This window comes from Gouania willdenowi, chromosome 1 (assembly GCF_900634775.1).
Source record: "Gouania willdenowi chromosome 1, fGouWil2.1, whole genome shotgun sequence".
NCBI lineage: Eukaryota > Metazoa > Chordata > Actinopteri > Blenniiformes > Gobiesocidae > Gouania > Gouania willdenowi.
Window position 1 is genome coordinate 34119270 of NC_041044.1, and position 121896 is coordinate 34241165.

A 121896-nucleotide genomic window follows, 5' to 3' on the forward strand; every position below is an offset into this window, starting at 1 on the left:
ATTTTACTTGTACATAGTCAAGTGAATTTTCAAAGTCCATGTGCACATATGCCCCATGTGTGTCTGAAGAATGGCCATTAGGTCTGAGAGTGGCCACCAGAGAATCAGAAATGGGTCGATAAACATGATAACAAATACAACAAGCAACGCTGTGTCTTGTAATGGCTGTAATCCACTCTGAATGTTAAGAAAATTATGTTAAAACTACTTTTGAAGGTAAAATTGCTAATTCTTTCTATTGATGAATACACAACGTATCATTTAGACACAAGTTAGTTGTACAGTATTTGTAATGAATTATGCAAAAAATGTTAATATGACATATTAACAATGCTTTCACGAATGAAATACCACTTGTATTGTTTGTTCATTTGTTTGTTTGTTTTATAAACAGTGTAAAATATTTTAAGTGCCTTAGTTATATTCCACTTCAGTGTTTCTTCTTATTTGACATTTAAAACAAATCTCATGTATGAATAAAACTAAATTATAAATGTATCTATCATTATAATGTTTATACATTTTTTTTTTAAATTTGAAACTATAAACATTGGTTACTAGGGGTGGGATGAGAGTTCATGATACGATACAATGACGATAGACGATAATGGGTTTGCAATAATACGATACAATTAGGGATGTAACGATTCACTCAACTCTCGATACAATTCGATTCACAATACTGGGTTCACGATACGATTCTCTCACAATTTATTTTACAAAATGGGACTGTAGAGAAATGATGACTGAAAAATATTCCTTTATTTTTTTTGGGGAAAAAAATAGAAAATACTGTACTATTTTCCTTTTATTTTTCATTGTCAAAAGAATCCTTTGATAAACTATTCAAAACAAGACAATTTAACTAAAAATAAATCTTGAATAAAATAAATAAAGGAAGAATACAAATGAAGAAGAAGCCTATTAATTAAAATTCCGGTTCTATAGTAAACAAAGCAAAACTGCATAATACTTCTTATTCTTTTAAAAAGTGCAACTGAAAATGTATTTTGTGCCTTAATAATTGGACTTCAAAAAAAAAAAAAACAGTCATTGCATTGTATTTATGTCAGATATTTGTTTGGACCAGCAGAGGGCACTGGTAGCCCAGTGGTCGGTTGGCATGTAGTTATTCTAGCAATGAAGAAGAGATGCTACGCGCTAGCAGAAAGAGGTAATAGAAAAATGTGACTTTTACAGATATGCATGTAATATTACAGATATTCTTTCGGTGCTAAAGGGGTAAGGAATCATTTATGAACATGTTTAAGAGTAGAAGGTGGCCAGAAAGAAAGTAGTAGCAGATTCCGCCCGCCACCAACACTTTTAAACAAGAGAAGAATAATATATGTATATGCTGTTTTAAAAAAGTAGTGCGATTCAAATTTCAGAATATCAATGTGAACCGTGATACCTATAAATCGATTTTTAACTGCCTTACTATTAATCCAAAACGTTTTACTGAAAACAACCATGCATTTATTTGACAGTAACTCTGGACATACTTACACTGGACATGACCTTTTAAACTCAACAGGAATATAAATATAATAAAACAAACCTTAATATGCTGTATCTGACGCACCCTACACCTCATGCAATACCACCTGTGCCCCCAGCGATACATGTTGTGACGTTTTATTATTGCAAAATTTTGTCCAACTTTTAATAGTTACCATAGTAACCATTTGAAGGCAACACTCACATTCTTCAAATATCCATCTAAAACCTAAATGTTCCCTCAGTGGCTACATAGCTAAATGTTTTCTTTTCTTTTTTTATTTCGATAAGCATCTCTAAAGCTTTTTCTTGTTTGTACAATTTCGATTTTTCGGTAATGATTTGTAAACTATTTGCATAACAAATGATCCATTGCGAGGAAACTACTTTGCATCTCTTCCACTACACAAACACGCCACATCACTGTAGCTGTGTATGCAAAAACACCAGCTTTAGAGCTGAACATTCATGGAACATATCTATGGCCTATTTCTGCTGTGGTAATTCATCAATTCATGTAAATTGTTATTGATAACTTTTTCACATTTACAAATGTATGTGATGTAGGCAAATACATTTTACAAGTTTACACTTCTTCCTACTCTTTTTCGCACATGTAAGTTGGGAAGTTAAAGTGTTTGTGGATCATATCTATGGCCTATTTCTGCTATGGTAATTCATCATTTTTTTGTTTTTTTTTTTTTAATAATTTTACATGTTCAAAATAAAGACATCAATCAATGACTATATTTTACATTAATTACATTTTTCCAATTAAAATAACCTTGTGTTTTTTTTTTTTCTTTGTTGTTGTTGTAAAAACACAGAAAGTGTTTTAATCTCTCTTTTCTTTTTTAAGTGATTATTAATTGTTCTTAGTCTTTTAAGTCTCTAAATTTACCCTAATTTGTCTTGTATACGTTTGAACTGGTGGAAAAGTGTTTTCATGCAAACTACTCAGAGGATGATCCGACTCCTGAACAGATGGGTGTGTCCGGATACCGTAACCCAGTCTATAAATATATACACACACAAAAATATATCAATGCGTAGCTTTGGATGCAGCTTGAAAGGTACGATTGTTTTTTCTTCATCTTCTATTTGCAAAGCTTTCTGACGGAGAAATTTCAGATTTCTGGGTAACACTTTACAATAAAGTTTCCTTAGTTAATGTAAAGTAATGCATTGGTAAGAATTAATTAACAGTTTATTAAGATGTTATTAATCATTTTCATGTATTACCTAACATTAATTAACATTTCAGTTAATGCATTAATAAGCAGTTAATTCATGTCTACTGCACAGATAATTAAAACATTAAATAATGTAACTACTTATCCTTATGTATGCATACTTACTATACATTCATCAACATATTATTTATATGTGTCTGTGTGTGTGGGTTTGTGTGATGTTGTTGGGGTGACTTGTGGATTGTTTGCGTGAGATATTTTATATGTAAGGTTTTAATCATGTAAAGAACTTTGAATTATATTATGAAAATGTTCTATAAATAAAGTTTGACTTAATTTGATTTGATATTGGTAAAAAGTAAAAACGTCTGTAGTAATTATTTATGTATGGTGTTTATTAAGTAAGGTGTTACATAACATTATAACCTGACATAAACGTTTTACTAATATATTAATGAATGCATATGAAGTATGCATACATAAGGATAAGTAATAACATTATCAGAATAATAATCATAAATACTTTTTTTATCCCAGGGAGAAATTACTTGCGTTACAGAGGCTCAAGAAATATTACAAATAAAAAGAAAAAACACAGAAAGAAAGAAAGAAAGAAAGAAAGAAAGAAAGAAAGAAAGAAAGAAAGAAAGAAAGAAAGAAAGAAAAACATACATAATTAAGTAAAAGACTGTTCATTAGATAAGAATTAAAGTGCACACATTAAAGTAGAAAAAAATAAAATAATAATGTTACAAATATACAAATATAATACATATATATAGATATTATATAGATTATATAACATTTATTATTGCTTAATAACATTTTTAGAGCTCTGTGCAGTAAACATGAATTAACTGTTAAATGATGCATTAACTTTAATCCTGAATTACACTTTAGATTTATAGTAAAAAACACAGACTGTGTTCCAGCAACAAGACAAATCATATCAGAAATTTAGACCCTTCATCTTTGACTGTTTCACGTCTCTTTTGTTTTTGGGGGGAAAACAATAGAAATTTTTCCACTACTTCACCACCACAAATGAAGATTTGAACGACTTCTTTATGGAGTCACTCATTTCACAGACAAAGCACAGATTTCCATCTGAAATGTTGAGAAGGAAACGTCTGCACCTACTTCATTATCTGATGTATTTAGATCTCCATACGGTTTTGAATGGAATGAGACAAAGTCAAGTTGTAGGGTTTACTGGTCAGATGTGGACACATTAATATTAGGTAATGCATTGTAATTATTAGTAACTTATTATTTAACTGTTATTGCTTAATAATGTATTAACTAACATTAATTATGATACCCTACTGATGTCGGTTTCTTTCCCAGGCACAAAATGAACACAACTTCTGTCGAGAGTGTCTACACAAGCAACATGAATTATTTTTATGATGCGATACTTGCCATGGTGTCAACAATAAGCAACAGCATCTTAAGTCTGCCTTTAAACTGTTATGTTGTTTTTCTGATATTGAGGGGAGCCAGAGGAACGTTGGCCACTGATTTCTTCTCCCTTAACCTCGCCCTGTCTGACATACTTAGTGCCATCTTCGCTTTGTTTTATACAGTATATAATGTGACTCAGAATTTTGCCTTTTTTAAAGTCTTCACGTTTTTCCTTGGCCTCCTAATGACAGCCCACCCTCTATTGCAGTGCTGCATCTGCATTGAGTATTATTTTGGCGTTGTTTACCCCGTGCTGTTTCTTCGCTACAAACATTTAAGGTACAAAGCTGCATGTTGTTGTGTCGTCTGGCTGTTCTCATTGGTCAGCTGCATCTATAATATATACACGTTTCATGAACTAGTGTATCTGTACGCATTTTTTGTTCAAAACTTAATAGTCTTTTGTGTAATACTGTACTGCTGCCTGACTGTTGTCAGGGCGCTGAAACAGCCGGGGCCCGGTGAGAACGCCACGGATAGGAAGAAGAGTAATGCAGCCAAAAGAAGGGCTGTTAAAATAATCCTGCTCATCACGCTTTCAATGGTTTTCAGCTTCTTCCCGTTCATGTTTGTTATTCCTATGCAGTGTTGCATGAAGACATTTAATTTCAACTGGGCACGGACTATTTCCACACTCATCGCTATTGTGAGTGGGTTTACTCAGCCCCTCATTTACCTGCAGAGGAGTGGATTACCTGCTTGCTTTAGGAGGCTTTGAATGATCCAGGGCACAATAGTACGGTGGCTGAGAAGTGCAGCAAAACACTTTTACAAATGCCACAACAAATGTACATTTTTTGAAAACAAATATACATAGTTATCAAAAAAATAACACAAATAGCAAAACACTTTTACAAATGCTACAACAAATTTACAATTTTAAAAACAAAAATACATAATTATCTAAAAAAAAAATGATAATAATACAAACAGCAAAACACTACAAATGCCACAACAAATTTCTTGGAGGAGTTAAGAAAATGATGGACTTTTATTTTTGAAAGATTTATTTTATTTTATTTTGTGGCTAAGTTGAAAATGTAACCTGTTTTGTCTCATAAGTAAAGAAACAATAAATGTTTTTTGAATCATGTCAGTCTGTGCCTTTCCATATTAAATTATATTATGGTATATTATGTTGTGTATTTATATTAAATAACATGTCATATCTCACCATCTACAAGGCTTGATAGTGTTAACTGGGGATTTCAGACAGAATAGCAATTTGAATAGAATTTGTTTATAATTTTCTTCAGCTTTATCGAATATTATCTTAACTTTGTACATTTTTGTTTTCCTAAAACTACTTTTAGCAGTAGAACTTTCATTATTACTTGTACTCTTTTCTTTTTATCATCTGAACTTTCATTGTAAAGTGTCTTTTAGTTGTTTTTTTTTTGAAAAGCACATTATGAAAATATATTATTATTATTATTATTATTATTATTATTATTATTATTATTATTATTATTATTATTATTATTATTATTATCTTCAATGTTAATGCACATTAGTGTCCATCAATGAATCCTTTGTAAATTTTAATATAATTCATTGTTTATATAAAAATTACGATTTTAAGGTTTATTATTCTAGTGATAATTTGCAAGAACTACAATACAAAGATTATTGGTAAAACATTGGAAAAGTGGTTTGATGGACAAATTATGAAATTCAATTCATCTTATTTGTTAAATGCAAAAAAAAAAAACCAACAACGCTCAAGCACAGTTACTGATAGATGATGTAAACATAGTTCATGAAAATAAGTTTCTGTGAAGATGTACAGCATAAACCATGTGTAAATTACTGTGTGGAAGCCTGGGGAAACACATTTTCACTACAATCATTATCTATATTGCAAAAAACGAGCAGTCAGAATAATCTATAATACTTGTAGCAGTGAATCTACAAATCCACTATTCCTAAAAAATATTGAAATTCAAAGAATCGGGTTAATTTTCAAACAGCACAAATCATTTATAAATCAATCTATATTCTCTACCTAAAAATATACCAAAAAAATAATAAGTCACAGGAATGGTGAATATAATTGAAAACGAAGATTTAATTTAAACCATTTGTGTGTCCGCACGATATTTAAAACATGTTGTATCTGAGTGGGGGCATGAGTGAGTTTGAGGCAATGTTTTCCAACCTTGGGGTTGTAACCCCATGTAGAGTGGCCAGGAAAAAAATGGGGTTGCCTGAAATGTCCAGTAATTAAAATAAAAAAAATAGTGATTAAAATTATATTTTTTATTTCATGTTATTTTTTTCCAATATTTACTTTGACTTTACAAAACACAAAAAGAAAAAAATACCCATATTTATGAGACACGGTCATTTACTTTAGTTTCTATTACAAATACTACAAGGTAATATAACACAACAACAATTCCCATCACTGATTCCTTGGGTATTTAAATATTTAAGACTGTGATGACATATAAGTTGTTAGGGACCAAGCAGTGAGGCAAGGAGACAAAAGCTTTACATTTCAAAAAAGGTGCTTTCCTGGCCACAGACAAACACAGGCCAATAAAAGAGGTCAACTTAATGTAACACTTTGAAGATAGAATGTGCAAAAAGAACTAACACAAACCAACTGAACTCCTGAACTCAACATGACTCCTGTCTCAAAATGAGACAGGAGTCAATTTAAATACAGCTTGGACCATACCAAATATAAATAAGCAGAAACACAGTGGATAAACAACCAAAACTAAGGAACAAACACAGCCCTCTTAACCCCAGTCCCCCTCTGCAATGGTCTGGTCCACTTAAGACCGCCTCCAGCTCTCTCCAGGCCAGCCCCTCGCCACCTCTCTGTTCTTCTTAAAGGGAAAGAGAATAATGTCAGTGTCAATCATCAAACGATTTAGGAGTTATTACCTCTGTGTGGCCCGGCCATCACACACACCCCCTCTTCAGGACTCTCGCTACCCCAGCGAGAGAGGTAATCTGCTGTTACATTATCCTTTCCTGGGATGTGTTGAATGGAGAAGCAAAAAGGCTGTAGGGCAAGATACCACCGTGTGATTCTCCCATTAGTATCTTTCATCCTTTTGAACCATTGTAAGGCTTTGTGGTCCATCTCCAGGGTAAACTCACGGCCTAGAAGGTAATATCGGAAAGAATCAAGGGCCCACTTGATGGCGAGAGCTTCTTTTTCCACAGTTGAATATCGAACCTCACGGGGGAACAACTTCCTGCTAATGTAGGCCAGTGGATGGCGATCATGCTGGGGTCCCTGCAAGAGGACAGCTCCGAGTCCTCTTTCAGAAGCATCAGTTTGCACAATAAAGAGATCATAAAAATTTGGAGAATATAAAACTGGATTCTTACTCAGTGACTGACGTATGTCCTGAAAGGCTGCCACTGCTTCCTCTGTCAACTGTATGTGGTTCGGATTCCGAGATCCTGTCAGGTCAGTCAGAGTTGCCGCCTGGGCAGAAAACTGGGGAATGAAGTGATGGTAAAAGCCAGTCATTCAGGAGTGCGGCTGCTTCTTTGACTGGGGCAGGGAACAAGATTCCAAAGCCTTTACTGTAAGTCCAGATGCTTGCAAACACTCCAGAACAGCTTGCAAGTGGTCCATATGCTCCTCCCAGCTTGAACTGTAAATGACAATGTCATCCAAATATGCTGCTGCAAAACTTGAAAATTCCCTGAGTACCTGATCTATAAGTTTCTGAAAGGTTGCTGGTGCACCATGTAATCCAAAGGGCATCACCGTGAACTGGAAGAGTCCCCATGGCATTCGGAAGGCGGTCAATTTCCTGGACCGCTCAGTGAGGGGAACCTGCCAATATCCTTTAGAGAGATCTAGAGTTGTCAGATATTTGGCCTTCCCAAGCCGTTCAAGCAGGTCATCAATTCTCGGTGTAGGATAGGAATCGAAGAGTGATATAGAATTAAGGTACCTAAAGTCTATGCAAAACCTTATGCTTCCGTCCTTCTTTGGAACCAGGACCACAGGGTTATACCACTCACTTTTCAAAACTTCAATGATCCCCAGGGACAGCATTTGGTCAACCTCCTTCTTTAACGAGATCCGCAGGCGCTCAGGACTCCTGTAACTGTCTTTTAACAGTAGCACAATCTTGGAGTACAATATCATGCTCAACACTATCGGTTCTTCCTGGGTTTTTCTGAAAAACATCCATTTTACAAAGTGTGCTCACCTGACATCTTTGTTCTTGTGAGAGGTATGTTAAATCAAAGTCCTGACCAGAAGCTGCAGATGGAAGGTATTGCTCTTTAACCTCCTCCTCTTCTTCCACTCCTCTAATTAGCATCACACTCCTTCCAGGTCTCTCCACCCACTCTTTCAGTAAATTTATATGCAGCACTTTATTTGAGTGGCGCTGTCCTGGACCTTCAACCTGATATGTTGTCGGACCGAGCTTCTTGATCACCTTAACAGGGCCCTGCCATTTAGCCAGCAGCTCATCGTTTTCACTCGGCAGAAGCACAAGAACTTGTTGTCCAGGGCTGAACGATCTCTCACGAGCTGACTGGTCATACCCGAACTTCTGCTGCTGCTGGGCCTTCTTCATGTGTGCTTTAGCCAATTCGCTCATCCTTTCCAAGCGCTCCCTCATCTGCACAACATATGAGGCCACATTAACAGGTTCCCCCCTCCCCTCCTGTTCCTCCCAGATCTCTCTGAGCAATGAGAGTGGTCCACATACCTCATGCCCATACAAAAGTTCAAACGGAGAGAAACATGTGGAGGCCTGGGGTACTTCCCTGTAGGCAAACAGGAGGTATGGCAGCCATTGGTCCCAGTCTGTACCCGTGCTGTTGACAAATTTCCGGAGCATCTGCTTTAAGGTCTGATTAAAGCGCTCTGTCAGCCCATCAGTCTGAGGATGATATGGTGTTGTCCTCAGATGTCTGATGCCAAGAAGCTGATACATCTGTTTTAGCAGAATGGACATAAAGTTAATGCCTTGATCTGTCAATATTTCTCGTGGAAACCCAACTCGTGAAAAAAACTGTACCAGGCAGAAAGCAACAGTTTTCGCCTTGATATTTTTCAATGGAAAGACCTCTGGGTACTTGGTAGCATAGTCACTCAAAACTAGCATGTAGCGATATCCAGATTTACTCCTTTCAACAGGCCCAACAATGTCCATTCCTATACGTTCAAATGGAGTTCCAATAACTGGCATGTTTTGGAGTGGAGCTCTGGAGGGCATTCTTGGTGATGTAATTTGGCACTGAGGGCAACTGCGGCAGAACTGTGCTACATCCTTGTGGAGTCCAGGCCAATAGAAATAGTGAAGAATGCATGCTGCTGTTTTGTGCTTACCAAGATGACCAGCCCAGGGCACTGAATGGCCCAATTTGAGTATTGTAGTCCTCACCACTTGGGGGACAACCAGTTGCAGTACTGTACCCTGCTGGCGATACAGTATGTCATTATCCAGTATATACTCGAACATCTCTCCGGCTGCTGCTCCAACTTCCTGGAAGAGAGGCACTAAAGATGGATCAGACTTTTGCATTTCAACAATATCTGTAGGCATTTCAAAATCAATAGACAACTCTGGTTCTGTATTTTCGATAGGCGTCACAATTGTATGTTGAAACTTTTCTTGTCTTCTCTTCCTCCGTGATTTCCGTGCCTTTCCAGGTTTTGTCTCAAACTCCTCATTATAAAAGGGCAAAGCACTAAGCAGATCAAAAGTATCTTCACGTTTTTGAGCTTGAGCACGAGTAAAAGCAGCACAACAAGTTTGGCTTTGATCCTTCTCCAGTAAATCAAATAACACTGGCAAGACCCGGCCTAAAACTACCGGGTATGGCAAACTGTCCACAATGCCCACATTTAGTTGCTTATCTCCATGTATACAACAAATGGGCATAGTGTCTGTCACATTTATCTGGTTCAAAGGGACATGTTCTTTATGAATCAAAGTCTGGTCACTCCCGGAATCCAATAGAGCTTTTTGAGCAGTCCCATTCAATTCAATGTTGGCCATTTTCACAGTTTGGAGATTATTTACTGAAAGTTCAGTTTGGGACCGGGGAGCATAACACATTTGGGTCATTTTAGCTGTATTTTTGAGACACATGGGTTTTGTATGACCTTCAATCCCACAAAGGTAGCAGATAGGTTTTCTCCCAGAATATTTCTGTGGCCACCTTGATGGATTTTTAACATTTTGGGGCTTACTCACACCTTCTGCCCCTAGGTGGCGCTGTGGAGCCGAATCATAGCCCCAGGTCATCTTCCATTCTTCATGGCTCCATGTTTGTCCTTGCTCTTGCGCAGCCACAAAAACGTCAGCCAGTTCCGCTGCCTTCAGAGCAGTTTTGGGGTCACGTTCTTTAATCCAGACCTGAAGCTGAGGGGACAACATTCTCAAGTATTGCTCAAAAATAATCACTTCACCAATATCATGGATGGTTTTACTTTTTGGTTCAATCCACTTCACATACAATTCTTTCAGCCGTGCATACAGTTCCTTTGGGCTCTCACCTGCATGGATCTCAAGACAAAATTGCAGTTTTTACTTGTACATAGTCAAGTGAATTTTCAAAGTCCATGTGCACATATGCCCCATGTGTGTCTGAAGAATGGCCATTAGGTCTGAGAGTGGCCACAAGAAAATCAGAAATGGGTCGATAAACATGATGACAAATACTACAAGCAACGCTGTCTTGTAATGGCTGTAATCCACTCTGAATGTTAAGAAAATTATGTTAAAACTACTTTTGAAGGTAAAATTGCTAATTCTTTCTATTGATGAATACACAACGTATCATTTAGACACAAGTTAGTTGTACAGTATTTGTAATGAATTATGCAAAAAATGTTAATGTGACATATTAACAATGCTTTCACGAATGAAATACCACTTGTATTGTTTGTTCATTTGTTTGTTTGTTTTATAAACAGTGTAAAATATTTTAAGTTCCTTAGTTATATTCCACTTCAGTGTTTCTTCTTATTTGACTTTTAAAACAAATCTCATGTATGAATAAAACTAAATTATAAATGTATCTATCATTACAATGTTTATACATTTTTTTTTTAAATTTGAAACTATAAACATTGGTTACTAGGGGTGGGATGAGAGTTCATGATATGATACAATGACGATAGATGATAATTGGTTAGCAATAATACGATACAATTAGGGATGTAACGATTCACTCAACTCTCGATACGATTCGATTCACAATACTGGGTTCACGATACGATTCTCTCACAATTTATTTTACAAAATGGGACTGTAGAGAAATGATGACTGAAAAATATTCCTTTATTTTTTTTGAGGAAAAAAATAGAAAATACTGTACTATTTTCCTTTTATTTTTCATTGTCAAAAGAATCATTTGATAAACTATTCAAAACAAGACAATTTAACTAAAAATAAATCTTGAATAAAATAAATAAAGGAATAATACAAATGAAGAAGAAGTCTATTAATTAAAATTCCGGTTCTATAGTAAACAAAGCAAAACTGCATAATAGTTCTTATTCTTTTAAAAAGTGCAACTGAAAATGTATTTTGTGCCTTAATAATTTGACTTCAAAATAAAAAAAAAAAAAAAAACAGTCATTGCATTGTATTTATGTCAGATATTTGTTTGGACCAGCAGAGGGCACTGGTAACCCAGTGGTCGGTTGGCATGTAGTTATTCTAGCAATGAAGAAGAGATGCTATGCGCTAGCAGAAAGAGTTAATAGATAAATGTGACTTTTACAGATATTCATGTAATATTACAGATATTCTTTCGGTGCTAAAGGGGTAAGGAATCATTTATGAACATGTTTAAGAGTAGAAGGTGGCCAGAAAGAAAGTAGTAGCAGATTCCGCCCGCCACCAACACTTTGAAACAAGAGAAGGATTATATATATATATATATATATATATATTCAATTTTCAGAATTTCAATGTGAACCGTGATACCTATAAATCGATTTTTAACTGCCTTACTATTAATCCAAAACGTTTTACTGAAAACAACCATGCATTTATTTGACAGTAACTCTGGACATACTTACACTGGACATGACCTTTTAAACTCGATAGGAATATAAATATAATAAAACAAACCTTAATATGCTGTATCTGACGCACCCTACACCTCTTGCAATACCACCTGTGCCCCCAACGATACATGTTGTGACGTTTTATTTTTGCAAAATTTTGTCCAACTTTTAATAGTTACCATAGTAACCATTTGAAGGCAACACTCACATTCTTCAAATATCCATCTAAAACCTAAATGTTCCCTCAGTGGCTACATAGCTAAATGTTTTCTTTTCTTTTTTTAATTCGATAAGCATCTCTAAAGCTTTTTCTTGTTTGTACAGTTTAAATTTTTCGGTAATGATTTGTAAACTATTTGCATAACAAATGATCCATTGCGAGGAAACTGCTTTGCATCTCTTCCACGACACAAACACGCCACATCACTGTAGCTGTGTATGCAAAAACACCAGCTTTAGAGCTGAACATTCATGGATCATATCTATGGCCTATTTTTGCTGTGGTAATTCATCAATTCATGTAAATTGTTATTGATAACTTCTTCACATTTACAAATGTATGTGATGTAGGTAAATACATTTTACAAGTTTACACTTCTTCCTACTCTTTTTCGCACATGTAAATTGGGAAGTTTAAGGGTTTGTGGATCATATCTATGGCCTATTTCTGCTATGGTAATTCATCATTTTTTTGTTTTTTTTTTAATAATTTTACATGTTCAAAATAAAGACATCAATCAATGACTATATTTTACATTAATTACATTTTTCCAATTAAAATAACCTTGTTTTTTTTTTGTTGTTGTTGTAAAAACACAGAAAGTGTTTTAATCTCTCTTTTCTTTTTTAAGTGATTATTAATTGTTCTTAGTCTTTTAAGTCTCTAAATTTACCCTAATTTGTCTTCTACACGTTTGGACTGGTGGAAAAGTGTTTTCATGCAAACTACTCAGAGGATGATCCGACTCCTAAACACAGATGGGTGTGTCCGGATACCGTAACCCAGTCTATAAATATATACACACACAAAAATATATCAATGCGTAGCTTTGGATGCAGCTTGAAAGGTACGATTGTTTTTTCTTCATCTTCTATTTGCAAAGCTTTCTGACGGAGAAATTTCAGATTTCTGGGTAACACTTTACAATAAAGTTTCCTTAGTTAATGTAAAGTAGTGCATTATTAAGAATTAATTAACAGTTTATTAAGATGTTATTAATCATTAACATTTCAGTTAATGCATGAATAAGCAGTTAATTCATGTCTACTGCACAAATAATTAAAACATTAAATAATGTAACTACTTATTCTCATTCATGCATACTGAATATGCATTAATTACATTAGCAACCTGACATAAACCATATTTAATAAATAAGAGTGCCTAATAAACATTAGTTAACCATCAGTAATTGCTTTTTGGCTTTTTAGTTTTTGTCAGGTTGCTAATGTTACGTTATGTTACTTGATAAACACCATGAGTAAATTATTATTATGGATGTTATTATGTTTTACTTATATATCATTAATGCATATTAAGTATGCATACAAAAGGATCAGTAATTACATTATCAGAATAATAATCAGAATTACTTTATTTATCCCAGGGAGAAATTACTTGCGTTACAGAGGCTCAAGAAATATTACAAATAAAAAGAAAAAACACAGAAAGAAAGAAAGAAAGAAAGAAAAACATAATTAAGTAGAAGACTGTTCATTAGATAAGAATTAAAGTGCACACATTAAAGTAGAAAAAAATAAATTAATAATGTTACAAATATACAAATACAATACATATAAATTGATATTATATAGATTATATAACATTTATTATTGCTTAATAACATTTTTAGAGCTCTGTGCAGTAAACATGAATTAACTGTTAAATGATGCATTAACTTTAATCCTGAATTACACTTTAGATTTATAGTAAAAAACACAGACTGTGTTCCAGCAACAAGACAAATCATATCAGAAATTTAGACCCTTCATGTTTGACTGTTTCACGTCTCTTTTGTTTTTGGGGGGAAAACAATAGAAATTTTTCCACTACTTCACCACCACAAATGAAGATTTGAACGACTTCTTTATGGAGTCACTCATTTCACAGACAAAGCACAGATTTCCATCTGAAATGTTGAGAAGGAAACGTCTGCACCTACTTCATTATCTGATGTATTTAGATCTCCATACGGTTTTGAATGGAATGAGACAAAGTCAAGTTGTAGGGTTTACTGGTCAGATGTGGACACATTAATATTAGGTAATGCATTGTAATTATTAGTAACTTATTATTTAACTGTTATTGCTTAATAATGTATTAACTAACATTAATTATGATACCCTACTGATGTCGGTTTCTTTCCCAGGCACAAAATGAACACAACTTCTGTCGAGAGTGTCTCCACAAGCAACATGAATGATTTTTATGTTACGATACTTTCCATCGTGTCAACAATAAGCAACAGCATCTTAAATCTGCCTTTAAACTGTTATGTTGTTTTTCTGATATTGAGGGGAGCCAGAGGAACGTTGGCCACTGATTTCTTCTCCCTTAACCTCGCCCTGTCTGACGTACTTAGCGCCATCTTCGCTTTCTTTTATACAGTATATAATGTGAATCAGAATTTTGCCTTTTTTAAAGTCTTCACGTTTTTCCTTGGCCTCCTAATGACAGCCCACCCTCTATTGCAGTGCTGCATCTGCATTGAGTATTATTTTGGCGTTGTTTACCCCGTGCTGTTTCTTCGCTACAAACATTTAAGGTACAAAGCTGCATGTTGTTGTGTCGTCTGGCTGTTCTCATTGGTCAGCTGCATCTATAATATATACACGTTTCATAAACTAGTGTATCTGTACGCATTTTTTGTTCAAAACGTAATAGTCTTTTGTGTAATACTGTACTGCTGCCTGACTGTTGTCAGGGCGCTGAGACAGCCGGGGCCCGGTGAGAACGCCACGGATAGGAAGAAGAGTAATGCAGCCAAAAGAAGGGCTGTTAAAATAATCCTGCTCATCACGCTTTCAATGGTTTTCAGCTTCTTCCCGTTCATGTTTGTTATTCCTATGCAGTGTTGCATGAAGCCATTTAATTTCATCCAGGCACTGACTATTTCCACACTCATCGTTGTTGTGAGTGGGTTTACTCAGCCCCTCATTTACCTGCAGAGGAGTGGATTACCTGCTTGCTTTAGGAGGCTTTGAATGATCCAGGGCACAATAGTACGGTGGCTGAGAAGTGCAGCAAAACACTTTTACAAATGCCACAACAAATTACATTTTTTGAAAACAATTATACATAATTATCAAAAAAAAATAACACAAATAGCAAAACACTTTTACAAATGTTACAACAAATTCACAATTTTGAAAACAAATACACATAATTATTTAAAAAAAAAAATACAAATAGTAAAACACATTTAAAATGCAAAACAAATTTACGATTTTGAAAAGAAATTAGCTAAACAAAATTATGAATAGAAAAATACTTGTTGTAAGTGTAAAAGTGTTTCCATATTTTTTAATTTGTTTTGAGCTTTTGTAAAAGTGTTGCAGTGATTTGTAAAGGTGTTGCGGTCATTTGTTAAAGTGTTTAGCTCAAAAATGTACATTTGTTGTGGTATTTGTAAATGTGTTTTGCACTTCTCAGCCACCGTACTGTAGCAGGGTTGAGGTTAATTACATTTTAAAATTACAATTACGTCTTCAATTATCCATGTAACTCTAACCCTCAATTATGACTACGGTGACCAGCATTTTATCCAATTACAATTACAATTACAACTGTTATTTTTCTCCTGAAAGTCAATAACAATTACATTCTCAATTACTAAAGTTCAATTACTACTAAATAACCCCATAAAACGTAACCTTCCTCTTGTGTTAGCGTTTTGTTAGCATATCTTATGATAACTTATGTCTAAAATCAGATGTAAAATACATTAAAATATTATCTATCATCTAATTTTTTTCTCATCTCTTGGTTACCTTGTTAGGCTTCCTAATCAATGAAAATGTTGGTATTAATATTTTTGGTGTGGGCATCTGACCCTTTTTTCTGTCAGTTTACATCTAGATTTCAAATTATATTTAAAAATGGTAAAAAAGAAAAAAAAAAAAAAAAAAAAAGAAACTGTCAAGAGAACTGACAGGCAGTGGGTAAACTTGATATCAAACATGTTTTAATAATTGTTAATTACATATGTATAAGCCATGGAACTGTAACAGTTTTGCATTTAATGAAATTGTATTTTTTTTTTTTTTTTTTACATAAATTTCATGTCAATTACAATTACAAAGACAATTATCTGAACTCAATTACAATTCAATGATTACAACAGCCACATAATTTTTTAATTACATTTACAAATATAATTATGTCATAGTTGTCAATAATTACAAATTACACAATCACAATTATAATTGACATAAACCCTGCACTGTAGTATTTGCACCTGTGGGCATAATTGTTTTTATAATATACAAACTACTGCTTTTGTTTGTACCTGCACTGTTATTTCTAAACAGCTAACCACATTCATTGGAACATAATAACTTAACACATCAACATAACGCCTGATCATCTGATTGTAAAGAGTTAAGAACATGATGGACTTTTATCTTTGAAAGATTTATTTTATTTTATTTTGTGGCTAAGTTGAAAATGTAACCTGTTTTGTCTCATAAGTAAAGTAACAATAAATGTTTTTTGAATCATGTCAGTCTGTGCCTTTCCATATTAAATGATATTACGGTATATTATGTTGTGTAATTATATTAATTAACATGTCATATCTCATCATCTACAAGGCCTGATCACAGTAATGATAGTCTTAACTGGGGATTTCAGACAGAATAGCTACTCTTTGTTTATAACTTTCTTCAGCTTTATCAAATATTATCTTAACTTTGTATATTTTTGTTTTCCTAAAACTACTTTTAGCAGTAGAACTTTCATTATTACATGTACTCTTTTCTTTTTATCATCTGAACTTTCATTGTAAAGTGTCTTTTAGTTTTTTTTAAAAGCACATTATGAAAATAAAGGTATTATTATTATTATTATTATTATTATTATTATTATTATTATTATTATTATTATTATTATTATTATTATTATTATTATTATTATTATCGGCATCTTCAATGAATCCTTTGTAAATTTTAATATTATTTATTGTTTATAAATAAATTACATTTTTAAGGTTTGTTATTCTAGTGATAATTTGCAAGAACTACAATACAAAGATTATTGGTAAAACATTGGAAAAGGGGTTTGATGGACAAATTATGAAATTCAACTCAACTTATTTGTTAAATGCAAAAAAACCCAACAACGCTCAAGTATATATTCATAGTTCATGAAAATAAGTTTCTGTGAAGATGTACAGCATAAACCATGTGTAAATTACTGTGTGGAAGCCTGGGGAAACACATTTTCACTACAATCATTATCTATATTGCAAAAAACGAGCAGTCAGAATAATCTATAATACTTGTAGCAGTGATGGTACAAATCCACTATTCCTAAAAAATTCAAAAATAAAAAGTTATCCAACTTTGGGGTTGTAATCCCATGTGGGGTCGCCTAGAAATAAAATGGGGTTGCCATTGTATTCATATTAAATTCATTTTTGTTGTTTGTAACAGTGTTAGTAATTTCTAATATGATTAATATTATGAACACATTTAAGGAAAAGCACATTGGGATGAACAAGTGAGACACTAAGACAAATTCATTTTACAAATTTACTTTGACTTTACAAAACACAAATAGAAATAAAATACCCACATTTATGAGACACGGTCATTTACTTTAGTTTCTATTACAAATACTACAAGGTAATATAACACAACAACAATTCCCGTCACTGATTCCCTGGGTATTTAAATATTTCCACTGTGATGACAAATAAGTGCTGAGTAGCCATCACTGCAACTGCACAACACATTTGCCTGCGTTTAAAAAGTAATAAAGTACCTAATATTATTATCCAACATCCTGGCAGTAACATCAAACTGTTTTTGTCCCACAGAATGGAATCAGACTCAAAAAGTAGATCCAATGCTCTTTGGTTAAGTTTACAGTTTAGATCTGATTTTGGTGTCTTGGTGCTCTGCAGCGTGTAAACCACGTTGCACCATGATTGATTTTTAAGGACATTTGTAACTTTGAAAACCTCATATGTTGGAATGAGCACCTGTCCAAACTGGTCAGAACTAGAGTAATAACTAATATCTGCACCAAAGCACGTGTAGATCTCAAAACAGGAAACATTGCCGTTTAATTCAAACATCGTCTTGTTTGACGTTGCCAGAACGAAAGAACCGAAACGCATGTTTGCGTCGATGCTTTTCAGCTGAAAGTCTTTCCGTGTCCGGAGATAAGCAGTTCTACACATTGTCCCTTTGTGAGTCCACTGACTGAGATGGAGAATCCGGACAGCATTCGTCAGGTAGTAGTAAAAATAGTGAAACTTAAATCCGTCTGTGTTGTATTGATTTTTTCCCACCATTACGGCTTCGTCAAAGTTCTCCCGTATTTGTGTCACTTTAATGTACAGGTACACTGCTATGGTGTGGTCCTTGATCAGGTATTTGTGTTTGGGTTGGTTTGCCTTCTTTCCTGCTAAATACCAGTTAAAACTAAAGTTTCTATTAAAATGCCACTCGTGCACTCCAATCAGGTGGATTATAGAAGCCGCTCTGATTGGACATCCAGCATACATGTCATCAATGGAGTCCACAGCCATGTCCAGAGGTAAAGGTTCAGTTATTATCTACATTAAAACAAACAGAATGCACTTGATTTTTAAAAAAACTCTTTAAAAAAATGAATAAATAAAACTGTATTGTCTAACCCTCCTATTATCCATGGGGTCAATTTGACCCTATTCAATGATTATCATTCAAAAACTAATAATTGACCTTATTTGGATTTATTTCAATTTTTTTTTGCTTCATATTTCATGACTTTTCCTGATTTGATGGTTACAATCGATTAAGCTTAGGTGTGTGTGTGTGTGTGTGTGTGCGTGCGTGCGTGCGTGCGTGCGTGCGTGCGTGCGTGCGTGCGTGCGTGCGTGCGTGCGTGCGTGCGTGTGTGTGTGGTGTGAGTGGAAGGGGGGCAATATTCTCACAAGAACTTTCCCACACCATGAGCATGAATATCAAAATTTTGGAACAGCTCTTTCACAGTGAAAGTGACGTAGAAGTGAATGTGTCCGAGGCAGGGGACATTATTGTGAATAACCCCAAATAGGTTACAAAAATAGATGTTTATGAGAAGAAAGGGGGTCACGAAATAGTTCATTCTGTGAGAGTCATGAATGTGCACCCCAAATTAGAAAAGATTTGTGTGACAGATTTTCAAGATACACTAATTCTAAAACTGAAATTTTGTCCTGATGGTGGCGTTACAGGAAAAGGTCATATCATCACCACCACCAATAGGGTTCATACTCTGGTGGTAATTAATGTTGTCAGTAAATTTGAGAAGATTTTGATGAAAACTATATTCAAGAAAAATTAATTGAAAAAAGTTTGTCCTGATGGTGGCGCTAGAGAACAATAAACAAAGTGTGTGACACAAAAAGATGGTCAACAATTTTCTTAAAATAATTTTTCAGATTGACCCCAAAGGTGAAAGGTGTACCGTATTTTTCGGACTATAAGGCGCACTTAAAATCCTTTCATTTTCTCAAAAATCGACAGTGCGCCTTATGTCTGAAATTAATATGTCAAAATGTTTTAGTACAACTTTAGTAAACTATGAAGCTGCACCTCTTGATGGATTTTTGGCGCTTCAGGGTTACCGTAGTCAGACGCCTCGTGGAGTGATATGTACCTGTACTGAACTGAAAAAGTGAGTGTAACGTTCTATATTTTATGTGTTAAACTTATGACTATTTTGTTTCGCTTAATAATAATAATAATAATAATAATAATATGAATATGAAAATAGACCGGGTCAGACCCATTCATTGATAGTCCAAAAAATACGGTAAGTAATATTTGTGGATAATAGGAAGGTTAAAAAAAAAAGAGATAATGATACCCTCTCAGCAGGTCTCAGAGGCCGCCAGAGAATCAGAAATGGGTCGAGATACATGATGACAAACACTACAAGCAACACACAAAAACTGGCCCAGTTTCGCAGAGATTTGTTATCACGCACGCATTGTTTGTGAGTCTCCATATCTGTCAATCAACAAGCATTAGATTACACACATAAATATACACTTATGTTCATTTTTCAAGCACATGATTATAATAAATATACTCACCAGTATCTGAAGTGAAATAAAATTATCAGCAAAAATCCAAGACGGCAATATTTCGATGCAGACTGATCCTTTCACCGTTGATGCACTGATTATTTCAACAAGTTTTCATTCAATATCATTAACCTTTGCGTGAACATAATCCGCTTTTCCTTCCCTTTCTTTTGGTAAGTCTTTGTAACAGTGACATGAGGTTTCATTGGGTGAAATGAGAGTTGTGAAACATTAGGAGTGCTGATACAGGACTTTCCCCTACAGCTACACAACAGTTGGTTACACTCCTGCTCAAAAGAAACAACAGGAAAGTAAAACAAAAATTACTGAAAGAATTGTTGCCTATTTTATTTTTTTTCATATAAATGTTTGTAATGTTACATTTATGGTGTTTTATTGACATCGTACATGTTAAGGTTATTTCAGGCACGCTGTGGCCAGAAGGAGGTTGTACAAGTGGAGAAACCTGAAAACCCTGATAGGCAGCCCTGATCTGACAACACAGTGCTCCGACTGCAAAGGGTAAAGAAAGTAAGAAAGGTGGCTAAGGTTTGACGAAGGCAGAAGAATTAAAAAAAAAAAAACCAGGCTTCAACTTGTTCTCACAATGTGGTGAGTTTATAGACACATAACTAAAGTATTACATTTTCCTTACTGAAAACACATTATTATTTCCCACTAGTTTCTTTGTTTCATTTACAGCTAACGAATGGTACAGTCTGTAGTTAAAAATATTCTTTATTCATTTGTAGTGTAGTAATTCTTGAAATCATTTTGTTTCCATTGTGGAATTGTAAAGGCATACTTTGGTAACTTCAGACATGGGCGGGCGGACAGGCAGCCCGGGGGCCATATGCCACTCCCAAAACCAGGGGTGTCAAATTAATTTTAGTACAGGGGCCGAATAAGTTATTTCAACATTATTGTGCCATAGTTTGCACTTCTATACATTAGATACTAAATATGTAAGAAACTGACAATATCCAAGCAATAGGTGACAGATATCAGTCCCACCAGGGTCTTCACTTTAAATTTCCTAGATTTTGTGGCCAATTCCAATGTATTTATTTAAAGGAAATATTATCTCATAATTTGAGGAAGAATTTAGAGGTTTTTACAACAGTTTAACATTGAAAATTACTGCAATCGTGGGACAAAAGCACCGGGAAAACAGTGGACTCCTGCAAATATTGTTAAGTTTAATTTACACAAGTTTTCTGTCATTTTTACTTTCTCTTATGAGCCAAACTGGATGCTCCAAAGGGCCGGATTTGGCCCTTGGGCCATGAGTTTGACACTTGTGCCCAAAACTCACAAAACAATTACAAAAAGACACACAAAAATAGCAGAACAATATACAAAGATACACAGAATACTCCAAGAAACAAATTAAAAACACAAACGATGGGATGACAAAACACAAGACGAGTCGACTACAAAACTATCTGAAAAATATACAAAAAAAAATGCCTGACTCCAAAAACACATAAAACAACAAAAATACAGACAACTCTTGTTCTTTCCTGCTGTGTTAATAACCAGATGGGTCATTATTTTAAATACTGACATGATTATTGACGATGCAGCCCTTTGATCAGACAGTCACATTTCTGTGGTTGTGTGATCAACGTTGCCTATGTCTGCTTTATTTTGACTTTTCTCTTTCTGCTCACACGGCAACAGAAACCAACACTTTTACAAACCAAACGTGAGCTCATGATAGATAAACTATACTGTCAGAGTAATAGCTGCATAAGATACAAAAGTAGCCAAAGCATCAAAGCTACTATACTTCATATGCAGTAGTCCACACTGTTGGGAATGTCTTTGGGTACATGGTCTATCTTTTGTGTTTCCAGAAGCACAATGAACAGTGCAGGGAAGCCGTTCCATCAGAGGAAAAGCTGTGGATGTGTCGTTGCTTCTTGTGTTCTAGTGGTGGGACTTCTAATATGTTCTGCTACATTTATCGGACTCAGCTTTAAAGGCAGAGCTGGAGAGGTATGTAATAGTATTAAATGAACATTTGATCCGAAACCATGACATAGCAGTACAATTCATTCTAATGCTAAATGTTTTGTTAAATTCCCATATTTCAGTGGTTCCCAGACTTTTCACAGTCCTGTACACATTCAGACATTGAACCTGAAGCCATGTACCCTCTACTCCTGCACACTAAAATAACATAATAATGTAATGTCATACTACATAATGTAGCCCTACAGTGAATTTCACCTATCATGTTGAGGAATAATATATAATAATACTAGCTGGAATATTTGCATTTCCTGAAGAAAATGCAATTGAGGATGGATTTGCTTGCCCGCATTGTACTGCATTAGCTCATCATTGTCATTAGCATTATCTAGTATCAGCATTAACTTAGCAATAGCAGTAACCGAGCATCGACATTAACATTAGCATAACAACAGCATTAGCCGAGCATTAACATTAACCTAGCATTAAAATTTACCTAGTATTAGCTTTAACATAACAATATTATTAGCCTAGCAATAGTAATAACCTTGCATTAAAAGCAATAAAATTAGCCTAGCATTAGCATTAGCCTAACATTAACATTGACCTAGCATTGACTTTAGAATTACCTAGCATTAACCTAACATCATCCTAGTAATAATAATAACCTAGCATTAGCATTCGCCTAGCATTACCATAAGCCTAGTAATAGCATTAACATTAACTGCTCTATTTTTATTCGAATTTCCAATGTTGTCATTGTTTTTAATTTTCCTTCATGTACCCCCTATGACAATTTAGGTACCCCTGGGGGTACCTGTACCCCACTTTGGGAACCTCATTTTTCAAACATATGCTGCCATCGATTGTTTTCTAATCCAGTGTTTTTTCAACCTTTTTTGAGCCAAGCTACATCTTTCCATGAAATGTGAAAAAATGAAACTTTGTAGCTTATATTAACAATACGCAGTCATTCTTATCACAGGGTCTTGAATAGGAATTAAATTTCATTTATTGATTATTTAATGAACATAAATCAGACATGCTGTAAACGAAGCAGAGTTAGCCAAAAGAGACTGTTTCATTTAAATAAAATAAGAAAAAAATACTTTTATCATCTTTCACACTTTCATACATGATACACGTTGTGGGAGGGAGACAAGTATGTTTTAAAAAACTACAATTGAATTTTATTCTGTTAAATGTTGTTTTGTTTTATATATTTTTATACATATCTTTTCTTTTTTTACCTTATATGGTAAAAATGATTTTTAGAACAATTTGGTGAAATTGAGTATTTTCCCACGACACAGTGGTTCAAAACCCCTGTTCTAATCAGCTGTTTTTTCTCCTCTTTTTAGAGTTCTGCAAATATCACCAGGTCAGATGATGACTGCCCATCTGAGGCCTTTGTCGTGACCGACACGGTCATGATGCAGAAATGGGAAACCAGCGTTGCAAACTTCAGTCAAGTGTGGAAACATTCAGAGCAAAACATCAAAGAGCCTGCACATCAATACTTGAATAAACGGCACTCGCTTGCTTTAAATGTCTATACCAGTGCAGTGCAGTCCAACCAGCAAGACTTGACGACTGAGAGAAAAACAGCTCAATGGAGGGAACCATTTTCTCTTTACTCCTCTTTGAGCGAAGCCATTCAGATCCTCCGACACAGTCAGGTGACGTGTCATACCACAAACTACAAAACAGACACGATTACACCCCTTAACCTTAACATCACCAACCAACAAGTGCGATTCAGCACATTTATTTTAGGTTTAAACGAGTCAAACTTGACTTCAAATGTAACTTGTTTTGAGGTGTACTCATGTTTTAGTGCTGACGTTACACAATACTCAACAATCAAACTGAAAAAGCAGGTGCTCATTCCTCCATATGAGCTTTTTAAAGTCACTGATATCAGGGTAAGAACACATGATTGTGAAAGAAGTTACACGTTGAGAAGCAATATGAACTGCGTCTACGACAAAGAGAGAAGCATGTTACATCCCATAGATTTTGAATTAGAGTTTGGGCTCATTTTTGTAATTATTTGTCTCATCATTGTGACTTTAATACTACCTTTTGTTGTTGTGAAGATTTGCCAAAGTAAAACAGTCGACAATGGAGTGGCACTTTACTAGTTTTACCAAAGCAACTTTTAGTTTTAATAAAACTGTTATTTACAGTAATTACTTTTAAAACATGTACATCATGTTTGTCTTCTACAAATTCCCTGAAGGATTGAATGGGTGTAAATGTTTTTTTTTTACATTTTCATCCATATGTGTGTACAATATATTGTGTTATTATCAAGATGTCACACAAAAGTTTATATTCCTATTGAGTTGCAAAGGTCATAACCAGATTAAGTATGTATCAAATAAAAGCCTGGTTGTTTTTCCAACTGCAATATTTTTTTATTTTTTGTCCTTTTTTTCTTTCCCAAAAATATCGTATCGTATTGTGAACTCAGTATATCGTCCCACCCCTAGTTTATGCCAATCTTTATGCCGTCCCAATGTAAAGTGGATCCGCACAGACTCTCTGTCCTCTACAGGTTTAGGTGTGCAAAAAAAACCAAAATAAAATAATGAATTAATTTCACCATTCAGTGAAACATGATTCTTAAACACACACCTAAATTATATCAACTGTGTAAATGTATAGATTCATAAAATGTGTCCTTTTGTAGTCCTGCATTACTGATGTGACAGAATTGACCAGATCTAACTTGGTTGACTGCCTCTTTCTATGACGACATTGGCCTGAAAAAATATAGATTTATCTTGTGTGTGTTACAGATACCTTGATTTGCAGTTTTAAGTTGTATATATATGCATTAACACCAGGTGGCGCCACATAGCTGCCATCTTGGTAGCTCTTTTCTGCACACAAATAACTGTTAATAATAAACTGAATATGTAGACAACATCTACCTGGAGGTAGGGCTGCACGATTATGGCCAAACTAATAATCATGATCATTTTTCATTAATATTGTACTCACAATTCTAATCAATTATTTATCATGTTAGGGGAAAAAAAAAGTCTGTTTTTATTACACTACATTTAAACTAACAATGTGTGTACAGCTTACAATGCAATATAAAGCTTTAAAAAAGAATTATATTAACAACATTAAAAAAAAATACCCAAGAATTTAAAATGTATTAAAGGCTAACTGAATAAATACACTACTACAGAGTGCGGAGCCCCTATTTTTAATGTAAAGATTGTCGAAGATCAGGTTAATTTAATCGTGGCAACCAAAATCGTGATTACAATTAAAATTGAATTAACTGTGCATCCCTACCTGGATATGCCCATAATAATTACTGATTATTATAAAACCACAAAAGAGATTTGATTTGATTTGATGTTTTACTTCTAAGTCAAACTCAATACTGTGACTTTTTGGTATTTCATTTTGTGACTAAGTATTCTCTCTCCATTACCAAGTAGAATTTAGCTGATATACCGTAGTCTATGCATCCCCTTCATCAGCCATTACAATGCTGTGCTACTACATGACCAAAGGCAACACGTGTTCACTATCAGATATTATTATTTGTATTAGTAAAAACCTATTCAGAGATACTGAACAACTTCAGTAATAAAAACGCTGTTTGTCTTCATATTTCAGTTACTTAAACCACCCTTTCTTATTAGAGGTGTAACGATTCATTTTAGCAACGATTCCATTTTAATCATGATTCGCTGTTGCTGAATATTAAAGGACAATATTGGTTTTTAATTTAGAGCGATTTGATCCAAAATGATTCAGTGATTCGAAATCGATTCAGTAACTTTTTATCCAGAATATTAATTCAACCAGTGTGACTGTGAAATAAATACCTGGATGCTGGACAATACAGGTGAGCATTCCTAGATTCCTTATGTTTAAACAACATTTAATGGCAAATGTATTCTGTACCTTCGCTTCCTCAAATATAAACACATTTTAAATAAAGTGCAGCATAAAGACAAGAAGAACGAGGGAAAAAAGCTGAAAAAAAAAATGAAATAAATTAAAATATCTGATTTCCTGGTTATTCTGTATTGGTAAGATTTATTGACCTAATCAATTACGTGAATACAAAGATAGAGACTCCTAGGGAGTGGGGAGTATCAGTCATCATCTATCAGAGAAAAGTGCTTCTGTCTACACTGCTCTCCTTGTAAATTCCAAATTGAACATTTTGAAAGCAAAACATTTAGCCACTAAATCAGTTTTTGTTCAGTGCTTTTCATGACAATGCTGCTATTAGGAAACCTCCTGACATGTGATGCATCAGCAGAGAAAACATGATGCTACCACGTCCATCATCGCAACATAACACAAAGTCATAGGTTCGACATGTGGTTTGTCCAGATATATAATGTCGCACAACTTTGGACAAGGACAAGGACTCAGTGTTTGGGTGCAGAACTATGTCACTGTTTCCACTGAGCTGACAAAGTGATGAATGATAAATAAAGTCTTGTTGGTCATTTATTATTGTGTTTTGCCACAGATATAAGAAATATTTCCCCACTAATCAAGTTTATATCTTGAGCTCAGCTCTAAAATCTAAAATGTATTGACGATTGGCAGCCTTCAGCACTGTCCATGATAGATCATGTAAGATTCTAATTTTCTGAGATTTAGAAATTTATTAAACGTCCCATGTCATACTATTCTTCACCCATCTCCATTTGTTCTAAGAACCCCAAAAACATCATATTTGAGGTTTATTTTCACAAACTCGCCGGTGAATAACCTCAAACTCATTAGTGCAGAAAGATATCAAAGAACAGCATGTGAGAATATGTCACATCCAATATTAGGTCTCCATGGAAACATGTTTTTTATTGCCCATTCTTCCTGTATAGGTTGGAAAGGGTTTCCTCATGGAGTCAGGTAAAGGCCCTCATCTTGTTTTGACAATCAGACGCGCTTCCACTAGGTGAAGTAATAATCAGACAGTGGTGAAGGTTAGTGACGTCTGCCGTGGTGAAGAAACTACAAATTTACAAAAACTACTAAAAGTACGCTTAGAACACTTTCCCTGGTGCTTCTAGCCACCAGTATAATCTCAAATATCACAAGGTTTGAATGTAAATCAAAGGAAAAGAGGCTACCAGGCTATGAGGAACAAAAGTGAAACTAAAAGAACATCACATTGAGAATGGTTACTCACACTCACCTTCCACTCAGAAATCAACATTAATCCAAAATAAGTAGGACATTAAAATATTGTTACATTTATGCAAGTATAGGCCTACATAACTTTGTATGCATACACATTTACAACCGCACAAAGCATCCCTAGGTGATGAAATATATTGAATAAAATATAATGTGGCTAAAAATGTCTCTGATCCCTTTTTTTGAAAAACAGTGCTCTGTTTTATGTGGGTTATAATCTGATAATATGGCTGCATATCATAAAATATGGGTTTTAGATCATTTAAAGTTGTTTAGGGCATATAATTGCATTGATTGATTATTTACATAATCTGCGCATCCCTTTTTATTCTTGGCAAGTTTCCGTGAGGCAGCATTATGTGGTCTTTGGTAAAGGATGCATCAGCGTTTCCTAGGCCAAAGGAGGCTATAAAGGAGCATTGACCCTCCCTGCCTTAGCTTCTAGAGAAATGGAATGCTCCTTATCATGACTGCCACTTAAACACTTCGGGGGTTAAGGAAATAGGGATAGGAAAGGAGATAGGAGAGATGATTAGCCACACATAAACAGAAGTAATTTCATTGGATAATAAGGCCAATATGACTCTCTGCCATTGCACAAAACACTGCCTATTAAGGAGAGAACAGCATTTTTAGTGTGGAGGAATTTACTGGTTTTCACAGTAGTGCCCTTCACATTACTAAACACCTTTTTAAATTAATTTGAGCAATGATTTTAAGCCTATATCTCAACCAACGTCAATGCCTGACCTTGCTAAAGTGCCACTGGAAGAGAAAGGCAACACCCTTAAATTTGGTAAAAGTTCTAAAATAGATAAAACTGTTACAACTCAATTAAAAACAGAAAAACTCAAGAAATAGTCACATGGCATTGAAACAAAGAATGCACACACAAAAAGGAAAACATTTTAACAGTGAATTTGGAAAAATAAAATGGATAATTGGTTTTTTTACACCTTTTTAAAAAAAGTGTTTGCATGGTTTGGTTAAGATTATAATAGTTAAATCACAGTTGAGTGGCTTTGAATAAGGAGAGGATATCGCCTCTCAAACACCACTCAAATTTGAATGAACTCATATCACCTGAACTAGATTATGAAAAAACAAAGTTTCTGAAATAATAATAATGGAGTCGTCTGCATTTGAAATAGAACTATTCAAAAGGAAATACAATTTATGTAACTCACAAACTTTATATGCAGCACTTTCACGCAATCCTAAACTAAAAGTGGATTAAGAAGAACATCAGTTTTGCCTTAATAAATGCAGGTAAAGGATGAAATATCATTATTATTTTAATAAATGTGTGTAATATACAGTAAGTTTGTTACTTGTGTCTGTGTGCAAAGAGATGCAAAAGAAAAACAAAACAAAAAACAAAACAGGTTTTTTTGTATTGGAGTTCTTATCTGGAATTCTATTCATCAGCTCTGTTTCTCAAGACAGTCACAAGTATAAAAGGAGGGAATGAGGGCTCACACACTGCCTTTCAGGATACACACACACACACACACACACACTACTAGCTCTCAGATAAGACACTGCACTGGCTCACAATTCAATCTAGCAGAGTGTAAAGTTAGAGTTGTTACGCAACCGTAAGTCAGGTAGCACTCAGAAGGTGCCAATAAAAGCAGAGAACACCCAGGTAAGAACAAATTGTTTTATATTTTTGATTTGATTAAGGATGATGATATCGGACAGGTGTGCAGTAACTAAGACATCACTTGGTGTGCTTGAGAACAGGATTTAAATTTTGACGCATGCGTTAGAATTCAAAGAACTTTTTTTTATACATATTACAGTTGGAACAATACACTGAGTTTACGATACGATACGACGGACGATAACTGGCTCGGTTGATGATAACGATACAATATTCTTGGATTGGAAAAAGACCAAATAAATTGCAGTTTGAAAAAATAACCATGTTTTTATTTGACTTTAACTTACATACTCACTCTACGTGTGGTCTCTTTACTCAATATGAATACAAAAAATAAAAGAAAAGAAACCATAACAATCTGGTGTGTTGTAGGTCGTGTGGATTTTTCTACTAATTTAACCACCCCTCTCAAGATACCAAGATATCTTGTAATGCTTTATTATTGCAATATCTTGTTGCATGATAAATCGTCCCACCTTCAATATATAAGATATTTTGATATTTGAATGTCAAGGTCTTGAGGTGGTAATGGGCAGGGGTGGACTGGCCATCTGACTACCGAGCATCGTCTTGGTGAGCTGTCGGGCAGTCAAGAGTGGGCAAAAAATTAGCAAATAAAGAAAAACCAGATGGTTTTTAATGACAGTGTGCCAAACAAAAGTGAAAAAGGTTAAACATTTGTAACAAAAAAGAGGCAAAATGTAGGGAAAAAAGGAAACAAGTGGTATTTATTGGGTGAAAGTTCAAGAAAGAACTGGATAAAAGCGTCAAAAAGAATGTGCACAAAAATTGACAAAAAATAGGAAAAAAGTTATTTATTGGAAAAAGGTATCTAAAGTCTAAAAAAAGTGTCAGAACTTTTTGAAAAGGGGCACAAATGGGACAAAGGAAGTGGCAAAATGGCCAAAGGAAATATGTAAAAACAGGTAAGAAAGTTTCCCCCTTTTAAGGTTTTCTGGGGATAAAATAATTAAAATTAAGACAAAAAGCCACATGCTCTACGTAGGGTCCGCTGATAATGTAGTGGACTGATCTGGACAGAAAAAAACAGGGCTGAATTTTTGTCCCAGTCCACCCTTGAGTACACATACCAGAAAAAACAACTTAAATACAGTAACGACTTGTCACCTCTGAGCACTGGTGACATTATTTTGACCTCAACCATACTCTGTTTCTTCCAGAGCAGCTCCATCAAACGCTATGTGTAGAATATACACAGTGCAGCTGTTTGTGGCCATGGTCGTCCTCCTTCGACCAAGTGTCGTGAACAGTTTCCAGCCCCTTTTCGTCTCCGATGGGAATTCCACGACTCACCGACATATCACACAAACAGCAATCCTTCGCAAGACCGCTGAGGTCTGCAGAGATATTGCTGCCTCAGAGGGTCGAGAATTCAGTCTTACCGTGAGTTATAAAACCTTGACATTAGATTACACCATTGATTGAACAACAATATACAAAGTCACATAACCATGAGTATATTTGCTCAAAAATATAAGATTTAATATCGACAGCAAACATTTTTATCTTTGATTTTTGTAGAAATGATCGATTACTGACCTAACATGAATACTTGTTTATTTGTCTTTTGTTTTCAGATTGATGATACGTTATCAGTTTCACAAGTGCAAATGGCCTGTTCATCAGATAATTCCTCATCCATCCTTTCCACTGTTAATTTCCACACCTCCATTGCTACCATGTTCTTCAGCAATGCAATTGTGGACGTGGTTTACGCGCTGAGTGAGGAGCACCATTTCGATGACGAGACATTCAAGGGCGGACGAGATGTAATCACAACAGGTAGCGTTCACAAAATCAGCAGTAAAGCATGATTGGTCTGATAGATTTATGAGTGAGGGGGAAAAGTGCATGAACATATTCATTTATAAATAAATACTGAAATATATGTGTTTCTATGTCCAAAAGCTGGTTCATGTCGACATAATCATAAGTATCAGCTACACTTTCATAGACATAAAATAAAAACTGTGAAAATATATTTATCTATACATTTCTCTACTTTTAGTATTTGCACAATTTTTTTTTAAAATATAAACTGTCTCTTGTTGATTTTGTCTAGTCTATTCATATGCAAAAATCAGATGTGTAAAGTGAACTGATATATCCTATTCAAGTAGAAGTACTGTTACTTGATTGAAATTGTACTCAAGTACAAGTAAGTCTTATATAAAATGTTCAAGGACAAGTAACAAGTAGCTCAATTAAATAGTACTCAAAGTAAAAGTTTATTCCACCCCCACGTTTATTTTTGGTAATAAATTTGGTAAACATCTAATGTATAAACTTAAAAAGGAAGAGACCAAATCTTGCACACTTATTTTCCACAAAGGCATTTGTATTAAATAAAAGGTTTGTCAAAATGTACAATTCTTTATAAAATAAAATATTATGTCATATTATTATATAAAATTAGTGCGGTCTAAGTATAGCGACATTTATGAACTGTAAAACTGAAAAAATAACCTCCATTCAATGCTGTTTTGGCACCGTGCATTACATTTAATCTGATTGGTTGGCTATAATGTGATGCATTTGATTGTTGTCTGGTCATTTCATTTTTTGTAGTTTCACAATGTCCAAAAGTAATAATTTACTCAGTAATGGTTTGGTCTAGAAATGTAACAAATTACCCAGTCACTTTTCTCTGAAAATCACATACCCATAACAAATAACATTCTACTAAGCTTCTACATGACCTATTTTTGTTCAGATGGAAGTAGAACCCTTAGTGGTTACTGAAGATGTGAAATTTTGGAATTATATGACACTGAGTGACAATAAATCATGTTTTAAATACAGAAATCTGTAGTCCGCCCCAAAAAAAGATTTACATCAAATATGAAGCCAATTCTTATTTGGGAAGGCTATAAAAATAAGAAATAATTGAACTAATGTATGGACATCAACTGCAGCAGTTTTGCTGATAATAATAAACCGTAGGCCAACATGTTTTTGTACAAAAAAGTTTAGGCGGAAACCCACTTTGCCACATCTGTGCCAATGTATTCCACAAGTTTATTCTCGTAATCCGTTACTTTCACCTCTGGTAAAAATGTAATGTATTAGCATACTAATTCATGCTAACCAATGCATCAATAATTAAATGTTAAAGGTTTATTGTATTGCGATTAAAAGGTGTTTCTGCCGTGAAAGCCAGTGTGAAGGATGAGAACTACATTGCAGGTCGATGGACTCTGGGTCAAGTCTGTCACACCCTACAGGTGAGACATGATTTGATTGTGGTCGTCATGGAAACGTGTTGGTAAATTGGTAAATGTCAACCTATGTAGTGATGTTGGTAATATGTTTATAAAGGACTTCTACAGCCACAGTAACTGGGTGGAGTTGGGAAACAATGCTCCATACAATTCACTCATCAAGCCTGACCAAACCCTGACAAATCTAGCAGGTGTGTATTTTTGAACCTCTTTGTGTGTGTATAAGATCAACACATTTTTGACAACAAAGCATACGTCTGTCAATCATTTCTGCTATGTGCAGAACACACAAACACATACAGAGATTATTATGATTGAAAGGTTCTTATTTTGCTAAGTTATGTAAGAATATTATCCCTCCCTCTCTGTCATGTTGATGCTTTCAACACAAATTCTTTAATTTAAATAAACAAGGCACTTTGTGCTTAACCTGTTTTACCTTTTAAATAAAAGCTAGAATTTATATTTTTTTAAATCTAAATTTTGAGTTTGGCACAATTCATTAGTCAGGGAAAAAAACCATAAATGACATATACTCACCTTTTAATTGTATTTATTTATTTTTTTTTAGTCGCTTTTTAACAATAATTAAATGTTTAACCTGGTCATTAAATCTGCCATAGGAGTGGATGTTCAAACCTGCAAAAATTGTACTGGAGACAACTGTAAAAACAACATTCTGCCTGACGTCCTGCAGCAGGGTCTTCTCACGTCAGGCTACTTCAACATCTTCTCCTCTGAAAAACCAACAGGTATCTCCAGAAAATGTTAGCTGTGAAAAAAATTCACAGCTATTTCATATATGCCATTTTTTTTTAAACAAAGAAGGTCGAGTTTAGCAGTTTTCATCCAAAGTAATGCACCTCAAAATATTTCATATCTTTTCTAGGTAAATGCAGTCATGGTGGATCCTTTGACAAGACAAGTGAACGGGATCCTGTAGGAGGAATCAGCAAGGATAAAGTTGGGTCCAGCCATGGCTTCCTTCACAAAGATGCAGCTAACGTGGCTGTAAATGCTACTGTGGAACTCCTGGAAGATATCAGAATAGCTGTTGGAGATGTACCTTTTTTGCGGTATCACCTGAAGTTACCTTAAAGCTCCCTAACATTTTAAAAACTTTACCTGTATTTCATCCAAAAGTTTGGGATATGTGTGCCCCGTAAACCACTGGCAAAGTGACCTCAACACATTTCTGCGTTTTCACGAATTGAAAGTTGTGCCAAAACATTGTCAGGTGTTGACTGTGGCTTCCCACAGAAACACCTGAATACGGTGGAAATTTAATGTCTTGTGGAGCGACACAATATCATGGGGAATACCATGAACCAAACCAAAACAAGTGTCATCAAGCGAATCACGAGCTGTGTTTCCATTACAGATTATTGCAAAATAAAACCGATATGTCTAAATGTCGACAAAGTATAATTGCGCTTTGAACGTGTTATCATTGAAGGTTGTTTTGGGCAGGAGCCTCGTAATTCCCGTGAAATCTCATCCCGCGAGCCTTCGCTGCAGGAAAACGAACGCTCAAAACCTCATTATAAAACTCTGTATTCCTTTGTTGTTTCACATCTAATGTGGCAGTAATCATTTTAAAGTATAGTGTTAAGAAGTGTCCCGGTCTCCTCTTCTGTTTACACGTACCACGCCATGTTTTCTCAGAGAGAAGTGGTCATGTGATCAAGTCCGTCATCTCATGTGACCATCCATGTCTCGTTCTGTGACATGTATTTGTTGGAAAAGTGTTTCCATGGTGCTTTCGCGATACACTTCAATATTAAATCGTCTGAAATTCCTCATGTGAGCGTAAAAACTTTTTAGCAATATTTGACTGTTTTATCGAAATGAAGGTGTTTCCATTACTTGTTTTTATTGCGCTATTTCGATTTTGCAAATTTCCAATGGTAATGGAAACCCAGCTACTATCTTCCTTGTCGGATAAAGAAACACAAGAAATCACGGTAGAACACGTCCTATCAAAAATGTGACTGAACATTGCAGTCTAACTTCGTATTGAAAGTTTAGCGTGATAAGGTGTGGCATTTCATATAAGTTGCGGCGAAACCATGAAAAAGAATAGATTCTACTTCTCTGTGTCAGCAATGATTTGGCCTTTTGCCAAATCTTCCAAGAGACATTTCTGCTTTGGTGGCATCTTTGCATTCTTGTACAGAATTCCCAATACCACAATGCAAGTTCAAGTTACATGGCCATTGTCAACAAACCCCAATGTTGCAAAAACCTAATACCTTTGAGTCATTGAGTTCAGTTCAGTTCATTAGCTATTTGCAGTATGAAAACCACATTGGAAAAAAATGTGCAAAGAGCTCAAAGTGTAGTCAACATTTAAAATGACATTTTACAAAAAAAAAAAAAAAAACAACCAACAATCAATCGATCAATGCCACTAAAAATACTATAATGTAAAATACTAGATAGAGTCACATAAAACCACATAAAATACTATTGGGTCATTTCTGTACAATAAAAACAAAATTAAAGTGCCTTGTTTAGAGTCATCACATTTTGTGGGAAGAAACTGTTCAAAAAGCGAGCAGTAGAACATTTGATGGAGCGATACCTTTTCCCTGAAGGAAACATTTCAAAGACGGCCCTGGCAGGGTGGCCTGAGGCGTTCTTCACTATTTGTAAAGCTCGATTTAAGAGTCTGGCTTTATGTGTGGCCTCAAGGAGCAGTAAAGTACAGCCAATGGTCCTTCTAGCTGAGCGAACCACTTTGTTTGAATTATTTTTTTTCTTTCAGAGTGAGATTATGAAACCACACAGCAATACAATTGGTTACAACACTCAATTACACAATAGAAGAAGTTTAAAAGAAACTTAGCATTTTGGGTGAAGTCACAAAGCTTGCGTAAAAAGAACAGGCGCTGTCTTGCTTTCTTAGCAATGTTACTGGTATTAGAGCTCCAGTTCAAGTTATGAGAAAGAGTCACGCTCAAGAATTTACATTTCTCAACAATCTGCACATAACAATCATTGATAGTAATAGGCAACTGATTTCTATTGTGACAAAAGTCAATAACAAGTTAACCAGTTTTTGATGTGTTCAAAAGCAAGTTGTTTTCTTTACTCCATTGAACTACTTTTTCTACCTCCTCACGATAAAGTGAATCATCTTTTGCGCTGATAAGCCCAATGATGGTTGTATCATCTGCATATTTAATTGTCACATTGCTTTTCATGAGCTGCAAGATCGTGAGTATACAGGGTAAACAACAGAGGGCTAAAAACACATCCCTGCGAGGAACCAGTGCTAGTACACAGCTCATCAGAACTACAACCATTGACTTTGACCCTTTGTGGTCAGCAAGTTAAAAAAATAAAAATCAATTTACAAATGGCATCATTAAGTCCAAGGTATTTGAGTTTAAATATAAGCTTTGTTGGGACCATTGAGTTAAAAGCTGAATAGCATTCTAGCGTATGATTTCTTATTGTCAAGATGCTTGTAGACAGAGTTCCAAGTAAAGGAAATGGCATCCTCAACACTTTCCTGTATGCAAATTGGAGCGGAAAACAAACCACATATTCGGACTCGGGGGAATAAAACGCATTCACTGGTACCACATTTTCCATAAAATAAGCACTTTTTTTGGACCGTGATTGTGTGTTTCACCTCTAGCGAGCGCAGTTCTGACTCTACCCGGAAGAGATGCACATATTCGGACTCGAGCGGAGCAGACCTTTCCAGTGACACCTTGTTTGGCGTGATCCGAGCACTTTAGGAAAACCAGGAGAAGCACTATCGACGCTGGCTCCACTATCACACTGCTCTCCCATAGACACAGTACACGGAGGCAACAAAATTAATCTCGCTGGAATCAATAATTAACAGGATTTTCCAGAAAGGAAGTACCAAGCGTAGACTGATAAAGTGGCTTGTTTCTTCTCTTTCTGCAGACTGATGGGCCTCTCTCAGTCCTCTGTGCTATGCTTTGTTATCGACACCACGGGCAGCATGAGTGATGACATTGCCGAAGCAAAGAGGGTGTCTTTCGGGATAATTGACAGTAAAAGAGGAACACCGCAGGAACCATCTGCTTACATACTGGTACCTTTCAATGACCCAGGTTTGTGATTCTCACACTTTGTCAATTATCACTTTGATTAATTTAAAGTCAATTTTAATGTACATAGTCAATTAGAATGCACCTACCCAGTGGTGGACTGGGACAAAAATTCAGCTCTGGCATTTTCTGTCCGGACCAGCACACTAAATTATCAGCGGACACCACGTGAAAGAGGTTGTCAATTATGCTCAACATGTGGCTCTTTATGTCTTCATTTTAATCATTACTCCCCCAGAAAACCTTAAAATTAGCTTTTTGATCTATATTCTTTGTCTTTTCATCCAAATAAGCTATAAATCAGACTTCTTTCCCTTTTTTTCCTTCATTTTGCTCTTTTTGTTACACGATTGACCTTTTTCACTATTGTTTGACACATTTGGCTCACTTAAGCTGCCCTTTGCCATTACATACCACTTGGTTCCTCTTTATTTGCCCATTTTTTGGCCACTCTTGACTGCTTTTTGCCCATTTTAGTCACTTAACACATTTTTATTGCCATGTTTTTGCCACATTTGGAACTTTTTTGGCCACCTGTTACCATGTCAGCCTCCCTTGTCAAAGAAAAAAACGTAGCGGACTGGACCAGCGCACCAGGGACGATGCTGGTATTCCAGATGGCCATGCAGTCCACCCCTGCACCTACCTAAACGCTTTAACCTTGATGAAATAAAAACAATCAAAAAAGCAAGCAAATGCAACAATGGAGCATAAACTCCTTTTAAACTGTAGGCAGATTGTCCTCAGGTCTCCATCCATCCATCCATCTTCTCCCGCTTAGCCGTTTCCGGGTCGCGGGGGCAGCATCCTCAGTAGGGAGGCCCAGACTTCCCTCTCCCCGGCCACTTCCTCCAGCTCTTCCGGGGGGACCCCGAGACATTCCCAGGCCAGCCGAGAGACATAGTCTCTCCTGCGTGTCCTGGGTCTTCTCCGGGGCCTCCTTCCGGAGGGACGTGCCCTGAACGCCTCACTAGGGAGGCGTTCAGGGGGCATCCTAATTAGGTGCCTGAGCCACCTCATCTGGCTCTTCTCGATGCAGAGGAGCAGCGACTCTACTTTGAGCCCCTCCCGAATGACTGAGCTTCTCACCCTATCTCTAAGGGAGAGCCCAGCCACCCTACGGAGGAAACTCATTTCGGCCGCTTGTACCCTTGATCTTGTTCTTTCGGTCATGACCCAAAGTTCATGACCATAGGTGAGGGTTGGAACGTAGACCGACCTGTAAATCGAGAGCTTTGCTTTTTGGCTCAGCTCCCTTTTCACAATGACGGACTGGTGCAGACTCTGCATCACTGCAGACGCCGCGCCAATCCGCCTGTCGATCTCTCGCTCCATCCTTCCCTCACTCGTGAACAAGACCCCGAGGTACTTGAACTCCTCCACCTGGGGCAGAACCTCATCTCCAACCCGGAGAAGGCACTCCACCTTTTTCCGGTCGAGAACCATGGACTCGGATTTGGAGGTGCTGATTCTCATTCCGGCCGCTTCACACTCGGCTGCGAACCGATCCAGTGAGAGTTGAAGGTCACGGTATGTTGGAGCCAACAGGACCACATCATCTGCAAAAAGCAGTGATGCAATACTGAGGCCCCCGAACCGGACGCCCTCAACGCCCTGACTGTGCCTAGAAATTCTGTCCATAAAAGTTATGAACAGAATCGGTGACAAAGGGCAGCCCTGGCGGAGTCCAACCCTCACCGGAAACGATTTCGACTTACTGCCGGCAATGCGGACCAGACTCTGACTCCGGTCATACAGGGAACGAACAGCTCCTATCAGGAGGTTCGATACCCCATACTCCCGGAGGACCCCCCACAGGAATCCCCGAGGGACACGGTCAAATGCCTTTTCCAGGTCCACAAAACACATGTGGACTGGTTGGGCAAATTCCCATGACCCCTCAAGGACCCTGCTGAGGGTGTAGAGCTGGTCCACAGTTCCACGGCCAGGACGAAAACCACATTGCTCCTCCTGAATCCGAGGTTCAACTATCCGGCGGACCCTCCTCTCCAGTACCCCTGAATAGACCTTACCGGGGAGGCTGAGGAGTGTGATCCCTCTATAATTGGAACACACCCTCCGGTCCCCCTTCTTAAAAAGGGGGACCACCACCCCGGTCTGCCAATCCAGAGGCACTGCCCCCGATGTCCACGCGATGTTGCAGAGTCGTGTCAGCCATGACAGCCCCACAACATCCAGGGCCTTGAGGAACTCCGGGCGGATCTCATCCACCCCCGGAGCCCTGCCACCGAGGAGCTTTTTAACCACCTCGGCAACTTCAGCCCCAGAGATAGGAGATCCCACTCTCGGGTCCCTGGGCCCTGCTTCCTGATTGGAAGGCGTGTCGGTGGGATTGAGGAGGTCTTCGAAGTATTCCCCCCACCGATCCACAACGTCTCGAGTCGAGGTCAGCAGCGCACCATCCGCACCATACATAGTGTTGACGGTGCACTGCTTCCCCCTCCCGAGACGCCGGATAGTGGTCCAGAATCTCTTCGAAGCCGTCCGGAAGTCGTTCTCCATGGCGTCACCAAACTCCTCCCATGTCCGGGCTTTTGCCTCGGCGACCGCCGTGGCTGCACTCCGCTTGGCCCGTCGGTACCTGTCTGCTGCCTCCGGAGTCCCACAGGCCAAAAAGGCCCGGTAGGACTCCTTCTTCAGCTTGACGGCATCCCTCACCCCCGGTGTCCACCAACGGGTTCGGGTATTGCCGCCACGACAGGCACCGACTACCTTGCGGCCACAGCACCGATCAGCCGCCTCAGCAACAGAGGCACGGAACATGGCCCACTCGGACTCAATGTCCCCCGCCTCCTCCGAGACATGGTTGAAGTTTTCCCGGAGGTGGGAGTTGAAGCTCCTTCTGACGGGAGACTCTGCCAGGCGTTCCCAGCAGACCCTCACTATACGTTTGGGTCTGCCGGGTCTAACCAGCATCCTCCCCCGCCATCGGAGCCAACTCACCACCAGGTGGTGATCAGTTGACAGCTCCGCCCCTCTCTTTACCCGAGTGTCCAAGACATACGGCCGCAAGTCCGATGACAAGTTCGATGATCGACTACGAAGTCGATCATCGAACTGCGGCCTAGGGTGTCCTGGTGCCAAGTGCACATATGGACACCCTTATGCTTGAACATGGTGTTTGTTATGGACAATCTGTGGCGAGCACAGAAGTTCAACAACAAAACACCGCTCGGGTTCCGATCAGGGGTGCCGTTCCTCCCAATCACGCCCCTCCAGGTCTCACTGTCGCTGCCAACGTGAGCATTGAAGTCCCCCAGCAGAACGAGGGAATCCCCAGAAGGAGCACTCTCCAGTACTCCCTTTAAGGAATCCAAGAAGGGTGGATACTCTGAGCTGCTGTTTGGCCCATAGGCACAAACAACAGTCATGATCCATCCCCCCACCCGAAGGCGGAGGGAGGCTACCCTCCCGTCTACCGGGGTAAACTCCAACGTACAGGCACTAAGTTGGGGGGCAAGAAGTATAGCCACCCCGGCCCGGCGCCTCTCACCATTGGCGACTCCAGAGTAGAAGAGAGTCCAACCCCTGTCGAGAAGGCTGGTTCCAGAGCCCTTGTTATGTGTCGAGGTGAGACCGACTATATCTAGTCCGAACTTCTCCACCTCGCACACAAGCTCAGGCTCCTTCCCCGCCAGAGAGGTGACATTCCACATCCCTAACGCTAGCTTCTGTAGCCGGGGATCAGATCGCCAAGGCCCCCGCCCTGGACGACTGCCCGATCCACACTGCACCGGCCCCATATGATCCCTCCTGCGGGTGGTGGGCCTACGGGAGGGCGGGCCCACGTCGTCCTTTCGGGCTCTGCCCGGCCGGGGCCCGTGGGCAAAGCCCCGGCCACCAGGCGCTCGCACTCGAGCCCCAACCCCGGGCCTGGCTCCAAGGTGGGGCCCCGGTAGCGCCAATCCGGGCGACGTGAACTGCCTTTGATTTTTGTCTTTCATATATGGCTATGGTCTTTTGTACCAAATTAAAATGAGATCGTTCAGATTATTGCATTTGCCGATGTGGGGCCAATAAAATGTTTTCTCCTTGTAGGTGTTGGGCCTCTTACATTGACAACCAACGCAGACATTTTCAAAGAAAGCATCAACAGGTTAACAGCAAGTGGCGGAGGAGACATCCCAGAACTATGCTTGTCTGGACTGCAGGTGTTTGCAATCACCTCGTTTTCTAATCAAGTCGTGAATTATTATTTCTTATTATTTATGGTGCTTTTGACTCAAATTTGACTACGCATTGCCCTGGAAGTAATACAATTTTCAATTATTTGCTACTTTGAAATCAGCTTGCCTTGACTGCAGCGCCATCCTCCTCGGAAATCTTCGTCTTCACTGATGCTCCAGCTAAAGATGCTCACCTGAAAAGCACCGTGACAGCTCTCATCGAAAGCTCTAAGTCAGAGGTAATGAATTTTCCTACTAACTTTTAAAAAATAAATAAATAAATAACAAAATGCAGCACAGAATAAAAAACAATGTTACAATTGTGCCTTATGTCACAGGAACCCACCAAATATACTCCAAAAATCAATTTGTAGATGCCAAATAAAGCATTCATGTTTGTAAAAAATGTGTGAATACAAACCTGAGTTAGGGGTGGACTAGCCATCTGCCATACCGGGCATCGTCCTGGTGGGCCGTCGACCTGAAGTGGTCTGATCTGCTATGGTGTTTTGGGGTTTTTTGAAGAGCGAGTGGAGGCAGACATGGTAACAGGTGACTAAAATGGGCCAAAAGCAGTCAAGAGTGGCCAAAAAATGGGCAAGAGGAACCAGATGGTATGTAATGGCAAAGGCAAAGCTTTAATGAGGGCCAAAGTGGCCAAAATGTGGAACAAAAAGAGGCAAAATGTAGGGAAAAGGGAAACAAGTGGTATTTATTGGGCAAAAGTTAGCTTCTTTGGATGAAACATGGCCAAAAAAAAAAATCAAGAAAGGACAAAAATTGGAAAAAGTGTCAAAAATAATTTGTAAATACGGACAAAAAAAAGGGAAAAAAAAATATTATTGGCAAAAGGTAGCTAAAAATTTGAAAAAAGTGTCAGAGCTTTTTGAAAAATGGGACAAAGGAAGTTGCAAAATGGCCAAAGGTCATCACTGGCTTAATAACGGCTTCTACGTGGTGTCCTCTGATAATGTAGTGGGCTGGTCTGGAGATAAAATGCCAAGGCTGATTTTTTCTCCTTGTACACCCCTGACCTGAGTATAACCTCTGCATGTGTGTTTTGCTCTTTTTTCCTTACTTTTAGGTGACTTTCATGTTGACTGATGTCCTCTCCAGCCATCGGCGTCGCAGAAGCTCGCAGGGTGTGATAACTCGAGCGCTGGGCCAATCAGACGCTCAGTTGTATCGTGATCTAGCCCAAGCCTCTGGGGGTCAGTCCATTGAGGTGACCAAGGCAGACCTATCTATGGCTACGAGCGTTATAGAAGACTCATTAGCCAGTGCGGTGGTGAGACATTCTTCAGGAAAGCACATCACTCTTTGGAAATTGTATATTATGCAATGCCATGACCTCACTTCCTTCTTCACTTAAGGTGACAATATTTCAGGTGGTGGTGAATCCTGGAAGGAATAACAATTTCACATTCACTGTGGATGATTTGACACAAAACCTGACTGCATATGTCACAGGGGACTCATCTCTCTCATTCAAATTCACCAGCTCCACAGGTGCTGCATTCACTATTCATATTATTTAACCCTTATTATCCTCAAATATTACACATTTTACCCTTGGGGTCAATTTGACCCCAGGGATATTTGCCTCTATAAAATGATTTTCAGAAAGTTTTTTTTTGTGTTTATTTGTTGAATACATATATAGTGCCGCCATCAGGCCAAACGTTTCAATTAGAATTATTTTGTATAGAATACTTTTTCTCCAAATCTACTTAAATTTACTGACAACATTAAAGGTCCAGTATTATGCTATTTTTCAACCATCTCCCTTTGTTCAAAGAACCCCAACAACATAGTATTTGAGGTTTATTTTCCAAAACTCGCCTGTTTTCCAGAGTTTAAGCCCTCTCAAAAGTGATTTTCTGAGCAGTTCTAAAAGCAGGTTGTTTCAGGGCCTACTTAGGGATATTCATGAGTCGGCGTGTCAGTAGACGCTGACTCCACACAACAGCTGATCACTAGTGATTTTCTTTTGCTTTCCACACACTTGTAATTGTTTTCAGCCAAAACACAGCACATTACAATAAAACATGGCTATTTAAGCAGCTATTGTGATTTTGAGTCTGACAAACCCTGTTTCAGGGTGTGTGTGGCAGCAGCAGTGGAGTCAATCAGCTGAGTCAGCTGCTTCAAACTCTCACCGGAGCTGCTACGTCACTTTCTTCTCCTCCTCTCCACTACTTATTACAGGAACAGTCCATTCAAAGCGATAGTCTACCATTTTCTCAAACCGCTGTGCCGCATTTGGTCACAAACACATCAGATCATCTCAAAGAAGATACAAGATGATATAACAGGAACTAAAAATGGAACTCCTCTGGTTGCTACCACGTGGCTGCCCACTGCTCCTCAGGGAGGGGTTAAATGCAGAGAACACATTTTGTATGTAGCTTTACATATGACAATTAAGTATATTATATATTCTATATTTATCCGCAGTGTTTGTTTTAGCTGTGAGGTAGTTTGAGAAGGAGGAGCTCACATTTCTATAGGGTAGGAGGAGCCAGGATTGTCAGGAGGAGGAGTTCCGCTAGGTGACGTCAAATAGCGAGAAAAATTGTTTGGAGCTGACTTTTTACAAAGTGTGGAATAACAAGGGAGGGAGGAAACTGAACTTTTTCAACTTTAGCCCTCTGAATGAGGCTAAAGGAATGTATATCACTGTAGCAAAACCATTACAAAGTGAAATTTTCATAACATTGCCCCTTTAATGACACAAGAGTATAAAACCTATTGGTTGTGGTGGTGACTACCTTTCCTGCAGCGCCACCATCAGATCAAGTTTTACACAGCTAAAACAGCTTTGGGTCAAATTGATCCTCGAGGAATACCAATGCATGCAATTTGTTCAGCACATTGAAAATTTGTCATCATAATAATTTTATGCTAAATCAATTGTACCCATCAAACTCAGAAAAGTCATAAAATACAAAGCCAAAAAATGAATTCAACCCCAAGGATAATAGGAGGGTTAATACTTCATGCTCCATCATAACCAGAGATCAGTATCTATATCATGATGTTTTTCTAAACCAGGTGTGTCCCAGGCCTCCAAGGAGACCAGTGGTCCTTTGGCATCAATCACCACGGCAGGAAATCTACGACGACTGAGCATCAGAACTGATAATGAAACAGGAATATGGCAATTTAGTGTTACCTCTGATAGTCCCTACTCGGTTAAGATCACAGGTCAGTTGTATGAACCATATTTAAAGTCAACATGATTACAATATTCTGGCAGATTATGTCCACAGTATAACATGAATTCTGATGCTTCAGGTCAAAGTTCAGTGGACTTCATTTATAACATTGTGGAGGAACACGGGGGAGCCCATGGAGACTTCAGCCTAAAGGAGAGCCGTCCTCTCTCAGGTCAGACCATATTCACATTTAACTGAAAATTACATTTGTCAAATGGACTCACATGTCATTAATTGCCTCGATATGTATCCCTCCCTAGTGTTTAACTTAAAACATAGAGCTCAGGAATATGTATAATACTAAATTATATAAATCAGCACAACTGGTTGGAACAAATAAGTTTGATTCATACGCAGAGTTTGCGGAGGTGGGTGTGTAGTCAAAAAAGTTTTTTTTACAGTTTTCAAGTTCATTTGAAAAAAAAATTAATTATAATTTTTATAAATAAATATTGAGTATAAGATATCAATGTTAGTTTCATATCACAGATGTTAGTTCTACCTCAGGTGTGTAGTATGTTTTCAGTAAAATGGTGCCAAACTTTTCAGACTTTAGGTTGGTTCTTCTTCTGTTGCGCAATTCGTCTTTACAATGTAAACGGTGACGTAACACTTCACTCAGCAGTTCATGTATGTTACTGCAGCAAAAAGGAAGCAGAAAGTGGCCGCCAGGCCGATTTTATCATGAATTTACAACATTAAATGGTAAGTTGATGCTAATTTTTGTAGTCAACATGATCAATTATGTTACTAATATTTTTTTACACACATTGTGGTTGGCGCAAATCTCGAAACGGTTTATATTACCTTGTATTTTCTAGTTTACCCACCCAGGTACTGCTGTAAATTAGCTATTTGTTAACTCTTGTGTGATTGACAATTGTACAATGTCCCTGTTAAATAAACAATAAATGAAGTGAGTTGAAATATTAGTTTCTATTATCTAAAATTGTAGTATATTTGTGTGGATTAGGTATTTCAGTACTGTATTGAGGTAGATCTGATTAGTAATCAGAGCCTGGACACTCAAGCACCGCTAGAGGGCGACATTACTCCTGTATAAACGTATCACAGCGAGGGCCACAAAAACCATGTGAGTCTGATCCGAGAGCCACATTAGTATTTAGAATAATTACCATTTGCCGTATTAATGAGCATTAATACCAAAAAGAGCAAAGAGCTGTGTGAACCTTTTATGTCATTAAGTGTGTTTTTGGAATCATAACAATCTTTTTTTTTCCCCAAGTCTTCACAATTTAAAATTTCATCATTATTGTTTCTAATTGCTTTTTAAAACCACAACACAAATACTGGCGTATCCAAATAATGAAAGGGTTACAAAACCAAATCCAAAACACAGCAAACTAAATTAGTAACACACATCAAAAATATGTTGTACAAAACTAATGTTGATGCTTAATGGATAAGTAGGAAAAACCAAAATCAAACACTAAACTAAAGAGCATAACATGACAGCAGTGGCAAAGCGTAACAGAAATAACTGAATTGGCATTAACAGTGAACATTGACCGCTACATTATGTTAGCTTAGATATAGTTAGCTGGCTCACTCTGTTCCGGCACCACAAGTATCTCAGGGTAGTCTCTTAAACAGAATTTGACACAGGCCTAAAACAGTGACCAACATTAATGTTTGTCATAATAAAACAAACATTCAAATAAAAGAAATAGTTACTTACATCCATGCTGCACCAAACCAAGCCAACGTTCAAGCATGGCCAAACCAAAGGGGTGCACAGGTGGTCTAGATGACCTAATTAAGGCCCACAGAGGGGCAGGGAGTGGCACAGGAAGCAATGGTGCATTCAAGGACACTGGAAAATGTACAACTCACCTCACTACACATGTGTCAAATGAACTTCTTAGAGAATCACATCGGGGGCCGCACAAAATCAGACCAAGGGCCCCCTGACCACCATGCCTTGTCTATGTCCTTCTTCTCTGTTTCTGTGACTGATTTAATATCCATGTTGCTTGTTTAACATACATTTCCCATTGTAATGTTGGTTGTAGTTAACAACAGTAAATCAAGGGGTTGTCTGGCAGACGAAAGTATAACTGGATTTTGAAAATAAATCATACAATATATTTACATGTGAATGATTTTATATTAAGATAATGGTTGAATCGAACACATTTATATTCGGACTTTTGTGTTCTCATCTTTGTTTAGTTTTGTTCCTTCCTATCTTAATCTCTAATTTAATTTCTTTTTATTAGTATTTATTGTTTTAGAGTGAATTTGCACTTTAGAAGCGGGACATGAACAGTGACACAGGTATAAATGGACAGTTGCTCAGGCTACTGACCTGATGATTACATTTCTAAGGGAAACAATTGAGTCGTGCATGGGTCAAAGAGATGCACACTCAGCTTTGCAGGATGAATCAATTGTTGTGACACTCATCTTCATTCACTTTCTGTTGTGTTACAACTTTCAGGTGGTAATGCCACTCTGATGGTTACCATGACAGGAAGTAACACGGTCACGGTGACGGACGTCTCTCTGTTGGACGACTCAGGACCAACCCAAGTTAATGGATCCATCCAGGCATGTTACAATTTTAAACTGTGTAATTAGTCTGTGTTTTATATGCATGACTAGGAGGTAATAGTTATGAACTCCATGCCTCAAAGCCTGGGGGCCCAATCCGGCCCTTTGGAGCAGAAACCTTTTTACCCCCTTTCTCTTATTTCTGAATCCAAGTACCCCCTTTGTCCGACTACAACATTTTGCTTAATTTTTCCTTTATTTATTTAGCAGACATTAAAAAAAAAAAAAAAAAAAAAAAAAACAACAACAACATTAAAGGTACAAGGAGGGAATGAAACCCAAAGGGCTTAAGAAAAACCTATGTGCTGACCCGCCAAAGTCTACTCCCACTTGGAGCACTATATTACCCAGCATTGAATTGATGGTTGAAAAAACTATTTAAAACCAACTATAGAGCATGATGATGGAATCAATTAGTGACAACACACATTAAAAAAATTTAATTTTGTAAATAAGTAGAATGAAACAGTATTTAGTGCAGTGGTTCCCAACCTTTATACGATCGTGACCCCATTTTGATATCAAGAATTTTTCTAAAATTCATTTTTGATCATGTTTGAGCTCAGATATTTTTTTTACTGCATTTTAGTTGAACTAGATTTATATGTTACAAAGTGAAAGTATAAAAATACAGTTGTTTAAGATTGTGTTGTTTTAATTTAAAAAAAATAAATAAATAATTAAAAAATGTCAAGAATCTATTTTTATTATTCAGAAATTTCAGGCGACCCCCATTTAAACTCCAGGTGACTCAGCATGGTGTCCCGACCCCAAGGTTGAAAATGATTTAGTACTCCTGAATATATATTTTTTTAGACGTATCACGCCTGACACTTTATTTGTTAATTTCACTCACTCTCTATCTCTCTCTCTCTCTCTATGAAACGGGGTCACAGTCCAAAAAAGGTTGGGAACCACTGCAGTCACGGTTAGGGTCAATAACATTTTTCAGTTACATCTACGTTTTCAATTACCCATCACCAATTCAAATATGATTACAGTAACCAGTATTTTTTCCAATTACAATTAAACTACAATAAAAAAAATTTATCTTCAGAAGTTAAATTACAATTAAGTTCTTAATTACTAAAGTTCAATAACAATGAATCACAATTACTGAGCCTGAAATAAATAACCTAATAAAAGTTAACATTCCTCTTGTGTTAGCTTTCTGTTAGCATCTTTTATGATAACGAGTCCTAAATCAGCTGTAAAATACACTCAAAACAAATATCTATCATTTAATTTATTTCCTATCGATCAATTACCTTGTTAGGCTTCCTAATCAATGAAAATATAGGTTTGAATGTTTTGGTGTGGACATCTGGGCCTTTTTTGTGTCAGCATACCCCGAGATTTCATTTTTTTTTTTCTTTTTGGTTAAATGTGCGAAAGCTTGATAAGAAATACATTTTAATAATTAACCACTTATGTGTAGAACTGTACATACTGTAGAACCAACTGTGACATGGTTTCCCAATTTAGTGTTAAATTATTATTCACAATTTTTACAGAATGATTTAGTAATTCATGCAAACCTCTTTAATATAGGAAACATAAACACTGGGTCTTAATTTGGTTTTTGTATCAAGCTTTTACTTTACAACCTAGATCACAGCTAGTTTGTAGGCAGTGGTGGGAACCAGGGCTTTACATCATATTCATACCAAAGGATAATGTTGCTTTTGTTCTTGTGTACTCAGTGGATGGGCAGCGGTGATTACCTGGTGACATTTCGTGAAGTGCCCTCGGGTGAATTTGTGCTTCTGCTGAAAGGAGAGTACAGCAACTCCACCTCCAGGTCTACACGTACCAGCCTCCTGAGACAAGCGTCCACACAGATTAAGACTTCCAGCATTTTAGTGACAGTGAGAAGTACCACACTCATGTATTAGTCCAAAATTACGGAAGCGTTGAGCTGCCACAGGGGAACATATATTTTGGATATAACTATGTTGTACAAACATGATAGTATATTGTACAAACATTACAATTATATTGTATGAACAAAATACTTGTATTTTACAAACAATATAGTATATTGTATGAACAATATAATTATATTGTACAAACATTATATTTATATTGTACAAACATTATACTTATATTGTACAAACAATATACTTGTATTTTACAAACAATATAGTATATTGTACAAACATAACATTATATTGTGCAAACATGATAGTTTATTGTACAAACATGATAGTAAATTGTACAATTAATATAGTATATTGTATGAACAATATAATTATATTGTACAAACATTATATTTATATTGTACAAACATTATACTTATATTGTACGAACAATATACTTATATTTTACAAACAATATAGTATATTGTACAAACATAACAGTATATTGTACAAACATGATCTTATAATGTACGAACAATATAACAAACATGGTCTCAGTGCTGGTACTCTTAGATCTCAGTGCAGCCTTCGATACAGTGGATCATTATCTACTGCTGCAGAGACTGGAAAGCGTTTTTGGGATTAAAGAAATGGCACAATAATATATACAATATTCTCATATTGTGGGAACAATATAAGTACATTTGTTTACACAACATCATTATAGTGTTCATACAATATAGTAATCCATAATATATTTTCCACTGTTGCAGCTCTACATTTCCATCCAAAATTAAGCATTTTTTGTCAAAGAAAATGTTCCTAACAACTGTATATGTTTTTATTTTCTTAAATTCATCCATCCGTTTGACTTCAGGCCCAAGTGAACAACACCAACATTGAGCCGGACTCTACTGTCACTATCCCGTTCACAGTAGCCACAGCCTCCGGCGGAGTCGTCAACGACTCTGCAACTGGAACGTTCACCATACGCGCCACCAATGATCGCAGCTATACTCTCAGCTTTTCCACTAATCTAATCATAGGAGCAGGTGATGGGGGCAAAGCCAATGGCTCCATATCTTTATCAGTTCCATCATCTGCTTTGTCAGGGACAGACGTGACCCTGACCATAGAGGCAGAAAACACTGCAGACAATGACATCAACTACACCATCCTCAGGTTCTCTGTGGCTCTAAAGGTAAGAATCTTTACAGGAGGTTTTAAAATGGAAAATGTGGAGTTGTAACTGTGTAAGGTTTTCTTTTTTTTACTAAATGAACTGCAATTCATCCAGAAAAGGAATATTCTAGACATTTTAGCCTTTTTCCGATATTGTCAAACACTTTTTCCGATTTCCATATTTAACAATTGTGATATACACAAACTTATCATCATCAATTTAACAGATTTAAGAAACCCTAACAGATTTAAAAAAAATAAATAAAAGACATGGACTATAATTTACAACAAACAGTCTCCACAGTTCAGATTGTTACCATATGGCACTGAGTTTAACCTTAGTCAGGCTCATGATGATGATGTTCTTTCTGTCTCAAGGCAACAAATGAATCTGTGGATCAAACATGACTCAAACTTTCCCATCTTGGCCTTTTCATTCAAATCTTTCAACAGTCATTGTAGGCTACAATGAATTTTCTTATGTGGTTAAGATTCTCAATATATAATGTGGCACCTCATGCCTCAAGAAACAGTTTCCAGTGATTAACATGGTCAAAGCCATTATTAAGTCAGCGATGCTCAACATGTGGTTCTTTATATCTTTATTTGAATTATTATTTCCCAAGAAAACCTTAAAATGGGGAAACTTTTTAACCCTTTTAACCTTTTTCTTTTGGCCATTTTGCAACTTCCTTTGTCCAATTTTTCAAAACTTTTTTCAGACTTTAGCTACCGTTTGCCAATAAATGTCCTATTTTCTTATTTTTTGTCAACTGCAAGTTTATTTTGACACTTTTATCCATTTTTTGCCCTTTCGTAGATTTTTTTTGGCCACTTTTCATCCTAATAAGCATTAAATCATTACATTGTTATTTATTCATTGTATTGATTGTTTGGTCATTAATACCTTTTGTGGATTACTTTTATGTAATATTTTTTGTATTGTTTTCAATAAATCGCCTGTGATTTATCTTAATTTCCTCTTGTCCTCCAGGTAACTGATGTTAGTGGTCCAACGTGTCAGGAAGTGAACACCTCAGGCAACTGTTCCTCCTCCTCTTCCTTTCTCTGCTCTTCCTCCAAATGGGAATTTTTAGCTAATTTTACTGATGGCATAAATGGTACTGGCATTGAGAGAATCACGCTCCGCCAAGGCAATGGTACCCTGAATACCAGCACAGCAGTTGGTACGGCTGGCGAGAACATTACAGTGGTTACCTACAGCTCATCCTGCTGCTCACAGAGCGTTCAACTCATCGCCGTGGACAAAGTGGGAAACGTTGGCTCATGCGTGGGACAAGTGAGAGCAGTAACCACTGCAACCCCTGTGATTAGTACTACGGCTGCAAATAACACCACATCTACCGGTGGACATGGCCTGAGCATATCACACCCACTAGTGGTGTGGATGGGGGTTTTTATTTCAGTCCTTTTAAAGTATACTCATTAAATCAAATGACACGTTACTATGTACTGTAAATAGATACAGTATGTAGCACATGAATGAAGTTTACTGCGATTGTAAACAGGTATCCATGATGGAAAATTAATTCTTGCTTTAGGCCATATTATCAGTCTTTTAATACTTTGGTGTATAACTGTATAGAAACAACATCTACATGTGTTGCATTACGTTGAAAAAAAGTGCCTGAAGTGATATCACTGCCATGTCTAAATCTGTGTACGCTTCGTTCTTTGGTTATTGTTTGAAAACCAAATCAAAATAACAAATAAACGGTGTGGTTATTTTGTTTTACTGACTTAAAACCAAAACAGAAATACAGAAAAATCAAAAACCAAACAAGCAGCGTTTTTTCTGTTTTAAAATTAAGAGGGGACCCATGGACGGGGAAGGACTTTTACTCCTGGACAAAAAAGGAGCAACGCATAAGTCACATTACTAATGAACTGAATTGAAACGTCAATGCATAAATAAATCAAAACAAAAAAATGGCTGTTACGTAAAACATGCACATGATATGTGAATATAGGAGCCAGAGGTGGTGTAATGAATCTACTGGTGCTCCTCGTTTCTTGTGATCAACTTCCATGTGTTCACAGCTGCTGTTAGTGGCTAATGGTATTTTAACGTGCAAAAATAAATATTCTACTGCCCTCAAAAAAGCTGGAATTGTTTTTGCAAATATGTCAAATGTGTCAAAAAAAAGTTCTCACATCTATTCCTTACACCAGCCTCAGAGTCGATAGTCAGTCACCAGTTTATCTGGATACTATTTGGACCGTAACACTGTTTAGTAAAGTTGGCACGATAATCACAGATTCAGACTTCTAGTATCAATAACTTTTTAACATCATTGACACAAATTACACCCCTTTGCCATCGTTTTGAGGTGGGTAACATGGTTACAAGATCCTTTTATCAAACACAGCAAAATAACTCCGCCCCCATCTTTGGGTCACTGTGTAGTGATCTTAAAACATGAAGCTCTTGTAGTTTACCATTAGATATCCAAATATCACACAAACAGAAGATTTAATTTTAAAACAAACAACAAACAAACACTGCTTGTCTGGCTTTTGATTTTTCTGTATTTATGTTGAGATTTTAAGTCAGTAAAACAAAACATCCACACTATGTATTTGTTATTTTGATTTGGTTTTAAAACGGAATAACCAAAGAATGAAGGGTACACTATATTTTGTGTGTATTTTGGTGTGAAAAAAGTCATTACGATTTTTTTCAGTAATATGGCACTTCATTTGTTTTAAAGCCATCAAGGGGAATTTTGATGAAATATCCTTTAAACTCAAATGACAGTCAATGAAAATAATAGGACAAACACTTCTAGATCTTAGGTGAGATTACTTCAGGAAAAAAACGAGCTGATTGGAAAGGTTGAGTCATACATCTTAACGTCACTAGAAGTAAAATGTGTAAAATAATAAGAGGTATTTTGGATCAGTGTCAAACCAATGCCAATCAAATGGTGTTTTTAACATTTTTTTTTTCTTTGTCTGCACATGCTGTCAAAGGTCAACACTACAAGAAGTGCAATCTTTTTAAGACACAAATGCATGTTTTGTTATTGCAATTAAATAAATGAATTTATTTTATTGCTTAATTGTGACCATCACCAGCCCTCCCTAAGGAAGGGTAAGAAATACTTTATTAAAGGGAGGAATAAAAAGAGAGGGCAGTGTTACATCTGGGTGAGGGGGAACGGAACAGGGAAGAGAGACTCAAGGTAGGAAATAGAAAGGGTGGGGAAGGGTTGATTATTTTAAAGTGCATTGTGGACCAATGTATGAGCAAGAACCTCCACTGCAAACCCAAGAGCTGCTCCGGACCTGGAGATGGGCTCCCTCGATTGACATCGACCAAGGGAGTGGATTGACATTGACCAATACATATTAAATTACATTCTAGGTTTTAAATTACTCGTGTCAAGCTTCTTTTGTTTTCTATGAGATGTTATCGATGGCAACATAAACGTTTTTCACATGGCTAGAGTTCTGAACATTTGAAAGGCTTTTTTATTCTACTGATTAAACCTCTTTGCCAAACCTTACACAGGAATGTTTGTTCATTCCAAACACGTCAAGCAGAAACACAGAGAGAATCACAGGTGCATACTTTTGGTTCAGTTTCATTTAACTATAATTCATTATACCACTTTGCCTGTTTTGTCACTCCGGGTTTTTTGTGTGTGTGCCAATACATTTTTTGGTGTGGTCCATTTCCCATAAGCTCCCTCCTCTGCACAGGTGTGACTTTTTAATTTGCCTTTTGTTCATACATTTTCCCACAAACTATTGTTTGGACTTGTGTTTCGATTATTATTAAACTCTGATTACCATCTGTACATAACCTGGCAGTCTGATCCCTGTGCTTTGGGTCCTCAACACTAACCTATCACTCTTTAAAGGCTCATAGCATATTTTAGTAATAATGGCCTGTATTTGAGGAAAAGGGTGATTGATATAATCATGGTAATTTTTTAGAAATCTCATACAAACTCATTAATACATCTTTGAAACTCCAAAATTTTACTTCACCAGCTTCACTTCATGCAATATCTCTCCAATAAAATGCAAAAAGTAAAGATGAAGTGCCTTCCCGTCAACTTTCTTTAAATAACTTTTGCATTCATTCAGGGCATAAAAGGTAACAGAAAATACACTTAACTAAACTTTAACAGCCCCTATAATGATTTCAAATAAATAAATCAAAGATGTTTTGTACGTTGTATTTATTTGAATGTACTGAGAGGGTTAACATGGTTACCAGGTTCAGTTTACATAGTACTGACAAGCCATTTAAGATCATTGTTTTACGTAAATACGAGATCAGCTTCCTCTATTGATGGGTTTAGCTTTGTCGATTTGTCTTCAGAGTGTAGGACTAAAATTATTAATTTTTTGTGTGTTGTGCTGATCTGATTCACAATTTATGGGAATATCTAAATCAATTGTAGGAGCAAATCTTAACAAACGTGTTTGAATTGTGGAAAGAAATTCAAGCACTTTAAACATAAGCCAAATCTAAAAAGACCAACAACAAACAAAGAGTCACTCATCACTTAAAAGTCTCTAATTGCTCTTTGCAAATTATCATTATTCTTATGCTTTCTCATGTTATCACATGTAAATTACTGAAAATATTGGGTAGCCTTATATAAGAGAATCACTTCTTCTTCTTTTTTTTCTCATCTGTATCCATAAAATGAAGAGTCTGTCCTTAAGACTGCTTAAAATTTGTCACCAGAGACAAAGTGAACAGATTTTAATATTAGTGTCACAAACAGTAATGACTAAGTGCATTTTTTTCAACAGTTTTTAAGGTGGGCTACTGGGCGGGGTGTGTATATAACACACTCATGTAAACAACATTTACATTTTTGTGACACCAAACTTTTTAGAGAAGACATATTTACTTAGTTTAGTATATATTTAGTATACAAATGAAAACATTTGGGACTGACCTACAGCTTGTTTTATACAAATCTCTAAGAAAGAGTTTGATCGCTAAGGAAGAGGTGTATGTACCTTTAATTATGTTCCTTTAGGATTTTACTACCTTTTTTTTTTTTATTATTATTTTTATAACACACTTTTAATACAATTGCAACTCACAATCTTGTTATTTTCAACATATATTCAAACACATTTTGGATACAGATACATGTGTATGATGTATATCTGTATCAGGGTTTTCAGTTACAATTATTAATCTAATAATTATTCATGTTCAATTACAATTCAATGAATTAATTTTTTATCCTCAGAAAGTCTATTCCAATTACCATCTCAATTACTAAAGTTCAATTCAAATTAATCACAATTACTGAGCCTCAAATAAATATCCTAACAAAAGTTAACCATCCTCTTGTGTTAGCTTTCTGTTAGCATTTCTTGTGATAACAGGTCCTAAATCAGCTGTAAAATTCACTGTGCTATATCTACAGAGCATCTTCTTCCTAAAATAGCTTCTCAAATTACGTATACTTTCAAAATGCAAGTTCAATCAATCAATCAATCTTTAAACTGTATAACAATTAAAAAATCAAAACCCGTGATCTGTGACATGGCATTGATGATAAGGCCTGATTAAATTTCTTATCAAATGTACTCTTGTTTTATTGCGCAAGAAAACATCTTTAGCCGCACCTTTTTGCTCAAATGTTTATGATAAACAAGCGTAGTCTTTTTAAAAATTATGTATGGTTAATCTTTAGAATTTAGACACTCAGTTCACTTTTCATATACCCATGGCCGGCCCAGCCTATACGCAAACTATGTGGCTGGCAACCCCACTTGCATGTTACTGGTACTGCTGTGCAGACAATATATACGTAGACGCCGCATCAACTGCTGCCGCCCACTAGAGCGGTGCGTCTACAGGGCGGCCATCTTGGGCCGGTGGCAATATCTCCTACAGTGCATTACATCTATAGAGGAATGATGTGCTTACACAAGTAAAGTTGTCATAAATCACTTAATTCTCAAGCAATTTTCACGGGGTTTGTTTGAAACAAACGTCAGACATGATAGATAGATAGATAGATAGATAGATAGATAGATAGATAGATAGATAGATAGATAGAGTCATGGCCAAAATTATTGGCACCTCTGTCAGATAATACGCCACTTCTCCCAGAAAATTGTTGAAATTACAAATTCATTGGTATTCACATGGGTGCCGTGCGAAAGAAGGTAGGGGCTCTGCTCAGACAGACTAGCTTGCCGTGCTAGCCATCTGCAGAGGCTTTTCACTGTGAACACGACACAGTGACGGCAAGAACCGTGGGCGTCAAGGGCCTGGCCAGGCATGTTCCAGCCCGAGGCAGCCTGAGCAAAACCTGTGCGGCGGGTGGATACATTTCACCAGCCAATCAGGATTGGCGTAATGAGATATGGCTTCTGAGAGATGATGCAGGGGCATCCCATGGTAAAACAAGAGAACTACAAAAAATTTAATTACCAGACAACAATCAAATGCATCACATCATGGACGACCAACCAGATTAAACGTAACACACCGGGCCAAAACAGCGTTTTCTCAGTTCTAGAGTTCATAAATGTACTGTATGTATCTTTAGAGCCTGAATATTGTTTTATTTTGAATTGAATGAATTGGTTATTTTATCAAAAAAAAAAAAAAAAAAACAATTGTGCGTTTTGACAAACATTTTATTTTTTACAGATGCCTTTGTGAAAAATTAATTAAGTTCCAACTGTCCAAGATTTGGTTTCTTACTTTTTAAGTTTATACATGAGATTGTTTACTGTAAGCAAGGAAACCGTGGCTAGTAACTTTTACTTTGAGTACTATTTGATTACTTGTACTTAAGTATTTTATGTTTGAATTACTCGTACTTGTACTTGAGTACAATTTCAATCAAGTAACTGTACTTCCACTAGGGTAGAATATATCAGTACTGTTTATACCTCTGCTCACTGCTTTATTTCTTTTACTTTTACTTCATGTCATTCCCTGTCGGTAAACCAATACTTTTCCTCCAATACATTTTCATATTAACAGCCAGTCCCTACGAAGCTGAACTTCCAGGATATCTCTAGCTCCATTATCCGGCTTTACCAAACCTAACATTCACAATCTAATATCAGCTGTACTTGTCTATGAAGCTGGTTATCAACACTTTAATTCAACCCAGAGGTTTTGCATCTGGATCAGTGAGTGCTCACATAAAAGGACTGGAGTTTGCAGCGTCTGACCAACAAAAAACAATTATTGTAAAAAAAATGTGAAGAATTAAAATCTATAATTAAGGCCAAAATCAACACTGTTGCTGCAGCAAAAGCAGGAAGGAAGGAATGCTGGCAAAAGATTGCAGACTGTTAATGCGTAAATTGGTGAGATTATACACTATTAATTCATATATGATGGACAACCGTCTGACCAGTCAGTTTCAGCCAATGAAGTTGGATCGTACAAAAAGAATTTGGCTGATTGGTTAAAATTTATTTATTTATATAAATAAAATCCACTGTTGTCAAGGAAGTTTATTATTATTTGCTCCATAATATATAGTCTTCCTAAAGATGTAAATTCTTGTCTTAATCAGAAATAAAAATGCGTGGCAAAATTGCCAAAATATGTGTAAAAGGTGGCGAAAGGTGATATAAAATATATTTAGAGGAGCAAAAATATGGCAAGAAAAAATTAAAAAAGGTTAAAATATGGCAAGTTTTGAAAGAAAATGGGTAAAAATGAGCTAAAATTTAACAAAAAATATTCTCAGTTTCTTGAAGGCATTTGGCGACCCCCTCCCAGTGTCTCGCGATCCCAAATGGGGTCCCAAAGGTTGAGAACCACTGTTCTAGACTCTTGGAGAATTTTGAAAGCAATGAGGCAGAAATGTGTTTCTTCTTTTCAGATTTGTAGAGGACTATTTGTGTGAGTTTTAGCTATTTTCATTTCATTTGAAAAGGAACCGGGTGGAAAATAGCAAACAAGATCCTATTTTATGATTAAAAAAACAAGTTATCACAGGTTGATGGATAATGCTAGAATAAAATGTGTGGAAATGTGACGGGTTGATAAAGCGGTTGTAACAGAAACTAGTTATTATAGCAGATAAAGCAGTGTGGTGTTGAAACCAAATCTAGTGAAATGTTTTAGTTAAAAGTTGTTAAGTGTTTTTTGTGGGGTTTATTTTTACTAAAGTTCAACTTTTTTATTTTCTATTTGATTTTTTAAATGATAAATTGACGTGTACCAGTACTTCTACTTTTGATGTTTAGTCAAATTTTAAAGCCAGTACCTTTGATACTTAAGTAAAGATAATAACAGCTACTTTAAAGCTTTTACTTTCATTGGTTTTTAGTACAAAAGTAAAATAATTTTAATAATTAAAAAATAATTATGGCAAAAAAACATTTTCAAAAAGAAACACATATTTATTTGGTTCCTACCTTGAATTTTAGATTGAGGTAATAGATACTTAACAAGGCTTCTTGGAAACAGATGATCGCTTGCCAAGAATTTAGAGTATTTTGTCAGTGGGCCAGCAACACAACTGACAATAACAGACAAGAGAAAGAAGAACAAACCTACAATTAACTACATTCATTTAACGTAATTATTACTTTAGTCATTGACTTTTGTGAATGACAGTTAATTGTTTCAAAAATATATAGTTTCATGACACGTATTACAGTCATGCATCTACAATAAATGAACAATAATTTAATCTAATACTTTGTCTATAACTTTATATAAGTACAAAAAATACTGTAAGGCTTTAATTTAATTTTTTGCTTTCCTTCTGTTTTTTCTCATTTATCTGTTTATCTACGTTCATCGACGTTCGTCTCCACACATTCCTTAGCTGAATGTTGTCCTGTCAAACCAGAAATATGAGGATTTCCCACATTATTTGAGCAGGTGAGGCGTGATATTTAGATGAAGAGAGATGATTGCTAGAAAACTGAGGTCACAGGACACATACATCTGTGTGATACAGTTGCTGTCATCATACCAAACAAGGCTGAGCTTTAAGCTGAAAGGAGAACATTAAGGTTAGTTTGCAATTGTTACTTTACATCTTCTTCTTCTACGTCATTTTGATTTTATTTTTTATTAATTTATTTTTTCTTGTTTTGAAAAACACTATAGGTTTTAAACATGATGATTATTTTGGCTGTGACATTGACCTAACACACATGAGGAGTTGTTCAAACACTCAATTTTTGTCATCGTTCTTGACGTATTGACTTTTAAAAGTGTATAGAATGGACAAAATAACTAAATATCTTGTGACTTTCTGTGTTTTTTTGTTCTTGTTGTTTTTCTTTGTTTTTGTATTCAGACGCTCAACAATTCAAAGACTTGAACGAGAACGAGAGCTGGGTTGACACCGTCGTGAGACAGGTTAGTTTTACCCTACTGATGATGTGCTGTTGCAATAGTAATGGTAAAGAAAAAGTGATATAGTACTACAAGAATATATATGTTAAATGATTTTGAGTAATGTAATATGTAAATCACATTATGAACCAGTAACAAAGGTATTGAGTTGTTTCGTATATATATCCTTGATGGTACCCTCTTTTAATCGGGTATAATCAAGGTAGTCGTATAATAATGATAATAATGCATTGGATTTTATATAGCGCTAGACACTCAAAGCGCTTTACAGAATTAGGGCATTATTCTTTCACTCCAGACTTATACCATATATGACAGTCATCTAATTGCAGATTGTCAAATTTAAAGTTATGTTTACAAGGAAAAATTGTCAAATTTAAAGTTATGTTTACAAGGAAAAAACCTTTTTACCACAAAAGCATTACATTTTGCAGAGTTTGTCATCTGGAGTTATTTGAAGTTGGTTGTAGGCAGGGGTGGAGCACCAATTTTAAAAGTGAGGGTATTCAAAGGGTAGGACAACCGTCGACTCCCACTTTAGTTTATTTAGTTAATTTACGAAAACCACGATAAAGCTGTTATTAAGTCAGTGATACTCAACATATGGCTCTTTGTCTTCATTTTAATTATTAGTTCCCCAGAAAAACCTAAAAAGGGGAACTTTTTAAGCTTTTTCTTTGGCCATTTTGCAACTTGCTTTGCCCCATTTTTCCCCCTTTTCTAAAAAGTGTGACGTGTTAGCTTCCTTTTTTCTTGACGCTTTTATCCAATTTTTGTCAATTTTTGCTACTTTTTCTTCCAAATAAACTACACTTTGCTCAATAAATAAGACTTTTTTCTTTTTTCCTTACATTTTGCTTCTTTTTGTTCAATATTTTTGCTACTTACACTATTTTTTTGCCACATTTTGCTTATTTAAGTTATGTTTTGCCTTTACATACCACCTGTTTCCACTTTGCCACACTTGACAGCTTTTGGCCCATTTTAGTCACTTTTCACTCATTTCTTGCCATGTTTTAGCCACTTTTGTAGCATTTTTTGCCAACTGTGATTTATTTTTTGTCACTTTACTTACACTTTACTCATCACTGTTAACTCTTTGTTTACCTTCTTGGAGCGGCGGCTTCGTCAAATGGCTGGCTGTGATTGGCTTGTTCACCATTCGATCAATCTCACTGGACCTTATTTTGTAGATTTGAAATGTTCTCCCCAAACTTGCATGGGTTTTTCCTGGGTACTCCGACTTCCTTCCACAGTGCAAAAAAATGTCGATAGGAATGCCCATGGCAATGTCCATCTCTATAAGTTGTCCCTGTGAGAGGCTGGAGCCCAGTCCTTTCCTTTCCTGGGTGTACCCCGCCTTGCTCAACTGTCAGCTGGGATACACACCAGATCATCATTACTGATATTTGAGCACTTCTTTTTGACTAATTGACTTGTTGGTACAATGCCAGTAAAACCCATTTCAGAGCCGCCATGTGTCCTATTGTGAGGAGGTTTTCTGTGTGAAGATACTCTGACAATGTCATTGTGGAAACTAACAGCGAATGGACTTGTTTAGTCTTTCTCAAGGAGTTTTAACTTATAATGTTAAGCATGATCACGTACTAAATATCATAGAATTTAAAATTCACTTTTAATGAGTCACTGTTGTGTCTTTTTCAATCTTTATATTGTGAGGTAAATTGTTTTAGGGTCATTTTGTGAGCTCATGTGTAAAATGTATTACCGGTATTTTCTTTTTCTTTTTTCTGTTTCCATTTTTTGGTAGCGTGGTTAAATGTTTGGATTTTTTGTTTGATAGGTTTGATTTTTTTTTTTTTTTTCTTTATTCTTTTTTTCTTTTTTATTTTCTCAGATATTTATTTTCTAGTAAAAGATGGTTTTGCTGGTTATTTTGCCACAAAAAAATAAATAAATAAATTAAAAAAAATCATGTCATCACGATTTTTAAACGCAAGCTAAACACCTATTTATTCAGTTTCTATTGTTACTTCAATGTTTTATATTTTGAAAATTGTTCCCTTCCCTGCTTTGCTTTTTTCAGACTTTTTATTATTTTATCATGTGTTTAATTATTTTATTAAATTGGTTTTATGTGCATTAGTTATACTTTTGTCAATCACACAGATTAATTTCTGTGAAGCACTTTGATCTACAATTCAATATTAAAAAAGCTATATAAATAAAGTTTGATTAATTGATTGATGTCTTCCCTTTTATGTTATTGAATTAATCTTAGTTTGTGAATAAATGTTCATATGTTAACTCTTCAATCATCTCAAGTTTTTCCTCTTTTATTCAGAACTTTGATCGAGGTCACTCACCTGCTACTAGACACTTTATCGGGGTTGTAAGGGCAACGGAAAAAAAATTCCCTGGTTCATGTCTTAAAACTTTATATATTTCCTTTTATTTTTCCACAGCTCTGACCGTCAGCATGAATCCCATGCAGGTAGTCACGGTCCTGGTGATCATCTCATTGCCTGATCTCACCAAAAGCTTTCAACCAGATTACAACATCTTGTCCGATGGGGTTTCATTTACTCATCTCATGATAACTGAAACTGCAATCCTGAGAAAAACTGCAGAGGTCTGCCGGGACATTGCTGCAGATGAAGGAAGAGATTTCACGCTGAATGTGAGGTTTTAACAAAGGACACCAACATCAAGTTTTGCGATTTAGAAATAACTGCAATTTCTTTCTGTTGCTGTTATTAGTCTTCACTTTGTGTAACACGTGTGGTGACAAATTTGTGTTAAAATTGCCTCCGTCCATCCACTCTTTTCATTATATCTATGTCTTTTAAGGCTCTTATTGATACTAGTCTAGGCCGCCCCCTTTTTGTATTTCGTCACCAGCGCGTCATTGCCACAAGTCGCACATGCGCAAGACAACATGAATTAACTAAAGCGGTTTTAACCAAGTTAAGTATTTACAAGAAAGAGGAATTATCTAATTCGGAACGAAAAACAGAGTAAACCAGCCACCTAATTCTAGAGGGAGGAAACTGAATGAGGCTCAAGGAATATATATCACGAGCAAAACCATTATAAAGTGATTTTTTTCATAATACTGACCCTTTAAACTGTCTGAGGGCAGTTGTCCACACATTCCCTCGACTAATGTGCAGCTCGTACACCAGTCATTACCGCTCTTTCAAGTTCGTCAGTTTGGAGTGATTCTTCCCCTCTCATCACTCACTGAGCCTCAGTCGATGGTGTGGGCTGGGCCCCTTGATTGACAGGCACTGAACCTGCCTACTTTGCAGGATATTGAAACAATAACTTTATTTAACATTTAGATTTATATATAAATCTAACAGTTAGACTTACATTTAACATTTAGATTCACCATTAAAATGTACATTTAGATTTACCATTTAGATTTATACATAAATTCAACATTTCGATTTAAGATTTAACATTTCGATTTAGACATTTAACATTTAGATATACATTCAACATTTACATTTATATTTAACATTTACATTTATATTAAACATGCACATTTAGATTTATTTTTCATGTGTACACATTTTTAACAATGATAATCAACATTCTGTTGTACATAAATATCTGTTGCAAATGAAATAAAAATCAGCTAAATGTGAGGAAAATGAGCTAAATGTTCAAAATCTGTCAGCTCTGAAAAAGTGGTTGAGTTTTTACATTGGGCACCCCATAAACACAGTTAACAAAGTCATTCTCTCCCTCTCCAGATTGATGGAAGCCTTACAGTCAGTAAGGTGCAACGGGCTTGTTCTGGCACACCCAGCTCCACCGTTCCTGTTTCTGCTGTATCGTTTCAAAATGCCCTCAGCACTATACACGACAGCAACACTAGAGTGGACACTAAAATAAAATCTGCATTAACTGCTGAAAACCATTTTGACAATGAAGAATTTGTGGCAGGACGCAACATCATCACAGAAGGTAATTAACAACAGTGTAAAGACTTTAGTGAGCATAAAATGGGGGAAGTTATGAAAACATTTTAGGCCACAACTTTAGAAATATGCTTTAAATTTATTTTGTTATGCAAACCAAACACATATAAAGTGAAGGCATGAATGAATTAGTACTTTTTAAGGCCAATAAAACTCCTCAGACGAGTGCTCTGAAACAGCTTTTACTCTGCACCAGGGCATATCATCAAGACTTCTGATATTTCAGAATACAGCATTTATCATAGGCTGAGCATTGTTTTGCAAAAATGGTGCATGACGATGTAAAATGGAAATCAGACTCTATAGTGCATAAACTTTTGTGTTTTACTTTTTTTTTTTTTTTATGACAGATTTTATGTTTCATTTACTACAAATGTATAATGACTATGATATCGTCAATCCCCCCAATGCCCCTGATGCTCATCAGTACTGACAGATAATTGTAAATAGGTTGAGAAAAACTCATAAAATGACCACACTCAGTGGGAGTTTCACTCATAAAAAGGTTTTTCTTTATTTAGGTGTGTTTGCTGTAAAGTTTAATGTTCTACGGGGGAACTTTGAAGTAGGCAGGAAGACTCTTGGAAGAATCTGCCACACACTTCAGGTGCATTTACCTTTTATTCTGTTGCAATGTTTATTGTATTGTATAGTTTAGGAGAAATTTAAATATTGATAATACTGTCTTTTTATTCAGGATTTCTACAGCCACAGTGATTGGGTGGAGCTGAACAACAACAAGCCTTACAGTGCACTCATCATTCCCAGCCAACCACTCACAAACTTGGCAGGTACGGTTCTGAATAATTGATTATCTTTTACCCAAGATGCAATAAAATTGATCTCTTTAATAATAACAATGTTTGACTAGTTTCACACGGGACACTTAACAAGTGGCATGTGCATTGTTCATCCAGGGTGCGCCACACAAGGAGGACAAAATCCTGTATTCCTCTTATATCTTATCTTAAAGTATTCTTGTATTAAAAGTAGTTAGTACTATTTTTTAACATGAATTCAATGCGACCCCAGGATGCACCAAGAGTTCTCTGTTTAAAAAATACAAATTGTTGTGTAGGTATTTTGTGCCATTAACCTATTTTTTGTGTTAATAGTGGTTTCTATAATATCTTATTTGGTGCAGTGCCTTGTTCATTTAGTTTATACAATGTGTTTTACATCACTTGTTTACATTTATTTATTTATTTTTATTTTTTTATTACTGTTAAATTATTTTACATTTGTATTTTTATTTTTACAGTTATTTATTTTATTCATATATTTAAGTAGTATTTAGGCATTTGTTTATTTAAAAAAAAAAATCCAATTCATTATTTCATGTGTAATATTTTTAGGTAACTATTTTGATTGATTTAATAATAAAAAAATGGAAATGAAGATATTGTGGTTAATGTGTGAGGATATCTAAATTGTCATTGGTATTTGTTGTAATGCAAATGGGGCTTTAAATCTTGTCTAGGGTGCCAAATTGCTTAGGACAGTCACTAACATGTAGCATTTACCATAAGGCCAATACCAACACCAATAAAGGCCCATTTTGAGCCACTTGTTATCCTCCCAATTTTATCAGTCACCATTCCATTCTGCTTTCAATTTAACTTTACAAGAAAACCAATACAATGGAAACATTGTGTGTTCAACAATTTCAGGCCAAGATGTTCCAACCTGCAGCAGCTGTACAGAAGATGTATGTAGGGACAACATTTTGCCAAACATCTTGGAGAGGAAGCTTCTTACTTCTGGTTACTTTGAACTTTTTTCCAAAGTAAAACCTGCAGGTAAATCTAATTAAAATCTATTTCTTAACAAGTTCAAGTTCTGTAGTTATGCAGGAGGCATCCTCACTATTGTTATATTATTTTTATCTTCCGTCTGCACTAATCCTTCCACACCATTTGTTAGATAATATCAAAAAGTTCAGGAAGAGATTTCTGCCCTCACTTTTGTGATTTGTATCTTTTAAACTTTTTGAGTTATTAAGATATTGATTTTTTACTTTAAAATCTTTGCAAACAAATTACAAACCATTCAACCTTTGACATGTTCAGCTAATACGTTCAACTTTTTCACTCTTATTGCTAATGTTAAGCTATTACTAAGGTAATGGTTAGCTAATGCTAGGTTAATGTTATAGCTAGGCTAATGCTAATGCTAGGTTAATGTTATTGTTAGGCTAATGCTAATGCTTGGTTAGTGTTCATGCTAAGCTCATGTTAATGAGATGTTAGTGCTAATGTTAGGCTAATGCTATTGCTCGGCTAATGCTAATTCTGATGCTAGGTTATTGCTAATGCTAGGTTAGTGCTAATGCTAGGCTAATGTTAATGCTAATGCTGAAGCTAACTAAAGCTATTCTAATGCTAAGCTAATGCAGTGCAACAAGGGCCAGAACCTGCATTTTCACTTGCATTTTCTTCAGGAAATACAAATATTCTAGTTTTGTTTTTTCCTCAAAGTGAAAAATTCCTGCATGATTTAAACAATAATTAAAAAAAAAAAAACGAGAATAAAGAATATTGGTCATTCAGTGTTATTTCTCTGCAGGTGCAGTTTTGTCAATGGATAGTGCTTTTACTAAATAATAATGCTCACACTCCTATTTGAATAACAGGGTTCTCTGCACACATGAGCGCTCACTAAGAAATTAGATGAATTTCTTTACTTGAGCTTATTTTATTGATTTTCACCCTCCAAAGAAATCGAGGCTTATAATGGTTTCTCCTCAAAGGTAAATGCAGTCATGGAGGGGCATTTGACAGGACGAGCAGAGAGGACCCAGAAGGTGGCATCAATAAAGATTCAGTTGGATCTTTTCATGGCTACCTACATGTGAATGCAGCTACTGTTGCTATTGATGCCACCATTGAGCTACTGGAAGACATCCGAACAGCAGTTGGAGACAAGACTTTCTTGCAGTCAGTATTTCGTGATCAATGATGATTATGTCATTTATAAACACACAGAAAGCTAACAGCCAGGGTTGGGGTCAAATACATCTTTTAATTACAATTACTGATTCAATTATCCATGTTAAATCAATTATGATTATGTCTACCAGAATTTTTTCCAATTACAATTAAAAAGTATTATTTTTCCCCTGAAATCCATTACAATTACATTGTCAATTACTAAAGTTCAACTAAAATTCATCACAGTTACTGAGCCTTTAATAAATAACCCCATTAAGCGTAACCTTCCTCTTGTGTTAGCTTTGTTTCTCATCTCTTGGTTGCCTTATTAGGCTTCCTAATCAATGAAAATATACGTATTAATATTTTTGATGTGGGCGTCTGAGCCTTTTCTCTGTCAGTATACCCCTTGATTTAAACTTTTTTTAAAAGGTACAATGATCCTCAAGAAAACTAACCGATAAACTTGTTATGAAACATGGTTTCCCAGTTTTTGCATTTAATTACATTCATGTCAATTACAATTACAAAGTAGATTATCTGAACTCATTACAATTCAATTACGATTACAACAGCGACACATTTTTTTCAATTACGATTTAAATTATATTTACATAATTGTAATTAATTACTCGATGACAATTGTAATTGACCCCAACCCTACTAACAGCGCCTTACTGCTCACGTTCTTCCAGGTTCATGGGTGTGTCCCAGTCCTCTGCACTGAGTTTTGTCATTGACACGACAGGAAGCATGGCCGACGATATAGCTGCTGTTAAGGAGACCTCCTTCTCCATTATTGATAGTAGAAGAGGAACCGCTGAGGAGCCTTCCGTATATATACTGGTACCTTTCCATGATCCAGGTGTGTAACTTTGAAATTTAAACATAAACCTGCTTATACAAAAAACCACAACCTCAAGAACCCAATAATATGTAGTTTCCTGTGCTATATCCCCCATCTAGAATTTGGACCAGTCATTAGGACAACTGACCCAGATACATTTAAAGCTCACATTAATGAACTTACTGCAAAAGGAGGATCAGGAGGTCTTCCAGAATACAGCATGTCTGGACTGCAAGTGAGTGAACCTTTACTATTCAATTCAATTCAACTTTATTTATATAGCACAAATTACAACAACAGTCATCTCATAGCGCTTAAAAAAATTGTAATAAAAAGGAAAAACCCCAACAAGATCCACATGAACAAGCAACAGTGGGAAGAAAATAAACTTCTTTTAACAGGTAGAAATCTCCAGCAGAACCAGGTTCAGAAGTGGCAGCCATCTGCTACGACTGGTAGGGGTTAGTGAACAGAAAGAGGATGAACAGAACAAGATAGAGAGATAAAACATAAGAGTGTCCCAGACTAGTTGAGCCGTGAACCACAGATCAGGAACTGTCAGCTCCAGCTTCAAGACACCTGAAACAGAAAAGAGAGAGAAGGGCGAGGAGAAGGCACAGACTGCAGAAAAACATGATATAGTATTAGCAGGTCAGCCTGTATGGTTTTTGGCTTTGTTCCTAGTGGTTAGGTTAACGCTAGTTAGAAAGGCGACATATATCTTCCCGTAGACTGGTACGCTAGCAGCGACTCCATGGTCTGTAAATGTGACCGTTACAGACGAGCCCATGCCCGCTCGAGTGGTTAGGTTAGCTTTAGCTCTACCCTATTACTTTACCCTTACTACCCTATTACTTTACCCTTACTACCCTATTACTTACACTCGTGCAGGGGCAACTGCGCCAGGTGACAATCCTGTTGTCCGCGTATAGCAGGAAACGGCTTCACCATGAACTGATGCTATATTTTCCATGACAGTCCCATTACATTGTATTAATTCTAACAGTCATGTTCCAATTTCAATAATGTTAAAAATAAAACACATAAACTAAGTCTTGAAACTGTTTAAATTGCAAACCTTTGACTTTAGCACGTCTGATGTTGCAGGTAAGCAAACTAGACCAAAAGGTTTTGTCACATCATCATTTATCTTCAACTCTTCTGATGACATGGTAACATCCTTTGACATTCTAACAACCAACTCTATTTTTTCTGTTATGTTTTAGCTTGCACTGACAGCCGCTCCCCCCTCCTCTGATATCTTCCTCTTCACGGATGCTCCAGCTGAAGATGCCCATCTGAAAAACACTGTCCTAGCCCTGATTGAGAGCACCAAGTCTAGGGTAAGAGCACTAAGTGGTAGGTGTTAAACGCTGTGATGACCTATTATTTATTTTTAGACTGAGACACTTCTTGATTACTCATAATTCAACGTTTTTATGTATTAATGCACTGGTCAAATATAATGTAAATAATAATTTTCTTTCTCCATATTTGTACATTTAGGTAACCTTTATGTTGACCGACGTTGTTAGGGGACGTGATTCTCAGAGTTCATCAGATCGATTTGCATCCTCAGAAGGCACTCTAATATACCGAGACCTGGCCCGAGCCTCCGGGGGGCAGACCATTGAAGTCAGCAAGCTCAACCTCATCGAGGGCACGGCCGTTATCGAGGATTTATCAGCCAATGCAGTGGTGAGACACTTAAAGAGAGGCTGCATCCCAATACCCACACTACGCCCTACGGACTTCCACAAAGTGTGATTTTGGTTTAAGTAAATGTGAAGTGCGTAAGGGAACAAGTGACCTTGACTTTACCTTACCTTAGTTTAGTTTATTTGAGCTGTTTACATTCATTTACTTACATAAATCACATCATTATACAGTAATGGAAAGTCAAAAGGAGTAGGCTGAAGCAAGGAATCTTATGTGCGTCTCCCCCTATATTCATATTCTCAGTACTCATACATTTCACATTTGTATTCCCATTGGGAACTCAACCAACAACAACTGCATCTCACAAATTACATTACATTCGAAAAGTTACCGTAAAAGTTCAAATACACCATTTTCATACCCAGGCACACACAACCACGAGCATGTACCTGTTTATGAGTTACATTTTCCTATTACAATTGCATTTTCAACCATACAATCAATAACAGAGGCCTTACAATTTGCAGCATTTGACATGGTAAAAGCTTATAGCGACATTCCACATCAAGCATATATTGTCACAAGCTTATAAAGATTACTGTACATTGTTTAAGTTATGTCGTGAAGGATAACATTAACACAGCATACTGCTAGACCATAGTAAGCAGGAATAAAAGAATGTTTTATGTATTAATTGAGTGTAACAATATCAAAAGTCAGTATGTAAGTGATATGTTGGTTATTTAGGAGGCTTAAACCACTTTAATTATAACGGATCATGTGGAGATGTTGGTGACAGTAATTGTATCAGTATATGATTCTATTATCCTCATTATTATATTATATTATACTCATTTAGTAGTACTAGACACCAACAAAAGTCATGCTTTGTGGTTACATTTGGCATATTGCATTAAGATACTTATCTTATATTGTTTTTTAAAATTTGTTTTGCTTTTCTTGTTAAAACAATACCAAAAAAAATGCTTTTAAATAACACACTCCTTGTGTGGAAGCATTTTGGTAGCCTGTGAAAATATGTCTTGATTATGGGCGGGGCCCTGGATCAGTTATGACACGCCCAGTCTAGACTATAAAATCTCCAAAGAACAATCTATGCAGTTCACAATTCACAATTGTTTCAACCCAACCTACTGAACACAGATTGTAGAGGCCACAGATGCTAGTTTTTATAAAAAGGGTGGGGCCAACAGTGCTTGTTGTGGTGGTCCCAAAACATCACATGATCTTGTTCTCAGTCAATAGCACAAAGCAATTGTAATAGCTGGGTTTCAACCCATAGCTAATGTCATAGATGTGGTGGCTCCAATCAAAACTAAGAGAAAACCAAACACACAGAAAACACCTTGGAGGGGAACTGAGATAATGCAGAATTTGAAATCTGACTGTAGAAGAGCTGAGCGTAAATGGAGATCAACAAAACTCCAAATTCATCTAGAACTGTACAAAATAAGTCTGCGAAAATTCAATGATGGCTTGTTCAAAGCAAGGCAGCAATACTTTTCTGAAATTATTGCCAAAAATGTCAACAACTCTCGCATGTTGTTTTCTGTAATTGAAAAGCTCACAACCCCCCCAGATCAGATAGCCCCTGAATTACTGTCAGCTGGAAAATGCAATGAATTTGCTGTATATTTCAATGAAAAAATACAATCAATAAGGTCAAACATCAGAACAAACCAGCAAAATAACAAAAAGCTTGAACAGCTTCAACCACTGAGGGATGAGTCAACTACAATGTTAGAGTTTATTACAGTGAACCCAAAAACAATAGAGGAGACTGTTCAGCAGCTGAATCCATCAACGTGTTGCCTTAACACAATACGCTCAAACTTCTTTAAAACTGTTGTAAAGTCAATTGTCACTGATTTGTGTCAGATAATTAACTGCTCATTCCAATCAGGCACCGTACCAAAATCCCTGAAAGTAGCTGCTGTGAAACCTCTGTTAAAAAAGAGAACACTGGATGCCTCTATACTGGCTAACTATAGACCAATCAGCAACCTTCCATTCATGGCCAAGATCATTGAGAAGGTGGTCTTCAACCAACTGAGTCAATTCTTAACATTCAACAAAATATTTTATAAATTTCAGTCAGGTTTTCATTCTCATCACAGCACTGAAACTGCTCTTATCAAAGTGATCAATGACATAAGGTTGAACACTGATTCAGGAAAAGTATCTGTTCTCATTCTGTTGAAGTGCTGCATTTGACACTGTAGATCATACAATTTTGTTGCACAGATTGCAAACATGGGTTGGACTAAATGGAAAAGTAATGCAATGGTTTAAGTCATACTTGGAGGAGCGAAGCTATTTTGTAAGCATTGGAAACTTTGAATCTGACAGATTACCAATGTCCTGTGGGGTTCCTCAGGGATCTGTTCTTGGACCCCTTCTGTTTAGCCTATATATGCTTCCTTTAGGACACATTTTACAGAACTGTAAGGTTGATTATCAGAGCTACGCAGATGACACACAACTATATCTATCACTGAACCCAGATGACCATGGTGCCATTGAGGTGTTGTGTGACTGTTTAGAAAAAGTAAACTGCTGGATGAGTGAAAACTTCCTTCAACTAAACCATGACAAGATGGAGGTGATTGTCTTTGGTAACAAGGAAAAGAGGACTGCTGTCAGCAATTATCTCGAGTCTCGATCTTTAAAAGCTAAAGACCAAGTCAAAAACCTTGGTGTTCTGATTGACTCAGATCTTACATTCAGCAGTCAGATCAAATCTATCACAAAAACAGCCTTCTACCACCTAAAGAACATCTCCAGAGTGAAAGGTTTAATGGCTCAGAAAGATCAGGAGAAACTGGTCCATGCTTTTATCTCCAGCAGACTGGACTATTGTAATGGTCTTCTAACAGGAATCCCCCAAAAGAGCATCAAACAGCTACAGCTGGTTCAGAACGCTGCAGCTCGGGTCTTAACCAGAACAAAGAGGTCAGAGCACATTACTCCAGTTTTAAAGTCTTTACACTGGCTCCCAGTCAGCCTCAGAATAGACTTTAAAGTTCTGCTGCTGGTGTATAAATCTGTGAATGGGTTTGGTCCAGAATACATAAGTGACATGTTAGTCAGGTATGAACCCAGCAGGTCTCTCAGATCTATGGACACAGGTCAGATACTGGAGCCCAGAGCTCACAGTAAACATGGTGATGCTGCTTTTAGTTGTTATGCTGCAAAGAAGTGGAACAAACTGCCAGCAGAGCTGAAGTCAGCATCCAATGAGAACATTTTTAAATCAAAGTTAAAGGCACTTTTTTCTCTACTGCGTATGATTGAGAGAGAGATTTTTTGTCATGTTGTTGATATGATGATTTTACTGATGATTTTAATTGATTTTACTGATGATTTTAAATGTTCTTATTGATTTTAAACAATTGAATGTTTTATCATGTAAAGCACATTGAGTTGCCTTGAGTATGAAATGCGCTATACAAATAAATTTGCCTTGCCTTGCCTTGCCATAGAGGGCAGTCACTCTGACATTTAACAACAAAATATACCATATTGAAATACTTTGACTAAAATGTTGAGAGTTGGACCAGGATCAATCAACAACGCTACTTAATACCCAAATACATTTGTATTCAGCAGAGAAAATGGTTTTGGTGTTTAGTGACTCTTTCAAGAGAAAATGGCGTCACTAAGAAGGTTCTTTGTATTTTTTTCTGCCTCTTCAGGTGACAGTTTTTCAAGTGACAGAAGATCCCGGAAAGCCTGAAAATTTTACGTTTATCGTTGATGCGGCAACAAGCAACATCAAAATTTTCATCACTGGGATTTCATCACTAACCTTCCAATTAACCAGCCCTTCAGGTTAACATTTAATACACACTTACCCGGGGTTTCCACTGGATACATCTCCGCTGCGCCACGGCACCGATCCGGTATTTCACCGCTATCCGCCGTCCGGTAATTCACACCGGTTGCGTTTTGAGTGCGCCGCGGTGCTCTCCGTATAAACGACTGTGACTTCACGAGACAGAGCAGTTCTCACAATATTTATATAATCGCGCTAGAACGCAGTTAAATGCAGCGGAGCTGCATCCAGTGGAAATTGGGGGTCACCCCCAGTTCCCACTAGATGCGGCTCCGCTGCGTTACGTCACCACCGCGTCACCGGAGCTGATAGGTTTCCACTTTAGTCTATGTGTTAATTTCCACCATGTCCGCTGCGGTGCGTGTCTGCTCCTTCCCAGATGCAGTAGTCCGGTGCTCTCCGCCAGATATACGCAGGGCTTCTATTTCTGGCGGATACCGGAGCACGACGCATCAATCAGCACAGAGCAAATGAAGCTAAACAGGAAATTAAGCACGTACTCCGCAATAAAATATCAGGTTACTTTTCAAAATAAAACACTTCAGATTATATTTCAAGTAAATACATCACCAAAAAGTCATAATGTGTAAAAACAAATTCACATCCACTATATTGATTCCTCTCATACTGCAACTGTACTGGAAACTGCAGCAACTTTGATTTAGTTCATGTTTTACTGGTGCAGTTTTATCTCTTCTCTGTTGGCTGTTGCTAAAAAATGAGGCTATGACAAATCCAGAGAGTACAACCTTCTTGTTCTCCTTTGTTAGGAACACTGACCTGTTTATCTGTTTTTTTGTTGTGTTTAGAACACATACATTTAACCGTGTTCTCGCGCGATTATATAAATATCGTGGGAACTGCTCTGTCTCGTGACGTCACAGTCGTTCAACCGGAGCGCACCACGGCGCACTCAAAACGCAACCGGTGTGAATTACCGGACGGCGGATCGGTGCTGTGGCGCAGCGGAGACATATCCAGTGGAAACCCCGAGTTACACGTCAATGTGTTTGCTCATGGAAGATGACCAAATTACAGGTTTCCTACTCTCTTTTTTTTAGCGTCAGATCTCAGATGTTTGATATGTTGATAAACAAAAAAATGATATAGCTTTGATAATATAATGATTTGATAATACCTGCTATGTTATGAGTGAAAAAGTGACAAGTTTATTAACCTAAAATGTCCTGAGCACTATGATAAGCATATACTTTTCCTTAAATCTAGTTTAGTGATTCTCAAACTTGTTAGGCTCAAGTACTCCTTTGTCTGATGACAACATTTTGCTCAGAATACTTTGAAAAAACAACTATAGATTATAGTGATGGAATGAATAAGTGGGAACACTCATTTTGAATTTTGTAAATAGGTGGAAACAAACAGTATTTAGTAAAATGGCTCCCGTTTTGAGATCAAGCATTTCTGGTGACAAAGACATTTTTTTTTTCTAGAATTAGTTTTTGATCATGTGTGAAATTATAGAAATACAGTTGTTTTAAATAGAAATTTAAAAAATCTGTTTCAATTTTTCAGGAATATCAGGCAACCCCACATAGGTTCCCGATAGATTTATTTCCATAGTTCCACCATTTGAGAAACACTAAGGGAAGGGAAGCATTTTAATTATGTTTAATATTATATTGTAATGTTCTTAGGAGTATCTCAGAATTCTTCAGAGCCCAGTGGTCCTCTGGCATCCATCACCACAGTGGGGAATCTAAGGCGGATACTTGTTAATGGTACTAATGAAACAGGAACATGGGAGCTCAGTGTCAGCTCCAGTAGTGCCTACTCTGTTAAAGTTACAGGTCAGTAGTAAAAAAAACTAAACAAACTTAAATGTACATTATGTTGTATTTCTCAATGAAATATAATTTTACATTAATCAGGTCAAAGTTCTGTGAATTTTCTCTACAACATTGTGGAAAAACGGGAGGGGGCTCATGCTGGGATTGATGTTCAGGAAGGACGTCCATCTTCAGGTAAAAAAAGAAAAGATCATTTCTTCATTTACATTGTTAACTGTTAATAATGCCATGATATTCTTTAAATGTTTGGATTTAATTTAATTATTGTAAAAAAAAAAAGCACACTTCTAAGGCCGATTGTATACAACACAAAAGTACAATACAGTTTGCAAAAAAATAAAACCTGTACAAATTCAAAACAGGAGAACTGAAATACATTAGATTAAAATGATCTTTTTTATATGAAAGTTGATTCTTTTTAACTTTATTTATCTATTCCTGAAGGCTGGGTTTACATTCCTCTAGTGCTTTATTTATAAATTCCTGATGAAACAATTTTCTTGTTTTAACATACAGGTGGTAATGTAACTCTTTTAGTCACTGTCACAGGAAGTGACACTGCAAAAGTTACTCATGTAAGTCTGTACGACAGCTCGGGTCCAACGCAAATCAACGGAACTGTGCAGGTAATCCACATTTTACTAAAGGGTTGGTTGGAAGAAATCTATTTATGGTATTTTAAGTACCATAGTTATATAGCCAGTTTGGAGTCAGCGTGTTACCATGTCTTTGGAATTTTTACCATGATTATCCATGCCACACCTGCATGTGTTAAAGTCAGTTAAGTAAAAAATGATGATGGAAATTTTGATGGAAACTTATTAAAACATTATCTTTTACGAATGCTAAATATGGTTTTATATGATATGATATATTCTACTCGAGTAGAAGTACTGTAACTTGAATGAAATTGTATTCAAGTACAAGTAAGTCATACAGTCGTGCAGTGTACTTTTGATGCCAGTTGTCTGTGAAAATTACATTTTGTTTATTAATGAATGCAATAAAGTATTTTTTTTTTAAATTACAGTAACTCTGAAAGTAATGTATTACTTTCTGGATTACTTTCTGAGTAAGGCTGCCTGATAAAAACACAGCTCCTTTTACAACCACCAAGCATTTATTCACATTAATTATTTACACCAGTATATGTACTGTATTTCATGAATGGTTTGTATGGATTTGTATTTAACAGAAGTATTGTGTAATAAGATGTTTGTCCTTGTTTGGTCCTTAGGCTTTAGATAACAACAACTTTCTAGCAGAATTCACAGAAATTCCAGCAGGAGACTATGTGGTCCGTCTGATTGGACAGGAGAGCAACCCGACCTCCAGGTCCACACCCACCATGTTTCAGAGACAAGCCTCCACACGCATCAAGACCTCCAGCCTCACTGTTACTGTGAGTGTTATTCAAAAACCTCTTTTCTTCTAAAACAAATGTGGACCATGAAATATAAAACCAAACTTTGTCCTTTTCCTTCTCGCCCCCAGTCTTTAGTGGCTACCAGCATCCTAGAACCAGGTTCCAACATCTCCATCCCATTCACAGTTTCCTCCAACGTGAACGGAACATTCATGTTGCAAGTGAACAACGATCGCAGCTTTGATGTCGCTTTTCCAAGCAGCGTCTCCATTGATGGAGTTGATGGAGGCACGGCCAACGGCACCGGAACCCTAACAGTCCCAGCCGACGTGAATTCAGGGACAGACTTAACCGTCACCATCCAGGCCCAAAACACAGCTGGGACGGAAATTAACTTTGCTGTCGTCAGGTTTTCTGTGGTTGCTAGGGTAAGAAAACTTAAATGGGAACTAAGCAACGTAAATAGTCTTTTATAATTCTAACCCAAGGTTTTGTTTCAGACATGGGATTAGTTATGGTGTACAACAGGGGTCACCAACCTTTCCAAAACTGGGAGCTACTTCATAGGTAATGATAGTCTGAAGGGCTCCCAGTTAGAAAAGCACTTTTTAGATACTAAATGTTCACTTTTTCACTTAAATTAGAGGGTAAGATAATAAGGAAGGCTAGCAGTAACTTCAAAAACAACTGGGTCAACATGTAACAATTTATTTCTCCTAACTTATGAAATTGTTTAATTTTCATAACATTTCATAGAAATATATCATCTTCCTAATTTACTAGCAACTAATCAACAATTTTTAACTTAGCATATAACGTAACATTTGTTAAATGTAACAATTATGTCATATTTTACGAAAATCCACTCATTATATTATATATAACGTACCACAACCCATACATCATATCTGCAATTCTCATCATGTTTCAATGAAAACAAACATTCAAAGATGGTAATTTAATGCTAAAATTTTATCACCTGCAGCAGTATTTAACTCCATTAAGTACGAACTACATCTGTCATATGTATTTAATTTTGTTAGTTTAAATTTTGGAAAGTAAATCAGATTTTAGAGTTCATTGGTGACTAAAGCTCTTGAGGGCCCCTCACATGGTCCATGCGGATAACCTGGTGCCCGCGGGCACTGTGTTTGTGACCCCTGGTGTACAACATTGTTTAACTAATGACATTTAAATCCCCCACAAGATACAAGATCCTCAGTTTAACAAATGTTTTTACATTAAGATAAAAAAAAAAAAGACGGGGAAGCAACCTCACATGTAGGCCTAATAGATCAATAAATTGAAGATCATTTGCTTGGAAAACAGATGTAAAAGTATGTTTGGTAACACTTGACTTGATATTTTATACATAAAGGCTGACATTACGCTGTCATTATTGCAACATGACACCTGTGTTTAGCATGAACAAGGTGTCATAAAGGCTGTCATTAAGTGTTGTTCATTACCCTAACCCCCAAACTGAACCCCTAACCCTAGATCAGGGGTCACCAACCTTTCTGAAACTAGGAACTACTTCATAGTTACTGTACAGTCCGAAGGGCTACGTTAGAAAAGCACTTCTTCAACACTACATTTTCACGGTTTCACTTGAATTAGAGGCGAAGATAATAAGGAGGATAAGGCTAGCAGTAATTTTAAAAAGTCAGAAATGTTAAGGATTCAACATGAAACACTTTATTTCTTGTAATTTATGCACCGGTTTCATTTTCATAACGTTTTATAAAAAATCCACCATATATAACATACCACTGACCATACACCAGATCTGCAACACTTGAAAACATTTGTCACAATGTTTTAGTGACAATAAAAAAAATTAATTAGTTAATTTAATACTAAAACTGTATCAGCAGTATTTCACTTTAATAAGTACTAACTTTTTGAGTTTGAATGCTGGAAATGTATCAGTATTAGATGGAGCTCATTGGTGACTAGAGCTCCTGAAGGCCCCTCACATGGCACATAGAGCATGGTTTTCCACATGTATCTAGGGCAGGGGTAGTTGGTGACCCCTGCCCTAGATACAGATATTTCTCCCACTTCTATTAATTTCAGCCCACCACACCCTCTCCACACTCACGTAGTCTACGAACAGCTGTCCAGACAGACTGAGGAGTGCCAGGGTGGCAACCCATCCCTCACTTTTGTTCCCTGTTCAATATTCATCACACTGCTTACATAGCCACTACACTGATTTCTCCACTTCCTATGTTCATTCCTATCTTATATAGTCTATCTCCAGGGTTAGCCAAGCAGGCTTGGCGGTGGCTGACTGCTTCCGGTCTACCCACTCCTGGTCTCTGGACACGTTTCAGACACCTCCAACACTATTACACCTTCACAAACTATTTGATGAATGGTGTATGGAACAGAGAAACCCGAGTAACATGCGCCGGCTGTGCCTTGCCTTTGACTCCCCATACCAAACAGTCCAGAACTGTTCAAGTGGTTTCATCGAGAAAAAATAACCACAAACCTAACCCTATCTAGCTCCACTAGATCTCTCCACCTAACCCAAAAATGCCAACATAGCTCTAAATGACAGCCATTGTGACACCTTGTTCATGCTAATGACAGCGTAATGTCAGCCTTATGTATAAAACTTCAAGTAGAGTGTTACCGTTGGTTTTGATCTCCACTGTAAACACTTTGTTGACATTATCGGAAAAGTTTCACTCATTGCATTGTGGGAAGTGGAGTCTCGTAGACTGATGCACATATTTTAACTTCATTCTTAATGTGATTTCTTGTGTTTCCCCCCAAAAAAACTGTTAAAATGACTCCCAACACATGGCGGATGTTTATTTTTAGATTTACGCGCAATGAAAAAACAGGGATGGGGAATAACGGGAAAAAAACTAGAACAGTTTGTCTGGCAAATAAACAGTTTATACACTTTGATGCTTGAACACTAACTTTTTTCCTCCTACTGTTTAGGTGGCAGACATGTCTGGCCCGGTGTGTGAGGTGGTCAACATATCCGGTATCTGTCCACACTCCTCTGCCCTCTGTGCATCCTCTCAGTGGGAGCTAACTGCCAATCTCACCGATGGCGTCAATGGGACGGGCATCGAAAGAATCACTCGGCGTGAAGGGAATGGAACCTTCAACACCATCACCGTGACAGATGCAGGAGGTGTCAACGTCACCATGCTCACCTACAACTCTTCCTGCTGCTCACAGAACGTTGTCTTGGCCGCTGTGGACAGAGTGGGAAACGTAGGGAGGTGTGTGGGGCAGGCGAGGGTGCTCTCAACACCTACGCCTATGACTGTAACCAACTCAACTCTTAACATTACAACTGCAGCTAGCACCACAAGCCATTCGAGGCTTTCACACGGTCTTTTGATTCTGGGTTTGATTTTTCTCTTCCTGAAATAAATAAAAACATTACTTATCAAACAAATCACACTCTTCTAAAATGTGCAATCTTCAACTTTATTCCCATTTATGGTTTGATTGACAAGTCTTAAGCAATCAAATGCATGTAGCGCATGTATTCAGTGATATTTTGTCATACATTGGTCAATTATATTTGGATGCAGTGATTACTTCTTCACTCCATTGGCTTCTTGTCTATAACAGTAAATACAGAAGACATTATTGTGATTTTGAATGTTGCATGTGTTGGTTATTGAGAACAATAGAAGACAGCAGGCACATACCAAAGCAGCAGACAGGTGTTAAACCTCGGTGGTTGTAAATCGCTATATAAATCATGTTTATTGACCATTTTAAAAGGGATATCACTACAAAGTTGGCAGATTTTGTTATTTAGAAATGTAAAGTGTTAAATATTGGGCACAACCGTCATGCTCTTGTTCAGTTCCCCCAGTCCGGCTTTGATTGAATTAACTTTGAGACTATTTTGACTCAGAGAGCGCAGACCTCCACCAAGCTGCTCATTTCCAACCATATTGTAATTTCTACCCTATGTTGTAGTCCTACATTGATATTATATACACTATTAGATTCAGTGATAATCAAAACATACCTTTAGCATTTGAAATAATATTAATTGTCAAATAGTTATTATAATATTGCAATCTTGTTACAAATCATGCCCTGTGAGGGCCATTTATATTTTTGTTCTTTTTCTAATTGAAACTATCGTTTATAACTAAAAATGTACTTAAAACCCTATGTTTTTAATGCTTTCACTTGTTAATTTTCCCACATTCTTTCTCTCAAGTACACCCTATTTGAGAAACACTGCTCTTTAGAATATAACATTGCTACATTTCCATCAGCTTCTGCTTTAAAGTGCAGCATCTTGTTTTATAATTGCTGAAGGATAACAGATCACCCTATGATTCTTTATGCCTGTATGATGCTACTATTGTGCAGAAAGCTCACCATGGATGTAAACCAAATCTACCTACGGGCACAAATAAAATTGTCATACTTAATTTTCTGTGTCCCATATTATTTCCCCTAAATGGCACCTGGTAACATGAGTTTCCATTGGATTTGGGAATCTGTGCTCTCTAGCTACTTCTGAAATAATTCAACTGAAGTCAGACCAGTTTATATTTACAACTAACCTAAGTATCTTTAAATTTATACTTGAAGATTCAACTGTCTTATACAGTGTCTGCACTGGTTATTTGAATTTATTCTAAATACATTTTAAAATGTAGCTTGCAGATTTATAAATGAGAGAAATGTAATTATTGGATATTGAAGACTTCAAAGACCAACTAAACTCCAAAAGGACCTTTTCCCTGTTGAATATGAATATAATTTAGTATGAACTGAAGTAGTGTTGTTGGTTTATTCTTGTACAACTCTCAAAAAGGATTGGCATATTTTGTTGTAAAAATGTGAGTGACTGCCCTCTATGGGTTGAATCAAATCTTGCTATTGGCTGAGAATGGTAGTTTTCTCTATGTGTGACTTTTCATTTGAAACACCTTCATTGATAAACAATGTAACAGATTGATTTGATCAAATCATTGATCAGATTATTGCAGTGTCACTGAGGATCAGGCTGCATTCTTCTGTCCGAGCCACAGTTAAATTCTCTCTTCTTGATCACCATCATCATCGCTGTAAACTTGTAAATAATACGCAGTTTTAAACATAAATTGTTCAAAGTGACCTGAGCTGAGCCTCATTAAATATGCGTGGGAACAGTTTTTGGTCCATCCTCATCTGCATATGACAGCTTGTTTCACTCTGTAGTGGATCAAACTGTGACTTGAATTAGACATAGTATGAAAATAGTTGAATCACTGTGACCAACGTGGACAGAAGTCTGCATCTGTCATAGTTTTACTTAATCGTGCAGCAGCAGCTGAGTGATTACAGCTGCTACTGTGCGACGCACGAGTCCTTGTGGCTTTAAATGTAAATAAGTCCATATTTTCAGTGCAATACAATGTTTCTCCTTATCGGGGCGCGGCACTTATTCCAGCGTTAGAAGCGCGTAAGAGGAAAAGGACTTACGCACACCAGAGAATGCGCATAAAGATTTGAACGGGAACGGCAACATTTCAGGGCTGCTCCACCCACGGTGCGTAACTGGGATGAAGGCGTGCAGCGACTGACAGTACAGGGGGAGAATAGCGCACAGCCAAAAAATCAGAATCAGAATTGCTTTATTAATCCCAGGGGGAAATTGTTTTTGTTAAAGCCACAGAACACATCACAAATAAAAGAATAAAAACATTAACAAAAACAAAAGAAAGAATAAACAATAAATAAGTGTATAATTATGTAAAAGACTGTTAAAAATAGGAATCAGAAACACACATTACAGTAGTAGAAAATAAAGTAGGATAGACACTAATATAATATACAAATATATACCAATATGATTCAGATATTTACAAAAATAATACAAATATGATTTAGATATGTACAACAATCGAGCTCAGTTTGATCGCCACAGGCAGGGATGATTTCCTGTGGCGTTCTGTGGAGCACCGTGGTTGGATCAGCCTGGTGCTGAAGGTGCTTCTGTGACTGACCAGCACATCATGGAGTGGGTGGGACACATTGACCAAGATGGACTTCACCTTGGACAGGCTCCTCTTCTCTGTCACCACTGTCAGAGAATCCAGTTTACACTGGCCTTGCGGATGAGTCTGTTGAGTCTGTTGGCATCTGCGACCCTCAGTCTGCTCCCCCAGCAAACAAAAGGGTAGAGGATCGCACTCACCACCACAGACACATAAAACATCCTCAGCATTTTTCTGCAGATGTTGAAGGACCTTAGCCGTCTCAGAAAATAGACAAGGCTTTGGTCCTTCCTGTCAGTGTTCTTCCCCCAGTCCAGTTTATTGTCAATCACCACTCCCAGGTACTGTATTTGTACTCCTCCACAATGTCCACACTGACCCCTTGGATGGAGACGGGGCTGACTGGTCTCTTGATTCTCCACACGTCCACAATCAGCTCTTTGGTCTTTGTCACATCGAGCCGTAGATGGCTCAGCTCACTCCATGTGACAAAGCTGTCCACAGCAGCCCTGTACTCCACCTTGTCCCCCTCCCTAATACATCCAACCACTGCAGAGTCATCGAAGAACTTCTGGAGATGACAGGTGTCAGTGCAGTAGCTTCATAACTTCATGAAGTCTGTGGTGTAGATGGTGAAGAAAGGAGGACAGTCCCTTGAGGGGCCCCGGTGTTGCTGACCACTTTGTCAGACACAGTGTCGCAGGCGTACATACTGTGGTCTGCCAGTTAAGTAGTCCACAATCCAGGACACAATGGAGGAGTCAACCTGCATCTCAGTCAGCTTCTCACTCAGTAGAGCTGGACGGATGGTGTTAAAAGCACTGGAAAAGTCAAAGAACATGACTCTCACAGTACTCACTGACTTGTCCCGGTGAGAGTAGACACGGTTGAGCAGGAAGGCGTCCTCAACTCCAACCTTGGGCTGGTAGGCAAACTGTAGCAGGTCTAGGTGATAGATGGTAGGAGCTGCACCAGGATGAGTCTCTCCAGGGTCTTCATGATGTGGGAGGTCAACGTAACTGGTCTGTAATCCTTGGAGCCGCTGGGTCGTGGCGTCTTTGGAACAGGAACCAGGCAGGATGTCTTCCACAGCACAGGGACCCTCTGCCGACTTACGCTCATGGTGAAGATGTGCTGGAATATTCCACAGAACTGCGGAGGACAAGACTTCAGTACTCTGGGGCAGACTCCATCAGGTCCTGCAGCTTTTCCAGCGTGGAGTTTCACGAGTTGCCTTTTCACCTGGTCAGCTGTGATGTTCATTGTGGAGGGAGTAGACAGTGTGGGGTGAGGGGTGTCGGTACAGTCCAAAGAAGTGTGGGTATTCAGGGAGCCAGGGGAGGAGGTGAGAGGATGGTTCATATGGGGTGTGAAAGTTTAAGAGGCTTAGGTTAACAAAGGCTTCTTGGAAACAGATGATTGCTTGCAAAGCATTTGGAGTATTTTGTCAGTGGGCCAGCAATACAACTGACAATGACAGACAAGAAAGAAGAGCAAACCTACAATTAACCACATCCATTTAACGTAATTATTACTTTAGTCATTGACTTTTGTGAATGACAGTTAAGGTAGGGTAGGGGATTTTCTCCAAATACACTTTTTAAGTTTTTGGTTGAAATTGTCTTTATGTCCTGATGACAGAAATTAAGGTCTTATGTGTTTTGAAAAAGGAATGAAGAAAATCTCTCATCTGTAGCAGCTGTAAACCTGTAAAAACTTCAACCAAACACGTCTCCCTCTCCCTGCTCGTTCTCGACCACCTGCGTGCACGAGGCCACACTCAAACCAGTGACGGACCTAAAACTGAGTTTTCAGTCATGTTTTTTAACATATATAATGATAAAGTTTAGTGTTTACTTACTGCTGAATGAGATGACAAAGTTTCTACACAATACATTACAAGCGATGAGCTTAGGTCAGCTTCTGGAGCAGTGACACTTGTGCATGTGAGTGAGACGGAGCACAGAGGGGAGGGGGGTAAAGGCAGAGCCGTCGGGGAAGCTACATTAAAAAATCATGCTAGCTTTTGAAAATCGCCTACCCTGCCTTTAATTGTTTCTACAAATATATAGTATGTTGACACATATTACAATCATGCATCTGCAAGATATGAACTATAATTTTATCTAATGCTTTGTAGTTGTCTATGTATTAACCTTATATAAGTACAAAAAATATATTTTTTTATTTACTCAACAAAATATTTTTTTTTTTTTTTTTTTTAATTTATTCAGTTTATTTCCGACATGGTTGCATTCACAGAAGTTATGTTATTCCTTTTTTTTTTTTTTTTTTTTGTTTTGTCCATGCCGAAAAAGGAGACGAGAGAAGCAGTTTGCTTATTCAAGTCCCGTCCCCTGTTTTGAACACAGAAAATTTACATCAAAGCTTGTCTCTCTGTTCAAACAGTCTTTGGTTGTTCTGAACACAATTTCATTTCTTTTTTTTTTGTCCTTTTTTATGTAGGATGTATTCTCTGTAGTCAGTGTTGTCTTTTTTCATTCCTCCTCCTCTCCATCGTTGTTCAAAAGAAAAGTTCATCTTCTTTACCACTTGGGATTGTCTCTTTTGGACACGCTGGTTCGTCTTGTTGTGATCTTCTATCCGTGAAGATTGAGTCGATTATGTTCATTGACCAGTTGATAAATTCCATCTCGTTGATGTGTTGATCTCGTATTCATGTAAGAATTTGTTCTGAGTTCTTTCTTTATATCTAGTCAAGTTTGCAGCTTGTTTTGTCTCTGCATCAAGGTTATTCCAGCTGTTGATAGCTCTATTGACAGTGCTGTATTTTCCAATGTTAGATTTAACCCTTTTTTGTATAAACACATTACTATGTCTTAGTTCATAAGCAGTGTGTTTGTATGTGAAACGTTTTTGTATTTGATATGGGAGTGTTTTAAGTGAGGCCTTAAATGCGAGAATTTGTGTGTTGTAGTGTATTATTTCTTGCAGTTTTAGGTATTTGGCCTTTTCAAATAGTTTGTTTGTGTGTGAGTTGTGTGGTGCTTTATATAGAATTCTAATTGCTTTTTTTTTAAAGTTTAAATAACGTAATTATTACTTTAGTCATCGACTTTTGTGAATGACAGTTAATTGTTTCAAAAATATATAGTTTCTTGACACAAATTACAGTCATGCATCTATGAACAGTAATTTAATCTAATGCTTTGTCATTGTCTATAACTTTTTATAAGTACAAAAAATACTGTAAGACTTAAATTCCTCTTTCCGAGTTTGTATCATTTTCTTTATTCAACAAAATAAAGAAAATGTTTTATATTTTAAAAATTGTTCCCTATATATATATATATGTATACAAATCTTTTAGGTTACGGTTTTTATTTCCGCTTTCCTTCTTTTTTTCTTATTTATCTGTTTATCTACGTTCATCTACGTTCGTCTCCGTACGTTCCCTAGCTGAATGTTGTCCTGTCAAACCAGAAAGATGAGGATTTCCCAATCTCGGTGAACAGGTGAGGCGTGATATTTAGATGAAGAGTGATGATTGGTGGACACATAAAACTGTGTGATACAGTTGCTCTAGAGACAGCTGTCTGACCATCAAACACAACCTGTGTCATCATCCCAAACAAGGCTGAGCTTTAAGCTGAAAACAGAACATCGAAAAGTTAGTTTGCAATTTTTACTTTCATTTTTACATCTTTGGTCATTTTGGTTATATATATATATATTCTTGTTTTAGGTTTAAAGATGAGCATTATTTTGGCTGTGACATTGACCTAACACACATGAGGAGTTGTTCAAACACTTGTGGGCATGTTTCTACAAGCGTACTATGGATAATATAATTCTTGACTTTCTGTGTTTATTTTTTTTTGGGGGGGGATGTATTCAGACGCTCAACTATTCGAGGACTTGACGACACAAAAAGTTATATATTACTACAAGAATAGATTTTTTTTTTTAAATGATGTGTAATGTAATATGGAAACTACATTATAAACCAGTAAAAATGGTATTGAGTTGTTTCTTATAACCATGATGGTACCCCATTTTAGTCGGGTATAATCAAGGTAGTTGTACACCAAATATGACACAGTAATCTAATTGCAGATCATCAAATTTAAAGTTATGTTTACAAATAAAAAACATTATTTCCACATTCCATTTATATATATATATATATATATACACATATATATATATATATATATATATATTTTTTTTTTTTTTTTTTAAAAAACAAAAAACTAACACTATAGGTATTCAACAAAAAAAAGAAAATGTTTTATATTTTAAAAATTGTTCCCTATATATATATATATGTATACAAATCTTTTAAGTTACGGTTTTTATTTCCGCTTTCCTTCTTATTTATCTGTTTATCTACGTTCATCTCCGTACGTTCCCTAGCTGAATGTTGTCCTGTCAAACCAGAAAGATGAGGATTTCCCAATCTAGGTGAGCAGGTGAGGCGTGATATGTAGATGAAGAGTGATGATTGGTGGACACATAAAACTGTGTGATACAGTTGCTCTAGAGACAGCTGTCTGACCATCAAACACAACCTGTGTCATCATCCCAAACAAGGCTGAGCTTTAAGCTGAAAACAGAACATCGAAAAGTTAGTTTGCAATTTTTACTTTCATTTTTACATCTTTGGTCATTTTGGTTATATATATATATATATATATATATTATTGTTTTAGGTTTAAAGATGAGCATTATTTTGGCTGTGACATTGACCTAACACACATGAGGAGTTGTTCAAACACTTGTGGGCATGTTTCTACAAGCGTACTATGGATAATATAATTCTTGACTTTCTGTGTTTAGTTTTTTTTGGGGGGGGATGTATTCAGACGCTCAACTATTCGAAGACTTGACGACACAAAAAGTTATATATTACTACAAGAATAGATTTTTTTTAAAAATGATGTGTAATGTAATATGGAAACTACATTATAAACCAGTAAAAATGGTATTGAGCTGTTTCTTATAACCATGATGGTACCCCATTTTAGTCGGGTATAATCAAGGTAGTTGTACAGCAAATATGACACAGTAATCTAATTGCAGATCATCAATTATAAAGTTATGTTTACAAATAAAAAACATTATTTCCACATTCCATTAATTTATATATACAGTGGGGCAAAAAAGTATTTAGTCAGCCACCAATTGTGCAAGTTCTCCCACTTAAAATGATGACAGAGGTCTGTAATTTTCATCATAGGTACACTTCAACTGTGAGAGACAGAATGTGAAAAAAAAATCCAGGAATTCACATTGTAGGATTTTTAAAGAATTTATTTGTAAATTATGGTGGAAAATAAGTATTTGGTCAATAACAAAAATTCCTTTGTTGGCAATAACAGAGGTCAAACGATTACTATAGGTCTTTACCAGGTTTGCACACACAGTAGCTGGTATTTTGGCCCATTCCTCCATGCTGATCTTCTCGAGAGCAGTGATGTTTTGGGGCTGTCGTCGAGGAACACGGACTTTCAACTCCCTCCACAGATTTTCTATGAGGTTGAGGTCTGGAGACTGGCTAGGCCACTCCAGGACTTTCAAATGCTTCTTACTCCTTTGTTGCCCGGGCGGTGTGTTTGGGATCATTGTCATGCTGGAAGACCCAGCCACGTTTCATCTTCAAAGCTCTCACTGATGGAAGGAGGTTTTGGCTCAAAATCTCACGATACATGGCCCCATTCATTCTTTCCTTAACACGGATCAGTCGATGTTGTGTAATGTAATATGTAATATGTAAACTACATTATAAACCAGTAAAAATGGTATTGAGTTGTTTCTTATAACCATGATGGTACCCCATTTTAGTCGGGTATAATCAAGGTAGTTGTACCCCAAATATGACAGTAATCTAATTGCAGATCATCAAATTTAAAGTTATGTTTACAAATAAAAAACATTATTTCTACATTCCATTTATATATATATATATATATATATTTTTTTTTTTTTATTTATTTTTTTTTTTTTTTAAAAACAAAAAACTAACACTATAGGTTTTAAAGATAGACAAAGGATTATTTTGGCTGTCACTAAGAGTTGTTCAAACACTTGTGGGCATGTTTCTACATGCATACTACATGAATATAATACTATAATAATTTTTTGTGATCATTCTTGATGTATTGATTTTTAAAGGTAAATAGAATGGACAAAAAAAACTAAATATCTTGTGACTTTCTGTGGTTTTTTTTGGGTTGTTTTTTTTTTGTTTTTGTATTCAGACACTAATTCAAAGACGTAAGCTGGGTTTAGACCGTTGTGATACAGGTTAGTTTTACCCTACTGATGATGTGTTGTTGAAATAGTAATGGTAAAGAAAAAGTTATATATTAGTACAATAATATTAATATTAAATGATGTTGAGTAATGTAATGTGTAAATAACATCATAAACCAGTGACAAAGCTATTGAGTTGTTTCTTATATCCTTGATGGTACCCCCTTTTAATTGGTATGGTTGTTTTACGCGACAGTAAGTTGGGTAACACTCAGGAGGTGCCAATAAAAGCAAAGACTACCCAGGTAAGAGCAGATTGTTTTATATTTTTCATTTTGTTGAATTAAATTATCATCACTAATGTGCTCATCGATTTGATTTGATTAAGGATGACGATATCGGACAGGTGTGCAGTAACTAAGACATCACTTGGTATGCTTCAGAACAGGATTTAAATTTTGACGCATGCGTTAGGAGTCAAAGCATAATTTTTTATACATATTACGGGCGGAACAATACACTGAGTTCACGATACGATACAACAGACGATAACTGGCTTGGTTCATGATAACAATACAATATTCTTGGATTGGAAAAAGACCAAACAAATTGCAGTTTGAAAAAATAACCATGCGTTTATTTGAGTTTAACTTACATACTCTAAGTGTGGTCTTTTTACTCAATAGAAATATAAAAAAAATTTAAAAAAAACTATAACAGGTTCTCCCCCCTCTGTGAGGACAACACACTCACCGGGGAACAAACTCTGATAATTGGCGACTCCATAGTGAGAAACGTGAAGCTAGCGAAGTCAGCGGGCATTGTGAGGTGCATCCCAGGGGCCAGAGCGGGCGACATAGAATCAAATCTAAAGTTGCTGGCAAAGAGTAATCGTAAGTTTGATAGGATAGTCCTCCATGTCGGCACTAATGACTCCCGACGTCGCCAGTCGGAAGCAACCAAAGTGAACATTGAATCAGTTTGTGCTTATGCTAAAACAATGTCGGACTCCGTAATTTTCTCTGGTCCTTTACCAAATCTGACCAGTGATGACATGTATAGCCGCATGTCATCATTTAACCGCTGGCTATCGAGGTGGTGTCCAGAAAACGAGGTGGGCTTCATTGATAATTGGAGATCCTTCTGGGGAAAACCGAACCTGATAGGAAGAGATGGAATCCATCCTACTTTGGAGGGAGCATCTCTACTATCAGAAAACATGGCACATTTATGACATCTCATGAATGAGACCATGTTACAGAGGGGGAGTCCTCCACGCCCCTCTGCGCTTGCCTTAGGACAGTTTCCCTCCCATTGCTATCAGGATAGCTGTGTTCATCGCCATGACAACTGTTGTGATGGTGATGAATATTATTTTATGGAGACGGTGTCAGTCCCCCGACCCATATTTCACAATGATTTTAACATAAAATCAAATAAAAGAGCTATCAATTATAAAAATCTGAAAAAAATTAAAATCTCAAATCTAGAAACACCAAAACATAAAACCATTAGATGTGCTCTATTAAATATTAGATCACTGAGATCCAAATCTCTACTAGTAAATGACCTTATCTCAGAAAATAACTTTGATTTATTCTGTTTAACTGAAACATGGCTGTATCAAGATGAATATGTTAGTTTAAATGAAGCCACTCCTCCCAGTCATTTAAATACTCATATGCCACGAGACATAGGCCGTGGAGGTGGTGTAGCAGCTATTTATCATTCCTCTCTCCTAATCTATCCTAAACCAAAGGCCAATTACACTTCCTTTGAAAGCCTGGTTCTAAATTTATCTCATATCGAATCAAAAACCTGCCAGCCAGTCTTATTTGCGATAATTTACCGTCCTCCAGGCCCTTATTCTGAATTTCTATCAGAATTCTCTGAGTTTATATCAAACTTAGTCCTCAGTTCTGATAAAATACTGATAGTAGGAGATTTTAATATCCATGTGGACAAAGATAGTGATAGCCTGAGCTCAGCCTTTATGTCCCTAATAGACTCAGTTGGCTTTTTTCAAACTATTAATGAAGCTACTCATCGTTTAAATCATACTCTTGATCTTGTTCTAACATATGGCCTTGATATTAATGAACTAAAAGTCTACCCTGAATATCCTCTGCTATCAGATCACTTTTTAATATCTTTTAACATTATCCTAGAGGATCTCGCACTGTGCAATAAAATAGTTACAAGTAGAAATCTATCCAACAGTGCTGTGGCTAAATTTAAAGACGCCATTCCTGCTGCCTTAAACTCAGTCCACCATCCAATAAATAACTATGATATTAATTATAACCCCTCTCAACTGGATCTGCTTGTCGATAGCTCTGCTAGTCTACTAAAATCCACCTTGGACTCAATTGCCCCATTGAGGGAAAAAACTATTAAACGTCAGAGGAAAGCTCCGTGGTTTAGCTCTGAAACTCACACACTCAAACAAACAACCCGTAAATTAGAGAGAATGTGGCGCTCCAATAAAACAGAGGAGTCACGAATACTTTGGCAAGAAAACCATAGTAAATACATGACAGCCTTACGACATAGTCGATCTACATACTACTCCTCACTAATTGAAGAAAATAAAAATAATCCGAGGTACCTTTTCAGCACTGTAGCCAGGCTAACACAAAGTCAGAGCTCTATTGAGCCCATGATTCCTCTAGCCCTCAGCTGTGAGGACTTTATGACATTTTTTAACGATAAAATTCACAAGATTAGAGATAAAATTAGCCACTCCCTGCCTTCACCTGGGCCTGCTGTACCATTAAATGTAAATAGGCCTAACCTAAACTGTTTCACACATATAGGACTTCAGGAACTTAACTCTATTATTTCATCCTCCAAACCATCGACCTGCCTTTCAGATCCGATCCCAACTAAGCTGTTTAAAGAAGTTATTCCCCTAGTCTGCCCATCTTTGTTGGAGACAATAAATATATCCCTATCAATAGGCTACGTGCCACAGTCCTTTAAAGTAGCTGTAATCAAACCCCTTCTCAAAAAACCTACTCTTGATTCCAGCACTTTAGCAAACTACAGGCCTATATCTAATCTTCCTTTTATTTCAAAGATTCTTGAGAAAGTTGTGGCAGCTCAGCTCTGTGAATTTCTTCAAAACAACAGCCTGTTCGAGGACTTCCAGTCAGGCTTTAGAGCTCAACACAGCACAGAGACTGCTTTAGTTAAAGTAACTAATGATCTACTCTGGGCTTCAGATGAAGGACGACTCTCAGTGCTGGTTTTATTAGATCTTAGTGCAGCTTTTGACACTATAGATCACTATATTCTACTAGAGAGATTAGAGAAATTACTTGGAATCACAGGGACTGCCCTAAACTGGTTTAAGTCCTACCTATCTGATAGGTACCAGTTTGTACACGTGAATAATAAGTCTTCTGTGTACACTAAAGTAAGCTACGGGGTTCCTCAGGGCTCTGTGCTAGGTCCAATCCTCTTCTGTATCTATATGATCCCCCTTGGTAATGTTATGAGAAAATACTCTGTTAACTTCCACTGCTATGCTGATGATACCCAACTGTATGTATCAATGAAGCCAGGTGAGACAAATCAGCTATCTAAACTTGAGGCCTGTCTAAAGGACATTAGGGCCTGGATGGACCAAAATTTTCTTCTTCTCAACTCAGACAAGACTGAGGTCATTGTACTGGGCCCGCGACACCTTAGAGAAACCTATGCTAGCCTAACTGCCCTAGATGGCATTACTCTGGCACAAAGCACAACTGTTAGAAACCTTGGGGTTCTATTTGATCAGGATTTATCCTTCAACTCTCACATAAAACAAACTTCAAGAACTGCCTTCTTTCATCTCCGTAACATTGCTAAAATCAGATCTATCCTGTCTCAGGGCGACGCCGAAAAACTAGTCCATGCTTTTGTTACCTCTAGACTGGATTATTGTAACTCTCTTTTAGCAGGCTGCCCGAGCAAGTCGCTTAAGACACTTCAGCTGGTTCAAAATGCTGCAGCACGTGTACTGACTAAAACTAGGAGAAGAGATCACATTACTCCTGTATTAGCCTCTCTGCATTGGCTTCCCATAAAATATAGAATAGAATTCAAGATTCTTCTTCTCACTTATAAAGCCCTAAATGGACAGGCACCAGTCTATCTCAAGGAGCTTGTAGTGCCATACAATCCCCCCAGAACACTACGCTCTCAAAATGCTGGACTACTCGTTGTTCCATTCATCTCTAAAAGTAGTATAGGAGGAAGAGCTTTCAGTTATCAGGCCCCACTTCTCTGGAACCATCTACCAACCACGGTTCGGGGGGCAGACACCCTCTCTACCTTTAAGGTTAGGCTCAAAACATTCCTCTTTGATAAAGCTTTTAGTTAGGAACCAGCTCATAGCTCATAGTTAAGATGCAATAGGCATAGACTGCCGGGGGGGGGGGCGGGGTCTGGCATGCTCGGTTGGAGAGAGGTTGGAGAGGGCGTTAAGAGAGAGGTCATTTAGGTTAGAGAGGGACCGGAGAGGGTCCCATTCCTCTTTCAAACACTCCCTCTATGTCTGCTTCTTCCCTTGTGTGTTTGCTCCTGTACTCCTTCTGGCTTTTGTCTTGCAGGTCCGTGGGATCCTCAGTGTGGAGTTACAGAGACTCAGCGGCTCTGTCTCCACCCTTTTCTCTGCACACACCCAACACAGCATAACGTGGATGGCTGTTCATCATAGGAATGGGATCCACACAAGGTTCCTGCTGCTTAACAGAAGGTTTTCCTTGCCGCCATGATGAATTCATGTTGGGTGTGGGATACATATGTATGTGTATATACGTATATATGCATATGTGTGTATCCATAAAATGAAGAGTCCATCCTTAAGACTGCTCTACTGTAAAGTGCCTTGAGATACCATTGGTTATGATTTGGCGCTATACAAATAAAGATTGATTGATTGATTGATAACAATCTGGTGTGCTGTCTTGTGTGGAGTTTTCTTCTACATTGATCACCCCTCTCAAGATACCACTCGTAGCCTTAAACGATACATCTTGTGATGCTTTAATATTGCAGTATCTTGTTGCATGATAAATCGTCCCAGCTTCAATATATGAATAAATATAAAAGTGTCAAAATTAACATGCAAAAACTTAGGGGAGAAAAACAGTTATTTATTGGCAAGTCTAAAAAAAGTGTCAGAACTTTTTGAAAAGGGGCGCAAATGGGACAAAGGAAGTTGCAAAAAGGCCAAAGGAAATAGGTAAAAACAGGTAAGAAAGTTTCCCTCATTAAGGTTTTCTGTCATTGCTCAATCTTGTTAGATCTCGAAAGCTAAGCAGGTCTGGGCCTGGTTAGTAGTTGGATGGGAGACCACTGAGGATTCCATGTGCCACAGTGGGGTGGCAGTCACCCCAGTGGTATGTCATTGTGTCCTTGGTGGTGGTAGGAGGGGCCAATGGCGCACTATGGCAGCCTTGCTTCCGTCAGTCTGCCCCAGGGCAGCTGTGGCTACAATAGTAGTTTACCACCACTAAGTGTGGAGTGAAAGAATAATCCCTTAATTATGTAAAACAACTTTGAGTGTCCAAAAAAGCGCTATATAAAATTAATGTATTATTATTATTATTATTATTATTATTATTATTATTATTAATAATAAAAATAATTAAAATGAAGACAAAAAGCCACATGTGGAGCATCACTGACTTAATAACAGCTTCTACGTAGTGTCCGCTCATAATGTAGTGGGCAGGTCTGGACCAAAAATGCCAGGGCTGAATATTTGTCCCAGTCCACCCCTGAGTACAGATACCAGAAAAAATACTTCAGTACAGTAACGACTTGTCACCTCTGAGCACTGGTGACATTATTTTGACCTCAACCATACTCCGTTTCTTCCAGAACAGCTCCATCAAACGCTATGTGTAAAATATACACAGTGCAGCTGTTTGTGGCCATGGTCGTCCTCCTTCGACCAAGTTTCGTGAACAGTTTCCAGCCCCTTTTCGTCTTAAATGGGAAATCCATGACTCATCGACATATCACACAAACAGCAATCCTTCGCAAGACCGCTGAGGTCTGCAGAGATATTGCTGCCTCAGAGGGTCGAGAATTCAGTCTTACCGTGAGTTAGAAAACCTTGACATTACATTACACCATTGATTGAACAACAATATACAAAGTCACATAACTTTGGGTTACTTTCATAACCCCGGTTCTATAAGTACTATGAGTGAGGTGTCTCAGTATGGGATGTGACCTCTGTCACCATTCAAATAAGCAAACCTCTTCTCCTTGTTCAAGAAAGAAGGGCAGTCAGGTGATGGAAAACGTGCCCGTCGTCTGCGACAGCAGATCTCTGCGCTGCCAGGGGGGAGCACTCAGCAGCTAGTAAATCTCCGCCAACGAGTGCATGGCCGGCCAATGCGGAGCCACCAGGATCAGAGAGTGGCCACATTCCCTCACCCTGCACAGGGTGGGGGGACTCAGAGCCAACGGGGGAAATGCATGTAGAAGCACACGCGGCCAATCGCGCCCTGGTGCATCTACGCCGATGGGAGCCCCCAAGCTACCCATGGAAAAGAACATTGCACACTGCGTGTTTTCTACCCCGGCAAACAGGTTCATCAGCCCGTTCGTAACGGGCCCACAGCTGTCGCACCACATTTGGGTGCAACATTCATTCCCCTAAATCGGTGCACCCCTGGACAGCAGGTCCGCGCCCACATTCATGATCCCTGGGGCATGCGTCACCCTCAGTGAGAGGAGACATCCGACACTCCACAGGATCAGTCTGCATGCCAATAACAGCAACAGACACAACCTGAACTGAAAGTGTATTTCTTGAGGCCTTGGTTCAGGCCTGTAAATCCAAGATAGGACGACTTGCCCCCCCCCCGTTTGGGGACCAGAAAATTTTTGGAATAGAACCCCTTCCGCGACTGAGCGGGAGGGACCACGGAAATAGCCCCTTGTGCAGTAGAGCGGCGATCTCCTCTCCTAACACAGGGCCAAATCCCGTCGAGCCTGTGAGTGTATTATGATGACGAACCGCAGGGGAACAGATGCAAACTGCAGCCTGTATAACTCTGATATCATACCATACCATAACACCCAGAGGGAAGCTGCGAGCACTCTCCACCTGTCTATCCTTAGGGAAAGAGAGGTCAAGTGCTCCGGCTTCTTCACCGTGAGAAGCGTCATCCGTGCTACGGTGGCACCCTCTCGTGGAGGCAGGCAGCATGCAGCTCAAAGGCTAGAGAGTGGCGTGAGGGTGCCCTCTGCCAGGGTCTGTTGGCTCTGCTGTTGGCGGAGGCGAGCCTCCGTGTTGAGCAGGGAGAAGAACATTGCACACTGTGTGTTTTCTTCCCCTGCGAACAAGTCCACCTGAGCCCGTCCATAACAGGCCCACAGCTGCCACACCACCTCTGGGTGAAGCATCCATTCCCCGTAAAGCGGTGTGCCCCTGGATAACAGGTTGGCACCCACGTTCATGATCCCCGGGACGTGCATCGCGCTCAGTGAGAAGAGATGCCCAACACTCCACAAGATCAGTTTGCGTGCCAGTGACAGCAACCGACGTGAGCGCAACCAGCCCTGATGTTGATGTGCGCCACCGCCGTGGTATTGTCCATCCTCAGCAGGACATGATGTCCTCTGAGAGATGGAAGGAAGTGGATCAACGTGAGGAACACCGCTGATAGTTCCAAGTAATTTATGTGAGCGCACTGGAGGACCGTATCCGAACGACCCCTCACAGCCCCGCCCTTGTGGATCCCACTCCAGCCTGTCAGGCTGGAATCCGTGGAGACCACCTTCCTGGACATAATAAACCCATAAGCACCTCGTCCATCAGGAAGCCCGGGACACGCCAGTGGCACAGATCCGTACCGCACTCTGGCGTTACCACAGTTGGAAATTCCTCATGTGAAGGCGACCAAGGCAGATCACGAGGATGGCCGTAGTATCTGGAGCTGGAGCTGGGCTACACACTTTTGTGAGAGCCCAGATGGAGGACCGATGTGTGCACGGGCCCGTAGGCGACGAGGGCAATGGAACCAAAACGACAGCGAGGTGTGCTGAGGTCAACACACCAGCCTTGTGGCAAGGAGCTTGCAGCAAGGTAAAAGCTGTATTTCACCCACTTCTTGACCTGTTGTGATCTAGAGCAGCCGTTAGATCTGCCAGCGTCTGGCGACTGGAATAAAGAGAATCCACCAGTGGACAGTTAAGCTGGCAAAAAAAAACGCGAGATAGCTGAGAGGAGAAAAGATGTTTCAATGGTGCGCGTCTGTCCGTGTCCTCCTTTTATAAGAGGTGGGTCCCCCCCCAAGTGGACGGATGCACGTCAACGGCCAATCAAGATTGGCAGATTGAAATAAATACTTCAGAGGAATGCAGACAGAGGTTGCATCCCATAGTGAGACATCTCACGAAATATTATGAAATAGAACTACTTGTTATTTTTTTGTCTTTTGTTTTCAGATTGATGATACGTTATCAGTTTCACAAGTGCAAAAGGCCTGTTCATCAGATATTTCCACATCCATCCTTTCCACTGTTTATTTCCACACCTCCATAGCTACCATGTACTTCAGCAATGCAATTGTGGACGTGGTTTACTTGCTGAGTGAGGAGCATCATTTCGATGACGAGACATTCAAGGGTGGACGAGATGTAATCACAACAGGTAGCGTTCACAAAATCAGCAGTAAAACATGATTGGTCTAATAGATTTATGAGTGAGAGGGAAAAGTGCATGAACACATTCATTTATAAATAAATACAGAAATATATGTCATTCCTGTGTTCAAAAGCTGGTTCATGTTGACATAATCATAAGTATCAGCTACACTTTCATAGACTTAAAATAAAAACTGGGAAAATATATTTATCTATACATTTCTCTACTTTTAGTATTTTCACACACGTGTAAAATGTCTCTTATTGATTTTGTCTATTGTTGTCCTGTCTATTTATATGTAAAAAATCAGAGGTGTAAAGTGTACTGATATATCCTATTCAAGTAGAAGTACTCAAGTACAAGTAAGTCAAACATAAAATTCTCAAGTACAAGTAACAAGTAGTTCAATTAAATAGTACTCAAAATAAAAACAAAATCCACCCCAAGTTCATTTTTGGTAATAAATATAGCCACGGTTCCCTTGCATACAGTAAACATCTACAGCAACATGTAGAAACTTAAAAAGGAAAAGACCAAATCTTGCACAATTTGAAAATTTCAAAATGTACAATTCTTTTTTCAAATAAAATAACACCAATTAATTCAATTCAAAATTTAAAAAAATCTTACGATCCAAGTATAGCGACATTTATTAACTGTAAAACTGTAAAAAAAAAAAAAAAAACTCCATTCAATGCTGTTTTAGCGCCGTGCATTACATTTAATCTGATTGGTCGGCTATGATGTGCTGTATTTCATTTCTGTCTGGTCATTTAATTTTTTGTAATTTCACAAAGTTCAAAAATAATATTTTACCGAGTAACGGTTGGGTCTAGAAATGTAACAAATGACTTTACTTCTTTTAAAACGTACCTAACCTCTTAAGCACCAGCCACTTTTCTCCGAAAATCACATACTTGTAACAAATAACATTCTAAGCTTCTACATGACCTACGTGGCTTATTTTTTTTAAGATGGAAGTAGAACCCTTATGGTTACAGTTTATGTGAAATTTTGGAAACATATGATACTGAGTGACAATAAATCATGTTTTAAATACAGAAATCTGTAGTACGCCCAAAAAATCCTAGAGATTAACATCAAATATAAACCCAATTCTTAATAGGGAAGACTATGGAAGCAGAAATAATTGAACTAATGTACTGTATGAACATCAACTGCAGCAGTTTTGGTGATAATACCCATTAGGCCAAAGATACACGTTTTTGTACAAAAAAGTTGAGGTGGAAGTCCACTTTGCCACAGCTGTGACAATGTTTTCCACAAATGTATTCTTGTAATCTGATGCTTTCACCTCTGGTAAAAATGTAATGTATTAGCATACTAATTCATGCTAACCAATGCATCAATAATTAAATGTTAAAGGTTTATTGTATTGCAATCAAAAGGTGTTTCTGCCGTGAAAGCCAGTGTGAAGGATGAGAACTACATTGCAGGTCGATGGACTCTGGGTCAAGTCTGTCACACCCTACAGGTGAGACATGATTTTTTGATTGTGGTCTTCATGGAAATGTGTTGAATGATTGGTAAATGTCAACCTATGTAGTGATGTTGGTAATATGTTTATAAAGGACTTCTACAGCCACAGTAACTGGGTGGAGTTGGGAAACAATGCTCCATACAATTCACTCATCAAGCCTGACCAAACCCTGACAAATCTAGCAGGTGTGTATTCTTTAACCTCTTTGTGTGTGTATAAGATCAACACATTTTTGGCAACAAAGCATACGTCTGTCAATACTTTAATGAAAATTCCATAAGTCTAACTAATTGTCAGCTCATTTTCTGCTATGTGCAAAACACACAAACACATACAGAGATTATTGATTGAAAGATTCCTAATGTTGCTAAGTCATGTAAGAATGTTATCCCTCCCTCTCTGTTATGTTGAAGCTTTCAACACAAATTATTTCATTTAAATGAACAAGACCTGTTTTACCTTTTAAAGAAGAGCTTTCAGAATTTTACATTTTTTAAATCAAAATTTTGAGTTTGGCACATTTTATTAGTCAGGGAATAAAACCTAAATGACATATACTCACCTTTTAATTTTTTTTTTTTTTTAAATCACTTAATAATTAAATGTTTAACCTGGTCATTAAATATGCTACAGGAGTGGACGTTCAAACCTGTAGAAATTGTAATGGAAACAACTGTAAAAACAACATTCTGCCTGACGTCCTGCAACAGGGTCTTCTCACATCAGGCTACTTCAACATCTTCTCCTCTAAAAAACCAACAGGTATCTCCTTAAAATGTTAGCTGTGGATAGATTTCACAGCTCTTTCATACAGTATGTCACTTTTTTAACAAAGGAGGTCAAGTTTAGCAGTTTTCATCCAAAGTAATGCAGCTTAAAATATTTCATATCTTTTGTAGGTAAATGCAGTCATGGTGGATCCCTAGACAGAACAAGTAAACGGGATCCTGTAGGAGGAATCAACAAGGATAAAGTTGGGTCCAGCCATGGCTTCCTTCACAAAGATGCAGCTAACCTGGCTGTGGATGCTACTGTGGAACTCCTGGAAGATATCAGAATAGCTGTAGGAGATGTACCTTTTTTGCGGTATGATCTGAAGTCTAATGTGGCACATACCACGCCATGATTTCTTGGAGAGAAGTGGTCATGTGATCAGGTCTGTTTCCATGGTGCTTTTGCGATACATTTCAATATCAAATCATCTGATAATCCTCCTCATGACAGTGTACAAATCTTTTAGCAATATTTGAGTGTTTTTTTGACATTCAGGTTTTCCATTACCAGTTTTTATTGCGCTATTTAGATTTTGCGAATTCTTCTGTCTTCCTTGTCTGGTAAAGAAACTTAATAAATCACGGTAGAACACTTCCTATCACAAATGTATGGAATCAGAACAGTATCAAAATAAATGAACTCATGCAGGGTTTTTCACGAATGCACATGCTTTGTTTCACAGTTGTATTTCAAATTCACAAATGCACACAGGCTGTTTTGCAAATACATATTTTATGCAAACTTGTAATATAAATTTGGAAATGCACACGCTCTACTTCACAAATATTATTTTGAGGCACACTTGTGATATACATCCACGAATAATGCAAATTGCTGAATGTGCATTTACAAACTGCATTTGTGAGAGAAATCTCTGCGGTGAATTTTGAGACTGCCCTGACATCGCGGGTCAAGAAAACTGATTGACAGATTCATCAGCCAATCAGGTGTGTTTGCTTTCAGCCAATCATATGGCTTCTTACATTTTCTCCACACTTTTAAACCCATTGCAGAGCTACTGATACGTGTGTGTGTGTTCAAACAAGAACAAGATGCGCTAGACTACAATGGCGGACAGAAGAGACAGCTTGGAGAGACTTGCATCACGTTGACGACATGCCCCCAGCGTAGGTCCTGACGCTGAACCTTAAATCAGGCTTAAGGTTCAGCATCAGGACCTACGCCGGGGGCATTCCCTCATTGTGATGTGGAGGTCGGCCCTCTTACTTCGGCGTGGAGGGAACGCCTCACTATGCGATTGGCTGCCCTGCTGCTAGGGGGTGTGGCTATGTGTTGTTATTATAAATGAGCATTAAAAAGCCCTTGTTTATCTTCCGGTCACAGAAAAATGTTTTACGTTTTTTAAGCATCTTAAAATGTCATTTATTTCTGGATTATTACTACTGTACCTAAGCATGTGTGTTTAGTTGGACACAAACATTAAAACGTGCACTTTATTATTGAATATAAACATAGGTAACTCGTAAACAAAGTATAAAAGTGTATCAAGAGGACTGTCGACTGCTCCGTTCAACAGTCATGCCGGGGGTGAGGAGACACCGACCCTGCCGTAGAGCAGAAAGAGAGCAGCGAGGTAACCGGGTCCACAGCGCTGGGAAGCGGGGAGTTGGAGCGGGATAGCGCTGTAAAGATTGCTTTAAACATAACGACATGTCTGCTCCTCTATCAGCCTCCACAGTATGTTGGTCATTGTTTACTGTTAATGAAACACACACACTGTAGGTACAGAGACGAGGCAGTTTGTTTGTGATTGACTCCATTTGGTGGTGCTTCACGTGCTGCAGCCATGAAAGGAAGTAATAAAACTCTGGCACTTGTAGTCCATCTCCGTTCTCTCTTTGACTCAATCCACTGTAGAAATAACTCTCGTATCGCTACACAAAAGGTGAAACATGGCGGTGTGAGTGGAAAAGGCAGTGACAGGGGCTGAGGTTTGGAGCTGACCAATCACAGCCCTAGCTGACTAGTCAGGATTTTTGAGAGGTGCACATAAGGTTACGGGGAGGGGGTCTGCGCCTACGACGGGGGATTTTACGCAGAACCTTAAATCCGCCTTTAAGTCTCTCTATGCTGTTTCTTCTGTCCGCCATTGTAGTCTAGCGCGTCTTGTTCTTGTTTGAACATTGCGCATGCGCACATATCAGTAGCTTTGCAATTGGTTTAAAAGTGTGGAGAAAATGTAAGGAGCTATATGATTGGCTGAAAGCAAACACACCTGATTGGCTGATGAATCTGTCAATCAGTTTTATTGACCCGCGATGTCAGGGCAGTCTCAAAATTAAAAAAAAAAAAAAGTGAATAAAAAAATTCCCAAAAAACCTTGTCTGAATAAAAACAAACACAATTTAACATACTATAAAAAAAAAAGACAAAATTAATCACTGGAACCAATAATGAACAGGATTTTCCAGAAAGGAAGTACCAAGCGTAGAGTGATAAAGTGGCTTGTTTGTTCTCTTTCTGCAGACTGATGGGCCTCTCTCAGTCCTCTGTGCTATGCTTTGTTATCGACACCACGGGCAGCATGAGTGATGGCATTGCCGAAGCAAAGAGGGTGTCTTTCGAGATAATTGACAGTAAAAGAGGAACCCCGCAGGAACCATCTGCTTACATACTAGTACCTTTCAATGACCCAGGTTTGTGATTCTCACACTTTGTTAATTGTCATTTATCACTTTGATTAATTTAAAGTAAATTTTAATGTACATAGTGTCAAATAGGGGGTGGACTGGGACAACAATTCAGTCCTGGCATTGTCTGTCAAGACCAACCCATTAAATTATCAGCGGACACCACATGGAAGCCATTATTAATTTAATGATGCTCAACATGTGGCTCTTTGTCTTTTAATAATTATTCCCCCAGAAAATCTTAAAATTAACTTTTTGATTTTTTTTCTTTGTCAAATTTTTGTCCTTTCTTAATTATTTTTTTGGCCACTTTTCATCCAAATAAGCTGTAAATCAGACTTCTTTCCTTTTTTCCTTCAATGTTGTTACACATTTTTGCCCTTTTTCACTATTGTTTGCCACATTTTGCTCACTTAAGCTACCATTTGCGATTACATACCACTTGGTTCCTGTTTATTTGCCCATTTTTTGGCCACTCTTGACTGCTTTTTGCCCACTTTAGTCACTTAACACATTTTTATTGCCATGTTTTTGCCACATTTGGAACTTTTTTGGCCACCTGTTACCATGTCAGCCTCGCTTGTCAAAGAAAAAAACGTAGCGGACTGGACCGGCCAACGAGGGACGATGCATGTTATGCCAGATGGCTATGCAGTCCACCCCTGCACCTACCTAAACGCTTTAACCTTGTTATAATAAAAACAATAAAAAAGCAAGCAAATGCAACAATGGAGGATAAACTCCTTTTAAACTATAGGCAGATTGTCCTCAGGTCTTTTGTACCAAAATAAAATTTGCCGATGTGGGGCCAATAAAATGTTTTCTCCTTGTAGGTGTTGGGCCTCTTACATTGACAACCAACGCAGACATTTTCAAAGAACGCATCAACAGGTTAACAGCAAGTGGCGGAGGAGACATCCCAGAACTATGCTTGTCTGGACTGCAGGTGTTTGCAATCACCTCGTTTTCTAATCAAGTCGTGAATTATTATTTCTCATTAATGTTGTTTTTGACTCAAATTTAACTACGCATTACCCTAGAAGAAACAAACTTTTCAATTATTTGTTACTTTGAAATCAGCTTGCCTTGACTGCAGCGCCATCCTCCTCGGAAATCTTCGTCTTCACTGATGCTCCAGCTAAAGATGCTCACCTGAAAAGCACCGTGACAGCCCTCATTGAAAGCTCTAAGTCAGAGGTAAGGAATTTCCTACTAACTTTTTCTTTTAATAAAATGAAATAACAGAATGCAGAAAATAATGTTACAATTTTTAGGTACCAAATAAAGTCACTCATGTTTGTGAAAAATGTGTGAATACAAACCTATGATAGAGGTGGACTGGCCATCTGCCATACCAGGCATCGTCCTGTTGGGCCGTTGACCCGAAGTAGGCCGGTCTGGTCCGCTTTTTTAGTTTTTTTTTTATAGAGCGAGTTGAGGGAGACATGGTAACAAGTGGCCAAAAACGGTCTAAAAGCAACAAATACGTGGCAAGAAGAGTGTAAAGTGACTAAAATGGGCCAAAAGCAGTCAAGAGCGGTCAAAAAATGAGCAAATAAAGAGGAACCACATGATATGTAATGGCAAAGGGCAGCTTTAATGAGCAAAATGTGGCAAATAATGTTGAAAAAGGGCCAAAATGTGGAACAAAAAGAGGCAAAATGTAGGGGGAAAGGAAACAAGTGGTATTTATTGGGCAAAAGTTATCTTATTTGGATGAAACGTGGCCAAAAAAAATTCAAGACAAAAATTGGATAAAAGTGTAAAAAAAAAAAAACCTGCAAATATTTACAAAATTGGATAAAAGTGTCAAAGAATTTGTAAATATGGACAAAAAAAAGGAAGAAAATTATATTTATTGACAAAAGGTAGCTAAGATCTGAAAAAAGTGTCAGAACTAAGGAAAGGAACGGCTTCTACGTGGTGTCCTCTGATAATGTAGTGGGCTGGTCTGGAGATAAAATGCCAAGGCTGATTTTTTCTCCTTGTACACCCCTGACCTGAGTATAACCTCTGCATGTGTGTTGTGCTCTTTTTTCCTTACTTTTAGGTGACTTTCATGTTGACTGGTGTCCTCTCCAGCCGTCGGCGTCGCAGAAGCTCGCAGGGTGTGATAACTCGAGCGCTGGGCCAATCAGACGCTCAGTTGTATCGTGATCTAGCCCAAGCCTCTGGGGGTCAGTCCATTGAGGTGACCAAGGCAGACCTATCTATGGCTACGAGCGTTATAGAAGACTCATTAGCCAGTGCGGTGGTGAGACATTATTCAGGAAAGCACATCACTCTTTGGAAATTGTATATTATGCAATGCCATGACCTCACTTCCTTCTTCACTTAAGGTGACAATATTTCAGGCGGTGGTGAATCCTGGAAGGAATAACAATTTCACATTCACTGTGGATGATTTGACACAAAACCTGACTGCATATGTCACAGGGGACTCATCTCTCTCATTCAAACTCACCAGCTCCACAGGTGCTGCATTCACTATTCATATTATTTAACCCTTATTATCCTCAAATATTACACATTTTACCCTTGGGGTCAATCTGAATACATATATAACCCCTTGATAATAAAACCTTGACCTGTTCTATTGTGCCACCATCAGGCCAAACGTTTGAATTACAATTAATTTGAATACTTTTCCTCCAAATCTTCTAAAACATTAACTGCCAGTCATTTTCAGAGGCAATGATTTTCACTGATTTTTCAAGACCCAGAAAATATTTTGTCCAATGACAATCTGAAATAGTGACTTTGAAGCAATTTTTTTTTTTTTTTTGCTTTAGGGACACCTCAACATTGGTTTCCTTGTATAAAACTACAAAAACAACATTGAGACCGGGCTTTTGATGGCAAAATTGTTATAATTTTTGCTATCTGGGTCAGAGTGGAATGATTTGCTTACTGTACTGGCCTTCCTCCAAGTCTTGCCCCATCATTTTCTACACACGCAATTTCCTCCTCCTCCCGGACATTCTGAGTGTCAACTCTTGCCCTGGTTTTTGATTGTTTGCTCTCACTATTGCGATACTCTCAACAGTTCACTTAATGCCACACATGCTCTGGTTGAGTGTGTGCTGCTGTGAGCTGCTGGGAACTTCAGCATCAACTCTTGTCTCGTAAACTCTTGTCCTCTTTTTCTGAGCTCTGCCCATCATGGGTGATCTCTCATCCAATGGTACAAGTTAAATATTCATGGGAGACCTTTGTCACACTGTCTCCTTGCAACCCCAGCCGAAAAACACGTCTTTAGATTTGAATGGCATTCCACGTTACTAAACCAAATAACGTCTAAAGACGTGGAAGGCACTCAATGAGTTAAAGGTCCGGTATTATGCTATTTTTCTCCCTTTGTTCGAAGAACCCCAACAACATAGTATTTGAGGTTTATTTTCCCAATCTCACATGTTTTACAGAGTTTAAGCCCTCTCAAAAGTGACTTTCTGAGCAGTTCTAAAAACAGGCTGTTTTAGGGCCTACTTGTGCATATTCATGAGTAGGCGGGTCTGTAGATGCTGACTCCACACAACAGCTGATCACTAGTGATTTTCTTTTGCTATCCACACACTGTTTCAGGGTGTGTACGCGGCAGCTGAGTCAATAAGCTGAGTCAGCTGCTTCAAACACTCACCGGAGCTGCTACAGTACGTTGGTTTTTTTCTTCTTCGCGCGACAGTTCGCTGTGAGACCCTCCTATAAAAGGAGGACACGGTCAGGTGCGCACCATTCAAATAAGCAAACCTCTTCCCCTTGTTTGAGAAAGAAGGGTAGTCTGGTGAGACATCTCACTCAGAACTGGGAATACGAAAGTAACCTAAAGTTCTATTTCATAATATTTTGTGAGATGTCTCACTATGGGATAAGGAACCTCCCGTAGTGTAGGCATGCTTATCGAGCGGCACCAACCTTCAAGGCTGGAGTCTGATTACATCAAGACAGTAACAAACATGGCTCAACAGATGAGGCCGCTGCTCATCTTGTGAGGCAGAAAAGGCCAGCAGGTCGACGGAAGAACATAAGCCCACCACCTTCGGCACGAAAGCCGGGTTGGGCCTCAGAATGATTCTCTCATCACCCGGGAAAAGCTGAGCGCATGACAGGTGAACCGAATTGAATGGGGGACCTCAAAGTCCCTCCAGAACCACCGCCAGATCTTATGATGGAACCATTGGGGTGGACCGTGGAGGAGCCCCTTGTCGGTGGGACGATGCCATACCCCCCAGGACAAGCGTACCTCGCTCATTCCAGGGGACAAAATGACGACGGGAAAGCCGCTACACCCTACCAGGAGGGGGCCAAGGCCTCTCCCCGGTTGGGCATGACAGGTTCCGTCATCACTCTGCTTATTGAGGCAGATTTTGCTTTCACAAGATGTGCCCCAGGCCTTAGGCCTTTGGCCGAGGGGCGTGGGTGATGAAGGCAAGGCAAATTTATTTGTATAGCGCATTTCATACACAAGGCAACTCAATGTGCTTTACATGATAAAACATTCAACAGCTTAAAATCAATAAGAACATTTAAAATCATCAGTAAAATCAATTGAAATCATCAATAACGATGAACCCACCACTGTTGTTTGAACAGGTGTGTGAGTGCGTGTGTGCTTGTGGACATGCAGAGAGGCAACAGCCTGTCCGTCTCTCCCAATCAGAGGGTCAAGCCTTGATAGAGGGGAGGACGGGGTGTGAGACGTTCGTGGGAGCACGCGTGAAAGCAAAAAAGTCAAAGCTGGAGAACGAAGAACAGTCAGGAGTAACATCTTTCTCCGTGCCTGTGTGTATTGGGCATGCTGCGCCGGCGCAGCAGCTGTCGGACCAGGCAGGCAGGCCTCACTGAGGCTGTGGAGGTACTTGGAACAGAGAACCCTGGGGAGCAGGCTGCGGGGCCGTTCCCCACCATGCCGGAGGAGACGCAAGCAGGGGCTTCCTGGGAAGACGGAGCCTCATCTTTCTTCCTGGCTTCACAGCGCTGCTGCATAGAAGACAGCGCGGAGCCAAAATTTACCTCAGGAATGATGGGAGCATCCACGATATCGCATTTTTCAGCGTCCGTCAGCTTAGCGAGGTCGAGCACGCTCCTGGACCACCACGTTGCCCAACACTATACCCATAGACCGCAGTGAGCAGGCCTGGGTATGGTGACACATTAGAGACCATGGTTATCTCCATTATTGCTGGATCCTGGGACAGTGCGAAATCTTCAAAGTGCCCGGGGATTTGACCGCCATTCGGGCATGTTCAATGCCCAGGCAGCTCGAGCAGGCTTCGTGTCTGTCCTTATTGGAGATTCTCCCACCACATGGACAAAGGCAAGCCACAGTGCATCCCGTCCCCTCGGTGAGAGGAGCCTCATCCTCCATTACCTATCCATAATATAACTAACATTAAATATTATGAAATAAAACAGGTACAAAAAATGGAATTGCTCCGGGTGCTACAACGTGGCTGCCCACTGCTCCTCAGGGAGGGGTTAAATGCAGTGAACACATTTCCTGTATGTAACTTTACATATATGAAAATAAAGTATAAAATATATTCAATATTAAATCGCAGTATTTGTTTTAGCTGTGAGGTAGTTTGAGAAGGAGGAGCTCACATTCTTATAGGGTAGGAGGAGGAGTTTCTGTTAGGTGACATCAAATAGCGAAAAAAAATTCAACTCGCCCATTTGGAGCTGACTTTTTACAAAATATAGAATAACAAGGGAGGGAGGAAACTGAACTTTTCACAACTTTGGCCCTCTGAATGAGGCTAAAGGAATGTATATCACTGTAGCAAAACCATTATAAAGTGAATTTTTCATAATACTGCCCCTTTAATGACCACAAGAGTATGAACCCTATTGGTTGTGGTGATGATATGACCTTTCCTGCAGCGCCACCATCAGGTCAAACTTTCAGTTTTAGAGTCAGTGTATCTTGCATAAACTGCAAAGCAAAAAATATATTTAACTATTATTTTTGAAATGATAACTTTGAATGTGGTCAAATTGACCCTAAGGATAATAGGAGGGTTAATACTTCATGCTCCATCATAACCCAGAGATCAGTATCTATATCATGATGTTTTTCTAACCCAGGTGTGTCCCAGGCCTCCAATGAGACCAGTGGTCCTTTGGCATCAATCACCACGGCAGGAAATCTACGACGACTGAGAATCAGAACTGATAATGAAACAGGAATATGGCAATTTAGTGTTACCTCTGATAGTCCCTACTCGGTTAAGATCACAGGTCAGTTGTATGAACCATATTTAAAGTCAACATGATTACAATATTCTGGCAGATTATGTCCACAGTATAACATGAATTCTGATGCTTCAGGTCAAAGTTCAGTGGACTTCATTTATAACATTGTGGAGGAACACGGGGGAGCCCATGGAGACTTCAGCCTAAAGGAGAGCCGTCCTCTCTCAGGTCAGACCATATTCACATTTAACTGAATACTACATTTGGCAGATGGACTCACTTGTCATCAATCGTCTTGAGATGCATCCTTCCCTAGTGTTTAATTTAAAACATAGAGCTCAGGAATATGTATAATACTAAATTATATAAATCAGCAAAACTGGTTAGAACAAATAAGTTTGATTCATACGCAGAGTTCGCGGAGGTGGGTGTGTAGCATTGCCTCTCCAGTGGTCAAAAGTTCATTTGAAAAAAAGACAATTCTTAATATAATTTATATAAATAATTACAGAGTATAACATATTATTGTTAGTTTCATGTCACAGATGTGTAGTATGCGTTTTCAGTAAAATGGTGCCAAACTTTTGAGACTTTAGGTTGGTTCTTCTTCTGTTGCGCAATTCGTCTTTACAATGTAAACGGTGACGTAACACTGCACCAAGCAGTTTATGTTTGGTACAGCAGCATAAATGAAGCAGAAAGCGGCCGCCAGCCCAATTTCATCATGAATTTAAACCATTAAATGATACGTCGATGCAAATTTTTGTAGTCAACATGATCAATTATGTTACTCATCATTCTTACACAAATTCTGTTTGGCGCAAATCTCCTATGGTTTGATTCCTTCCATCATCTTGTTTATACATCGCTTTGGACAAAAGCATCTGCTAAATGACATTTGAATATAAAAAATATAAAGATATATTTGTACAAACACTTGTCTAAACATATGAATTGTCATGTTTTTTTGTTTTGTTTCTTGTATCTCTACCTTGTATGTTTTTGTTTATCCTGCCCAGAGACTGCAGATGCTGTAAATGAGTTATTTGCTAACTCAATGTCTCTGTTAAATAAACAATAAATGAAATTAATTTTAACATTATTCTCCAATATCTAAAATTGTAGTATATTTGTGTGGATTAGGTATTTCAGTACTGTATTGAGGTAGATCTGATTAGTAATCAGAGCCTGGACACTCAAGCACCGCTAGAGGGCGACATTACTCCTGTATAAACGTATCACAGCGAGGGCCACAAAAACCATGTGAGTCTGATCCGAGAGCCACATCAGTATTTAGAATAATTACCATTTTCTGTATTAATGAGCATTAATACCAAAAAGAGCAAAGAGCTGTGTGAACTTTTTATGTCATTAAGTGTGTCTTTGGAGTCTAGTGTATTTTTGTAATCATAATCTTTTTTCCCCCAAGTCTTCACAATTTAAAATTACATCATTATTGTTTCTAATTGCTTTTTAAAACCACAACACAAATACTGGCGTATCCAAATAATGAAAGGGTTACAAAACATAATCCAAAACACAGCAAACTAAATTAGTAACACACATCAAAAAAATGTTGTACAAAACTAATCAAGATGCTTAATGGTTAAGTAGGAAAAACCAAAATCAAACACTAAACTAAAGAGCATAACATGACAGCAGTGGCAAAGTGTAACAGAAATAACTGAATTGGCATTAACAGTGAACATTGACCGCTACATTATGTTAGCTTAGATATAGTTAGCTGGCTCACTCTGTTCCGGCACCACAAGTATCTCAGGGTAGTCTCTTAAACAGAATTTGACACAGGCCTAAAACAGTGACCAACATTAATGTTTGTCATAATAAAACAAACATTCAAATAAAAGAAATAGTTACTTACATCCATGCTGCACCAAACCAAGCCAACGTTCAAGCATGGCCAAACCAAAGGGGTGCACAGGTGGTCTAGATGACCTAATTAAGGCCCACAGAGGGGCAGGGAGTGGCACAGGAAGCAATGGTGCATTCAAGGACACTGGAAAATGTGTAACTCACCTCACTACACATGTGTCAAATGAACTTCTTAGGGAATCACATCGGGGGCCACACAAAATCAGACCAAGGGCCCCCTGACCACCATGCCTTGTCTATGTCCTTCTTCTCTGTTTCTGTGACTGATTTAATATCCATGTTGCTTGTTTAACATACATTTCCCATTGTAATGTTGGTTGTAGTTAACAACAGTAAATCAAGGGGTTGTCTTGCAGACAAAAGTATAACTGGATTTTGAAAATAAATCATACAATATATTTACATGTGAATGATTTTATATTAAGATAATGGTTGAATCAAACACATTTATATTCGGACTTTTGTGTTCTCATCTTTGTTTAGTTTTGTTCCTTCCTATCTTAATCTCTAATTTAATTTCTTTTTATTAGTATTTATTGTTTTAGAGTGAATTTGCACTTTAGAAGCGGGACATGAACAGTGACACAGGTATAAATGGACAGTTGCTCAGGCTACTGATCTGATGATTACATTTCTAAGGGAAACAATTGAGTCGTGCATGGGTCAAAGAGATGCACACTCAGCTTTGCAGGATGAATCACTTGTTGTGACACTCATCTTCATTCACTTTCTGTTGTGTTACAACTTTCAGGTGGTAATGCCACTCTGATGGTTACCATGACAGGAAGTAACACGGTCACGGTGACAGACGTCTCTCTGTTGGACGACTCAGGACCAACCCAAGTTAATGGATCCATCCAGGCATGTTACAATTTTAAACTGTGTAATTAGTCTGTGTTTTATATGCATGACAATGCTTTCTCACAACTATTCAATTAAATTCAATTCAACTTTATTTATATAGCGCAAAATACAACAAAGTCATCTCAAAGCGCTGAACAAAATATAAAGTCCACAGTAAAAAAAAAGAAAGAACCCAACAAGATCCACAAGAACAAGCATTTAACGACAGTGTGAAGAAAAAACTCCCTCTTTTTTATAGGAAAAAATCTCCAGCGGAACCAGATTCAGAGGTGGCAGCCATCCGCTTCGACTGGTTGGGGTTAGTGAACAGAGGGACAAACAGTATAGGATAGAAGGATAGTCCATCCAAGTGTTCCAGACTAGTTGAGCTGCGAACCATTGATCAGGAGCCACTATCTCCAGCATCAAGACACCTGAAACAGAAAACAGAGCAGAGGGCGAGGAGAAGGCACAGACTGCAGGCAAAATATATATATATATATATATATATATATATATATATATATATATATATATATATATATATACTGTATATATGTGGTGGATATCAGTGTAAATGGTGTGAAGCAGTGTGAGCAGTATGATGGGTATGCAACAAGGAACAGAAGTGGGGGGTTGTATACAAACTGGCACAACCCTGTCCCTGGACAAAACATCTCATTGCAGCCCATTGGAGCTATGTGTAGATGGTGGATCGTGTTTGAATATAATGTTGGTGTTCTACTATATAATCTTAGTTCTTAGTTCCTATTTTTAATTTTAGAGCTTTTTTCCTAGTGTTTAGGTTAACGCTATTGTACGGTATATGCTTTAGCAAATAAGTAAGTTTTGAGTTTACTTTTAAAGGTGGAGAGAGTAGCATCCTCCCGTATTAAGACTGGGAGCTGGTTCCAAAGGTGAGGAGCCTGGTAGCTGAATGATCTGCCTCCTGTTCTACTTCTGGATACTTTAGGAACTTCCAGGAGACCAGCAGACTGAGAGCGGAGTGATCTGCCTGGACGATAGGGCACTAACAGGTCTTTAAGATACACAGGAGCTTGATCATGTAGAGCTTTGTATGCTAAAAGGAGGATTTTAAACTCTATGCTTCATTGCTTCAATTTTCCTTTTCATTCATTTATTTAGCACACATTACAAAAAAACAACAACAATAAAGTTGGAAGGAGGGAATGAAACCCAAAGGGCTCCAGCCCTTTCAATAAACACAAACAATTTAAAACAAAGGCTAACAAACATACACTTATAAAATCATGAGGCCAAATAGCACAATTAAACTTTAATAAATGAGGAAAACTAATATATAAACAAAGTACAAAAATATTTACATCAAAAGACAAATATTGAACTAAATATTAATTGAAAATAAATAAATACATATACATAAATAACTAAGTACAAACTTAAAATACACACACACAAACACATGTGAATACAAACATACATATTACATGTGGATTGTAATCATGGTGGCATAGATTAAAGTGAGAGAGGGCACGAAGTCATAATACAGTGTAATGTAGGAGGATTCATGAATGAATAAGATGTTTTTTTACCTGCCTTTTAAAGAGTGAGTAGGAAGATATGGATCTTATTTGGGGAGGTAAACTATTCCAAAGCAGAGGGTCTCTTTAGGATCCATTAAATCAGGGCCGGCTCTGGGCATAGGCAAACCAGGCGGTCGCCTGGGGCATCATCTGCTGGAGGGGCGCAAAATTTGAATTCTCAAAGTGAAATTTAAAAAATAAAATAAAAAAATAAAAGATACGAATAATACATTTCAACCCATCCTACACATTTACTTGACATGTTTTCTTTTAAATAAATAATAAAAAGAACAAAAAAGCTCAATATGAAAAATTAATGTGCTGACCCGCCAAAGTCTACATCCCGCTTGGAGCACTATATTACCCAGAACCGGCCCTGCATTAAATTGTTGGTTGAGAAAACTATTTAAAACCAACTATAGAGCATAATGATGGAATGAATGAGTGACAACACACATGTTAAAATATCTAATTTTGTAAATAAGTGGAATGAAACAGTATTTAGTGCAGTGGTTCCCAACCTTTATACAATCGTGACCCCATTTTGATATCAACATTTTTGGGTCGTATCCCATGTTAGTGAGCTCGGGAGGCTCTGCTCTGGGAACCCTCTTCATATCAGTCAACCTACGAACTATTGTTAGAATAAAACCTGCATCAAACCTTCTGTGTCTGTCTGGGTCCTAACTGTCTGTTAAACCTGGTCGGACACGGTACCGATCCATCCTCCTTGCTAGAATGATTTAGTAATTCATGCAAACCTCTTTAATATAGGAAACATAAACACTGGGCCTTAATTTGGTTTTTGTCTCAAGCTTTTACTTAACAACCTAGATCACAGCTAGTTTGTAGGCAGTGGTGGGAACCAGGGCTTTACATCATATTCATACCAAAGGATAATGTTGCTTTTGTTCTTGTGTACTCAGTGGATGGGCAGCGGTGATTACCTGGTGACATTTCGTGAAGTGCCCTCGGGTGATTTTGTGCTTCTGCTGAAAGGAGAGTACAGCAACTCCACCTCCAGGTCTACACGTACCAGCCTCATGAGACAAGCGTCCACACAGATCAAGACTTCCAGCATTTTAGTGACAGTGAGAAGTACCACACTCATGTATTAGTCCAAAATTACGGAAGCATTGAGCTGCCACAGGGGAACATATATTTTGGATATAATTATGTTGTACAAACAATATAATATACTACATGATAGTATATTGTATGAACAATATAATTATATTGTACAAACAATATATTTATATTGTACAAACAATATAGTATATTGTACAAACAACGGAATGATATTGTACGAACAATATAGTGTATTGCACAAACATGATATATTGTACTACAAACAGTATACTTATATTATACAAACAATATAATTGTATTGTATGAACAATATAGTATATTGTACAAACATGATATTACCTTGTATGAACAATATAACTATATTGTACGAACAATATAGTTTATTGTACAAACAATATACTCATATTGTACAAACAATATAAGTACATTTGTTTGTACAATATAATTATAGTGTTCATACAATATAGTAATCCATAACATATTTTCCACTGTTGCAGCTCTACATTTCCATCCAAAATTAAGCATTTTTTGTCAAAGAAAATGTTCCTAACAACTGTATATGTTTTTATTTTCTTAAATTCATCCATCCGTTTGACTTCAGGCCCAAGTGAACAACACCAACATTGAGCCGGACTCTACTGTCACTATCCCGTTCACAGTAGCCACAGCCTTCGGCGGAGTCGTCAACGACTCTGCAACTGGAACGTTCACCATACGTGCCACCAATGATCGCAGCTATACTCTCAGCTTTTCCACTAATCTAATCATAGGAGCAGGTGATGGTGGCAAAGCCAATGGCTCCATATCTTTATCAGTTCCATCATCTGCTTTGTCAGGGACAGACGTGACCCTGACCATAGAGGCAGAAAACACTGCGGACAATGACATCAACTACACCATCCTCAGGTTCTCTGTGGCTCTAAAGGTAAGAATCTTTACAGGAGGTTTTAAAATGGAAAATGTGGAGTTGTAACTGTGTAAGGCTTGAAAAAATTAATTTTTTACTGGAATTCATCCAGAAAAGGAATCTTCTAGAGATGTTTGATTTTAGTCTTTTGCCGATATTGTCCAACACTTCATTTCCATATTTAACAATACTGATATACATATAGACCCCCCCTCCCCCAACCTAATTATAGGTCACATGATCTATATCTACATTGAAATATTACATTAACTTGACTTTTAATGTGACGCCCTATTGGCTATTGTAAATATTCCACATAAAACATAATCGGTGTAAAATAAAACCAATTCAACTTAAGTTATGATAAAAGTGCCATATTTCTTTTGAACATGTCTCAAACAATAGTATAGATCGATTTTTCCATATCGGTGGAAAAACCAATGCCGAAGTCGACTGATATTACATTTCATGGCACATGTTGGTTGATAATATCAGTGGACTGATAATATTGTCCATCTCTAGTAAGTTCCTAATTGTTTTTCAATCCAATGTGACAAACTTATCATCATCATCAATCTTTATTACAGATTTAAAAAGATAAATAAAAGACATGGACCATAATTTACAACAAACAGTCTCCACAGTTCAGATTGTTACCATATGGCACTGAGTTTAACCTTAGTCAGGCTCATGATGATGATGTTCTTTCTGTCTCAAGGCAACAAATGAATCTGTGGATCAAACAGATGACTCAAACTTTCCCATCTTGGCCTTTTCATTAAAATCTTTGAACAGTCATTGTAGGCTACAATGAATTTTCTTATGTGGTTAAGATTCTCAATATATAACATATGACAAAATATATCTCTGGTCTTTGGAGAGAGCAGACGTGTTTTCATTCGCTCCGATAACACGACCTTGGCTACAGCTGGCTACAGCTGAACAGCCTGAAAAATTGGGCCCAAGGCTGAAGAAAAATGGTGAAAAACCGCAGGGAGGCCCTTCAGAACCCAATTCGGGTTTGGAAGAGGTCAAGGAGATGATACGCGAGGGTCTACGAAACCTATCTGCCGAGATAAAGTCGTTGGAAAAGATGCTGGAAAACTCACTGGAAAACCTACAAAGCGAAGCAAAGGTACTGAAAGAAAAGAATGAAAGAAATGCTGAAGAGATAAAACTGTTGAACGCCAGGGTTGAAGAGTTGGAACAAAAGGAAAGAGAGAAAGATGTCATTATCACAGGCCTAAAGATAAAACCCAGGAGTTACGCGAGTGACGAAGAAACAAAATCGATTGAACAACAGGTCATTAACTACCTGGAGTCGAAGGACATTGTCCTGAACCCTGACAACATCAACTCCTGCCATCTCCTGCCAAAGAAAAATGATAACAGAGCTGTAAAAATAACCTTCACGAATAAGAAATTCAAAGGACAACTACTGAAGCAAGGAAGAAAGCTGAAGGAAACGAAGGTTTTTATTAATGAAAGCCTGACAAAAAAAAAATGCAAGCATCGCATGGAAGGCACGCCAAATTAAAAAAGGAGGAAAGATTCTAAAAACATGGACAAGGAATTGCAGGATTTACATCACACCATTGGGAAAAGAGAACGGAAAACCAATCCTCATCAAAACGATGGAAGACTTGGGAAAATACGAAGGATCCACCTAAACAACACCATTACTGATGGTAATCATGGATATGGACCCAGATTTATATAAACACTGAAACAAAACTCAGACTGTGATTATTTTACGGAGACTGAATTAAATGTGGAAACCAAGAGTAAAAAAGGTCTGTCATTTATTCATTTCAATTGCTAGGTGGTGGGGTGATTAAGGATTACATTAAATTTAAATTCAAAGTGTTTATTGTCATATGTGCAGTTAGAAACACGTTTTCCTGTACAATGAAATTACTACCTTGCTTATGAACTAAGATATAATAATGTGTTTATACAAGTTAAATCTAACAGTGGAAAATACAACACTGCCAATAGAACTAACAACAGCTGGATTAACCTTGATGTAGAGACAAAACAAGCTGCAAACTTGTGTGTCCAAAAGAGACATTCCCGAGTGGTGACATTATGGATGAAAAGGGAAAAACCTTCAAAACACCTTCGAAAGAGGAACTATTCTTGAACTGGAGGAATGCTAACAACGTCTGGCAGGGAACAAGGCCAACACAAACAACGATAGAGAGGAGGAGGAATAATAAAAAAAAAAAAAAGACAACACTGACTACAGATGAGAATACACAAAAAAGGACTGTTCAGAACAACTCAAGAATGTTTGACCAGAGAGACATGTAAACCCATGTAAATTTGCGATGGTAAAACAGGGGACGGGACCCAGATAAGCAAACTGCTTCTCTCGTCTCCTTTTTCAGCATGTACAAAAAAAAAAAAAAAAACATGTAAAAAAAAAAAAAAGTGAACGTAACCATGTCAGAAATAAACTGAATAAAAAAAATAATAATGTGGCACCTCATGCCTCAAGAAACAGTTTCCAGTGATTAACATGGTCAAAGCCGTTATTAAGTCAGCGATGCTCAACATGTGGTTCTTTATATCTTAATTTGAATTATTATTTCCCAACAAAACCTTAAAATGTGGAAACTTTTTAACCCGTTTAAACTTTTTCCTTTGGCCATTTTGCAACTTCCTTTGTCCCATTTTTGCCATTTTTCAAAACTTTTTTCAGACTTTAGCTACCGTTTGCCAATAAATATCCTATTTTCTTAATTTTTGACAATTTTTGCAAGTTTATTTAGACACTTTTATCCATTTTTTGCCCTTTCTTAGATTTTTTTTGGCCACTTTTCATCCTAATAAGCTAAATTTTGCCCAATAAATACCACTTGTTTCCTTGTTGCCATTTATCACTATTGTTTGCCACATTTTGCCCATTTAAGCTACCCTTTTACATTACATAACACCTGGTTCCTCTTTATTTGCCCATTTTTTTGGCCATTCTTGACTGTTTTTGGTCCATTATAGTTACTTCTCACCCTTTTCTTGAAAATAGTCTTATATCTCTTATTAAAAAGCCATGTGAGAAGTCTGATTGCTCAAAATATTTCCAAAGTTTCTGCCTTCAGGGTTAGCACATGAGACAGAGGGGCATTAAATCATTACATTGTTATTTATACTGATTATATTGTTTTTTTAGTCGTCTAAACTTCTGACGATAAGCTTCAGGGACCAGCTCATATGCATGCAGAACCGCAGCCTTAACTTTATCAAAATCAAGGCTATCAGTAGCCGACAATGACACATAAGCCTCCTGCGCTTTTCCAACTAGTGAACACTGCAACAACACCGTCCACGCTTCCCTGGGCCATCTGAGAGACATTGCCACCCTTTCAAAAAGAGTAAAATATTTGTCCACATCTTTCTCATTAAATTGTGGAACAAGACGAATATTTTTACTCACATCAAACGCACGTTCCCTTTGTGGCTGCTGCTGCTGCAGCACCGCCAACTCCAGCTCATGCAGACGAATTTGGGCCTCCTGCTCAACTTTCACTTTCTCCAGCGATAATCGTTGGAGTTCCACTTCCAACTCTTTTAACCGTACCGAGTCCTCACTAGAGGACAAACGAGGACCCTCTGCTGGGAGTGATGAAGCAGGTAAAACTCCTCTCTCTACAAGTTCCTCAAGCAGTTCGGATTTAACCATACTCTTCCTACCCTGCTTAGAAACAGCCACTCTATAATAATCAGCCAGCATAATTAAATGCTCTCTCGTACATTTGTGAACCACCTCTACACTGGGCGCTTTCACAAACTCCTCCAGATTAAACACGAGAGACATAATTACACCAATGCGCAGCAACAACAGTTACACCTGTTATTGCACAAAACTCCAGACTAAACTCCTCAAAAAGTCTTGGATAACCTCTCACTCACTCACAATAACCCAAAAATATTATCCAAAAACGAAGTCCAAACAAACATACCCCTTAATCAAAAAGTTACCTGCAACAAATAACCCAAAAAACGAAGGGCCAAAAAACCAAAGGCAACAAAAGGGCAACAAATGACTACGTGCTAGATTTTTGGTTTGAACGAGCCCCCATAATATGTTACACCCCGAAAAGGGAATAAACACATTAGGAAGGACACGGGAAAACAATTAGGATTTTATGATTTTTATTCGTGACTATTAACTATTATTTTACTGCTCCTGAAAAAAAAGAAGAAAGCTCAGGAACCTAAAAAACAGAATAATGTTAAACACAAATAAAGGACACAAAAAACCCCAAACCATCCCATATCCTTGAACTAATTAACTTTAACAAAAGGTAACCTGGTGGGCCAGCCAAAAAGAAGAAAAAGATGCGGTACTGGGCCAACCCTATACAGGGCCGTAGAAGCCAGTACCACATCCAAACTAAGAAAGAAAAAAACCCAATCTACTCCTGAAAATCAACTGAAAACGAAAACAGGACAGCCGGTCCCATCAGAAACAAACAAAACATACCTAAACCCCCAAAAAGAGAAGCGCAGGTGGAGGAGCAGGAACAGACCTCCGCCCAGCTCCGCGTCTGCAAGTGAATGAGAGAGAGAGTGCACTCCAGGCCCAGCCTATTTATAGGCGGAGCCGTAGGCTTTTCAAGCGCCTGAAAAATAAATCCCCAAATTGGAAAACAGTAACAAAAATAAAGAAGAGGTAATTTAATCACAACAAAAACTACCTTATAACCAATAAATAAAAAGAACAATGTCTTAAAGTCATAAATATATAATATAACAAAAAGAAACTTGCAAATACCTAACAATTGTATTGATTGTTTAGTCATTAATACCTTTTGTGGATTACTTTTATGTAATATTTTTTGTATTGTTTTCAATAAATCGCCTGTGATTTATCTTAATTTCCTCTTGTCCTCCAGGTAACTGATGTTAGCGGTCCAACGTGTCAGGAAGTTAACACCTCAGGCAACTGTTCCTCCTCCTCTTCCTTTCTCTGCTCTTCCTCCAAATGGGAATTTTTAGCTAATTTTACTGATGGCATAAATGGTACTGGCATTGAGAGAATCACGCTCCGCCAAGGCAATGGTACCCTGAATACCAGCACAGCAGTTGGTACGGCTGGCGAGAACATTACAGTGGTTACCTACAGCTCATCCTGCTGCTCACAGAGCGTTCAACTCATCGCCGTGGACAAAGTGGGAAACGTTGGCTCATGTGTGGGACAAGTGAGAGCAGTAACCACTGCAACCCCTGTGATTAGTACTACGGCTGCAAATAACACCACATCTACCGGTGGACATGGCCTGAGCATATCACACCCACTAGTGGTGTGGATGGGGGTTTTTATTTCAGTCCTTTTAAAGTATACTCATTAAATCAAATGACACGTTACTATGTAAATAGATACAGTATGTAGCACATGAATGAAGTTTACTGCGATTGTAAATGGGTATCCATGATGGAAAATTAATTCTTGCTTTAGGCCATATTATCAGTCTTTTAATACTTTGGTGTATAACTGTATAGAAACAACATCTACATGTGTTGCATTACGTTGAAAAAAAGTGCCTGAAGTGATATCACTGCCATGTCTAAATCTGCGTACGCTTCGTTCTTTGGTTATTGTTTGAAAACCAAATCAAAATAACAAATAAACGGTGTGGTTCTTTTGTTTTACTGACTTAAAACCAAAAAGAAATACAGAAAAATCAAAAACCAGACAAGCAGCATTTTTCTGTTTTAAAATTTGTGTGATATTTGGATACTTGCGGGGAAACTATGGACGAGAGCTTCATGTTTTAATCTCACCACACAGAGGGGACCCACTAACAGGGGAGGATTTTCACTCCTGGTCAAAAAAGGAGCACCTAAAATTTCATAGTAGAAAATCTGTTTTTGGCAGCGTGGTCTTCTGAAGAGACAGACATGTTAATGCTTGGGGTAAGACTTGTTTAAAATATTTCAAAGAATAAAAATTTTAGAAAAATTTTAAAAGTTCAAATATAAAATACAATGGTAGCAAATTGTTTTATCTTATTCTGTTTGTTCTTAGCATTTTAATGTTTGGTAAATAAAAAGCTAAGTGGTAAAAATTTGGTTTGGTGTGTTTAATTTAAACAATTGTTCTTACCCAATCAAGATTGAATTTATTTTAATCAATAAATGTTATTTTAATTAATCAAATACTGTTTTAATTGATCAAATGTTACCCTTAATAACCTTTTATTAATGGTTCTGTCCACACACAGAACCATTTGATGTTCTGTGTGTGGACCACAGACATATGACGCAGACACGGCACCGCAAGGGTTAAAATGTGAACTACAGACGGTTCTACGATCTGTGTGATTTGAGAGATTGTCGTCATGTTGTAATTCTTACATGGCTGAAACATGTGACTTCTTTTGCTATGATACTAAAACATTTGTGATTGTCAGGGTCAAACATGAGCTCATCAAAGATAAAGATGTACATGCAGGAAGAAATTTGTAAGTCGAAGCACAGCTTTCAAAAGTCTTCAAAATCTTACAGTATTTCTTTTAATTAGAAGATGTTTTACATTTAGAAATTAAATGATACAGCTCCTTGTAATTAGTTAAAGATGACATTTACTTGTGATTTAAAGCAATATAAATTATGTTTAAGATGTATTCATTATTATTGATTACTTAGGAGTCTATGGTGTCTATTTGATTTATTTAAGTATATAGAACATGAATTGTTTAACGTTTATTAAGTTTAATTTTAAAATATAATTATTCTTATTAGTTAATGATTTATACTTTGTGCATTTTGTTGGGTCAAACTGACATTTTAGTGTTAATCTGATTGCCTTGTTTATATCTGTTTTGTCTCTTTGCTTACGTACATGGTTGTGTTGTTTTTAGATTTAGATTAAGTTGAAATCAGATGTTCTGAAACTGTTTGTCCTTGTCTTTGTCCTGAAAATGGCAGCTAACAAGTTGACCTGAATATATTTTATGAATAGATTTATTGAGTAAAAAGACATATATTTATAGTATTACACACAAAAAGAATGAATTATAATTCATTCTAACAATGGTTAACTGTAAATACCTTAAACTAACCGTTGTGATGTTTTCATGAAACATGGTTATTGAATTACCTGAAAAGAGTGGCATGAAACAAACAATTTTTATTTCTGCAGGAACCATTCCAACAGTGTTTTCTTTTGTGACTTTTCAAACATATTAACAGTTTCCTTGTTCTCATTTGAGCGGGGAACAGAAAGCTGGTGTTATTCCAACATCCTGCAGGATCTCTGGCTAGTGTTCTGGAGGTGACAAATCCGCAGGGTGTCGGAGCCCAGAGTTTGAAAACTTAGCATGTAAACGTTGGCTGATTGTTTCTTTTTGAACGTAATGTAAAAGAGAGGTGATAACACGAGCAAACTCTTCCTGGATCCTCCTGTTTCTTTGTTCAGACAGGAAGTGGAAGAAGGTCCACCTGTTGGGCATGTTTGGTAGTTTACAGTTGGAGACAGACCTTCTGACTGCATTGAATGGCGAGACTAGTGTCTCTAGGTCAGAGTTCAACTTGGAAGATTTGATTCCCAGCATGAGTAAAATAAAACACAAAACTAAACAATATTTATACAGAAAGTACAACAGAAATGCACAAAATTATACAAAAAGGCTCCAAAAACACACAAAATGACTCCAAAAAACATTCATGACAGAAAAATACACCAAACAACAACAAAAATATGAAAATGACTCAAAATACACAAAACTAAATATTGATACAAAAAATGCACAAAATAACAACAGAAATGCACAAAACGACACCAAAAAGATTAGTAAATTTTAAGGTGCAGGTCAACAAGAAGGCCTTGATAAGAAGGCTGACTCCACTTTACCTTTCTGTCTGATCCTGAGGACAGTTAGTTCCAAAATAACAGATGACAATGATTTTGAGCAAACCAGATAATCAACCTGTGAAGATAGCCTTCAAGCACAGTCCGAAGCAAGTAGGCCAAACCAACTAGATTAACAAGAGATCAAATCTCTGAATAATTATGAATAAACCATATGTACTGTATATTACTTTCTTTCAAAATATCTACAGCATAACCGAATATATTCAACCAATCAATCTTAAAACATAAAAGGAACTCCATAGAAAGAAAACAGCCTAAAATACATTACAAAAAACTATTTAAAACAAATCTAACCCCTTTGATAATCCTATACACCACTCCTAATAACAGGTTAAAATAAAG

At 37.5% G+C, this 121896-nt stretch overlaps 5 protein-coding genes across 10 annotated transcripts; 4 read left to right on the top strand and 1 right to left on the bottom strand.

Moving 5' to 3' along the window:
* Positions 1 to 17593: 17593 nt before the first annotated feature.
* LOC114469167 (ecto-ADP-ribosyltransferase 4-like) lies at positions 17594 to 20633 on the bottom strand. Its single transcript, XM_028456394.1, has 3 exons — positions 20460 to 20633; positions 20231 to 20373; positions 17594 to 18953 (listed from the first exon to the last, which is right to left on the bottom strand). The coding sequence occupies exons 2-3, from the start codon at positions 20369 to 20371 to the stop codon at positions 18042 to 18044; spliced, it is 1053 nt and encodes a 350-aa protein (XP_028312195.1). The 5' UTR covers positions 20372 to 20373; positions 20460 to 20633; the 3' UTR covers positions 17594 to 18041.
* Positions 20634 to 20702: 69 nt separating this feature from the next.
* LOC114469174 (ecto-ADP-ribosyltransferase 4-like) lies at positions 20703 to 24663 on the top strand. Its single transcript, XM_028456406.1, has 3 exons — positions 20703 to 21062; positions 22310 to 22451; positions 23789 to 24663. The coding sequence occupies exons 2-3, from the start codon at positions 22317 to 22319 to the stop codon at positions 24569 to 24571; spliced, it is 918 nt and encodes a 305-aa protein (XP_028312207.1). The 5' UTR covers positions 20703 to 21062; positions 22310 to 22316; the 3' UTR covers positions 24572 to 24663.
* A 4453-nt stretch (positions 24664 to 29116) lies between these two features.
* Positions 29117 to 52123, top strand: LOC114469155 (von Willebrand factor A domain-containing protein 7-like). 2 transcript variants are annotated; one of them, XM_028456376.1, is made up of 18 exons: positions 29117 to 29265; positions 30465 to 30687; positions 30882 to 31086; positions 32443 to 32528; positions 32623 to 32716; positions 33149 to 33277; positions 33415 to 33601; positions 36450 to 36619; positions 40676 to 40788; positions 40926 to 41042; positions 41888 to 42091; positions 42177 to 42312; positions 43858 to 44010; positions 44101 to 44193; positions 46483 to 46592; positions 48299 to 48463; positions 49332 to 49655; positions 50631 to 52123. In XM_028456376.1, exons 2-18 carry the CDS (start codon positions 30484 to 30486, stop codon positions 51084 to 51086), a joined length of 2946 nt encoding a protein of 981 aa, XP_028312177.1. In that variant the 5' UTR covers positions 29117 to 29265; positions 30465 to 30483; the 3' UTR covers positions 51087 to 52123. The 2 variants fall into 2 exon arrangements, with proteins under 2 accessions (XP_028312177.1, XP_028312186.1); XM_028456385.1 differs by having other exon boundaries at positions 30470 to 30687.
* Positions 52124 to 58512: 6389 nt separating this feature from the next.
* LOC114469734 (von Willebrand factor A domain-containing protein 7-like) lies at positions 58513 to 78834 on the top strand. Its single transcript, XM_028457514.1, has 19 exons — positions 58513 to 58639; positions 58930 to 58991; positions 61415 to 61629; positions 62711 to 62924; positions 63460 to 63545; positions 63636 to 63729; positions 64609 to 64737; positions 65688 to 65874; positions 66564 to 66733; positions 66835 to 66950; positions 67942 to 68058; positions 68222 to 68413; positions 72091 to 72226; positions 73886 to 74038; positions 74120 to 74212; positions 74555 to 74664; positions 75276 to 75440; positions 75533 to 75832; positions 78366 to 78834. Exons 3-19 carry the CDS (start codon positions 61429 to 61431, stop codon positions 78807 to 78809), a joined length of 2907 nt encoding a protein of 968 aa, XP_028313315.1. The 5' UTR covers positions 58513 to 58639; positions 58930 to 58991; positions 61415 to 61428; the 3' UTR covers positions 78810 to 78834.
* Positions 78835 to 84993: 6159 nt separating this feature from the next.
* On the top strand, positions 84994 to 120091 carry LOC114463130 (von Willebrand factor A domain-containing protein 7-like). 5 transcript variants are annotated; one of them, XM_028446417.1, is made up of 18 exons: positions 84994 to 85022; positions 93479 to 93701; positions 96062 to 96266; positions 97670 to 97755; positions 97853 to 97946; positions 98395 to 98523; positions 98661 to 98847; positions 101023 to 101192; positions 102020 to 102132; positions 102267 to 102383; positions 103237 to 103440; positions 103526 to 103661; positions 107271 to 107423; positions 107514 to 107606; positions 110023 to 110132; positions 112606 to 112770; positions 113370 to 113693; positions 118574 to 120091. In XM_028446417.1, the coding sequence occupies exons 2-18, from the start codon at positions 93498 to 93500 to the stop codon at positions 119027 to 119029; spliced, it is 2946 nt and encodes a 981-aa protein (XP_028302218.1). In that variant the 5' UTR covers positions 84994 to 85022; positions 93479 to 93497; the 3' UTR covers positions 119030 to 120091. The 5 variants fall into 5 exon arrangements, with proteins under 5 accessions (XP_028302218.1, XP_028302209.1, XP_028302226.1 ...); XM_028446408.1 differs by lacking the exon at positions 84994 to 85022 and adding an exon at positions 85737 to 85979; XM_028446425.1 differs by lacking the exon at positions 84994 to 85022 and adding an exon at positions 85737 to 85979 and having other exon boundaries at positions 93484 to 93701.
* Positions 120092 to 121896: the final 1805 nt, after the last annotated feature.

What these genes read in the sequence shown, in the direction of transcription:
- LOC114469167 (XM_028456394.1), bottom strand. Translation starts at nt 20,371, where the DNA reads ATGGAGACTCACAAACAATGCGTGCGTGATAACAAATCTCTGCGAAAC. An exon ending in CTCTGAGACCTGCTGAGAGG is followed by an intron (nt 18,954 to 20,230) that starts GTATCATTATCT and finishes GTTTTAATGTAG; the next exon opens with ATAATAACTGAACCTTTACC.
- LOC114469174 (XM_028456406.1), top strand. Translation starts at nt 22,317, where the DNA reads ATGAACAGTGCAGGGAAGCCGTTCCATCAGAGGAAAAGCTGTGGATGT. An exon ending in TTAAAGGCAGAGCTGGAGAG is followed by an intron (nt 22,452 to 23,788) that starts GTATGTAATAGT and finishes TCCTCTTTTTAG; the next exon opens with AGTTCTGCAAATATCACCAG.
- LOC114469155 (XM_028456376.1), top strand. Translation starts at nt 30,484, where the DNA reads ATGTGTAGAATATACACAGTGCAGCTGTTTGTGGCCATGGTCGTCCTC. An exon ending in AACCCTGACAAATCTAGCAG is followed by an intron (nt 32,717 to 33,148) that starts GTGTGTATTTTT and finishes AATCTGCCATAG; the next exon opens with GAGTGGATGTTCAAACCTGC. An exon ending in CTACTCGGTTAAGATCACAG is followed by an intron (nt 44,011 to 44,100) that starts GTCAGTTGTATG and finishes CTGATGCTTCAG; the next exon opens with GTCAAAGTTCAGTGGACTTC.
- LOC114469734 (XM_028457514.1), top strand. Translation starts at nt 61,429, where the DNA reads ATGAATCCCATGCAGGTAGTCACGGTCCTGGTGATCATCTCATTGCCT. An exon ending in ACGCAACATCATCACAGAAG is followed by an intron (nt 62,925 to 63,459) that starts GTAATTAACAAC and finishes TTCTTTATTTAG; the next exon opens with GTGTGTTTGCTGTAAAGTTT. An exon ending in ACAGCATGTCTGGACTGCAA is followed by an intron (nt 66,951 to 67,941) that starts GTGAGTGAACCT and finishes GTTATGTTTTAG; the next exon opens with CTTGCACTGACAGCCGCTCC.
- LOC114463130 (XM_028446417.1), top strand. Translation starts at nt 93,498, where the DNA reads ATGTGTAAAATATACACAGTGCAGCTGTTTGTGGCCATGGTCGTCCTC. An exon ending in TATGCTTGTCTGGACTGCAG is followed by an intron (nt 102,133 to 102,266) that starts GTGTTTGCAATC and finishes CTTTGAAATCAG; the next exon opens with CTTGCCTTGACTGCAGCGCC. An exon ending in CTTCCAGCATTTTAGTGACA is followed by an intron (nt 112,771 to 113,369) that starts GTGAGAAGTACC and finishes GTTTGACTTCAG; the next exon opens with GCCCAAGTGAACAACACCAA.